The sequence below is a fragment of the Cetorhinus maximus genome, chromosome 19 (genome assembly GCF_964194155.1).
Source record: "Cetorhinus maximus chromosome 19, sCetMax3.hap1.1, whole genome shotgun sequence".
Lineage (NCBI taxonomy): Eukaryota > Metazoa > Chordata > Chondrichthyes > Lamniformes > Cetorhinidae > Cetorhinus > Cetorhinus maximus.
The window spans coordinates 12,081,073-12,225,251 of record NC_135897.1 but is presented as its reverse complement, the minus strand read 5'-3'; the positions used below and the strand labels follow the sequence as shown (position 1 = coordinate 12,225,251).

General features: G+C 43.4%; 3 protein-coding genes across 5 annotated transcripts; 1 reads left to right on the top strand and 2 right to left on the bottom strand.

Annotated features, from left to right (window-relative positions):
* Window positions 1-16,851: 16,851 nt before the first annotated feature.
* ing5a (inhibitor of growth family, member 5a) lies at window positions 16,852-53,678 on the bottom strand. The gene is made up of 8 exons (XM_078563519.1): window positions 53,611-53,678; window positions 52,283-52,354; window positions 51,353-51,519; window positions 50,350-50,461; window positions 47,819-47,912; window positions 34,631-34,766; window positions 18,437-18,498; window positions 16,852-18,107 (listed from the first exon to the last, which is right to left on the bottom strand). Exons 1-8 carry the CDS (start codon window positions 53,645-53,647, stop codon window positions 18,068-18,070), a joined length of 720 nt encoding a protein of 239 aa, XP_078419645.1. The 5' UTR covers window positions 53,648-53,678; the 3' UTR covers window positions 16,852-18,067.
* A 23,121-nt stretch (window positions 53,679-76,799) lies between these two features.
* dtymk (deoxythymidylate kinase (thymidylate kinase)) lies at window positions 76,800-88,635 on the top strand. The gene is made up of 5 exons (XM_078563512.1): window positions 76,800-77,088; window positions 84,693-84,801; window positions 86,906-86,996; window positions 87,854-88,051; window positions 88,278-88,635. The coding sequence occupies exons 1-5, from the start codon at window positions 76,872-76,874 to the stop codon at window positions 88,386-88,388; spliced, it is 726 nt and encodes a 241-aa protein (XP_078419638.1). The 5' UTR covers window positions 76,800-76,871; the 3' UTR covers window positions 88,389-88,635.
* Window positions 88,636-94,061: 5,426 nt separating this feature from the next.
* Window positions 94,062-140,251, bottom strand: atg4b (autophagy related 4B, cysteine peptidase). 3 transcript variants are annotated; one of them, XM_078563510.1, is made up of 13 exons: window positions 140,177-140,251; window positions 135,480-135,581; window positions 130,058-130,129; window positions 124,946-125,044; window positions 124,479-124,580; window positions 121,990-122,062; window positions 108,885-108,964; window positions 103,171-103,373; window positions 101,681-101,759; window positions 100,839-100,984; window positions 97,595-97,651; window positions 96,089-96,176; window positions 94,062-95,987 (listed from the first exon to the last, which is right to left on the bottom strand). In XM_078563510.1, exons 4-13 carry the CDS (start codon window positions 125,004-125,006, stop codon window positions 95,914-95,916), a joined length of 963 nt encoding a protein of 320 aa, XP_078419636.1. In that variant the 5' UTR covers window positions 125,007-125,044; window positions 130,058-130,129; window positions 135,480-135,581; window positions 140,177-140,251; the 3' UTR covers window positions 94,062-95,913. The 3 variants fall into 3 exon arrangements, with proteins under 3 accessions (XP_078419636.1, XP_078419634.1, XP_078419635.1); XM_078563508.1 differs by lacking the exon at window positions 140,177-140,251 and adding an exon at window positions 140,143-140,166; XM_078563509.1 differs by lacking the exons at window positions 124,946-125,044; window positions 140,177-140,251 and adding an exon at window positions 140,143-140,166.
* Between the last annotated feature and the right edge of the window lie 3,928 nt (window positions 140,252-144,179).

Here is a 144,179-nt window from a genome sequence, read left to right as displayed (position 1 = left end):
GGGAAGAGGGTGGGGGGGAACAAGGTGGGAGGAGGTTGAGGGGGAACAAGGGGGGAGGAGGGTGGGGGGAACAAGGGGGGGAGGAGGGTGGGGGGAACAAGGTGGGGAGGAGGGTGGGGAGAGGAAGGGGGGAACAAGGTGGGGAGGAGGGGGACAAGGGGGGGGATGAACGGGGGTGAGGGGGGAACATAGGGGGAGGGGAGGGGAACAATGTGGGGAAGGGTGGACAAGGGGGGAGGAGGGGATGGAGCGGGGGCAACGTGGGGAGGAAGGAGAACGGTGGAGGGGACATGGGGGAGGAGGGGTGGAACAAGGGGAGGAGGAGGAGGGAGCAAGGGGGGAGGATGGGGGGGAACAAGGGGGGAGGATGGGGGGGAACAAGGGGGCAGGATGGGGGGGAACGAGGGGGAGGACGGGGGGAACAAGGGAGGATGGGGGGAGCAAGGGGGTGGAGGGGGGAGGGGCGAACAAGGATGGGGGGAGGGGGGAACAAGGGGGGAGGATGGGGGGGAGGGGGGAACAAGGGGGGAGGGGGGAACAAGGAGGGGGGGAGGGGAGGAGAAGGTGGGGGGGAAGGGAGGAAAGAGAGGAGATGTAAGTGAGAGCGGAGGGGGGAGAGGAGAGAGGGATGGACCGGGGAGAGGAGAGGGGCATGGTGGGAGGGGAGGGGAGAGGGAGGGGAAGTTAGATGGGGGAGAGGGATGAGAGATGAGGAGGGGGAAAGGGAGGGGAACAGAGAAGAGGACGGACGAAGGGAGGGGGAGGGGTAAAGGGAGGGGAATGGGGAGAGGGGGACAGGGAAGGGAGGGGAATGGGGAGAGGGGGACAGGGAAGGGAGAGGAGAGGGGGAGGAGAGAGGAAGGTGGATAAGGAGGGGGATGAGGGAATGGGGAGGGGGGGGCGGGGAACGGAGAGGAGAGGGAGGTGGATAAGGAGGGGGTGAGTGGACGGGGAGTGGGGGTAATGGGGAAAGGTGGAAGAGAGCGGAGGGGAGAGGTACACAAAGGACAGGAGAAAAGAGGAGGGAGGGGAATGGGAGAGGGGGAGGAGAGAGGGTGACAGGTTATGGGGAGGGGGAGAGGAGAGGAGGGGACGAGGGGAGGAGATGGTGAGAGGAGAGGAGAGGGGGATGGGGAGGGGGAAGATGGGTCAGGAGGGGAGGGGAAGAGGTTTTGAGGTGGACGGCTGGAGGGATAGAAAGGGGTAGGGGAGACGGGATCGGGAGGAGGGGGGGGAGTGAGAGGGGGAGGGGGGAGAGGTGTCAGGAGGGGGAGGGGAGGAGGTTTGAGGTGGACGGGCTGGGGGGATGGGAAGGGAGAGGGTGAGAGGAGAGGGGGATGGGGAGTGGGGGAGAGGAGTGGAGATTGGGGGGGCAGAAGAATGGGACAGGGAGGATTGGAGGTTAGAGGGGGACGGGGAGGGGAGAGTGGGACGGGGAGGGTGTAGAGGATTGGGATGGGGAGGGGGTAAGGGAGAGGGGGAAGGGAGAGGCGGACTGGGAAAGGGGGAGGGTGGGGGGGTGGAGAGGGGGAGCAGGATGTAGGCAGGGGAGAGGGGGGACAGGGAGTGAGGAGGGGAGAGGCGGACTTTGAGGTGGGAGGAGGAGAGTGAGACTGGGAGAGGGTAGAGGAGAGGGAGGGGCAGGGGACAGAGTGGTAGGGGGAGGTGAAGGGTGAGAGGGAGGGGGATGGGGAGAGTGAGGGGAAGAGGGGGCGTGGGATGGGTGGGGGGAGGGTGAGGGGTGGTGGAGGTGGGAGAGAGGGAACACATTGAGGAGAATGGGGGAGGGGGAGTTGGCAGGGGAAGCGGATGGCGAGAGTGAGTGGGAAGGGTAGAGTGAGAGTTAGTGTGAGGAGGGGAGCGGAGGGGAAGGGGAGACCGGCTGGGGAAGAGTGGGGGAGGGGGATGTGGGGAGGTTGAGAGGGAGATGAGGGAGGGGTGAGTCGGGGGAGGGGAGAGTGGGGCAGTGAGTGAAGGGGAAGGGGGACAGTGAAGGGGAGGGGAAGTGAAGTGGTAGAGTCAGGGGAGGGGGAGGGTTGAGTGGGGGCAGAGAGTGAGCTGGAGGGGAGGGGTAGAGGAAAATGAAGGGGGAAGGGAAGAGTGAAGGGGTTCGGAGAAGCGGGGGGAGTGAGGCAGAAGGGGTAGGGGCAGAGAGGGGTGAGAATGAGGGAGAGAGGGAGGGTGAGGGGGCAGGGAAAACGAGGATATGGGGCGATGAGGGTGAAGGGGAGGATGCGAGGGAGGAGGAGAGTGAAGGTGAGAGGGTGGGTGAGGGGAGATGGTGGAGAAGAATGAGGGGAGGCGCAGAAGGAGAGTGAAGGGTGGGACGGGGAGATTTTAAGGGAGGGGAGAGGAAGAAGGAGAGGGAGAAGGATAGTGAAAGGAGGTGGAAAAGGAGAGTGAGGGGAGGAGGAGAAGTAGATTTGGGGAGGGAGAGAAGGAGAGTGAGGGGAAGGGGAGAAGGAGAGTGAGGAGAGGGGTTGGGGAGAGGGGAGGAGAGTGGTGAGGGGGAGAAGGAATGAGGAGAGGGGGTAGTGAGAGAGTGAGGGAGGGGGAGCGTGAGGGGATGTGGCAGAGTAATTGGGAGGGGGAGAGGAAGGTGAGAGTAAGGGGGTGTGGGGAAGGGAAGATTGGGGGGGAGAGGGTAAGGGGAGGGGAATGGTTAGAGGAATGTAAGGAGGAGAAGAGGGGGAGGGGCAGAGGGGAAGATAGGGTGAGGGGGAGATGGAGGGAAGGCAGGAGGGGGAGAGGAAGGTGGAGCTTGGGGAGGGAGGGAGTGTTGGGGAGGGGAAGAGAGGAAGGGGGACAGTGAGAGTGAGGTGTTGTGGGGCAGACTGAGGGGGCGGGGGTAGAGTGAGGTGGAGGCTGAAGGGGAGGAGAGAGGAGGAGGGGAAGAGTGATGGGGATAGTGAGCGTGCAATGTGAGGAGGTATGTGAGGGAGGGGGAAGTGTGAGAGGTGGGAGAGGGAATGGGAGAGGGAGGCAGATGGATGGGGAGAGAGTAAGGGGGAGGAGGTAGTGTGAGGGGGAAGAGAAAAGAGCGAGGGGAGAGGGAGCAGGTAGAGGTAGGAGAGGAAGGGGCAAAGTGAGGTGGGGTGAGAGGTAGGAGGGGAGCGAGTGAGGGGGAGGGGAAGAGAGTGAGGGGGATAGGGAAAGGGAGGTGGAAAAGTAAAGGGATGGGAGGAGAATGAGGGGGAAGGGGAAGTATGATGGGTGAGCGTGAAGTGGAATGGGGGAGACTGAGGATAGGGAGCAGAGTGAGGGGAGAGGGAGGACCGAGGGGGAGAGTTATTGGGGAGTGAGGGGAAGGTAGAGTGAGGGGGAGAGTAAGGTGGATGGGGACAGGGGCAGTGTGACAGGGAAAGAGGGAGGGATAGGTGTGAGGGGAGGGGTGAGAGTGAGGGAATGGGCAAGGGAGGTTGGGGAGAGAGTACAGACTGGGTGGGAGGGGAGAGACTGGGGGAGATTGCAGAGGGGTGAGGGAGGCAAGATGGGGAGTTTGGGGAGACAGGCAGGAGGGAATAGAGACTGGGGGTTTTAGACTGGAGGAGGAGTGGAACTTAACAGTGTTTTGGGCTAACTGGGAATGAGGCGATCTGTGGAGTGAATGGGTATCACTGGGGAATTGGGCGGGAGCAGCACGAATGGGTGGATAATGTGGCAGAGTGTTTGAGGGAGAGGGAGTGAGGGAATGAGGTAGACTGGGGAAGGGGGCATCGAAAGGGGGAACAGGGGAGACTGAGGCAGCATTGTTGTGGCAAGTGACTGGGGCTTGGGCAGCGGGTGTAGAGAGGAAGTCTCAGGTTTAAGGTAGGAGAGAGGCAAGACGGGTCAGTAATTTGATGCTCAAGTATGGGGGAGTGGGGTGGTGGCGGAGGGGGGGAGGTTTTGCGGTGGGGAGCGGGAGCTTCCTGTGGGTGAACAGTGCCTGTTTGTTTCCATTGTTGGGTGCATGGCCAACGAGGGGGCAAGACTAGGATTCTCACTAGAGGAACCAAGGGAGAATGCAGAAGGAAGATTCTTGAACTGAGAACTTTTAGATCACGGCATGTTGCACTACAAGTGGCTAGTGAGGTAGAGACCAGAGCACCTTTTAAAATGGAATGGCTTAATATTTGAAAACAAATAGTGCACATGGGATTTGGGGGGTGGGGGGATGGGACATAATTGGGGTCACAGGAGGGAGCACCAGTGCCAGGTCCTGTAATTTCTATCATTCTATTAAAACTTTTCCAGGAAGTGTTAGAAATGTTGGTGCTGAACTGAATTTAGGACAATGTGCTCTGTGAGAAATGCCCAAACACCAAGTCCACTGCCCTTTATGCAACCTCTCAGTTAGCTTCAGGTCAGTCTGTGCCAGATGCTTTTGATGTGTGAACTCCTGGTATGGATCAGCTTGAACTAAGGCTCTTGGTGCTGAGTTGTCACCTTCACATAGAGCCTGAGTCCAAGTAAAGAGGAGAGAGTTGAGACCTGTTAGAAGTGGCATTGAGTGGATTGCCTGACCGTACCTTGTGCAGTGCAGGGGTATTCTGACTGTAGTTACAGGATACCAGCAGATTATACAATTACTAGTTACAGGTAGGATTTTGGGGCTTTGCACCTATTAAGCACCAGTTAAGCATACGAGTTATTACTATGAATATTACTACTGGTTTTATCAGTGCAATTTCATTGAGCTACCATTAGTTACTGGTGAAATCAATCTTCCTTCCACTTCTGGTTTCTCCTCTGTGAATTACCGCCACACTTCAAATTCCCCTCTTTGCCTGCTGACAGATGGCCTGCTGGTTTTCAGAACTTCTTTTACAAAGCTGCTGTCAAGAAATCTCAAGGCAAAGATACTCAACTACTGGTTATTTATAGTTGTCATGTGATCAGATGTCAAGTATCATGTGGCCAAATCTCCTGGAACACCAATGACACAAGTTGGCAACTCTGATTTCTGGACCTTGACCAGAGATTCTTTTGCAACTTGACCTTAAAAGCCTCGAATGAAGCTGCCCTAATTCAACTGACTATTTTTATATGTTGGCTGAGGGATAAATGTTGCCTGGGAGACTGGAAGAACTGTTGTGCTTTTCTTCTCTGTCATCCTCCACTACTCCTACCACCTGGCACACATGCTCTGTCTTATCATCTTCTCTGTGATGATATTGCTTCAACATGTTTATGTGACATAACCATTTCTTCTTCCTACTTTCAGGTGTATCTTTCAGGTTAGTCACTTTACTAACTCTGCTAACTATCTTGTAGGGGACACTGAATTTCGCTTTCCAGGGTTCACCCTACAAATGTAATAATAGCAATACTTCATCTCCTGCTTGAAATGTTCTAGTTGTAGCATGTTTGCCTGCCCATTCTTTCATTTTGGCTTGGAAAATTTTTAAGTGTTCTCATGCTATTTTACATGCTCCTGTGAGTCTTTCTAGAAACATGAGCACATAATCCAACATGGAGGATTTGTCTTTCCGCTTTAGGAACTTTTCCATAATCACTTTTAATGGACCCCTTATTTCATGATCATAGATCAATTCGAATGGATTAAATCCAATAGATTCATTCGGAGAATCTCTGGTAGCAAATAGTAAGAAATCTAATCCTTTGTCCCAATCCTTTGGGTATTCATGGCAATAGGTCTTAATCATGGTTTTGAGAGTCTGATGGTATCTCTCTGAAGCTCCCTGTGGGTGATAGGTGGTAGACTTTAGTTATCTGATACCCAAACTACTGATTATATCCTGGAAGATCTTAGACATGAAGTTAGAACTTTGTTTCAATTGGTAGGCCTTAACGAGTGAAAACCTAAATTAACTTTTCCACCACCACCTTAGCTGTAATTGTCCTTAAAGGAATAGCTTCTGGAAATTAGGTTGTCATATCCATGATTGTAAGGATATGCTAATGTCTTGCTTTCGTTTTGGGTAATGGTCCTACACAATCTACTAATACCCGACTGAATAGCTCTTCAAAAACTGGTATGGGTTTTTAAGGTGCTGGTTTGAATACATGTTGAGGTTTACCTACTACCTGACATGTATTACACATTTTACAAAACTGCACTATGTCCTTATGAAGTCTTGGCCAGGTTCGATGCTTGGGTTTTCCATATTCCTACATGTCCTGCCATAGGGATTTCATATGCTGCTTGCAATATCTCCTCACAATATTTGGGCGGTACCACTATCTGATGAACAACCGTCCATTCCTCAACCGCAGGTCTGTGAGGGTGTCTCCACTTCCTCATCAGAACTCCGTTTTTAACGTAACAGCACTCTGGAACCCCTTCCGCCTCAGCTTCTGAGCTGACTGTGCTAATTTGTCTAACTCTGGATCTGCTTTCTGAGCCTCAATTAATGAAGACCTGCCAAACACTTCCTTTGAATTGTCCTCATCCTTAAGAAGGTTTTGGCTACTCTAACATCTGCTCGTGGTATTACTTTGACCTCTGATGATGGACTTTGTTTAGCCATTGCTCTGGTCTCCACACACAATGGAAAAATATCAGGAACTTGTTTTTGTAACTGCTCCGTCTCTATAGCCTCTCTCGGACTTTCCGTAATTTTGGGCGAAGCTATAATCTTCACTCCTGCCAAATCATTCCCCAGGAGTAAATCAACTCCATCCATGGGTAATTTCTCAACCACCCTACAACCACTGATCCAGATAACAAATCACATTCCAATTGCACTTTGTACAAAGGAACCGGGATGTACTCTCCACTTATCCTGGTTACCAATACCTCAGCTTTTATTGAGCTTTCTGGAGGGAAAACTAGGTCCTTCTCCAGCAAAAGAGTTTGAGTAGCTCCTGTGTCCCTTAATGTAGTTATGTGTTTAGCTGCATCATTTGATAAAAAAGGGGTTATCTTCCCTTTAGACAAAAACCCTTTATATCTCTCATCTACCTTATTCACTTCACCTGCATTCACAGCAGTGGTTACCTCCAGATCCTTATTTATAGTTAAAGCTACAATTTGATCTGTGGTGTTTTCTTTTTGAGTTCCCTTTTCGGACTCACTCTTTCGAACTCCAATAAGTCCCTTGGGCTTCCCTCGCAACTTCCACGAATATGTCCCACTTTATTACAGTGGAAACACCTAGGTCTTTGAGTTTCACCTTCACCCTCAGTACCTTCCTTCCTGATCTGGGGAGGAGATCTCAAGGTATTCCCAGCTATCCATTCTTTACCCTGACTACTTGCCTTCCTTTCACTCTCCCACTTTCTATCCTTTTCACATTTATCGGGGTGATGGAACAATGGTTTAATTTTACAAATCAGTTCATAATCTTCTGTCTGCCTAGCAGTTGCAACCCTCTGGTCTTCAACATGGGTTCTTATTACAGAAGGTAGGGAGTCTTTAAATTCTTACAAGAGAATAGTCTCTCTGAGAACTTCATAGGTAGTTTCAACTCCAAATGCTCGTATCCACCTGCCAAAGCTAATTTGCTTAATCTTTTCAAATTCAATGTAAACTTGTCCAGACTGTTTCCTTAAATTTTGAAACTTTTGTCTCTACGCTTCAGGAACCAACTCATATGTACTCTAGTGGCCTTTTTCACCACATCATAATCCCTGGAAACCTCCTCTGATAGTGAAGCATTAATTTCCTGTGCTCTACCTGTCACTTTCCTCTGCATGGGCAATGTCCAGTTTTCCTTTGGCCAGTTCACCTGTTTAGCTATCTTCTCAAATTAAATAAAGAATGCTTCAACATCCCTTTCATCAAATTTTGGAAGTGCTTGTACAAATTTAAACATCTTCCCACTGGGTTCTGATCTGGAAATAAGTCCTGCCTCACCTACTGGTGTCTCTTTTTTAACTGTCAGCATTCTAAGCTGGAATTCTCCCTCTTTTTCTCTTTCCTCCTTTTCTAACTTTGCCATTTCAAACTCCCTTTCTTTCCTTTTCTGCTGCCTCTATTTTTTATTTGCAACTGAGCTCATTCCAATGAACTACCCCTTGGAGAATTTGGTCTCTCGGGTATTCCTTCCGATTTCAAATGCTGTGCCATCTCTGCCTTCCTAGCTTTGGTAGACAATCCTACTCTTAACTTTCTTGCCGATTGGATTAACCTGGCTTTTGGGATCCCTTGTAAAATCGTCAGGGACATCTCTTCCACTTGCAGGAAAGCTTTAGCAGTTTCCAGTGCCATCTTATTTTTGACAGTACAAACCTGGTTTTCCTTTTAGCTTTTATGAGTTACTAAATCTACACCCAAATTGTCATTGTCTTTTGTTCCAAAATATCCTGGACCCGAGCCCCCAAACTTTGTCCCGACTCACTGGGGTATTACACTGTAATATCAAGCCCCACTGCTCCCCGATTCGCAACAAATGTGAAAAGTTTGACCAAACCACTAGATTGCCCCAATTCTACCTAACTGTTTAATTTAGAAAATAAGCGCCAGGTTTGTAAACTTAATAAGTAAATAACTATTTATGGAACAAACTCGTTAACCAGTGGCAAAAGAAAGGAATATGAAATGCTAATTTCTAACACTACAACTTAAACTCTATCCTCTTCTTAAATCCCATACACACACATACAAGAAGCATAAGACACACAAAGACATGGATTTTAAGGGTGGGATGTAACAGTTCAATAGCACCAATTCCAGAGTACAGGATTTGATGGGTTGATTTTGATCGATGTCTTCTAAATTCTTTTAAGTTCTCGTTGATGACACAAGGTGGTCTTCCAGCACTTACAGGATTTAGATCACTGGTTGAGCACTTGCCTTTCAATGTCTCTAACAGTGATTTTCCCCTTTAACTCTTGGCAGGGGTTTTCAGAGAGACAGCAGGTTATAGAGATATGAGGAGATAAAGCCAGCTAGCTATTTTTGTGGAATTACCGGAATCTTCCACACACGGGGGAAAGAGGTTTTAGGTCTTTTTCCTTTCAGGCTAGGAGCTATTCTACTGCACTGCACTCACACAAAACCTGGTCACCTGGTCAGGAGCCAGTTAAAATGTTGTTGCCAAGCAGCTCCCTTGGTCCAGGACTCCTTTCCAACACCATCTTGTCTTTCATGGCACACTCTGTTCCAGGACTGCAATATTGTATATAACTCTCATCCTGTTCAAGTGGACATGTCTTTCAAACTGCAGCCATTGTAATTTTAATCCACAGTCCAACAGAAAATAAAAAGATACGTTCCTTACAGAGGATAAACACTGAAAATGTTGTCAAACTGTATGGGAAAGATAAATCTAGAAAAGTACATTGATTTTTAAAAATTCTTTCATGGGTGGGCATTGCTGTCTAGACCAGTATTTATTGCCCATCCCTAATTGCCCTTGGGAAGGTTGTGGTGAGCCACCTTCTTGAACCACTGCAGTCCATGTGGTGTAGCTATGCCTACAGTGCTCTTTGGGAGGGAGTTCCAGGATTTTGATGCAGTAAGCCAAGAGTAGGACAAAGGGACAAATATTTAAACTTCTAAAATGTAATTTTATGAGTGATATCAGGAAGTTCTTCACCAAGGTTGATCAACACATGGAATGGTGATTTCTTCAACATTGGGAAATCAGATAACTGGTAATATAACTGAGCAGATTGTGATTCCGGGTATCAATCTAGTAAACCTTCTTTGAACCGCCTCCAATGCATTTACATCCTTCCTTAAATAAGGAGATCAAAACTGCACACGGTATTCGAGGTGCAGTCTCACCAATGCCCTGTATAACTGAAGCATAACATCTTTACTTTTATAAAAGCAAAATACTGCGGATTCTGGAAATCTGAAACAAAAACAAAAATACCTGGAAAAGCCCAGCAGGTCTGACAGCATCTGCGGAGAGAATACAGTTGACATTTCGAGTCTGTATGATTCTTCATCAGAACTAAGGAAATGGAGAAATGAGGTGAAATATAAGCTGGTAGAGGTGGGTGGGACAGGTAGTGCTGGATAGGGGGCCAGTGATATGTGGAGGCAAAGAAGAGATGTCATAGACAAAAGGACAAAGGGGTATTGATGGTGATGATATTATCTAAGGAATGTGCTAATGGGGACATTAAAGGTAGCAAGCAAGACAAGCTAGTGGCAGATGACCCTAGTGGGGGTGGGATGGGGAAGGGATTGAAATGGGCTAAAAGGTGGAGATAAAACAATAGATCGAAATAAATTTTAAAATAGGTGGGAAAAGAAAGATATATTTATAGCTTATATTTCACCTCATTTCTCCATTTCCTTTGTTCTGATGAAGAGTCATTCAGACTCGAAACGTCATCTTTACTTTTATGTTCAATCCTTCTCGTAATAAAGGATAGCATTCCATTAGCCTTCTTAATTACTTGCTGTACCTGCATACTAACTTTTTGTGACTCATATACTATAACACCTAGATTTCTCTGCACCTCAGAATTATGCAGCTGTTCTCCATTTAAGTAACACTTTGCTTTTTTGTTCTTCCGCCAAAGTGAACAACTTCACATTTTCCCACTTTAAACTCCATTTACCAAAACTTCGCCCACTCACTCAACCAATCTATATCCTCATGTCACCTTCACAACATTCTTTCATACCTATCTTTGTGTCATCTGCAAATTTAGCCACCATGTCTTCACTCCCTTCATCTAAGTCATTGATGTAAATCATAAAAAGTTGAGGCCCCAGTACAGACCTCTGTGGGGCTCCACTCGTCACATCCTGCTAACCCAAAAAAAGACCCATTTATGCATACTCTCTGTTTTCTGCCAGCCAGCCAATATTCTTTTCATGCTAATATGTTATCCCCTACACTATGCGCTTTTATTTTCTGTAATAATCTTTGATGTGGCACCTTATCAAATGCCTTCTGGAAATCCAAGTACAGTATGTCTACAGGCTCCCCTTTATCTATTGTGCATGTTACTCCCCCCAAAAAACTCTAATAAATCAGTTAAACATGATTTTCCTTTCACAAAACCACACTGACTCTTTCCTATTGCCTTGAGCTCTTCTAAGTGCCCAGCTATAGCCCCCTAATGATTGGTTCTAATAACTTCCCTATGACAAACATCAAGCTAACTGGCCTATAGTTTCCTGTTTCCTGCCTCCCTCTCTTCTTGAACAGAGGGGTTATATTTGCTACCTTCCAATCTGATAGAACCTTTCCAAAATTTAGTGAATTTTGGAAAATTAACACCAGCACATCAACTACCTCATTAGCTACATCTTTTAAGGCCTTAGGATGTAGTCCATCTGGACCTGGAGACTTGCCAGCCCGCAGCTCCGTCAATTTGCTCAGTACCATTTCCCTAGTAATCTCAATTATACCAAGTTCCTTTCTCCTGTTCTTCTCCTGATTTGCAGCTATTACTGGAATGTTTTTTGTATCTTCTATAGTGAACACAGGAGCAAAATATTTGTTCATTTCTTCTGCCATTTCCTTATTATCTACTATCAACTCCCCAGTCGCTCTCTAGAGGATCAACACTCACTCTATTTACTCTTTTCCTTTTTAAATACCTGTAGAAACTCTTGCTATCTGTTTTTACATTTCTAGCTAGCTTCCTCTCATACTCTAATTTCTTTCTCCTGATTAACCTTTTAGTCATTCTCCTTTCTTTATATTCTGTCCAATCATCTGTCCTGCCACTCATCTTTGCGGAGTTGTATGCTTTTTCTTTAAGTTTGATGCTTTCCTTAACATCTTTAGTTAACCATGGATGGTGGGTCCTCCCCTTAGAATTTTTCTTTATAATAGGAATGTACTTATTCTGAATAATCTGAAATATCCCCTTAAATGTCTGCCACTGCTTCTCTATTGATCTATCCTCTAGCCTAGTTTCCCAGTTCACTTCAGCTAGCTCAGCTTTCACTCCCACATGGCTGCCCTTATTTAAGTTTAAGATATTAGTCTTAGACCCACTCTTCTCCCATTCAATCTGGATGTAAAATTCAGTCACATTGTGGTCACTGCTACCTAGGGGTGCCTTTATTCTGAGGTCATTAATTAATCCTGTAAGATACACATTACCAAGTCTAATATAGCCAGCTCTCTGGTTGGTTCCAGAACATGCTGCTCTAAGAAACTATCTCGAAAGCATTCCAAGAACTCCTCATCCAGGTTACTACTGCCAATCTGATTTTTCCAGTGTGTGTGTAGATTAAAATCACCCATGATTACTGCCATCCCTTTATCACAAGCACACAATATTTTGTCTTGAATACTTTGCCCTACACTGTGGCTACTGTTAGAGGGCCTGTAGACCACTCCCACTAATGACTTTTTCCCTCTACTATTCCTCATCTCCACCCAAACCAACTCTACATCTTGATCTCCTGAACCAAGGTCATCACTATTGCACCGATGCCCTGATTAACAGTGCTACCCCTCCACCTTTACCTAGCTTCCTGTTCTTCTTGAATATCATGTACCCTCAATATTAAGAGCCAATCTTTGTCGTCCTGCAGCCATGTCTCTGTAATTGCTATCAGATCATATTTATTTACTTCAATGTGGACCATCAATTCATTGACTTTGTTATGAATGCTACGTGCATTCAGATAGAGACTTCAGTTTTGTCTTTTAGCTTTGTAACATCTAGTCTTGACTGTTGATGTATTGTTAGGTTTTTTCTGTCCCTGCCATTCTCTGACCCTCATTTCTCATCTTACTATTTTGTTCTCCTGTCTTGACTCTCCACTTTGAATTGCTACCTCTACCCAAACTTGATCCCACACCCCTCTTGTTTAGTTTAAAACCCTCTCTACTTCCCTCGTTATGCAATTTGCAATGACACTTGTCCAAGCACGGTTCAGATGTAAACCATCCCAACAGTACAGCACCCACTTTCCCAAGTACTGATGCCAGTGCCCCACAAGCCAGAACCCACTTCTCCCACACCAGTCTTTGAGCCACGCATTCGTCTCTAATCTTATTTGCCCTATGCCATTTTGCACATGGCTCAGGTAATAATCCAGAGATAAGTACGTTTGAGGTTCTGCTTCTTAATTTGGTACCTAGCTCCTCATACTGACTTTGCAGAACCTCTTTCCTAGTTTTCTACCTATGTCATTGGTACCTATATGGACCATGACAACTGATCCTCCCCTCCCACTGCAAGTTCCTCTCCAGTCCTGAGCAGATGTCCTGCACCCTAGCACTGGGCAGGCAACATAACCGTCTGGACTCTCGCTTTTTGCTGCAGAGAACAGTGTCCATCCCCCTCACTATACCACCCCTTACTACCACTACATTCCTTTTTGCTCCCCTTGCTTGAATGGCCTCCTGTACCACAGTGCCATGGCCAGCCATTTCATCCACCTTGCAGACTTTGCTTTCATCCAGAGGTTGGGAGCACCTCAAACCTGTTTGACAATTGCAAAGTCTGAGGTTCCTCCACTACTGTCTGCTCAGTTCAAAATGGAACAGTGGTCCATATGGTTTGACCAGGCCCTGGAAAAGCTTCAGCAGAACTTCTGCAGCTTGTGTTGGCACAAAGACTCAAATAAATATGTTCAGTCCCATGTTGAATGAACATCTAACAGATCTCCTCAACAGAAGGTGCAACCATACTATATGTGATACTAATGCAATTATATTAATTTAGAAGACAATGCAGTTCTCAAAAATACTTTATTTGACAATATAACCATCATTACATCATCTAAAAAATACAGATATACATTACTAGCATTTTCTTTTTTTTTAAAAAGTTCACAATTTTTCTTGTTTACAAAGGTCACATCCAAACTAAAACAGTATTATGAGCAACTGTACAACAGAAGATGAAAAAATCAACAGTTAGGAATCAGATTGTCTGAATTATCTGATAGACCCATGGTTTGGGTCAGCCAGGGTTCTTCCAAATACAGCCCTGGAAATCAAAACGTAGGTGCTCCTTCATGACTCTGTTACCCTTTTCAAACAAGCTGATCTAGACAGAAAAACTGACTGCCAACAAAGCCTACACAACAGGTAGCATCCATCGCCCTGCTTCCTGTCTCCTTACTGTCCAATGTTCACGGTGACAGAGCATTTTCTTCTGAAGAATGTACAATAAACAATTAACTAAAAGCCTGTCATACACAGAATATCTTCCATAGCAAGGTCTAAAACAACTACACAGTCTCTTGCTACAGATTATAAATGGCTCATGGATTAAATCTGATGTATTAAAGTGCTTTTAGACTTGCCTGTAAAATTGTTCCTGCCTGGAAGAGGACTCTCTATGCTGTTTCCCTTTTATAAAATTTCACTCAGTTGCTGATCTGTGTTGTGTAATATGGAACCCCAAGCACTATGGAGTGCAAACAGAACAATGAGCAAGGTGGTGTATGCTGTGTCCACATTGCAGTTTATGTTTAATGAACATACAGCCTTAAACCAAAAGCAGATATGTTGATCCACATATGTGTAGATCTATAACATGGTCAGTTCCTTAAATGTTCACTGTTTGCACTCCTGAGTGCTGCATTCTAAGACATAACAGTGATTTAAATAAATTAGTGGGAATGAGGGAAATAAAAAACACATTGTAAGAAACGTCATGATTAACACACTAGAGCTCCAGTACGATGCAGGTTACTCCCACTCAAATTCTCAAGCCTAACTGTGCTGTAGGAGAGTAGGGGTTGGAAGAACATCAATCACCCAAGTGAGAACTCAGTTGTTTTTCAGACAGAAAAAAAAAGCTACATATTAAACAGAAAATACCACCTCATCCAAACAGCGAATTTTTTTGTCTTCCTAATACTGTGCTCGCTGGATCTCACTCCTCCTTGATTCAATTGGATTATACCAGATTGGATACAAATTGTCACAAGAGGAACTAGATACTAAATCCATCTTAATCTAAAATTTGTTTTTCTCACTACACCTTTAGCGATACCAACAGATTTGGATGAGTGGGTTGGACACAATTCCCATCATTTACAAACATTAGACACAAGAGAACTAAGAAAATACATGGCTATAAATCTGAAATAATAGTAGCTATGAGTTAACATAGCAAAACTACTTCCCATCCAAACTTGAGATTGTGATCACTATGCAAAAGATGGACTGATGTTGGCTGATGCAAGTGTCAATATCTCAGTCTCTCAAAACAACTTTTGGTAGTTAATGTTCATGTTGAAGCTTTTTTTTCTGTATTTTCCTTAACTCTTCTAGTGTGCAGCTATAATGCCTACTACAGACACTAAATGGGGAACCTAATCCCAGGTTTTACCCAGACTATAGGTCAAATTGGTTCACTGTGGCATTCTCCTTCACTGTGGAGAGTATCCCAGCTCCACAAGAATCAATGTCTTGTCATTCCTGAACTGGTCAGTGTACATTTTTCTATTATGGATAACAATGAAGAAGTATGTTGTGAAGATTTTATAAATGATACATTTTCAAATATATTTCCAGCAGTGATTAACAAAATCAGAACTAGGAATTACCGCATTACCAATTAAACAGCACTCATAAAAACATTAAAAATTCAGGAACAAGGAATGGCTATTTCATCCATTCAAGCCATTCCTGTTCACCAAAGTGGAATACAAATTTATTTTAAATAACCCTTGGTTGTAAATTATTCCAAATATTTTTCATTGTTCGAGTAGAAGCTCTTCTCAATACCTATTCTGTTTACTTCTCTTTTCCCATTGAAGGCCTCCAATCTTACATCTTTGGCATATTTTCATACATTACATGATCTGTACAGTACCTTATATGCAGCATTTAGTATTTAAATACTTCACCGAGTCCACAATTAACCACCTTCTTTCTAGACAGTAAAGCATTACTCTTTGCCGATTTTTCTCACTGTGGCTAGGCTCCTTCATACTTTGTATCAAATTGTCCTTCTCTACTGGGTAGCCTTTACGTAATATGGTGACCAAAACTGAACACAACAGTATGGTGCATTGTAAACAAATTGATGAGTGAAGTTATCAACAAGTAGATGCTACATGAGGCTGATATCAGCGTGCTCTGGAGTTTGTCACCAACAGCTGACAGACATAAGCCAAATAAGATTCACTATAATTTATACAATCTGTAGCTTGGAATTGAACAGGTCAGTGCTGGCACAATATACTTCTGATCTTGTAATGGTAAAACAGGAGTTACAGTCAGTACCATACACTTCTCATTCACCTGTGGTTTGGAGAAACCTATGCGGTGCTCAGAGTACCCACCCATGTCTCTTTGGAGTCACGGTGGCTCCAGGATTGGCTGTCTGATCAGAACCAAGTCCCATCCTCTGTGGTATTCTGATGTCTGAATCAGGTCTGCAGCACTCCAGTGCATTATTAGAGACTGATGAGCCACGATCTGAAGGATAGGCCAGTCACTAGCAGCTTAGATTCATTCTACCCATCTTCACATGGCTTAATAGGTAGAGTGGTGCCATCCAGATAAGCAGAGTAGAACTTACCAGTGCTTCTAAATGATATGCATGATTTTTGTGGATTACATTCCAGCAGTACTCCTGCACACAGCTGGGAAACCCATAACCTCAGGTCTACAAACATGTATGAAAGCTCTCTGGACCTGGGTAAAGTGTGCGTCTCTATAGGATACAAATTTGCAGTGAAGCAGGTGGTTAGATTTCTCAGGAACTCAGTTCCAAGATTCTTAGACGAGTTTGACAGGTTCTGAAATATGTAACATACTCAGCTGATGACAAACAAAAACTGCTGGAAGTGGCAGGTCATGTCCAATTGTCCTACAAATTTATCATTCGATCAACGCATCTCCTGAACTTGAATCTATAATGCACAATCCTTTAAGATCTACAAAACTTGCATTTGTGCACATTCAGAATCTCTGAACCCCGGAGATACATATTGTTTAAGCCTTCATATTGGTAATACCAGCCAGAGTCCCTGTTTATTCATCATGGCAAGACTGACTTCATATTATTCTTCACGGAAAAAAACTGGTATATGTTTATTTTGGTTTGAAATCATCCTTCAATACTGAACAGGCAGAAGCATTCTTAAAAACATTCAAATCCGTGTATTAAAAAAGACGTGGTATAAAGAATACACACGAACAGCAGTGGTTTAAAATAAAATATCCCATCCTTTGAGTTGTAGGCCCAATGGGTTACAAGCTCCAACTTCTGTGAGATATTTTCCAGGGTATGCAGCCCTATCATATAATCCTTTCAGTGGATAGTCCTTTATGAAAGTATCACAATGCTTCTATAAATCATAATATTGCACAATAAGATGGACATTCCCATTCTCTTTAAAACATTTTTTTTGCCATAGTATAAAGGTTTTTCTTACTATCACAATCATATATATTATTTTGCATATCACAAAACAGTGCGCCCCACATAATATCACATTCTTGTTAATATCAACTTTACAGAGGCAGTCATTTCCTTTCTTAAAGCAGCTTTGGTCTCGAGTAACACCAAATCCCCGTCAACAGTTGCCACCATGTAGTCACATGCTATATTCCACGTGGGTTTTATATAACTGCAACTGAGATACAAATCTAGTGCCTTCCTGGGACCGAGGATAGCAGTGGTTACAATGGTAAATGCTATCTTTAGTATCCAGTGAATTACAACATTTTTTTAAAATCCCCTTGAAAGCTGTGTATATCCCAGTTTCAAGGTACTGATATCTCTAGGGCCAAAGGGAGCAAGAGTTTGGAGTAATCAAGTTGCTAAAGCCAACATTTTATTGCTGTAGTTTCAATACGGTGACGCCAAAAAATAAGGGTTCAGTATTTTCACAATGGCTTCCTGTTCTCTTAACTTCAACAAGAATCCCTGTACATTCTCATATATAATTCTCATTTAATAATGGCATTCCCAGATCTCACCAAGTTGACCCTGAAATGGATCTCCAACCTTTTGACTCAGTGATATTATGGACCGAACAGTACATGCCAGCTTAAGCTGCAGATGCACCTTCAAATGTCCAAAAGAGGCTCATGTGCCTGGAAATGAAATGTCAAAACTTCAACTGGTTTCGTTAAACCAATCCTAGGAGTGAAATAAAACAAAGCCCCCTCCCCACCCTCCCACCCCATACACAAATTAGGGAAGGTTAAACAAAATTGCAACAATTTGAAGACACAAGAACAAAAAGCACAATGTGGAGGCAAGTAAGGAGGGAGTAGCCTCACTTCTTTTTCCTTTCCTGGGTACATCGTGGACAGAACCTGCACACAAACAAGAAGAGAAAAGTAAACAGGCAGTCTTCATCATGTGCTTCACAATGTTACTCTTTCAATTCTCAACCTTTTCCTCCCCCATCTCCTAAGCTGAATTATTGTCACTCATCCCTATAAAGCCTGCCCCACGGAAAGAGTGACCAAAGGTGCAGTAACAACAGTTGAATCTATGATTATGATTCCACTTTGCTATTGCTTTAGTGTGAATTAACACAGACGTCTAGAGCACTGATTTCTTCAGGATCATTCTTCTGTCACAACACCTTGCATTTCCCAAGTGGAACTGTGAAATACTTGTGTTGGCCAGTCTTACTTACCATTTTCCTTTTGGTTTTGTTGCAAGGTCCACACAGGCAAAGTGAAACCACTCAATTGGGCACTGTTGATAATAAAGCAGAAACAACCGATAATCCCACTGTCACAAACATCAAACAACTGGCATATACCTACACTGACCAGAACAGCTTTTAAGTGTCCACTTGTTCATACAGCTGAACCCACACTTAACAGTTTTAGTTTTACTGCTGATACTTAAAGCACCGACAATAATCAAATGTAACTGTTATGTGGTGGGCGACCAAGTGACACTAAGGAGAGACTGGAAGTGACCTTGCAGTATATGGTTACATCTACTGTTGAGATCAGTACAGCACACTCAGAAGGCTTTGGAACTGAACCCCTTGTTCACGCACTTGATTGGAGAAAGATGTGTCATGCAGAAGGAAATTAAATCGAATTAAAAATGCCTTTTAAAAAAAGACAGAGGCAGGAGAATGAGATGGGATTAATTAATGAGCTCATAGTAAAGGATCCTCTAGGGAAGAGTGATCATAGCATGATAGAATTTCAAGTTCAGTTTGAGAGCGAGAAACTTCAGTCCCACACTAGTGTTCTGGAGTTAAACAAAGGTAACTACATAGGCATGAGGGCAGATTTGGCCCTAGTGGACTGGGCAGGAAGACTATAAGACAGGACAGTTGATGAACAGTGGCAGATATTTAAGGAGATATTCAATTATTCCCAAGTAAAATATATTCCAAAGAGGAATAAAGGTGGTAAGAGGGGGAAAAAGCATCCCTGGCTAAGCAAGGAAATTAAAGATAACATAAAGGCAAAAACTAAGGCATACCAAATTGCAAAGGTCAGTGGCAGGCTAGAAGATTGGGAAACTTTTAAAGATCAACTAAGGGTGACTAAAAAAATAATAAAAAGAGCAAAGGTAAATTATGAAAGAAAACTAGCGCAAAATGTAAAAACTGATAGCAAAAGCTTCTACAAGTATATCAAAGGAAAGAGAGTAGCTAAAGTGAATGTTGGTCCCTTGGAGGACGAGATTGGGGAGTTAATAGTGGGGAATGCAGAAATGGCAGACGCTTAATCTATATTTTGCCTCAGTTTTCACAGTGGAGGACACTAGTACCACCCCAATAGTAACAGGTAGTGCAGAGCGTTTAGAGGAGGAACTTAGAACAATCACCATCACTAGAGAAAAAGTACTGAGCAAACTATTGGGATTAAAGGGTGACAAGTCCCCAGGACCTGATGGCCTACATCCCAGGGTCTTAAAGGAAGTGGCTGTGGAGATAGTGGATGCATTGGCTATAATATTCCAAAATTCCCTGGATTCTGCAAAGGTTCCAGTAGATTGGAAAAATGCTAATATAATGCCATTATTCAAAAAAGGTGGGGAGAGGCAGAAAGTAGGAAACTATAGACCAGTTAGTTTAACATCTGTCATTAGGAAATTGTTGGAATCCATTATTAAGGAAGTAGTAATGGGGCATTTGGAAAGTCAAAATGCAATCCATCAGAGTCAGCATGGTTTTATGAAGAGTAAATCATGTTTGACGAATTTGCTAGAGTTGTTTGAAGATGTGACAAACAAAGTGGATAATGGGGATCCTGTAGATGTAGGTTATCTGGACTTCCAGAAGGCTTTTGATAAGTTGCCACACAAAAGATTAATACACAAGATAAGGTCACATGGAGTCGGGGTAATATATTAGCTTGGATAGAGGATTGGCTAACCAACAGAAAGCAGAGAGTGGGCATAAATGGGTCTTTTTCTGGATGGCAAGCTGTAACTACTGGGATGCCACAGGGTTCGGTCCTTGGGCCCCAACTATTTACAATCTATATTAATGACTTGGATTCAGGGATAGAAGGTACTATAGCTAAATTTGCAATGACACCAAAATAGGTGGGAAAGTAAGTTGCAGTGAAAAAATAATAAATTTACAAATGGATTATAGACAGGTTAGGAGAATGGGCCAATATTTGGCAGATGGAGTTTAACGTGGATAAGTGTGAGGTTATCCATTTTGGTCAGAAGAATAAAAAGGCAACTTATTATTTAAATGGAGAAAAACTTCAGAATGCTTCAGTGCAGAGGGATCTGGGTGTCCTCGTGCATGAATCGCTGAAAGCTAGTATGCAGGTACAGCAGGTAATAAGGAAGACAAATGGAATTTTGGCATTTGTTGCTAAAGGAATAGAGTATAAAAAGAGGGAAGTTATGTTGCAACTGTACAAGGCATTGGTGAGACCGCAGCTGGAGTACTGTGCACAGTTTTGGTCCCCTTACTTGAGGAAGGATGTAGTTGCATTGGAGGCGGTTCAGAAGAGGTTCACTAGATTGATTCCAGAGATGCGGGGCTTGTCTTATGAGAGATTGAGCAGTTTAGGCCTATACTCGCTAGAGTTTAGAAGGATGAGAGGAGATCTAATTGAGGTATAAAAGATGCTAAAGGGGATAGACAAAGTAGACGCAGAGCAGATGTTTCCCCTTGTGGGGCATTCTAGAACGAGAGGTCATAGTTTTAGGCTACGGGGTGGTAGATTTAAATTAGAGGTGAGGAGAAATTACTTTTCTCAAAGGGTCGTGAATCTGTGGAATTCACTACCTCAGAGTGCAGTGGATGCCGGGATGCTGAATAAATTTAAGGAGGAGATACAGATTTTTAATTAGTAATGGGTTGAAAGGTTATGGGGAGAGGGCTGGAAATTAGAGTTGAGGCCGAAATGAGACCAGCCATGATCATAATGAATGGCTGGGCAAGCTCAAGGGGCTGAACTGCTTACTCCTGCTCCTAGCTCTTATGTTTTAGAAGGGGAATTTGTGCAAGCAAAGCTGGGCTGTGACACCATTAGTTCACAAATGGGTCAGGTTCCAGCCACTCCTTCCACCCACACCTTGTATAAAGAGAATTTCCAACAGTGGATGATGGAATTTTCAATGCAAGTGGTGATTTTTCAAAATAATTTCAAGGGTCCTTAGAATGTACAAATATGAAGTTACTTTATAACCAAGGGCATCTTGAACAGGTCATACAAACGTGACACTTAAAAGGTGCTGAACACAGAGACATGAAGTTCTCGTAGCCTAATACATGCTCCAAGGAAAATGGGAACAAATGAAATAGCAGCAGGGGTAGTCCATTCACCCCCTCGTACCTGCTCCGCTGATCTTCTACCCCAACACCATTATCCCACACTATCCCTATATCCCTTGATGTCTTTACTATCTAGAAATCTATCGATCTCAGTCTTGAACATATTCAATGATCGAGCCTCCACAGCCCTCCAGGGTAGAGAATTCCAAAGACTCACCACACTCTGAGTGAAGAAATTCCTCCTCATCTCGGTCCTAAATGGTCTATTTTTATTCTGAAACTGTGTCCCCTGGTTCTGGACCCCACCCCCCCCTCACCAGCCAAGGGAAACATCCTTCTTGCATCTACCGTGTCGAGCCCTGTAAGAATTTTGTACGTTTCAATGAGATCACCACTCATTCTTCTAAATTCTAGAGAAAATAGGCCCAGTCTTCTCAATCTCTTCTCATAGGACAATCCCACTATCCCAGGAATCAGTCTGGTGAACATTTTTTACATTTCCTCTGTGGCAAGTATATCCTTCCTTAGGTAAGATGACTAAAGCTATATGCAATTCTGCAGGTGCGGTCTCACCAAGGCGCTATGTAACTGCAGCAACACAGCTTTATTCCTGTATTCCAACCCCCTTGTAATAAAGGCCAACACGGCCTTCCTAATTGCTTGCTGCATCTGTATGCTAGCTTTCAGTGAATGATGAACAAGGGCATCCATATCCCTTTCACCATCAACATGTCCCAATCTCTCACCATTTATAAAATACTCTGCATTTCTGTTTTGCCAACCAAAGTGGATAACTTCACATTTTTCACATTATATTCCATCTGCCATGTACAGTATAATTAGGAGGATAGATAGTGTTCTCTGCAGCCGTGAGCGTGAGTCCTGAAGGCTGTGTTGCCTGCCCAGTGCCAGGGTTAAGGACATCTCCTCAGGGCTGGAGAGGAACTTGGAATGGGAGGGGAGGGATCCCGTTGTTGTCGTCCATGTTGGTACCAATGATATTGATAGGACTAGAAAGGAGGTTCTGCTGAAAGAATTTGAATAGTTAGGAGCTAAATTAAAAAGCAGAACCTCCAAGATAATAATCTCGGGATTGCTACCCGAGCCACGGGCAAACTGGCATAGGGTAAATATGCCAGTTAAGGAGTTAAATGCATGGCTCAACAATTGGTGTGGGAGGAATGGGTTTCAGTTCATGGGGCACTGACACCAGTACTGGGGTAGAAGGGAGCTGTTCTGGTGGGATGGGCTTCACTTGAACCATGCTGGGACCAGTGTCCTGGCAAACCGAATAACTATCATGCTGTAGAGAGGGCAGCTATTTTGGTAATGACACCCAGAGTGTGACAGGAAGGGACAGAGTGTACAAACATAAAAAAAACGGCACCAAATAGGGTCAAAGGGGAAAAAATGGTAAAAAGGTAAAATTAATGGCCTTTTACTTAAATGCACATAGTATTTTTTTTAATTCATGGGATGTGGGCATCGCTAGCTAGGTCAGCAGTCATTGCCCATCCCTATTTGCCCTTGTTCAGAGGGCATTTATATTGCTGTGGGTCTGGAGTCACATGTAGGCCAGACCAGGTAAGGATGGCAGATTTCCCTCCCTAGTGGACATTAGTGAACCAGATGGATTTTTATGAAAATCGGCAATGGCTCCATGGTCATCATCAGACTTTTAATTCCATATTTTTTATCCCACCATCTGTCATGGTGGGATTTGAACCCAGGTCTCCAGAGCATTACCCCGGGTCTCTGGAATACTAGTCAGTGACAATAACACTATGCCACCCCCCAAAATAAATGAATTAACAGCACAAATAGAGGTTAATGGGTATGATCTTATAGCCATTACAGAGACGTGGTTACAAGGAAATCAACACTGGGAACTAAATATTCAGGGATATGTGGCAGGCAGGAAGGAAAGCATGGTGGGGTAGCTTTGTTAGTACAAGATGGAATAAGTACAATTGCAAGAAAGGATCTTGGATCGGAAGATGTAGAATCCATATGGGTGAAGGTAAGAAGCAACAAGGGGAAGAAGACACTGGTGGGAGTAGTCTATAGGCCTCCTGACAGTAGCTATGCTGTAAGACAGAGAATAAATCAGGAGATAATGAAGGCATGTAAAAAAGGCTGTACATTAATCATGGGTGACTTTAATCTTCATGTAGATTGGGAAAATCAAATTGGCAGAGGTACACATGAGCAAGAATTCAGAGTGTATTTGGGGCAGTTTCTTAGAACAATATGTTGTGAATCCAACCAGGGATCAGGCTATTTTGGATCTGGTAATGTGTAATGAGACAGGTTTAATAAATTATCTTAGAGTAAAGGATCCCCTAGGAAACAGTGACCATAAAATGGTAGAATTTAGCATTCAGTTTGAGAGTGAGAAATCTGGGTCGGAAACACCTGTGCTAAACTTAAATAAGGGTAATTACAGTGGAATGAGGGCAGAGTTGACTGGCGTGGACTTAGAAAGGAGTTTAGCAGAAAAGACGGTTGATGAACATTGGCAGACGTTTAAGAAAATAGTTAATGACTCTCAACAAAGATATATCCCCAGTGAGGAAGGAGGGTTCAAGGGCAGGGATAAACCAACCATGGTTAGTCAAGGAAGTTAAGGACAGTATCAAATTGAAAGAAAAAATATACGATGTGGCAAAGATTAGTGGTAAGCCACAATATTGGGAAAGTTTTAAAACCCAACAAAAGATGACCAAAAAATAATAAAGAGGGAGAAAATAAACTCTGAGGGTAAACTAGCAAGTAATATAAAAACGGACAGTAAGAGCTTCTTTAAACATATAAAAAGGAAGAGAAGCACCAAAGTGAACATAGGCCCCTTAGAGAATGAGGCTGGGGAAATAATAATGGGGAACCAGGAAATGGCAAAGGAGTTGCATAAATACTTTGCTTCAGTCTTCGCTGTAGAAGATACTAATAGCATTCCAAAAATACTAAATAATCAAGGGGCAAAAGCAGAGGGAGGAAATAAATACAATAACTATCACTAGAGAAAAAGTACTAGGGAAACTAATGGGGCTAAAGGCTGATAAGTCCCCTGGTCCTGATGGGTTGCATCCTAGGATATTAAAGAAAGTTGCTACAGAGATAGTTGATGCACTGGTAGTAATCTTCCAAGAATCCTTAGATTCTGGAAAAGTCCCAGAGGATTAGAGAACGGCCAATGTAACATCCTTATTCAAAAAAGGAGGGAGACAAAAACAGGTAACTATAAGCCAGTTAGCTTAACATGTGTCATCGGGAAAATGTTGGAGTCTATTATAAAGGATGTAATAGCAGAGCATTTAGAAATATATAATCTAATCAAGCAGAGTCAGCATGGCTTCATGAAGGGGAAATCAGGCCTGACAAATTTATTATAATTCTTTGAGGTAACAAGCAGGGTAAATAAAGGGAACCAGTAGATGTAATTTATCTAGATTTCCAAAAGGTGTTCGATAAGGTACCACACATAAGGCTACTTAATAAGAGCCCATGGTGTTGGGGATAGCACATTAGCATGGATAGAGGATTGGCTAACTAATAGAAGACAGACAGTTGAGATAAGGGGGGCATTTTCAGGATGGCAATCTGTAACTAGTGGAGTGCCACAGGGAACAGTGCTGGGGCCTCAATTATTTACAATATATATGAATGACTTAGATGAGGGAAGTGAATGTAATATCCCCAAGTTTGCAGATGACAGGAAAATAGGTGGGAAGGCAAGTGGTGAGGATGACACAAGGAATCTATAGAGGGATATAGACAGGTTAAGTGAGTGGGCAAAAACTTGGCAGATGAAATATAATGTAGGAAAATGTGAGGTTATGCACTTTGGCAAGAAGAATAGAGGAGCTGAATATTATTTAAATGGAGAAAGACTGCAGCACAAAGGGATTTGGGGGGGGTCCTCGTGCATGAATCCCAAAAAGCTAACATACAAGTTCAACAGGTAATAGCAAAGGCAAATGGAATGTTGGCTTTTATTTCAAAAGGAATATAGTATACAAGGCACTAGTTAGACCACACCTGGAATACGGTGAACAGTTTTGGTCCCCTTATCTAAGGAAAGATATACTGGCATTGGAGGCAGTCCAGAGAAGGCTCACTAGGTTGATCCCAGGTATGGAGGGATTTTCTTATGAGGAAAGGTTGAGTAGGTTGAGCCTGTACTCATTGGAGTTTAGAAGAATGAGAGGCGACCTTATTGAAACATATAAGATTCTTAGAGGGCTTGACAGGGTAGATGCTGAGAGGTTGTTACCCCTTGTGGGAGAGTCTAGAGCCAGAGGGCATAATCTCAGAGCGGGGGGGACGCATGTTTAAAAGAGATAAAGAGGAATTTCTTCTCTCAGAGGGTAATCAATCTGTGGAATTCTTTACCACAGAGGGCTGTAGAGGCTGGGTCATTAAGTATATTCAAGGCCGAGATAGACAGGTTTTTAATCAGTAAGGGAATCAAAGGTTATGGGAAAAAGGCAGGAAAGTGGAGTTGAGGATTATCAGATCAGCCATGATCTCATTGAATGGTGGAGCAGACTCGATGGGCCGATTGGCCTACTTCTGCTCCTATGTCTTATGGTCTTGCCCACTCACCTAGCCTGTCTAAATCCATTGAAGCCTCTTTGCATCCTCCTCACAATTCACATTCCTACCTAGTTTTGCATCAGCAGTAAACTTGGAAATATTACATTTGGTCCCCACATCCAAATTATTAATATAAATTGTAAATAGCTGGGGCCCCAAGTACTGATCCTTGTAATACCCCACTACTCACAGCCTGCCACCCTGAGAATGACCTGTTTATTCTGCCTATCAGTTGCCTGTCCAATAGCCAATTATCAACTCATGCCAGAATATCACCCCCAATCCCATGTGCTCTAATTTTGTTAACTAACCTCTTGTCTGAAGCCTTATCGAAAGCCTTCTGGAAATCCAATACACCACATCCATTGGTTCCCACTTATCTATTCTGTTAGTTACATCCTCAAAAGAACTCCAACAGGTTTGTCAAACATGATTTCCCTTTCATAAATCCATGTTGGCTCTGCCCAATGCTACCATTATTTTCTAAGTGTTCAGTTATCACATCCTTTATAATAGATTCTAGCATTTCCCCTGCTACTGATGTCACACTTACAAGTCTGCAATTCCCAGTTTTCTCTCTCTTTCCTTTCTTAAACCATGGGGTTACATTTGCTACCTTCCAACCTGCAGGAACTATTCCAGAATCTATAGAATTTTGGAAGATAACCACCAACGCATCCACTATTTCTACAACCATCTCCTTCAACACTCTGGGATGTAGGTCTTCAGGTCCGAGGGATTTGTCAACTTTCAGTCCCATTAATTTCTCCCATTAAAAACTCCTTTTTAAAACCAACACTAATTTCTTTCAGTTCCTCATTCCCGCTAGTCCTTTGATTCTACTAGTATTTCTGGGAAGTTTTTTGTATCCTCCCTGAAGACAGACACAAAGTATTTCCTTATTCCCTATTATAAATCTCCTGTCGCTGCCTGTAATGGGTCCGCATGTGTCTTGGCTAATCTTTTCCTTTTTTACATGCATTTAGAAAATTTTACAATCCATTTTTATATTCCTCGCTAGTTTACTCTCATATTCTATTTTTTTTTCTTTATCAGTTTCTTGCCCCTTCTTTGATGAATTCTAAAATGCTCCCAATCCTCAGGCTTACTACTTTTTTTTGCAAATTTTTAAGCCTCTTCCTTTCATCTAATACAACCCTTAACTTCGCTTGTTAGCAGATTGGATCACTTTTCCCGTTGGGTTTTTGTACCTCAAAGGAATGAATATTTATTGTAAACCATGTAGTAATTCTTTAAATACTCGCCATTGCCTGTCAACCATAATAAAATTTAATGCAGTTTCCCAATCTACATACCAGAGGCAACTTGCCCTTCATACCATCGTTTAGATTTAAGACCCTAGTTTCAGGTTGAATGATACCACTTTCAAACTTAATGTAAAATTAAGTCATGGTCACTCTACTCAAAGGCTCCTTTACAACAAGATTACTAATTAGCCTTTTCTCATTGCACAATACTAGATCTAAAATAGCTCATTCCTAGTTGGTTCCTCAACAAACTGTTCTAGAAAATCATCTTGTGTACATACCAGGAATTCATCCTCCACAGCATTAGTGCTAATTTGGTTTGCCCGGTCTATATGTAGGTTAAGCCCACCGTGATTATTGTATTACCCTTGTTACATGCACCTCTAATGTCCTGATATATACCATGCCCTATATTATCACTACTGTTCTATAGGTGACCTATAATAATTCCCACCAATGTTTGCTGCCCCCTGCTGTTTCTTAGACCAATTCAAACTGATTCTACATCTTGATCTTTCAATCAAAGATCCTCTCTCACTAATGTACTGATCTCATCTTTTATTAATGGCACTACCCCACCTCTTTTTCTTTTTTGCCTAGCCTTCCTAAATGCGAAAACCCTTGAACATTCAGTTCCCAGCCTTGACCACCCTGCAGCCATGTCTCCGTAATGGCAATTAGATTATACCCATTTACTTCTATTTCTGCTGTCAATTCATCTCCATTTTTTGCGAATGCTGTGTGTAGATAGTGTGTCTTTAATTTTATCTTTTTAACATTTTTCTGTATTTTGACCCTATTTGACTTTGGCCTTTGTTTCCACTGCCTTCTAACTTCGCTTACTACTTTTCTTCCTACCATTACAAGCTTTGTTTCTATCCTATCTGAATTCCCCCTTTGGTTTCCACCGCCCTGCCAAGCTAGTTTAAAACCTCCCCAACAGCGCTAGTAAATCTCCCAGTGAGGATATTGGTTCCGGTCCTGCTAAGGCGTAACCCATTCACCTTGCACAGGTCCCAGTTGTCCCAGAACCAGTCCCAGTGCCTCAGAAATCTAAAGCCCACCCTCCTGCACCATCTCTCTAGCCATACATTCATTTCCTCTATCTTCTTATTTCTGTACTCACTAGCACAAGGCACATAGTAATTCTGAGATTACTGCCTTTGAAGTCCTGCTTTTTGATCTTTTTCCAAGCTCTCTAAAATCTGCTTTCAGGACCTCATCCCACTTTCTACCTATGTCATTGGTGGACAATGACTTCTGGCCGTTCACCCTCCCCCATAAGAATGTCTTATAGCTGCCCAGTGACATTCTTAACCCTGGCACCGGGGAGGCAACATACTATCCAGGAGTCACGTCTATGGCCGTAGTAACACCTGTCTGTTCCCTTAACTTTTGAATCCCCAACTCTATTGCTCTTCCACTTTTCTTCCTCCTTCCTGTGCAGCTTAGCCACCCGTGGTGCCATAGACTTGGCTCTGGCTGCACTCCTCTGAGGGGCCATTGCCCTCCTCAGCATCCAAGCAGAAAACTGATTAGTGAGTGAGATGGACTCAGGGGGACTCCTGCACTATCTGCCTGGTTCTCCTAGACTGTCTGGAGATCACCCATTCCCTCTGCCTGTACTCACTTAACCTGCAGTGTGATCATCTCCCTAAGTATGCTATCCACATAGATCTCAGCTTCGTGGACGTGCCACAGTTATCCTGATGCTCAAGTTTCCGCAGCTGGCGACACTTCCTACACGTGATCGTCTAGACTACAGGAAGTGTACATGACTTTCCACGTTACAGGATCGGCACTCCATGCTGCCCTGCCATGCCTCAACTTTACTCCACAGACTATTTATTTTTAACTGAAGACTAGAAACCTAGATCCTACTGCTCCTAATAAGCTTTATTATTGCTAGAAAACATAGGAAGATAGGGGCAAGAGTAGACCATTCAGCCCATCAGGCCTCCTCTGCCATTCAACATGATCATTATTTTTTATTCATTCATAGGGTGTGGGCATCGCTGGCTGGGCCAGCATTTATTGCCCATCCCAAATTGCCCTTGAGAAGGTGGTGGTGAGCTGATCATGGCTGATCATCAACTTCAATGCCTTTTTCCCCACTATCCCAATGTCCCTTTACGTCATTGACATTTAGAAATCTGTCAATCTCTAAACATACTAAATGACTGAGCTTCCACAGCCCTCTGGGGTAGAGAATTCCAAAGATTCACAACCCTCCGAGTAAAAAAAATCTCCTCATCTTGGTCCTAAGTGGCTTCCCCCTTATTTTGAAATTGTGTCCCATGGTTCTAGACTCCCCCCAACAGGAGAAACATCTTATCTACATCTAACCTGTCTATCCCTTTAAGTGTTTTGTAGGTTTCAATGAGGTCACCTCTCATTCTTCAAAACCCTAGAGAAGACAGGCACAGTTTCCCCAATCTCTTTTCATAGGACAATACTGCCATCCTGGGAACAAGTCTGGTGAACCTTCATTGCACTCGCTCTACGGCAATAACATCCTTCTTAAGGTAAGGGGACTAAAACTGCACAGAGTACTCAGGGTGCGATCTAACCAAGGTTCTATACAATTAAAGCAACACTTCACTACTCCTGTACTCAAATCCCCTTGTAATAAAGACCAACACACCATTAGCCTTCCTAATTGCCTGCTGCACCTGCATGTTTGCCTTCAGTGACTTACTGAGAAGGACATCCAGGTCCTTTTGTACACCTACACTTTCAAATCTCTTACCATTTAAGAAATACTCTGCGCATCTGTTCCTCCTATCAAAGTGGATAACCTCACATTTTTCCATATTACATTCCATCTGCCATGTTCTTGCCCACTCACTAAGTCTGTCCAAATCCTCTTGAAGCCGCCTTGCATCTTCGTCACAACACATATTCACACCGAGCTTTGTGTCATCCGTGAACTTGGAAATATTACATTTGGTCCCCACATCCGAATCATTGATATACATTGTGAACAGCTGGGGTCCTGGTACTGAACCTTGTAGTACCCCACTAGTCACAGCCTGCCAAAGTGAGAATGACCCATTTATTCCTACACTCTGTTTCCTGCCTGTTAACAATCCTTAATCCATGCCAGTATATTACCTCCTATCCCATGTGTTTTAATTTTGCTAACCAACCTCCCGTGAGGGACTTTATCAGAAGCCTTCTGAAAATCCAAGTATATTACATCCACCGACTCCCCTTTATCAATTCTGTTAGTAGCATCCTCAAAAAACTCCAACAGGCTCATCAAACATGATTTCCCATTCATAAATCCAATGTTGACTATGTCCAATCAGATCATTATTATCCAAGTGTCCATTTATCACATCCTTTATAATAGATTCTAGCATTTTCCCTACTACTGATGTAAGGCTAAGAGGCCTGTAGTTCCCTGTTTTCTCTAAGGACATTAGTAAACCAGGTGGGTTTTTATGACAATCAGCAATGGTTTCGTGGTCATCATCAAGACTTTTAATTCCAGATTTTTATTGAATTCAAATTAAACCATCCGTCTTGGTGGGATTCAAACCCGGGTCCCCAGAGCATTACTCTGGGTCTCTGGATTACTAGTCTGGTGAAAATACCACTACACCCCACCTCCTCCTTTGCTGTATTCTAAGTCCTACCAATCCTCAGGTTCACTACTATTTCTGGCAACTTTAAAGACCATTTCTTTTAATTTTATACAATCTTTAACTTCGTTAGCCACGATTGACTGACTTTTCTTTTTTGGTTTTTGTGCCTTGAAGGAATGTACAATTGCTGCAAACTATGTAATAATTAGTCGTTTGGTACTACAGGACTTGAGTATTGCTGAAAATGTTGAAGCTTTTTGTCTTGCACTCATCAGGGCAATTAATGTCAAGGGAAGCAACAATTTTCTACAGTATGAGAAGAGAGTGCTGATTGGTGGCAAGTGGACTCTGGTACAGGCATTGCCATGGAGACTGCACCAGTTAATGGTGAATGACAGTTAACTGCCAAGCATTGTTTGAAATTTTAAACCAGGGAGCCTGACTCCGATTGGTCAAGGCATTGCCTGGAGGAATGAACCATCAAATGGCTATCACTTATTTTGTTTAGCTGAAACAGGCGTAATGTGTGTACATGTTCTTTCTGTCTGCAAAGAACAGACCCCTGTGTATCAACATATGTAGCTTCCAGTACACACAAATGCACCACACTGTGAGCCCAACTGACAATCTTAAATTGGTTGTCAGCAGAATGTTTAGCACACTGAGGATTATTTAGCAAATGTTGTCTGTCCAATCGCAGAATCACATCTAATGTTGGACACTGTTTTGAGTTTTGCAAGCACGGGTTGGTTGGGTACAGTCCTTGTCTTGCCTGCCAACAGCGGAAGAGACATGTTGTTTGAAACGATCTGCCAGTCTTTGGGATGCACGGCCTACATACCTAGCATCACACCGGCACTGAAATTCATATACCATGTTACTCATTTGTGTGATAGGCAGAACATCATTTTGGCTTGATGGCAGCATCATGTTAGTGGCAAATACCATTCATATTGCTACTGCATAGAAGAAGCGTGAAACAGCTAGCTTCATCTGTTGCTTAAATTTTTGAAATACCTTGCCCTTCCAGGGTAATCTGAGGTAGACTGGGCACTTTCCAGGATCAAAAGTGACGGCCTTGGGCCCATTCATGAGTTTGCGCATATACAGTGCGAAATGATCTAACAGGGTAGCCATTATCCCGCAGGATGTCTTTGTTGCGCCGTGTTTCAGCATCACGCTTGCATGGTGATCAAATGGCTTGGGCCCTATTTCTAAGGTTGCTGATAAGGTCAATCTTATAGCGCATGGAACTGTTAAGAATCCCAATGCGTGTATTGACCAGTGAAGGTAGGCTTGCAGTGGATTGTGGTAGAGAATCCCTTGGCAGATTTCTCAACTATTACATCAAGGAAGGGGAGTTCATTTCACTGCTCCATTTCAAAGGTGAATCTGAGCACAGACGGAGCCCATTACGACATGCAAGGAAATTGTTACATGCAGCTACAGGTTTAAATATACCAAACGTATCATCCACATATCTGAAATATGCAAGTGGTAGGAGGGTAGGTGTCATTCCATCGAAGACACGATTCTCATGGAACCCAACAAAGATGTTTGAGAGAGCTGGGCTTAGAAGGTATACCATAGCAACACCATCTATTTGGGCATACATGGTGCCGTTAAAGCTGAACTCAACTGCGTGAGTTGCCAAGTTCATAAGCTCAATGATTACTGATTCACGCAATGGTGGCAGGTCTAGATCGCCATGATATAGTGCTGCAGCGCAAATATCTATGGCTTCCTTAAGTGGAACAGCGGTGAATAGGCTAGCAATGTCAAATGAGCACGTGCTAAATAAGCATTGCTATCGATATGCAAGTCCTGTATGGTCTTCACAAATGTGAAGGAATCCTTCGCCTTGTGTCTGGAAAACTTGTTCAAAACTGGTTGTAACAACACACCCAACCATTTGGCCAATTCATGCTGTGCAGAACCGGTCATAGATAAGATAGAGGGTGAAGGTACATCACTTTTGAGTATTTCAGGCAGCCCATACATACACGGACACAGGGAGCCGTGAGGACAAACCCCGTCATACATATCAAGTTCGTCACTCTTACACAAGTCCAGTAAGTACTTTTTTAAAGCTTACTCTCGAGGAAGGTTGTCCGGTCATGTTGAGTGGCAAGTCCAATAGTAACGAATTTGTATCCGTCATTAAGAATGGTGTGCATTTTGTTGATATAGACACGCTTGTTAAGGATTATTCCCGTCCCTTTGTCAGGTTTACTGATGTGTATGTCCGGATTGGTCTTAAGGCTTCACAACGCTGTAAGACATTCGCATTGCATGTGAAATTCAGGCAGGCCATTCCAAATCCCACAATATGCATGCGCTCAATCAGCTTGGCATGCTTTCGAGATTCAGCTCGTGCTTGCAAAACTCAAAACACAGTGTTCACCATTAGATGTGATTCCGCAATTGGGCAACAAGTGCTAAATAAATCTTAGTGTGCTAAAAATTACATTGACAATCAATTTAAGATAGTCAGTTGGGCTCACAGTGTGGTGCATTTGCGTGTACTGGAAGCTACATATATTAATACACAGGGTCCTGTTCTTTGCAGACAGAAAGAACATGTACATGGACTGCATCTGTTTCAGCTAAACAAAATAAGTGATAGCCATTCGCTGGTTCATTCCCCAGGGCAATGCCTTGACCAGTCAGAATCAAGCTGCCTGGTTTAATATTTCAAACAATGCTTGGCTGTTAATGTCAGTCACCATTAACTGGTGCATTCTCCATACCATCGCCTCTACCAGAGTCTACTTGCCAACTAATCAGCACTCTCTTCTCACACAGTATGAAGTTGCTGCTTCCTCTGACATTGGTATTCTTGCAATTGTCCCAATGAGTGCAAGATGAAAAGCTTTGACAAAATGTCTTTTTTCAGCAATACTTACGTAATAATTCTTTAAAAACTGTCCATTGCATATGTGCGGTTGTGCCTTTTAATGTATTTCCCAATCCACCTCGGCCAATTTGCTCCTCATACCTTCATAATTTCCTTTGTTCAAATTTAACATCCTGGCTTCAGATTGAACTATCTCACTTTCAAACATACTGTAAAATTCTATCATATTATGGTTACTCATCCCTAAAGGTTTTTTTACAACATGAATTCCGAAGCTCACACTCGTGACTGGCTGCACAAAGTGACCAGCTGTTTGTCTTTGCGCTTGCTTACTTCATGCACTTAGCATGACCATCTCTATTTATACTAGCTGAAACTCAACAGAGATGAGTGTCTAGAGAACTAGAAAATCTAGTTCAAACTAGCTGCATAACCAACTAACTGCAGCTGCTTCTCCTGTAGGAAGCTTGTTTCTCCCTGACTAGGACTGAAAAAAAATTAATAGTAAATTATAGCTGAATCCTAAATGCAAACTAGACTAGGTTTTAGAAAGAGATTAACCGTTAAAATTCTCTCTCTCCAAATTCCCAAGCTCAAATTCTGCGACTAGCAGCACTCAGTGACCAGCTGCTTTGTGTTTGCTTACTTTTTAATCCTAGTTCAATAAACCTCTACATACAAATAAGTATCAACAACTTCCTTCACCCAGCTCTACTAAATAGGAATGGTATTTAAAACAGTATATTGGCAAGTAAATAAAACCAAAATACCAGAAATAGAGCATATAATCTAAATCAGAAGCACTTACATCTGGGTTATCACAGCCAATCATTTCTCCATAAGAAACCTGGTGACAAAGACAGTAGGTGGGTTCATTGGGATCAACTGGCATGTCCAACACATCGGATGGGTGCATTTTCAAAACGGAATCAGTGTATTCCGGCCTAGAGAAAGAAAAGCAAAATGAATTCTAGACAAAAGTCTCTTGCAGACTGCTTTATGCTCTCCTCTCCTGCAGAGAAGCAAAAAGCTCAATGTCTGAAACTCCCTCAGCATAAGGACTGGCTTATTGAGCTGCTAATCTAAACTACCTCAATTTTTGTTTTTTATTCATTCATGGGGTGTGGGCATCACTGGCTAGGCCAGCATTTATTGCCTATCCCTAACTGCCCTTGTTCAGAGGGAATTTAAGAGTCAACCACATTGCTGTGGGTCTGGAGTCACATATAGGTCTGGAGTCACATGTAAGCCAGACCAGGTAAGGACTGCAGATTTCCTTCCCTAAAGGACATTAGTAAACTAGATGGGTTTTTATGACAATCGGCAATGGTTTCTTGGTTATCGTTAGACTTCTAAGTTCAGATTTTTATCGAATTCAAATTCCACCATCTGCCATGATTGGATTCGAAGCTGGGTCCCCAGGGCAGTACCCTGGGTTTCTGGAATATTTGTCTAGTGGCTGTACCACTATGCCACCACTTCCCCAGCAAATAAGGAACTCCATCCACTGACCCCTGCTTCCTTCTGTTCTCAATGAATGAGATGAGCACAGAAAGATAAACTTGTATTTCTATATCACATTTCATGATCTCAAGATGCCCCAAAGGGCTTTAAAACCAATGAAGTACTCTTGAAGAGTAGTGACTGTTGAAATATAGGAAAGTTCTCTGGATTGTGATAACAACCCCACTCACTGTCTCAAACTGATATGGTAATGTGAGTAAAGGCAATTCTGTTATCTATTTTATTTCATACACTAGTAAAAGTCCTACTTGTCATCATAAACAACTTGTTAGTGTATGGGACTTAACTCTTTGTAAATAAAAATGCAAAGCAATGCTGTAGTATAAAGTTGCTCAAAACGATCTCTTGGGAAAATAGGCAAAGATCCTGAAATGTGACAGCATGAAAGACAATATTATACTTTAAATCACCACCTCAAATTGCTTCCATCACAATCAATAAGATCACCTCTCATTCTTCCAACCTAAAGTGGCCAAAGGAATGTACAAGGACTGGGTGGGACACAAATTAATGTTTTGGGAAAGAGATACAGGGAGCTTGTGGGAAGAACTCATTTTATGCAGCAAGTGGTAATGAGCTGGAACCCGCTGCCTATGTGGGTGATTGAAGTGGAGACGATGAATAATTTCAAAAGGAAATTGGATTGGCAAAGTGAGGGAAATGGGTCGTACACGGTTGAGTGCCCTGTCAACCACAGTGAGGGGGAATCCTTGACTGAGGAAAAAGGAAGACATACCATGCAGCACTGTTGTGGAAGGTAGCATCATCAGAACAGATGCGATGTAGAAACTAGGAATGGAGTCCTTACAGGAAGCAGGGTGTGAGGTAACTATGGAGTCATGGGGCTTGTAATGAATATTGATAGACAGTGTAAAGAACATATCTTTTTATTTCTGTTGGGCCATTGTAAAGAAGATATCTTTTTACTTCTGTTGGACTGTGGATTAAAATTACAATGGCTGCAGTTTGAAAGACACGTCTACTGGAACAATGTGAGGGATATATACAATGTTGCTATCCTGGAACAGTGTGTGCAATGAAAGACAGGATGGTGCCGAGGGAGGAGTCTGGCCTAATGGGGAACTGCCTGGCAACAACATTTTAATTGGCCCCTAACCAGGTGTCCAGGGTTTGTGTGAGAGCAGTGAAGAGAGAATAGCTCCTAGCCTGAAAGGAAAAAGACTTAAACCTCTCTCTCCAGTGTGTGAAGGTTCCAGTAATTCTACAATAATAGCTAGCTGGCTTTTCTCCTCATATCTCTATAACCTGCTCTCTCTCTCTCTGAAACCCCTATCAAGAGGCGAAGGGGAAAATCACTGTTAGAGACATTGAAAGGCAAGTGCTCAACCAGTGAACTAAAGGCCGAAAGTGCCTGAAAGACCACCTCATGTCATCAACAAAGAACTGAAAAGAATGTGGAAGACATCGATCAAAATCAACCCATCGAATCCTGTACTCCAGAATTGGCACTATTGAACAGTTCTATCCCACCCTTAAAATCCATGTTTTTGTGCGTCTTATGTGTCGTGTGTGCGTTTAGGGATTCAGAAGGGGTAGAGTTTCGGTATAGAATTAGAAGTTAGTTCATATTTTTTTCTTTTGCCACTGGTTAAAGACAATTTGTTCAATAAACAGTTATTTACTTATTGAGTTTACAAACCTGGTGCTCATATTCTGTTAACCTAAATTAAACAATTAGGTAGCTTGATCAAACTTTTTCACATTTGTCACGGCTTGGGGAGCAGTGGGGCTTGATATTGCAGTGCACCATCCCCAGTGAGTCATGATAACAGTCTATCCCCAGGAATGGAGATAGAGAAGTCAAGGAGGGGAAGGGAAGTGTTGGAGATAGACCATATGAAGGTGCAAAAGGGTGGAAATTGGTTGATTAATTTTTCCATTTCCAGGCGAGAGCGGGAAGCGGCACTGATACAGTCATCGATGTACCGGAAAAAGAGTTGACCAAAGTTGAAAATTTGATAGCTGAAAAACAAAGCCCCTGCAGCCCCTACTGAAATTCTGATACACGACAGAGGTGCACTCCTGGCATGGCTGCATAACCCCATATCCCGCATCTGGTTAGAAGAGTGCACGCCAGGAGATCTCGGAGACACTGTGATCATGGCTATATTCAAGACGGGAGGCAAGTCTGATTGTGGTAACTACACAGATGGTTTTCCCTGCTGCCTGCCACAGGTAAGGTGATCGCAAGGATCCTCAACAATTGCCTCCCCCTCCATGGCTGAGGAACTCCTTCCAGAGTTGCAGTGTAGTTTTCGCCCATCGAGAGGCATTACAGTGTGATCTTCATTGCACAGAAAATCCAAGAAAAATGTAAGGAGCAGCACTAACCACTGTAGATGGCCCTTTTTGACCTCATGAAAGCCTTTGACACTGTCAAGTGCCAAGGCTTATGGGATATCCTCCTCAAATTTGGCTACCCAAAGAAATTTGTCACCATCCTTCGTGTACTTTGTGGGGGAGGCGATGGCGTAGTGGTAATCCAGAGACCCAGGGTAATGGTCTGGGGACCCGGGTTCGAATCCCGTCGCGGCACATGATGGAGTTTGAATTCAATAAAAATCTGGAATTAAAAGTCCAATGATAACCATGGAACCATTGTTGATTGTTGTAAAAACCAATCTGGTTCACTAATGTCCTTCAGGGAAGGAAATCTGTTGTCATTATCTGGTCTGGCCTACATGTGAATCCAGACCCCAGCAATGTGGTTGACTCTTAAATGCCCTCTGAAATGGCCTTTCAAACCATTCAGTTGTAACAAACTGCTACAAAGTCACAAAAAAGGAATGAAACCGGACGGACCACTCTATTAACCTAGGCACCAGAAACGACAACAGCCATCTCAGCCCTGTTGACCCTGCGAAGTCTTCCTTACTAACATCTGGGGGCTAGTGCCAAAATTGGGAGAGCTGTCTCACAGACTATTTAGCAACAGCCTGGCATAGTCATCCTCACGGAATCATACCTTACAGATAATGTCCCAGACAGAATGTTCAAACATTCATTCCCTCCACCACCGACGCACGGTAGCAGCAGTGTGTACCATCTACAAGGTGCACTGCAGGAATTCACCAAAGCTCCTTAGACAGCACCTTCCAAACCCATGACCATCTAGAAGGACAAGGGCAGCGGATAGATGGGACACCACCACACACCATCCTGACTTGGGAATGTATCGCTGTTCCTTCACTGTTGCTGGGTCAAAATCCTGGAACTCCCTTCCTAACAGCACTGTGGATGTACCTACACCACATGGACTGCTGCGGTTCAAGAAGGCAGCTCACCACCGCCTTCTCAGGGATGTGCAATAAATGCTGACCCAGCCAGCGAAGCCCACATCCTGAGAATGACTTTTTAAAAATCCACGATAACATGCAAACTATTCTTCACCGACTGAACTCCCACAAATCCTATCTCAGTGAAAAATGGGGTCAAACAAGGCTGCGTCATTGCACCAATTTCTCTTCTCCATTTTTCTTGCTGCAATACTGCACCTCACCCTCAGCAAATTAAGCACAGACGTGAAGATATTCTACAGAACATTCGTGAAAGTGTTCAACCTATGCCACCTTCAATCCAAAACCAAAACCACTCCAACCTGAGTCATAAAGTTTCAGTATGCAGATAAGGCTTATGTGCACTCATTTAGAAACTGAACTGCAGATCATTGTCGACTGCTTCTTCAAATTATGTGAGAAAATGGACCTTTCAGTAAACATACAGAAACACTATGGTCCTCACTTTCCACCCCACCAGCCTCTGTATTCAAAGGGTTAACCTCCGCTATTTCTGCCAACTCAAGCATGATGCCACCACCAAACACATCTTCCCCTCCCCTGTCAGCATTCCGAAGGGACCGTTCCCTCCATGACACCTTGGTCCACTCCTCTATCTTCCCCAACACCTCATCCCCTTCCCAAGCAACCGCAAGAGGCCACAGAATCACACAGTGCAGAAGAAGCCCTTCGGCCCATCGAGTCTGCACCGACACATGAGAAACACCTGACCTACCTACCTAAAACCTGCCCCTTCAGCTCCTCCCTTCTCACCATCCAAGGTTCCAAACATTACTTCCAGGTGAAGCAGTGATTTGCTTGTACTTTTTTCAGTTTAGTATACTGTATTTGCTGCTCAACGCGTTCCCCTTTACATTTGGGGAGACCAAACGCTGACTGGCTGACCGCTTTGCAGAACACCTTCACTCAGTCTGCAAGCATGACCCTGACTTTCTAGTCACTTGCCATTTCAATTCACCACCTTGCTCTCATGCCCACATTTCTCGCTTTGGCCTGCTACAATGCTCCAGTGAAACTCTTTCGAGTTATCAACAGTCACAGATTGCAATTCTTTCGAGTACAATCACAGTTCTTGGTTTCCGGGAGTGGGACATGAACCCACAACCCTCTGATTCAAAGGCGAGGGTGCTATGAACTGAGCCACAGCTGACACCTCTAATGCTCCAGTGAAGCCCAACACAAGCTACAGGCACTTTACATTCTTCTGGACTCAACATTGAGTTCAACAAGTTCAAACCATGAACTCTGTCCTCCATTTTGATTTCTCCCCACCACAACTGCCAGTCTGTATCTTGTTTTCACACTTTTGCTTTTAGACAGCACTGACCCTTATTCTGCTATTAACACGTACTCTGGATCAATGCTTTGTTTCCTTACTACTACCATTACCTCTCCCATTGCCTTTTATTCCATGGCATCTTTGTCATTTAAGCTCCCACACCCTCTAACCTATCCATAATCACCTCTTTTGCTCCACCTGACCCTCCACCCTTTTCTCAATAAGATAAATCCCATCACATTTCTAACTCTTCAGTTCCAAAGAAAGAGTCATATTTGACTGGAAACACTGACTCTGTTTCTCTCGCGACAGATGCTGTCAGACCTGAGTTTTTCCAGCACCTACAATTTTTATTTTGGATCTCCAGCACCCACAATACTTTGCTTTTATTACCTTGTTTCTTTAGTTGACCTTCTCCTACACATCGTGCCTCACTTAGAATGGCAATGTAAAATAATTTGGATGGTGGCTGGCAATGGAGACACATGGAGTATCCCCACACTAGGGAATCATTTCTTGATAGTGTACAGGTAAGGCAGGAATTAGCTATTTGAGATTAAACATTGAGTGCTTTTTTGCTATTATGCATGAGAAACAGTTCTGTGGCAGTGTTCGTCACAGGATTTTCCCAAGAGGTTGAATAAAGTAACGCACCAGTGTTATACTATACTACACCAATCATTCTGTCCTATCCAAGTATTTCAAATACGAAGCACAACTATTGTGGACAAACTTACAAATCGCAAATTTTTCCATGTAGCTTAATGAGAGATGTGTGTGTGTGAAAGGGCGAGGGCACGAGGGGTGGGAAGAGAGAGCGAGAAAGAGGGGGCGGTCGAGAGGACTCGCGAGAGGCCGAGAGAATGCGCGAGAGGCCGAGAGAACGCGCGAGAGGCCGAGAGAACGCGTGAGAACGCGAGATGCGGTGAAGGGAGAGGGCTGCCTTGGTACTGAGGGAGTGACCACCCCAGTCGGTGGCGAGGGATTCAGGCAGCAGCATATCCCTGTCATAGGCATGGCTGCAAGATCGACCCCTTATCTTGAAACTGTGCCCCCTTGTTCTAGATTCCCCAGCCAGGGTAAACAACCTTTGAGTGTCTATTCTGTCAAGCCCCTTCAGAATCTTGAAAGTTTCAATGAGGTCACCTCTTATTCTTCTAAACTTCAGAGAATATAGACTTAATTTACTCAGCCTCTCATCATATGACAACCCTCTCATCCTGGGAGCCAATCTAGCAAACATTGCACGACTGCCTCCAATGCAAGCATATCCTTCCTTTAATATGGAGATCAGAATTGCACACAGTATTCTAGGTGTGGTCTCACCAAAGACTTTACAATTGTAGCAACATTTCTTTGTTCTTTACATTCTTTATTCTTGTAGTCCAATCCCCGTGCAATAAAGGCCATTTGCTTTCCTAATTGCTTGCTGTACTTGCATGCTAACTTGCTGCGTTCCTTGTATGAGTACACCCATGTCTCTCTGAATATCAATATTGTCAAGTTTCCTTTTCAAAAATATGCTGCATTTCTATCCTTATGACCAAAGTGATTGATCTCACACATCCCCACATTATACTCCATCTGCCACCTTGTTGCCTACTCACTTAACCTGTCTATATCTCTTTGCTGCCTCTCTGTGTCCTCCTCACACCTTGCATTCCCACCTAGCTTCGTATCATCTGCAAACTTTGATAAATTATTCTCTGTCCCTTCGTCTAAGTCATTAATATAAATTGTAAATATCTGAGGCCCCGGCACGGATCCTCTGGCACTTCATTATTCACAGCTGCCTACTCAGACTTTTGACTGACAGGGGAGTCAAGGGTTAAGGGGAGGGCAGATAGGAAAGTGGAACTGAGACCACAACCAGGTCAGCCATGAAGTTAGCCAATCGTGGCCAAATACACAGCAACTGTAAAGAGAAAAGAAAGAATTCAGGTGAAGGGTACACATCCAAAACATTGTTTCTTGTTGACTGACCATTGTATATTTGCAGCATTTTTTGTCTTTGTTTTAGCCTTTCAATGTCTGCAGTTTTTCCTTTTTATTTTATTGTGTCATTATGCCTGCCAAAAGCAAAGTACCAAGGGGTTGTGCCCTAATAGATTTGACGTGATTTGGTAACGAAAGACCACAGTAACTTCGATATGTGCATAAATACAAGTAACATTGCATGAGATTACCTACAGATTGGCTAGAGCCCCAACTTTTTTTGATTTGACTTCACAGACATCATTTAAAACAGGACTTGCGCAAATTAACTAAGTGGTAACAATTGTAAAAGGTGGACCTCAGTCCAGCCATTGATCTACTTGATTGTCAGGCTATCGACCAGAAATTGGCCTGACAGTTGAGAGAAGAAACATCATCTACAAGTAGAGAAAAGTGGGCAGGGTTTGACATTAGGACATCTGGGAAATAATGCTGTGGCAATGGTAAGATGCCACTAAAATCTCTAATAGTTTTCCTTTCAAACATATGAAATCAGTAGAAATAGCAGATTTCTGTGTTGAAGAGAAGACTTTGAGCAAACCTCTGTGGCCTGGTGACTGCCAGTGAGACAAACAGCTTTTATGTTCAGGTACTCTGTTTGGTGTGGATGTTCCACTCTTGTGGGTCAATGAATAAGAGGTTCAGCTACTGTGCTATCTACCCAACCAAGCTTTGAGCTGAGTACACTGCCCCATTGTTCAGAGAACAATAGCAAGCAGGATTAATTCTTGACAGAGGGACTAGGAATAGGTACTGCCTTGTTTGTACACGGTGAATTCTCAACTTTTATCTGTTATGTTTCTGTTAGAAGGCTGGAAAAGTCAGTTTTGTTTACCAAACAGAACCTTTAACTGATAAGGGTTCAGCGTTTTTAAGCTCTGCAGCTGTCCCCCTCAGGAGTAACTCCTCCAAAGATACTTCTGCACATGACAAATGATATCTCAACCCATTGAACGATTTGATCAACAAGTTCTCACTCAGAAAAAGTTAAAGATATGAAGAGTATTAAAATACATACTTAAATTGATGAGGATAGGCTGGCCGATCCCCTCAAACTCAAGGACTGTAATCTATCAATTATCAGAACTGTAATCTTAAGTATTTGTGGAATTGATTGTAATAATTTTGTATGCTTAATTCCTATGAAAGCCAATACATCTCTTTGAACCCATAATCCTGTGGAATAATTTATAAAATTATGAGTAAGGACATCCATTTCCTAACAGATTAGCTCCACTGTCATATCATATAATCAAAGATTTGCCCTGCATCAATGTCAGGAAATATTCCAGGTCCAACCACAGTGGTTGTTATTAAAACCTACTCCTTTGACCAAGTTTTTGATCAACTCTCCTAATATATCTCCTTCTATGGCTCCGTGTCAAAATTTTTACTAATAGATTTCTTGTTAAACACCTTGGTATGATTGGCTAGGTTAAAGGCACTATATCAATACAAGTTGTCATAGTAGTTATGCCAAACAGATTTATTGTATTTCACTTACACTGAGTCCCAGCATCTTGTTGATCTGCCCCCCATCCCCAACCAAACATGGAATTGGTTCTGATGAAGAGTCATAAAGACTCGAAACGTTAATTCTGTGTTCCTCTCCACAGATGCTGTCAGACCTTTTGAGTTTTTCCAGCAATTTTTGTTTTTGTTTCAGGTTTCCAGCATCCGCAGTATTTTGAATTGTCTGTTCATCAGCTGGCAAAGCGCTGGTGTAGGGGAACTCCTAAGAGAGACATTACAATCCGAGGCCCATCACCTGAAATCCAGAGCTGTAGTTTGGTCAGCCCATACGGGCTGAGATAACTCAGACCATTGTCAAAGCACGATCAACTGAAGAGAGCTCACCAAATAGACATGTATTGGGGAAGCAAAGCTGAATGCCACTTCAAATGAGGACCCATAAGTAATACCCATACCCCAACTAGGTATACAACATTCTGAAATATTGTAAATCAGTTTGGGGACAGGAAAAGTTTGGAAATGAAACACAATATTCTGTCAACAGTACTGAAGGCTTATGCTCCAGTGCTGGCCGTGCCCCTAGCCAAGCTGTTCCAGTAGAGTTACAATACTGGCATCCACTCGACAATTTGGAAAATTAACCAGATATGCCCTGTTCACAAAAAGCAGGACAAATCCAAGCTGGCCCGTTTTGAACATATCTGACAGGTCAAAACTGGGCATCCATGAGGTGCTGTGGGTCATCAGCAGCAGCAGAATTGTATTCAGCCACAACCTGTAACTTCATGGCCCTGCATATCCCCCACTCTATCATTACCGTTAAGCCAGGAGGTCAACACTTGCTGAATGAGGAGTGCAGGAGGGCAAGGCCAGAAGAAGCACCAGGCATACCTAAAAATGAGGTGTCAACCTGGTGAAGCTACAACACAGGGCCACATGCATGTCAAACAACACGAGTAGCACATGGTAAGACAAATCTAAGCGATCCCAAAACCCAGAGTACTTCAGTCCTGCCACATCCAGTTGTGAATGGCGGTGGACAATTAAAACAACTAACCAGAGGAAAAGGTTTCACCAATATCCCCAGCCTCAATGATGAAGGAGCCCAATACATCAGTGCAAAAGACAAGGCTGAGGTATTTGCAACCCATCTTCAGCCAGAAGCGCCAAGCAGATTATCAAACTTGGCCTCATCCGGAAGTCTCCACTATCACAGATGCCAGTCTTTAGCCAATTCATTCACTCCATACAATGTCAAGAAACGGCTGAAGGACACAGCAAAACCTGTGAAGACGTGCTCCAGAACAGCCAAGCTGTTTCAGCACAGCTACACTACCAACGTGGAAAACTGCTCAGGTATGTTCTGTCCACAAAAAGCAGGACAATCCAGCCTGGCTAATTATGACCCTATCAGTCTACTCTTGCTCATCAGCAAAGTGATGGAAGGTGTCATCCACAGTGCCAACAAGCAGCACTTACACAACAATAATTGGCTCACCAAAGCTCAGTTTGGGTTCCACTGGGGCCACTCTGCTCCTGACCTCAATACAGCCTTGGTCCAATGGACCAAAGAGCTGAACTCCAGAGATGAGGTGAGAGTGATTGCCCTTGACATCAAGGAAACATCTGACTGAGGGTGGCATCAAGGGGCCCGAGAAAAATTGAAGTTCATGGGAATCAAGGGAAAAGCTCTCCGCTGGTTGGAGTTATACCTAACACAAAAGAAGATGGTTGTGGTTGTTGGAGGCCAATCAGTTCAGCCCCAGGACATCACTGCAGGAGTCCCTCAGGGTAGAGTCCTAGACCCAAACATCTTCATCAATGATCTTCTCTCCATCATTACTTCAGAAGTGGGGATGTTCGTTGATGATTGCACAGTGTTCAGTCCCATTCACAATTCCTCAGGTACTGAAACAGTTCATGTCCACATGCACAAGACCTAGACAACATTCAGGCTTGGGTTGATAAGTGGCAAGTGACATTTGTGCCAAACAAGTGCCAGGCAATAACCATCTCAACGAGAGAATCTAACCATCTCCCCTTGACATTCAACAGCATTACCATCATTGAATCCACACCATCAACATCCTGAAGGTTACCACTGACCAGAAATTTTACTGGACTAGTTTTATAAATACTGTAGCTAGAAGAGGTCAGAGGCTGGGAATTCTGTGGCAACTAACTCACCTCCTGACCCCCCAAAGCATGTCCACCATCAACCAGGTGTGTGATGGAATACTCTCCACTTGTCTGGATGAATGCCGCTCCAACAACACTCAAGAAGTTTGACACAATCCAGGACAAATCAATCTTTTTGATCAGCACTCCATCCACCACCGTAAACATTCACTATCTCTGCCATCGATGCACAGTGGCAGCAGTGAGCACCATATACAAGATGCACTGCAGCAACTTGCCAAGGCTCCTCCAAAAGTACCTTCCAAAACCGTGACCTCGTTCACCTAGAAGGACAAGGGCAGTAGCTGCATGGGAGCACCACCACCTACAAGTTCTCTTCCAAGCCACATAGAATCCTGATTTGGAGCTATATCGTTGTTGCTTTACTGTCTCTGCATCAAAATCCTGGAACTCTCTTCCTAACAGCACTATGGGAGTACCTACACCAGTTTGACTGCAGCGGCTCAAGAGGCCCCTATCCACCAACTTTCAAGTGCAATTAGGGATGTGCAACAAATGCTGGCCTTGCTAACGGTGCTCATATGCTACGAAAGAATTATAAATGTGAGCCTAGCTCCAACTGAGCACTGAGGGAGGAGCTGGCCACATTTAAAAAGGAGTGGAATGAGGGAGAATCACCAGTCAGCGCAGAACAATGACAGAAGGAACCTGCTAGCACAAACACCAGCAGATTTTCAGGGCTTTTGCAATTCTCAAGCAACACGTCATAGTAAGCACATTAAAAAAATTACTTGCTATTTAAACAAAAGCAGTCTACTTACATTTAATTCAGGTCATCAATAAATAAATACATTTAAAATGACTAGTGATGGCAGGGCAGATAATGTGTCAGGACTGGAGTGCGCTGGAGTGTGTGGACAACAAGTCTGTCCCAGATTCTCACATCTGTAGGAAATGTTTCTGTCTTCAGTCACTCCATCTCAGCTAATGACCTGGAGTGCAAGTTGTCATGTAAGAAGAATTTCTTGATTGTGCCCTGGATAAAACAATCACCTCCTGGAGAAAAAGACAGTAGGTGATGGTGTAACTGTCAAGGAACCGGATAATGGGGATTCCGGGCAGGTTGAGAAGGATGATCTGCAGGCATTGGTCGTGTCCAACAGTTATAATGTACTTGCTACCTCTGAACTCAAGGGAGTGGTGACATCAAGGCAGCATTTCACTGTGTAGCACAGGAGAAAGACTGAAGGAAGGACAGCCACAATGCAGACCAAGACAACATGGCTCAGAAGACTGTCCAAGGTGGTTGTGAGGTGGGTGTGGTGGGATATGTGTGGAAAGAACAGAATAGAAATGTGGCATTGCTAGATTATTTTATAATTAGGGGGGGGGTTAGGTGGCATCCTCTGCAGCCACAAACGAGAGTCCTGAAGTAAGCACTGCCTACCCAGAGCCACATAAAGTATATTACGAGGTGGCAAAAGAACTTGGAAATGGAAGGGTGGAACTCCAGTTGTCAATGAACTTAATAATGGACCATTAGATCAGTTCCAAATCCTACTAGTAGATTTGCCTGCCCAATGAGCCTGACAGCATGGATTGACAATCAAGACTGATGCTATGGGTTACAACTTCACTGCGTTAGGACAATACCTGGAGTGAGGCGGCTCAAACTACAGCCAAGTGTTTAGCAGTTTCATCCACTTTGGACATTAGTTTAGACACATCGGTCCAGGGACCATACGGCATGGCCTAAATTACATGAGAAACCCTATAACAACCTTCACCTAGGCTCATTCCAAATTTTGTTGCAAGAGCTTGGCCTTCAAGGCCACAAAGTAGCGAGATCAGTTCATTCAGACTGTGATCCAGTTAAGCAATGCCAAGTAAACTTAATACTCTTTATCAGGCATGCTGTTTGTCAGAAGATCAACATCAGTATCTTACTCCTCCTGATAAGGGCTGCTGCTTCCTACAAGCTGATTGAAGGCCAAGTATGCTCCAGTGTGGAGTCAAAACATTAAGCTAACAGACACAGCACATGGCTTCCATTGAACAAATCCATACTTCAGAGTGTGGAAAATATAAAATGATGAACCTCACCTCGTATAAGCCCAATATTTCATAGTGAACTTGCAACTGCTGGTAACTACACTGATATTATGGAATGGCAGTGAGGGCTGGGAGGGAGGGGTGGAAAGAGGGGAAAGAAGTGTTAAAATGGAAAAAAAATCAACAGTGCTGTTCATAAGTCAAACATCCATCCTACCCTGCTTTCTGCTTCTTTTTCTTTGGTATATCATCATCAGATGCACGTCTGCCACGACCCCGAGACCCCCTCTTGTCTTTCTGGCCTCTGCTCTCTAAAAAAGGCAGAAAAGGAAAAGAGAGGCACTTTAGATGCACAGTATCTAGAGTGTATGGGTAGTTCTACTTTTCAGTTAGTTTTAGCATTTTGAGTTTCAATTCATCTTTTTCTCCTGTTGCCAGCTTTTCGGCTACTGCCTTGTCTTAAAGAATGGGTATTTTCTATTTCACATGTATAGCAAAAGGAGGAGTTTTCCCTGGACACAACAAAAACAGAAAATGCTGGAGACACTCAGCAGGTCAAGCAACATCTGTGGAGGGAAAAACAGTAAATGTTTCAGAGTGACAACGTTTCTACCTTGAAAGGTCAAAGGATTTAGGCAAGGGAAAGGTGAAGAGTGTTAGAAAAATAATAAATGAGGTGTGTTAGGGTGGAAAATGAGAGATTAAATGACAAAAGGGTTGGGCAAAGGTAGTGGTAATGGTACAAGTTAAAAAAAAACAAAGGACGTATCTACCACAGTGCAGGAGGTGGGGGGTGCAGTAGGGAGGGAGGGAAATTCTTGGTTGAGCAAAAAGGAAAGCATATCGGAAGCGCTGTTATGGAAGGCTGCATCATGGTTGACAGGGCCTCAACTGTCTCTACCCCTATCTTCTGCTCTCATCCCTTCCCCTTTCTCCCAGGACCATGATAGGGTTCCCCTTGTCCTCACCTTTCACCCCACCAGCCTCCGTATTCAACAAGTCATCCTCTGCCATTTCTACCACCTCCAGCATGCTGCCACCACCAAACACATCTTCCCCTCTCCTCTCTTTTTCCAGTATTCTGATGGGACTGTTCCCTCCACGACACCTTGGCCCACTCCTCAAACCTCTCCAACACCTTTCCCCTTCCTACAGAATCTTTTCCATGCAAGTGTAGGAGATGCAAACCTGCCCTTTTGCCTCTACCCTTCTGACTCTCCAAAGCCTCAAACACTCCTTCCAGGTGATAAATAATTCACATGTACTTCTTTCAATTTAGTTTACAGTATTCACTGAACACAATGCAGTCTGCTCTACATTTGGGTGACCAAACACAGATTAAATGACCGCTTTGCAAAACACCACTTATCAATCCGCAAGCATGACCCTGAGCTGCTGGTCATCTGTCATCTTAATTCTCCACCTTGTTTCCAAGCTGACCTCTCTGCCCTCAGCCTCCTGCACTGTGCTAATGAAGCTCAATGTAAACTTGAGGAACAGCACCTCATTCATAGACTGGACACTTTGCAGCCTTCTGGACTCAATATTGAGTTTAACAATTTAAGATCATAACCTCTGCCCCCATTTTGTTTCCTGTTTCTTTGTAGGTTTTATTTTTACAGTCTTGTTTTTCTCATTCTTTGCTTTTGGTCAGCAGCTGTTCATCCCTCTTCTCTCCACATTTCCTCATCTTTACTTATTCCATTATCACCATTACCTTTGGCTTTGCACCTCCATCCTTTTGCCATTTAATCACGCTATCACAGGCTTTCCTTTTAGGTCTTTTTCATCTTCCCCTCCTTTCACTTGCTTAAAACCTGATGAAAGGATGTCAACCTGAAATGTTAATTGTTTCTTTCTCTGCAGATGCTGCCTCATCTGCAGAGTATTTCCAGCAGTTTCTGTTTTTATTTAAGGCTTTCAGCATCCACAGTATTTTACCTTTGCACAGTTTTGCTTCTTGAAGCAAGAGTCCAAATAAGTTGCATGAGCCAGCCAGAAATCCCTGGTAATTTCACGTTTCTGGCACCTGTTTCGATCCTGCACTCTCAAAAATCAGTGTGTGCCCGTTCAAACCTGAGTTAGCAAACTAACCTAGATTTCCATTTCTGTTAACAGATCCACAACTGCAGTTCCTTTATTGAGTAATACTGAACACGAGAGAGGGAAGCAGGAGAGAGTATCTGGGGAAGTCAGCTTCAGGACCATTAACCTGAATAACACATTAATAAATTTTTATCCATCCCGTTGCAGCAAGTTCTCTTCCAATTAAGAGAGAGACAGTAAATGGATACCCTTCTGTGCTATTTGAAGTGTGCAGTTCAGCTAGCTTCATCAGCATTATTCAAGACTAATATGTGGTTGTATAATATAACATTAAAGAAAAAGATGAGATGAACAAAGGCAGGTGTTGCATGAGACACAAGTTTCTTGCAGCTTCATATTTCTGACATTTGCTTGGAACCTGTGCGCTCAATAGAAAAAAAAGTGCATGGCCTTTGAATGTTGAGTCAGTTAGCAAATCCAGTTTTAAAAAGAATTAAAAATCCCCCAAAACTGAGACTGATAGATGTTTATTAGGCAAAGGTTTTAAGGTGGGTAACAGATCAGCCGTAATCTCATTGAATGGTGGAACAGGCCTGAGGGGCTAAATGGTCTACTTCTGTTCCTATGTAATTTCTACTAAATATCACGGTTCTCCATTTCAGAATTATTTTCTGCATTAAAAGAATTAACACCATTACTTACTCTTATTGCCTCTCCCTCCTGAGCTGTCATAATCACTTGATTCCAACTTTTCCTTCAGATCAGCTTCAAATCTGGCCAGTTCAGCATCCAGCCGCCTGATATGTTTATCAACCTGCCATAAGCACACAAATAATTTCCAACACAGTGCAAAGTAACTTGAATGCTCACATACTGTGAAGAGAGGCAGTGAAAAGGAGACAGTCCAAAAAACCTGCGACAGGGAGGTGAAATATCACATCTCTCTATCACTCAGTTACCTATCCCAACAGATAATTATATGCCCAACATGTTATTATATGAGAAGGTAATGCCAGTAATGGAGATCAGGGATCTTTGAACACACAGCAATGCAGTTCCACTTTAAATGCTCTTTTAGCAGCTTCGGTAAATTGGAAATGATATCACACTTTCAGTATGCAGAACATATTAAGTATCATTTTTATTATCTTTCCATGTCACCTCTGAAATTGTGATATTATTTCAAAATGGTGCTGGAAGCACAACACATGAGGTAAATGCAGGAAGAAGGAAAAGTGAAATACTTGCTGGTCAGAAAAAAAGTAACAACATCTCTACGTCCAGACATAATTTACAGAATTTCCAATTTTCTCGTACCTCAGGGATCCAGTCTTCTTAGGGTGCTATTCTCCCACCAGGCAGTTTGATAACATCAGTTTGAGATACCAATTTAGTGCATAACATATGATTTAGTTCATTTGGATTGCACCAAGAAAACTGATTTTTTTTTTAATGCAGTTTAATGTAATCTTTGCAGTGACTTTGGATAATTGTTATATATAGACCATTGGTATTTTAGAACAATTCTTAGATTATTGGAGAATCTCACACACAGTGGTAAAAAGCTATCAACAATCAGGCCCATTTCTTGCACAGAGCATGTACATACCACTGAATGACATTTTGTGGAAAACTGCTGCATTTTTACCCCAATCCCAAAAATTAATTAACCATTGGTTCCCCTGTAGACTAACAGATCACCCACCATTTCATATGTCTCCATTGCTAATTGCACTTTGTCATCGCTGTATTCTCTGCATTTATTGTAGGCAAGCTGAATCTTCTTCAGTTGATCAACACGTTGATCTGGAGACAGGTCCTTCACGTTTGAGATATATTCAGTTGCCAATTTATCAATCTCTACTTTTTTATCTGCAAACAGTGAGCAATGCAATTAGACTGGTACAAGAATACATATTGCACCTTCTTACTCTATATGAATCTTGGTATTGGATCAAGAGGCACAGAGTACAAAAGCAAAGGAGATAAGTTAAACTTGTACAGGACCACGGTTAGATATGCTAGAGGGCTTCAAAATCATCAAGGGTTATGACGGTAAATAATTTTGGATTATTGCCATTGGTCAGAGAGACAGTAACGAAGATATAGGTTTAATATAATCACATAAGCAGACTGCACAAGTACATTTAAAAAGGGGTTGCTTGGTTATGTAAAAAAAAACAAGGAATATGAAAGAATACAGGAAACAACCAGGAAGGAAAATGGGATTAATCTCAATGGCAGCTACAGAAGAACACCAGGGGCAACTCAAAGTGACAACTACACTTCTATTGGAAAACATTCCAACAACCCGCTTATTTTTCTTACTTTAAGAAGTTGAAAAAAGCATTTGCTGGTGACCATTTGAATTAAAAAGAATATTGGAAAATGCTTTTCTGAACTGCAACTGCAAAGTTCCAGAAAACAGAACTGCAATTTTCGGGAAAATTAAGTTACGCATGTTCAGAGTCCAAATGCCCATTGCGAGCTCCAACCGAAACTCAGATACATTTTCACATCTCAATGCCAAAATCTGAAAGCTCACTATGATGTGATCCACTGCTGCACAGCACCATAAAACCCAAAACCCCCAAGACTAGGCTTGCTATATATTCCCCAGTTGCGCTGTATGCACCTTCAGTTCGCTGGTCCAGGTCCCGCATCAGATGGAAGATCCGCTGAAGTTCACAGGGAAGATTTTCAATACCTGTCAGAACACACAGTAGCTTAAGTTTTCATTTTCACTGGAAGCACATGTTCAAATTCAAGATTCTGAGCTGTCATTCCAGGAAATGGGTACATTTTGAATTGAACACTTCCTTTGCAAATTCTCCACACTCATGATTACATTTTAACTACTTTTTCATTGTACAAATTGGTCATTCAGCTCACTGCTGCTTTTGAAATCTTGCTGTGTGCAACAGATTGTTGCATCCACTTACATAAGAATTCAACACACAACAAAATAGTTCACTGAACATGAAGCGTTTTGAGAGGTATTATGTAAATACAGGATTTTTATGTTTTGCCCATATTTTCTGACCAGTCAACAGGACGCGATATGTCACAAACAGCAACACTGCTACAAATCACCACCAGTTGTGCCCACCGTTGCAGATCACCGCCCGTAATGCCCACCATTGCAGATCACCGCCCGTAACACCTACCGTTTCAGATCACTATCCATTACCGCTTACCGTTACAGATCACTATCCATTACCGCTTACCGTTACGGATCACTACCCATTACCGCTTACCGTTACGGATCACTACCCGTTACCGCTCGCTGTTACAGATCACTACCCGTTACCGCTCGCTGTTACAGATCACTACCCGTTACCGCTCGCTGTTACAGATCACTACCCATTACTGCTCGCTGTTACAGATCACTACCCGTTACCGCTCGCTGTTACAGATCACTACCCGTTACCGCTCGCTGTTACAGATCACTACCCGTTACCGCTCGCTGTTACAGATCACTACCCGTTACCACTTACTGTTACAGATCACTACCGGTTACCACTTACTGTTACAGATCACTACCGGTTACCACTTACTGTTACAGATTACTGCCTATATACAATACCCATTACTACAAACTCCTAGTTGTTTACATATTTGCAGTCTGCTGGTGGCGGGAAAAGGTAAACCCTGTGCGCGTGCGCAATGAGGGCCGTGCAGAGTCGGAAACTCCCGAATTCCCTCTCCCCGTTTCCACAAACTAACAGAACCCCTCCCCGCCGCGGGCTTTGACTGCAATTCCCAAGGAGCAGGGCCCGCTGTGCATGTGCTGAGTACAGGGGTCGCACTCTCCCTCTCCCCCGGGAAAGCGGGCTGGCGGCCGGGCGGGCTCCGTCACAGCCCATTCCCCGGGGGACAGAGCGGCTCTCCCGGAAGGGCGGAGCCCTGGCCCAGTCCCCTCCGGTCCGGCATTGGGCCGTCAGCCCCGCCCGCCGTACTTACTATCCAGGTAATGTTCCAGGTACATCGCGGTCGCCATCTTGTCATCCTTTCAACCCACCCGTGCCGAGCATGCGCGCCGCCGAACCGCTGCTATGGCAACTCCGCCCGATTTCAAGGCCTTGCTGCAGGAACGGGTATAATCTGCACCCTAAATTCACCAGTGCTAGAGAGTCGTAACTGAGCACTTTACAATTAAATAACAATAGGCCCAACCTCCTTAAACAGGTACATAAGTATTTATTTATTTAATAGTATTTGTTATTTAACTGGGATAAAGGAAAAACAAAACACTTGGAAATGAGGGGTACCAGTAAAACCTGGCCGAAATGGTCTTGTACACCTTAAAATGGAACAACGGTATTACTGATTTTTACTGGGATTTGATTGTTTTTTTCCTTCTGGGATAATTCCAGAGACCTGAACTATATGATCCCAAGACAGGAATTCAAATCTCACCATGCCACCCTGGGAGAATTTAAATTCAGTTAATTAAGTAAACCCAGACTAAAATGCTCTTAGATGGTGACCATCTAATTACCAGATTGTAGTACAAACCCATCTGCTTCATAATGCCCTCTAGAGAAGGAAATCTGCTGTCCTTACCCAGTCTGGCCTGGATGTAACTCCAGTCCAGAACCACAGGTTGACTCTTCTCTGCCCTCTGAAATGGCCAAGCAAGCCACTCAGTTGTATCAAACCCCTACAGAAAAGTTGAAAAAGAATAAAAACAGACGAACAACCCGACAAGGACCTAGAGATCAGAAATGACAAAGGCACACCATGCCAAATCTGCCATCCTTACCTAGTCTAGCCCATGGCAATATGATAGACTCTTAACTGTCCTCTGAAATGGCATAGCAGGGTACTTGGTTGTATTCAAGAAAGCAGCTTACCATCTTCATAAGGGCAGTTAGGGATGGTCAATAAATGGTGGCCTCGACAGTGACCCCTTCATCCCCTTAAAAAATAACAAAAGAAAGCTTTGTTGAAGGTTTTGATCACCTCCATTCCCCCACCCATCCCCCACATCACCCAATATTTCCTTTGGTTTGGTGACCATGTTTTGCAAGGAGTTATACTGTAAGTGGGGACAGAACCAAATTGAAAATTCTGGGGACCAAGGACATTTCCCTCCACCCCCTCAACCCATTCATTGAAACCTACCCCAAACTGAGCTTCTGCAGTGTTGCTGGGACTCAATCATTGGCAGGGCTTGTTCCAGTGGGATTAGGACAGAGAGGCTGAGCACCTAGGCTTGTAATAGGCAGCTGCTTATTGGACGCAGCCTGCTGGCCCTGGATTTGGCTCAGGCCCCATAGGCCCATGTTAATGTGCCCCAGATTGGCAATTCCTGCCTACAGTACACAGAGCCAGAATCACTTGTGGTAGCAACTGTATGTACGGAAGAGTAATGTTGAAGGAATGAGGGAAAATGAGAAGAGGGTAGAATTCAGCACTGGTGCTTTGGGATTGATGTAGGAAGAGGGTCAGATTTAATGGGGGGTGGGGAAAGGGAGTCAGTTTACCTGAGGTTGCAGAGGAAGAAGAGTGGCATGTTGAGTAGGAAAGTGCAAGAAGAGTATCATGAAGAATTCCACTCAACCATCACCCCTGTTCTCGTTGACCTACGTTAACTCTTCGTCCCCAAAGTGTTAAACTTAAATTCTTGCCCTCATCTTTAAATTCTGGACCCCAATGACCTTGATCCACCCCATCAAATCAACCTCCTCCAACCTAGAACTCCTCCCAAACACTAATTCCTTCAATTTTGACGTTTCGTCACTGCACCTTGTCTCTGCTTCCTGTACCTTTATTACTATTTGTGAAGCATCTTGTAAAGTTGATTTACCTTAAAGGTGCTATATAACTGCAAGTTTTTGGAACAGAGTTACATCTCAATGCCCAGTTTATATGTAGTGACACCAACGCTGATTGGCTGCATTCCTGGAATTTCATTATATGACTCCTAGCCAACAACCATCCATCCTCCCAGTGCACAGCCTTTCCACATTAATTGGAAAGCAAGCTGACTTTGTTCCAATTGGATGGTTCTTGACTCTCAGTGAAACAGCCTTTTTCCCCTCCCCAAAATATTTACAGTTTCTGATTTTGTGCCACAACATTAATTTTTAAATATCAGGTGCAGCATTTTAGAAGCATGTGCTTGTGGCATGTTTGTCCACAGTTGACATAATTGGCTAACCTACCTTGATACTTTTACTCAGGATGGAGTACTTTCTTCTTGCCTATTCCTATGGATGTAGTGACACAGTGATGGTTCAATCTACAAGCACTTACCATTCCCCTCAGCCAAGTAGTGCTACCCTCTGAGTATTACAGAGAGAATGCACTGGCACGTACTTTCCAAATATACAAGTGTGCCCATGAGCAGTCTGCATTAACTACCAAGTTGTTCAACATGCCCTGTGGCCCATTAAATGTGACAATCAGCAAATACCTAACATGCTGCATTTTTCCAGATTCTCAGGAGCCGGCAGAGCTAGGCACTCATAACATAAAACACATCTCTCAGATTCTTCATTCCAATGCATGCTTTCTACTAACTGCAGGGTGACGCCTCATTAGCAGGAAGCAGTGTGTTTTCACACCTTATCCAAGGCCACTGACTCTCCACAAAGAGAGGACTCTTGAATCAGTGGAGGGTGTGAGGAAAAGAAGAAGTAGCAAGTTCTTCCCCCAAACTCATGACTGATTTTTCATTCTTAGTCTCTTTGGAGTCAACTCAATTGCTCCTTTGCATGCTGGTACAAGCGGCAGTTCAGTACAGCAGCATGTATTCAAACAAAAGTAAAATACTGGGGATGCTGAAAATGTGCAACAAAAACGAAAAATGCTGGAAAACACTCAGCAGATCAGACAACATAAACAATTTCCATTTGTATAGCATTTCTAAAAGATCCCAAGGCACTTCACAGGGTTGTAATCAGACAAAAATGGACACTGGCCTAAATTTTCGCTCCTGAGTCGGGAGAATTCCCGGCTCTGCAAACCGGACTCCTGAAAAACTGCGCAAGACGTTCAGATTTTCATTCTGGCGGAGGCGGGGTGAGTGAATGAGAGTCAGCCACACCGCCCCCAGAAACATTTGGGAGGCAGCACAAGAGCTGCCAGGTGCAGAGGCAGGTTGGGTGAAAGGCCTGCCTTGGTATCCGGCACTTTGTCCCAGCTGCAAATAAAACAATAAAACACAAAACAGTCCTCATGCCCTCGCTGTCTACACACTCCCCATGCCCATCCATGCCAACTCATGCTCCTCACCCACCCTCCATGGCCCCTCATTCACTCCATGCTAACCCATGCCCCCCCCAGCCATCCCCTGGCTCTTTATAGCCCCTATGCCAACTCATGCCAACCCTGTCCTCCACCCATCACCCTTTGCCCTTACACCCTATGCCAACTTAACCAGTATTCACCATGGGCAGACCTCAGGACCCATGCTGAGAGGAAATCAAATGAAGTTATGTGTTTATTGATGAATTCATTATCTTAAAAAAAACACTCATTGATAAAAACACATTCACTACATTTAAATTCCTTCAACCACTTAATCCATTGTAACAATAAGCACTTGTATTCACAGCCCCACATTAGAAACTTATGACCACTTTGAGGTGTCAATTAAACTGAACTTACAGACACCCTACTGTGATAATGATAGGTTGTGAAATCAGTCATGCAGCACAAAACCTATACAGTCAACTGCCATTGTTCGCAGGTGTTCTATTCCTATGAAATCTCATGAAGGGTGAATTTGTGAACGGGGAACATACACATGCGTAGAGACGGCATATGCGCAGTGCACACTTTCTACATAGAAAGACTTGGGAAAGGTGAGAGTTTAACAATCTAAATCACAGATGAGTGAAGTTTTGGGGCTGCGAACAATGATTTAATGTACTTACAATTTTGTTTGGGTAAACAAATTCACGATAGAGGGGGTTGGAAATGACAGGAGTTGACTGTAATGAAATTCCCTCAGGCTTATGTCAACAAACAGAGTGAAATAGCAAGCACTGATTTTTTTCATCCTGCAGAATGCTTTTGTTTAAATTTAAAGGCCAGGCGATTTAAATCCCTTAATAGCTTGACAGTTCCAATGAGCTTTTTCAGTTCCCCTGACAGCTTGACAGTTCCCTTGACAGCTTGACAACTCCTTTGACAAAATTTGACAGCTCTGATAGTACACTTGACAGCTTGACAGTTCCAAAGAGCTTGACTGAACTTATTCACTTTTTTACGCATATTCAAGTCTAATTTTAACAACCCCAAAGGGCACCTTACCTTTCCCAAAAGTGTCCCTGTACCTATGCACGTCTCCAAAGAACTGTATTAAGTTTAGACTTTCTACTGATAGATCTAAAGTACACAAATGGTGTTGAGGACAGCCCGCGAGCCAAAATTGGATCCGACTGAAGGCAGTTGCACTATAACATATGCAGCTGCCTCCATGGATTGCAAATGTCCAAAGTACAACTCATTCCTGTTCCCCACCCCTGTGAAAATTGTGGGGGCTGGGTTTGGGGGCAGGACTTCCAGAACTTGGGCAGAGAATGTGGAATTGGCTACCACAGGGAGAGCTTGACACGAATAATTTAGATATGTTTCGGGAGAAGCTAGATAAGCAGATGAGAGAGAAGGGAATAGAAGGTTATGATGCTAGATAGAGGAGGAAAAATAGGAAGAGGCACAAGAGGAGCATAAATGACAGCATGGATTGGTTGGACTGAATGACCTGTTTCTGTCCCATATATTCTATATGATCCTAACCATTATCATGGTAAAGAAGTTGCTCCTGAATTCTCTATTTGATTTATGAATGACTATCTTATACTTATGGCCAGAGCCCCAGCCCTCAAGGGAAATAGTTTCCTTAGGTCTACCGTATTATAATCTTAGAAATCTTTGCAAGTCATCCCTCAGTCTTCTCTTTTCACGAGAAAAGAGTTCTAGCTTGTTCAATCTGTCCTGATATTTGTAACTTCTCAGTTCTAGTATCATTCTAGTAAATCATTTTTGCACCTTCTCCAGTCCATTTTATGAAATGGAGACCAGTTCTGTTCACTGGACTCCCAGATGTGGTCTAACTAAGGTTCTATACAAGGTAAACTTCTATGATTTTCAATCCTATCCTTCAAGAAATGTAGGCCAGTGAGCGCAGGGGTGACGGGTGAACTGGACATTGGGGAGATGAAATGCAGAGTAGATGCTCGCTTTGCTGAACACCTCAGTCCACAGAGTTGACCCTGACCTTCCAGTTGCTTGATATTTTAAGTCTCAATCCCACTTCCACTCCCACTCTGATCTCTTTTGCCCTTGGCCTCCTTCCAAAAAGCTTGATGAACAGCACCTCATCTTTCAATTTTACAAGCGTGAGAAGGTGCTTTACAATCTTCTGGACTCAAAATCAAGTTCATTATCATGGTTCCTATTTTGTCAGGCAGAAGGTACTGGTAATGATTCTGCTAGTCATTGGAAATTTGACAGTTAGGGGATAGATGGGCATTCCACATCACCACCAGGAGTTCCCTACGGTGTGTTGCCTTCCTAGTCTGAGGCTAAAAGAAAGACTTATATTCATATAGCACCTCTCACAACCTCAGGGCATTCCAAAGCGCTTTCAGTCAATTAAATACTTTTGAAGTGTAGTCAGTGCTGTAATGTGGGAAAGGTGCATGTAGGAAAGGACATCACTGAGATAGTGCAGATTACTTTGAGGAGATGGGAAAAAGAAATAGCCAGAAGTCTTGGTCCATGTGGGAATCAAAGACATAGAAAGGAAAAGGACTGAGATCCTGTCACCAGAGCTAAAAATACTTAATTGAAGGTGAACTAATTTCAGTGAGTTGGAAAGGGATCTGATGCGCCATAATTGGAATCAAAAATTGGTAGCAAATCTGTGAGTGAAAAATGGGAAGTCTCCAGACAGGAGATGGTTCAGGTACAGAGTAGACACATTCAAGGGGGGAGCAAAGGCATTCAAAGTTAGGGCTCCTTGGATGACCAAAGATATAGAGACTAAAATGAAATAGCAAAAGGAGGCTTATGAAAATTATAAGGTTCGTAACACAGTAGAAAACCAAGCTGAATATAGAAAGTCCAGAGGAGATCTAAAAAATGGAATCAGAGGACAAAAGAGTGAGCATGTGAATAGATTAGGAGCTCACATAAAAGGTATGCCAAAAATCTTTTATAAACACACAAATAATAAAGTGGTAGTCAAAGGAAGGGTGGAACCAATTAGGGACTTGAAAAGAACAGGGGAGCATTGTGAGATAACTTCCCCTTTTCCCACCTCTAAACTGATCGCAACATGATGTATTTTTGCGAAGAAGTGTTTTGATTCTTTGAGTGCCGTGACTTTTAAGAACAAACATGAAACAGGCATTCTGGTAAGTTTAAATCAAAAGTTTATTTTGCACAAAGCCTGGAATGTAATCACAATACACACACACAAGAAAATATGATTTCTAAAGATGTAGCATGCGCTTAGATCTCTTAAAGTCCTGAAACTCAATATTACTTTAGTTCTTCAAGAAGGTCGTCGGAAGCATTCCAGGTCTGGAAATTTTCTTTCAGACCACTGAAGAGAAAAAAATGGAAGTTGAAGCTCACTGGTGATGAACTCATGATGGTATTCCAAGCAATAACAGGTTTCTAACTTTTCAGTCAAAATTGTGGTTGAGCCTTTGTAGTGAAGAAGTATAATCTTACAAGTAAAATGAATTAGCCCCACTTCTCTGCCTAGGGTGGATTTTTCAGGCAGGCCCCTTGTCCCAGACTAGCCATCTCATGGCTGTTTTTAGAATAAATAAGATATTTGTTATCTCAAGCCAGTTTCTGTCATGTGCCAATATGACAATATTTTGGCAATTGTACTGAAGACTTGTGCTCCAGAACTTGCTGCGCCCCTAGCCAAGCTGTTCCAGTACAGCAACAACACTGGCATCTACCCAGCTATGTGAAAAATTGCCCAGATATGTCCTGTACACAAAATGCAGGACAAATCCAACCCGTCCAATTACTGCCCCATCAATCTACTCTCGATCATCAGTAAAGGAATGGAAGGGGTCATCAACAGTGCCATCAAGTGGCACTTGCTTAACAATAACCTGCTCACTGACACCCAGTTTGGGTTCCGCCAGGGCCACTCAGCTCCTGACCTCATTACAGCCTTGGTTCAAACATGGACAAAAGAGCTGAACTCCCAAGGTGAGATGAGAGTGACTGACCTTGACATCAAGGCAGCATTTGACCGAGTGTGGGCATCAAGGAGCCCTAGCAAAACTGGAGTCAATTGGAATCAGGGGGAGAACTCTCCGATGTTTGGATTCATACCTTGCACAAAGGAAGATGGTTGTGTTTGTTGGAGGTCAGTCATCTCAGCTCCAGGCCATCACTGCAGGAGTTCCTCAGGGTACTGTATTTGGCCGAACCATCTTCAGCTGCTTCATCAATGACCTTTCTTCCATCAATGACCTTTCTTCCATCATAAGGTCAGAAGTGGGGATGTTCGCTGATGATTGCACAATGCTCAGCACCATTCACGACTCCTCAGATACTGAAGCAGTCCATGTCCAAATGCAACAAGACGTGGACAATATCCAGACTTAGGCTGACGAATGGCAAGTAACAGTCACACCACACAAGTGACAGACAATAACCATCTCCAACAAGAGAAAATCTAACCATCGCCGCTTGATGTTCAATGGCATTACCGTCATTGAATCCCCCATATCAACATCCTGGGGGTTACCATTGACCAGAAACCAGATCTTTTGATAAGATCATCTGAGAGTCATGAATGTGTGGCATGATATTAGGATACCACTATGAGTGTGCAGATGTGACTTGTTGCACATAGAGCAAATGAGACGCAGAAATGCTTGCTGATTTTGCACTGAAGAACTGTTTCCAGACATGCATAGCTACTTGAAAAACAGAATGGCATGAAATTGTTAAATAGCCAGTAGGTGAGACAACATCTTAAATCATCAAGGCACTGACATACACTCAATAGACAAACTGACAAAATCAAGATAGAATTAAACACTCTGTAATGGTCAAAATGAGTAAAATTAAAGTAAAAGGGATAAAAATTTAGATTCAGACAATTAATGATTTGGGAATAATAATACTCAGTGAGAACTATCCACAAGATTGAAAGGGGAAAGGGAGAGCTGGAGAATCCATTAGGTTCATGATTTATTGATGATATATTAAACTGTGGCTTTAGCAGCACCCCTGCAAAAAGATACAGGATATTATTGGGTAAGGTGTTCTGTACGTGGGGATAGCCATTGCAAGTAGATAGTGGTCAGAGGTCATATTTTACCAGAAAAATTTTCACTCAGTTACAAGAAATCAAATTGCACATCTCCCACCACACTCAGTCTTCAGGACTAGTGCAAAGGGGAAATAGAATCCTCAAAGCTATGTTGAAAAAGCAGTGTAAGACCACCACACTCAATCAATTACTTAAAAGCATTGTCACAATTGTATTTGGGAACTGCCAAAATAACAGCCGGGTGAAAGATTGAAGATAGAATGTGAATGCCCCAATGTGCCTGGTCCAGGGGAGCCTTTGTTAGTCTAGCAGGCAAAGAAAGACTGGAATGGGAAAAACTAGGGATGGTTCAGTGCTAAGAAAGAAAGTAACATTCGCACCACACAAGTGCCAGACAATGACCATTGCCAACAAGAGAGAGTCTAATCACCTAGCCTTCACATTCAATGGCATTACCATTGTTGAATTCCCCACTATCAACATCATGGGGTTGCCATTGATTTGGACCAGCCATATAAATACTGTGGCTACAAGAGCAGGTTAGAGACTGGGAATTGTGTGACATGTAACTCACCTTCTGACTCCCCAAAGCCTATCTACCATCTATAAGGCACAGATCAGGAGTGTGATGGAATACTCTCCACTTGCCTGGATGAGTGCAGCCCCAGCAAACTTAAGAAGCTCAACACCATCAAGGACAAAGTATTCCGCTTTTTGGCACTCCACCCACCACCTTAAACATTCAGTCTCTCCACCACCAACATACAGTGGCAACAGTGTGTACCATACACCAGATGCACTGCAGCAACTCACCAAAGCTCCTTCAACAGCACCTTCCAAACCCGCAACCTCTACCACCTCAAGACCAGCATATGCATGGGAACACCACCATCTGCATGTTTTCCTTCAAGCCACACACCACCCTGACTTGGAACTATATTTTCACTGTCACTGGGTCAAAATCCTGGAACTCCCTTACTAACAGCACTGTGGGTGTATTTACAACAGATGGTCTGCAGTGGTTTAAGGGGTGGCTCACCACCACCTTCTCAAGGGCAATTAGGGATGGGAAACAAATGCTGGCCTTGCTAGCAATGCTGTCATGAAGCTATTAATGTATATAATATTATTGAAAATTATTTTTCTTTTAAAATAGAGATTTAGTCTGTGGGTGTGTCTTAATTGGATTAAAGCCAGCTAGTCTGGGTGCTTTGATATGTACTAGCTTTGATATGTAAGAGAGAAAGTGTGCATTTGCATTTTTTGAATAGAGCATTCAAGAAGTAGGATGAAAACGGAGACCTATCTAGCAGCTACCAAGCAATATACTTATATTACTAATAAAATTGGTACTATGAAAGGGGTTTTATTGTTAGAGAGGTTTATTTCAGAGGTTATTGATACAATGAGAATTAACATTCAATGGGCAGTAGTAGGTATAACAAGACAACCATTTTGGGTATGCAAAGCAGAGGCAATGTAAGATCAAAAGGCAGCTGCAAGCCTCCACCTGGCTCCACGGGAACCAAAGTGAAATGAACTTCATTTTGAATTCGTAAGGTGAAAATGCTTTGCCTGGTGTCTGGTTAAGTCTATGGGTTGCTGGTGCCTAAATGGAGATCAGTTTGGGAATTTGTTAAAAGTTATGATAGTAGTAATTTGTAGCCATGTGTATATATATTTTAATCTGTGTAAGTTAATAAAATGTTTCATTTAGTTTAATGTAAAACCTTTTGAACTGGTGGTCTGATTCCTGAATTTAGAGTCATATCTCAAACATAACACTTAAAATTATAGTTTATGACAGTTGTTTAAAGTTTCCCTCTGGGGATTTTAAATAACTCAGCTGTACCAACTGCATTGGTCATGACAGATGCCACACCTCATGATAGAATAACAAAATGTTACAAGAGGGTCCAGTATTCCCTATCTGGGAGAAAGCAGAAATAACTTGACTTGGCCAGAACAGTATGTGCCATAGTGAGTGAGGAAAAGAAGGACAGCTCACAGATGCATAGTGGTGGGTAGGAAGAGGAAAGCTGAGAAAAAAAGGAGGGAAAAATAAGCAAAACCATGAGCTACAATGCCCACAGTTGAGTGAAGGATCAACAAATGGGTTAGTGGTTACCTGTACATAAAAACAATTATACAACAATGTGAGATATGAGATTGTACCTGTTGTACTAAACTTTGAAGACATTCCCCTTCTCCCAGTTCTGATGAAAGGTCACAGGTCTGAAACGTTAACTCTGTTTCCCTCCACAGATGCTGCCATAACCTGCTGATTATTTCCAGCATTTTCTGTTTCTATTTTTGTTCTCCTTCCCCAAGGACTGTGCCAAAGAGAATAACAAACATTTTACAATCAGTTGGTGAGGAAGATAGTGAGTTTCTGACAAACAACTGTGCCCAGAATAAATGGGGATCATGGGATTTAGAGAGTATGCCAGTAAAGCTAAACATGGCTTAAATTGAGAAAAGGCAAAGAAGGAAGAGGGAATTGTGGGAATGAATCGGTATCGGTGCCACAGCAGGTACTGTGGGAACATAGTGAGACAATTAGGAGGCAGCTAAAGGGAATTTTATGAGGGTTAAATAAGGAGAACAAGGACATGGTTAGGGAATTGATTCAAAATCTCTCAACAGCCTGGATGAGATAGCCACGTTCCAACAAATTCAAGAAGCCTTTATCAGACTGATCGAGGATATGGCATCAGAGATTAATCACACTAAGGCATCATTAATACGTAGAAACCCCATTTATTACTTGTGCACAAGGGAGACAGCACACAAAAGAGCTACTGTACAGCCTCATAGCAGAATACACACAGACCTGTTAAAAGCATTTTTACAGCCAATCAATAAATTTTGCACAAACCTATCTGCTTATTTGCTTAAGTTAACTGACCAATCCATATTTCAGTAAATTTTCATTCCCAGCACAACAGACATAGTGCTTACGCAAATGCTTATCACAATCCTGATTACATTGGCCTGAGAAAGAACAAAATGGAATGTCTCAGGGCTCATCCTACAATTGTGGTCAGACAAGATGGTATTGTTCTCAAGGCTGCAGTATTTTTCTTTTAGGCCTAGGCATATAATTCAACTTCCCCGTTAACCCTTTTAGCACTAAATGGGTTCCCTGTAGTTGCCTAGGCCACCACAATGGGAGAAGCCAAGAGAGACATAGCCAAAGCCATTATATGCTCCATTTATGGGAGCTATATGCTAGATCAGGTTATGGCTGGGCTCAGTGATATTATAGAGAATAATTGAATTCCATACGAACATATAAATTAGGAGCAGGAGTAGGCAACTCAGCCCTTCAAACCTGCTCCACCATTCAATAAGATCATGGCTGATCTGATTTTAAACTCAACTCTACATTCCTGCCTGCCCCCAATAATCTTTCACCCCCCTTGCTTATCAAGAATCTATATAGCTCTGCCTTAAAAATATTCAAAGGTTCTGCCTCCACTGCCATATTAGGAAGAGAGTTCCACAGACTCACGCCCCTCTGAGAGAAAAAAATTTTCCTTGTCTCTGTCTTAAATGGGCTACCCCTTATTTTTAAACAGTGACTCCTAGTTCTATGTTCTCCCACAAGAGGAAACATCCTTTCCACATCTACCCTGTCAAGTCACCTCAGGATCTTATATGTTTCAATCAAGTCACCTCTTACTCTTCTAAACTCCAGTGGATACAAGCCTAGCCTATCCTGCCTTTCCTCATAAGACAACCCGCCATTCCAGGTATTAGTCTAGTAAACCGTCTCTGAACTGCTTCCAATGCATTTACATCCTTCCTTGAAAAAGGAGACCAATACTGTAAACAGTACTCAAGATGTGGTTTCACCAATGCCTTGTATAACTGAAGTATAACCTCCCTACTCTTTCATTCAATATCCCTCGCAATAAACAATAACATTCTATTTGCTTTCCTAATTACTTGTTGTACCTGCATATTAACCTTTTGTAATTTGTGCACTAGGATATGTACATCCCTCTACATCTCAGAACTCTGCAACCTCTCACCATTTAGATAATATGCTTTTTTATTCTTGCTGCCAAAATGGACAATTACACATTTTCCTACATTATACTCCATTTGCCAGATCTTTTCCCACTCACCTAACCTATCTATATCATTTTGTAGCCTCCTTATGTCCTCTTAATAACTTACTTTCCTACCTATCTTTGTGTCATCAGCAAATTTAGCAACCAAAACTTTGGTCCCTTCATCCAAATCATTTAAATAAATTGTAAAGAGTTGAGGCCCCAGCATTGATCCATGTGGCAAACCACTAGTTACATCCTCCCAACCAGAAAAAGACCCATTTATGCCTACTCTCTGTTTCCTGTTAGTTAGCCAATCTTCTATCCATGCCAATATGTTACCCCCTACACCATGAGCCTTTATTTTCCGCAATAATCTTTGATGTGGTACCTTATCAAATTCCTTCTGAAAATCTAAGTACAGTACATCCACTTGTTCCCCTTTATCCACAGCATATGTTAATGCTTCAAAGAACTCCAATAAATTGGTTAAAAATGATTTCCCTTTCATGAAACCATGTTGACTCTGCCTGATTACCTTGAATTCATCTAAGTGTCCTGTTATGATGTCTTTAATAATAGCTTCTAACATTTTCCCTATGACAGATGTTAAGCTAACTGACCTATAGTTTCCTGCTGTCTGTTTCCCTCCCTTTTTGAATAAAGGAGATCCATTTGTTATTTTCCGATCTAATGGAACCTTCCTTGAATCTAGTGAATTTTGGAAAATTAAAACCAACGTATCAACTACCACATGAGCCATTTCTTTTAAGACCCTAAGATGAAATCCATCAGGACCCGGGGACTTTGAAACCCGCAGTTCCAACAATTTGCAAAGTACAACTTCCCTGGTAATTGTAATTTTCTTGAGTCTCTTCTAATTCCTGATTTACAGCTATTTCTGAGATGTTATTTGTGTCCTCTATAGTGAAGACCGATGCAAAATACCGTTCAATTCCTCTGCCATCTCCTTATTTTCCATTATTAATTCCCCAGACTCACCTTCTATAGGACCAATGCTCACTTTGTTAACTCTTTTCTTTGTTAAATATCTGCAGAAACTCTTACTATCTGTCTTTATATTTTTAGCTAGCTTTCTCTCGCAGCCTAATTTTTGCCTTCTTATTAATCTTTTAGTCATTTTTTGCTGTTTTTTATATTCTGTCCAATCTTCTGACCTGCCACCCATCTTTACGCAATTATACGCTTTTTCTTTAAGTCTGATACTATCTTTAAATCTTTTAGTTAACCACAGATGGTGGGTCCTCGCCATAGAAACTTTCTTTCTCATTGGAATGTATTCATTTTGTGTATTCTGAAATATCCCCTTAAAGTCTGCCATTGCATCTCTATTGACTAATCCCTTAACCTAAATTGCCAGTTCACTTTCGCTAGCTCTGTTTGCATGCCCTTATTTAAGTTTAAAATATTAGTCTTAGACCCACTCTTCTGTCCCTCAAACTGAATGTAAAATTCAATTATATTATGATTACTGCTACCTAGGGGCGTCTTCACTACGGGGTCACGAATTAATCAGTGTTTGTAAATGACAGTATGATCAGCATGGTTTACAGATCATAATGAAACAAGGGAAGCACAACGGCATGAATTGTCCCACTTAGTAAAAGGAAATAGAGACTTTCAGAATAAGACCATAGTGCCAGTGATTCTGTGGTTGCCCCGCTTACGTGAGGATGCTGAACAGGAGGTTTTTAAAGTGGACCCCATCAGGATCTCAAAACGGAATATTCATGTATCCTTTGCATTCCCCCAACTATTCTAATCACCCAAAACTACACAAGGGACAGCCCAAATATTGAGTGCCGCTCAGGAAGAGGAGTTTACATATGTCAGTACATTGTTAGGAATCCTAGGAAGGCAGCTTGTGGTTTTGTATTGGATCAGGAGTCATCCACATGCGACATGACTATCCAGAGTGGTGAAAAGACCATGTTAGATACATATATCTCTACATGGGAACCTATTGTAATACCATCACTGGCTGTGAGATGTGGTATGGAGAAGAGATATGCCACATTTTGTTTTAAGCCAGCCCAGATCGCCGAATAAGGAGTCATGTCTTGTTACCTGTATCAGTCTACAACATCACTGAGCTAAACCTTTCAATGCAAGGGGAGGTGCTCAAAGCAGTTGCACAGCTTGGACATCCGATACCTCCTCTCTCATTAAATCTAAAATTCATAAGAGAGGACAGCCACCTCATAGCAGCATCTAGTCAAAGTGAAACAGGATAATAAATGAAGGGGCAACAAGATGAGGAAACTAGGCAAAAGGTCATGGTGGGAAATTGTCTAGAATGTCTGGCAACACCCATGGCTCAGGAAATTGTCAATGTTGATGATCCTGATTCAGGTTCTGGTGTTAATTGGTGGCATTATCATGCTCTGTCATTTGAGATGCTTGGTCTGCAAATGGAATAAAGAAAACTAATAGCATAGAGTTCACTTCATTTTTCAATGGGAAGTAGTCATTAGTGAGGGATCAGCAAGTATATTTCACCCTCAAGGTGGGCAGTATTGTGAGAAAGTCATGTTTTTGAGTCATGCTTTACAAGGGAGTTAAGTCAGCATTCAAAGTATATGGTTTTAATGCCTCCACCTAACCTCAAGTATCAGAGTTCAAACTCTAATTGTACTTTTCTAACCTTAGCCTGCGTACATGCTTGAAAAGACTTATGCTTGCATAAAATGACTTGTAATCGTATAAGACTGAACCAAGCTGGTTGGAAGCAGAACCTAGCTGATAAGCAATCTTATGAACATGGGAACTATTGTGCTTAAGGTCGACATAGAACAGGGCCTAGGATTTTTTGTGCAGGAAGTTAAAATCTGAATATCAAGAAGTTCGGCGAAAGGGGGCAAAAATTTCCAGTCGGGAATACAGTAGCCGATCCTGTGCTCGATGTTAGAATACACTGGGACTGGTGTTTAATGTCGGTGTGATGTACATGTAGTATCTGCAGTCACAAAGTGTGCAGAGAATGCTGTGTGTACAAAAGCAATAGAGTGTGGAGATGCAGTGTGTCATGCTCACGGGTAAGAACTTTTAAAACTACTTTTCATGGTTTACACTATGTGTTGAAAGCTCCTAGGTTAGCTTCCATGCGCGGCCATGTTCAAGTAACTGACTAAACTCTTTCGAGTTATCAACAGTTACAGATTGCAACTATTTCGAGTACAATCACAGTTCTTGGTTTTCCGGGAGTGGGACATGAACCCACAACCCTCTGATTCAAAGGCGAGGGTGCTATGAACTGAGCCACAGCTGACACCTCTAAGTAACTGACTAAAAATTCTTTCGAGTTATCAACAGTCACAGATTGCAACTCTTTCGAGTACAATCACAGTTCTTGGTTTCCGGGAGTGGGACATGAACCCACAACCCTCTGATTCAAAGGTGAGGGTGCTATGAACTGAGCCACAGCTGACACCTCTAAGTAACTGACTAAAAAAAAAATTCTTTCGAGTTATCAGCAGTCACAGATTGCAACTCTTTTGAGTACAATCACAGTTCTTGGTTTCCGGGAGTGGGACATGAACCCACAACCTTCTGATTCAAAGGCGAGGGTGCTATGGACTGAGCCACAGCTGACACCTCTAAGTAACTGACTAAAGTTCTTTCCAGTTATCAACAGTCACAGATTGCAACTCTATCGAGTATAATCACAGTTCTTGGTTTCCGGGAGTGAGACATGAACCCACAACCTACTGATTCAAAGGCGAGGGTGCTATGGACTGAGCCACAGCTGACACCTCTAAGTAACTGACTAACAGGGACCAATTAGGGTGTCCTGGTAACCAGTTAATTAGCTCAAATGGTTTGTATAGGAGAGGACTAATTAACTGTTTGGGGCACAAGAAAGGAGGCTGAAATCACGTCCAAAACAACAGAGAGAAGGAAAACCAAAAGAGAAGGGATTTCCCTTCTTTTCCAAGCATGGCCCAGTCCTCCCTGTCACTTGCTATTTCAACACTCCACCCTGCTCTCATGCCCACATGTTCGTCCTTGGCCTGCTGCAATGTTCCAGTGAAGCTCAAAGCAAACTGGAGGAACAGCACCTCATCTTCCGACTAGGCACTTTACAGCCTTCCGGACTGAATATTGAGTTCAACAATTTTAGATCATGAACTCTGTCCTCCATCCCCACCCCCTTTCCCATCCCCCTTTTTTCCAATAATTTATATAGATTTTTCTTTTCCCACCTATTTCCATTATTTTTAAATGTATTTCCATCCATTGTTTTATCTCTACCTAGCCTATTTCGATCCCATCCCCCCACTAGGGCTATCTGTACCTTGCTCCTCCTGCTTTCTACCCTTAATGTCACCTATTAGCACATTCCTTAGATAATATCACCACCTTCAACACCTCTTTGTCCTTTTGTCTATGACATCTTTTGGTTATCTCCACCTATCACTGGCCCTCTATCCAGCTCTACTTGTCCCACCACCCCCCCCTTAAACCAGCTTACATTTCACCCCTTTTCTATTTTTCCTTAATTCTGTTGAAGAGTCATACGGACTCGAAACGTTAACTGTGTTCCTCTCCGCAGATGCTGTCAGACCTGCTGAGTTTTTCCAGGTATTTTTATTTTTATTTTTGTTAGGGATTTCCCCCACCCGTGATCAGAGAATTACAGAAATCTGGGCAGATTACAGAAGTTTGAGAAATTGAATCCGGGTTTTTATGTGTTCTGTTATCCAGTGCTGAAACTGAAGTATAACCTGTTAAACTATGATAATCACTGCCTAGTTTATCAAATCACATTTTATGCTTAATAATTATTTCCACTTTTGCTACAATTTGACGGTCTTGCTGTCTTATTTATCATGCCTAAGTTTGTTACAGACAGTTGTGAGGTGGAAGTAGTTGGTCTTAATGATGGCGAAGATATGTGGTTAAAAGCTCATTTCAGGTCAAATATGACACCAAGGTTGTGAACAATTTTGTCCTGCCTCAGACCATTGCCAAGGAGGGGGATGGAATTAGAGGTTGGGTTGGGAACCAAAGACAATGGTTCCAGTCTTTCCATTATTTAGTTGGAAGAAATATCTGCTCATCCAGTGCTGGATGTCTGATAAATTGTCTTATAATATAGCAGTAGTGGAGGAATCAAGGGAGATGGTGGTAAGGTAGGGCTGGGTTTCATCAGCATATATGTCAAAATTAATACCGTGCTTTTGAATGATGTAGCCCGGGACAGCATGTAGATGAGAAATAGGAGGGGCCAAGGATAGATGCTTGGGGGAACACCAGAGATAATGGTGTGGAAGCAGGAGGAGAAACCATTGTAACTGATACTCAGGGTACAATTAGATAGATAAGAATGAAACCAGGTGAAAGGTGTTGGAGGAGGATGGTGGAGTCAACCATGTCAAAAGTTGCAGACAGGTCAAGAAGGACAAGGAGGGAAAGCTTACACTTGTCAAAGACACATCCAGTGTCATTTGTGACTTTGATAAGAGCTGTTTCAGTACTGTGGCAGAGGCGGGAACCTGATTGGGGTTCAAACGTGGAGTTCCCAAACATGGAAAAATGGGCATGGATTTGGGAGGTAACACATGTTCAAGGACTTTGGAGAGAAAAGGGAGGTTGGAGATGGGTCTGTAATTTGCAAGGACTGTGGGGTCGAGGGCTGTTTTTTTAAGGAGAAAGGTGGTGATTGCAGATTTAAAGGAGCGAGGGACATGAGTTGATGTGACAGAACTGTTAAAAATATCAGTGAACATGGGTAGAAGGAAGGGAATTTGGTGGTCAGCAGCTTAGTGGGAATAGGAAGTGGGGTTTCATGGACAAGAGGTCATGAAGGGGAGATAGGAAAGAAATTAGAGAAAGATGTGAGTTCAGGGCTAGGCAGGGAAGGGGGACGTTAGGGGGAGTTTGGCCCGGTGGGCTAGTGGAAGTGAGGAAAGTAGCAGAGGCAGCTAATAGGATGGCCTTGATCTTAGTGACAAAGAAGATAGTTTTGTGGAAGCAGAGGACATGGCTGAGAAACTAAATGAATACTTTGGATCTCTCTTCACTAGATAAGATACTGCCAATGTAACAGTAAAGGAGCATGCAGAAATGATATTAAATTGGATAAAAATAGCTAAAGAGGATGTGCTTATAAAGTTGGCAGTCTTAAAAGGGAGGAGGTCTTGTGACACAGTGGGCAGCCTTCCTGCCTTTGAGCCAGAAGCTCTAGGTTCCAGTCCCACTCCAGGACTTGATGGCCATAGAAGGTACATTCATAATGTGGCCAAACGGGTTGATTGTTGGATTGTTTGATTGTCGGTAAAAGTGGGAGAGTCTCCTGGTCAGTCATGCTTGATGTGGAGTGGCACCCCTCAAACTATAGCCTCTGGCAACAGCTGGTTGACCTGTTCCAGGAAAAATTAATCATGGAAACAGATGTAAGCATGTGCTTTGTCCGCCTCATGTGCCACTAGGCATAGGAGAGAACCAAGGAAGGAAGAAGTCTTCAAAGGAGAAAAGACATCAGGTCCAGATGGGATATGTCCTAGATTACTGACGGAAGTAAGGATGGAAATTGTGGAGGGTCTGGCCAAAAAGCTTTCAATCCCCCTTAGATAAGAGGGTCATGCCAGAGATGGAGGATTGCAAATATCACAGCCCTATTCAAAAGAGGGGCGACAGATAAAACCAGTCAGTCAGTCAGCCTAATGTTGATGGTGGGGGACATTTAGAGACAATAATCTGAGACAAAATTAATTGGCATTTGGAAAAGTAGGCACTAATAATTGAAAGACAGCGTGGATTGTTAAAGGAAAGTTGTGTTTTACCAACTTGATTGAATTCTTTGATGAAGTAACAGAGAGGCTTGATGACGGTAACACAGTTGATGTTTTGTATATGGATCTTCAAAAGGCATTTCACATACACTAAATAAACTTGTTAGCAAAATTAAAGCCCATTAAAAGGACAATGACAACATGGATAACATAAACTTGCCTAAGGGATAGAAAGCAGTGATGAATGGCTGTTTTTCAGACTGGAGGGAGGTAAAGTATTCCCCAGGGTTCGGTATTAGGACCATTGCATTTTTTTGATGTATTGATTATCTGAACTTGGCTATGCAGAGCATAATTACAAGGATATTCAGAAATGCAGTAAACAGTGAGACAGATGGTAGCAGACTTTAGGAGGACATAGATAGACTGGTAAAATGGGCAGACATATGATGGATGAAATTTAACACAGAACAGAGAGACCTGTACACAATAAATGTGGTAGGACAAGCTGAGAAAGCTGTCAAAAAGGCATCCTTGGATTTATTAATGAAGGAATAGAGTACAAAAACAAGAAAGTTCTGTTTATCCGTATAAGACACTAGTTAGGCCTCAGCTAGACTATTGTCTTTAATTCTGGGCATTACCCTTTAGGAAGGTATCAAAACCCTAGAGAGAATACATATGAGATTTACTAAGATAGTACTGAGGCAGTTATGTGGAGAGACTGGAGAAACTGGGATTGCTCTCCTTCGAGCACAGATCAAGACAAGATTTGATATAGGTATTCAAAATCAAGAATGGTTTTGATAGAGTAAATAAGAAGAGCCTATTTCCAATAGGAGAAGAGTCAGGACCCAGAGGACACAGATTAAAGGTGATTAGCTAAAGAACTAGAGGTGAGATGAAGAAACATTTTTGCACAAGTGAGTTGTTATGATCTGGTATGCATTGCTTGCAAGACTGGTGGAAACAAATTCAGTTGTAATTTTCAACAAATAATTGAAGAAAAAAGATTAGAGAGCTATGGGGAAAAAGCAGTGGAGTGGGACTACTCAGATAGAATTAGGTAGAATCTAAAGAGCTGGTACAGGCACAATGGCACAAATGGTCTCCTTCTGTGCTGTATGATTTTATACTCTATGATTTTATAATTATCATTCCCTTTAGCCTTGCACCATAATTTCTTATTTAATCTCTCCTGCCTCCCACCCTATAACAGATATTCCCTTTTGTTCCTTCCCTGTCACTTAGAACCTGGTAAATCACTAATATAAAAACTGAAAATGTTGGAAATACTCAGCGGGTCAGCAGCAATTGTGGAGAGAGAAACAAGAGTTAATGTTTCAGGTTGAATATAACTCTTCAGAACTGAACTGTCAGACATGCTGAGCTTTCCCAGCACTTTCTATTTTTAATTTAGATTTTCAGCATCCCAATAGTTTGGTTTTATCTTCCTGTTAAATCTCCAACTCTTTACAGTTTTGATGAAAGGTAATTGACCTGAAACGTTAACTCTGGTTCTCTCTCCACAGACGCTGCCTGACCTCCTGGATATTCCAGCATTTTCAGGTTTTATTTCAGGTTTCCAGTACCTGCAGCATTTTGCTTCCGTTTGCCTGTCCGTTGGTCGCGCACTGTGTAGGGGCGGGGCTGTCCGAAAGCAGCCAATCAGTGTTCGGGGCGGCAACAGCCAATTGGTGCTCAGGCGTTTAGGCGGCAGCCAAAGAGAGCGCCAGTTTCTTGACTGCAGCAGGAGTTAGTTGGTAGCCTAAAAACAAAAAGCTAAAAGCTACTGCGGATGCTGGAAATCCAAAACAAAAACAGAATTACCTGGAAAAACTCAGCAGGTCTGGCAGCATCAGCGGAGAAGAAATCAGTTAACGTTTCGAGCCTTCATGGCCCTTCGGCAGAACTGAAGCATAGTTAGGAGAAGGGAGAAATATAAACTGGTTTAAGGCGGGGGGGGGGGGGTGGGGGGGGGAGAGAGATGTTGAGGGTGTGGTGATTGTGGAGATGAGCAGATAATCAAAAGATGTCACAGACAAAAGGGTCAAAGAGGTGTTGAAGGTGGTGATATTTGTCTAAGAAAAGCGCTAATTAAGAATGGAAGACAGGATATTCAAAGTACAGCTCTAGTGGGGGTGGGGTGGACAGACTAACAAGGTTTTAGTTTTAGATTTAAAAATGGAAATAGGTGGGGAAAGAAGAATCTATATAAATTATTGAAAAAAAAAGGTTGGGGGGGGGTGGGCGGGGGGGAGAAACGGGGTGGGGATGGGGGGAGGGGGAGTTTAAGATCTAAAACTGTTGAATTCAATATTCAGCCCGGAAGGCTGTAAAGTGCCTAGTCGGAAGATGAGGTGCTGTTCCTCCAGTTTGCGTTGGGCTTCACTGGAACAATGCAGCAAGCCAAGGACAGACATGTGGGCAAGAGAACAGGGTGGAGTGTTAAAATGGCAAGCGACACAGGGAGGTTTGGGTCTTTCTTGCAGACAGACCGCAGGTGTTCCGCAAAACGGTCGCCCAGTTTGCGTTTGGTCTCTCCAATGTAGAGGAGACCGCATTGGGAGCAACGAATGCAGTAGACTAAGTTAGGGGAAATGCAAGTGAAATGCTGCTTCACTTGAAAGGAGTGTTTGGGCCCTTGGACGGTGAGACTGTCCACCAATATCCATTACAAGCCTACCGACTCCCACAGCTACCTCGACTACAGCTCCTCACACCCCGCTTCGTGTAAAACTCCATCCCATTCTCTCAGTTCCTTCGCCTCCGTCGCATCTGTTCTGATGACGCTACCTTCAAAAACAGCTCCTCTGACATGTCCTCCTTCTTCCTTAACCGAGGTTTTCCATCCACGGTCGTTGACAGGGCCCTCAACCGTGTCCGGCCCATATCCCGCGCATCCTCCCTCACGCCTTCTCCTCCTTCCCAGAAACATGATAGGGTCCCCCTTGTCCTCACTTATCACCCCACCAGCCTCCGCATTCAAAGGATCATCCTCCGCCATTTCCGCCAACTCCAGCATGATGCCACCACCAAACACATCTTCCCTTCACCCCCCCGACGGCATTCCGTAGGGATCGTTCCCTCTGGGACACCCTGGTCCACTCCTCCATCACCCCCTACTCCTCAACCCCCACTTATGGCACCTCCCCATGCCCACGCAGAAGATGCAACACCTGCCCTTCACTTCCTCTCTCCTCACCGACCAAGGGCCCAAACACTCCTTTCAAGTGAAGCAGCATTTCACTTGCATTTCCCCTAACTTAGTCTACTGCATTCGTTGCTCCCAATGCGGTCTCCTCTACATTGGAGAGACCAAACGCAAACTGGGCGACCGTTTTGCGGAACACCTGCGGTCTGTCCGCAAGAAAGACCCAAACCTCCCTGTCGCTTGCCATTTTAACACTCCACCCTGTTCTCTTGCCCACATGTCTGTCCTTGGCTTGCTGCATTGTTCCAGTGAAGCCCAACGCAAACTGGAGGAACAGCACCTCATCTTCCGACTAGGCACTTTACAGCCTTCCGGGCTGAATATTGAATTCAACAACTTTAGATCTTAAACTCCCCCTCCCCCCCATCCCCACCCCGTTTCTCTCCCCCCCTTTTTTTTTCAATAATTTATATAGATTCTTCTTTCCCCACCTATTTCCATTATTTTTAAATCTAAAACTAAAACCTTGTTAGTCTGTCCACCCCACCCCCACTAGAGCTGTACCTTGAGTGTCCTGCCATCCATTCTTAATTAGCGCTTTTCTTAGACAAATATCACCACCTTCAACACCCCTTTGTTCCTTTTGTCTGTGACATCTTTTGATTATCTGCTCATCTCCACAATCACCACACCCTCAACGTCCCTCCCTCCCTCCCTCCCTCCCTCTTAAACCAGTTTATATTTCTCCCGTCTCCTAACTATGCTTCAGTTCTGCCGAAGGGCCATGAAGGCTCGAAACGTTAATTGATTTCTTCTCCGCCGATGCTGCCAGACCTGCTGAGTTTTTCCAGGTAATTCTGTTTTTGTGTTAGTTGGTAGCCTAGTCTTTTGCTGCCAGCCAATGAGTGCCAGCACTGTCGATCCAATGGGTGCTCGGCCTGTCGCCGAGCGGTAGCTAATGGGTGCACGGTCTGACAGGGAGCTGGCCAATGGCCTGTTTCTGGACGGTAGCCAATGGGTGCTCGGCTTGTCAGGACATTAGCCAATGGGTGCAGAGCTCTATTTGCGCGGCTCTGATGGCGGCCAAGCGCGGGGCTCTGATTGTGCTGGAGGGGATGGATAGGTCTGGGAAAAGCACCCAGTGTCGGAAGCTGCAGGAGGCTCTGCGGCAGCAAGGCCAAGCCGCCGAGGTGCTGCGGTTCCCGGGTAAGGCATCAGGAGCGGCGGCTTCTTTCTGATCCCCGTCTCCACACACTCTATCCCGCCCACTTCCCCTTACGGCCGCATCCCCCTACCTTTGCATCTCCCGATCCCTCCACCACCCCTCCCCCCAACCCCAGTACCCCTCCCCCCAACCCCGGTACCCCTCCCCCCAACCCCGGTACCTCCACCACCCCAACCCCTATCCCGGTAACCCCATCCCCCACCTCCCCAACCCTATCCCGGTAACCCCATCCCCCACCTCCCCAACCCCTATCCCGGTAACCTCATCCCCCACCTCCCCAACCCCCATCCCGGTACCCACACCCCTCCCCCCAACCCCGGTACCCCCACCTCCCCAACCCCCATCCCGGTAACCCCATTCCCCACCTCCCCAACCCCAGTCCCGGTAACCCCATCCCCCACCACCCCAACCCCTATCCCGGTAACCCCATCCCCCACCTCCCCAACCCCTATCCCGGTAACCCCATCCCCCACCTCCCCAACCCCTATCCCGGTAACCCCATCCCCCACCTCCCCAACCCCTATCCCGGTAACCCCATCCCCCACCTCCCCAACCCCTATCCCGGTAACCCCATCCCCCACCTCCCAACCCCTATCCCGGTAACCCCATCCCCCACCTCCCCAACCCCTATCCCGGTAACCCCATCCCCCACCTCCCCAACCCCTATCCCGGTAACCCCATCCCCCACCTCCCCAACCCCTATCCCGGTAACCCCATCCCCCACCTCCCCAACCCCTATCCCGGTAACCCCATCCCCCACCTCCCCAACCCCTATCCCGGTAACCCCATCCCCCACCTCCCCAACCCCTATCCCGGTAACCTCATCCCCCACCTCCCCAACCCCTATCCCGGTAACCCCATCCCCCACCTCCCCAACCCCTATCCCGGTAACCCCATCCCCCACCTCCCCAACCCCCATCCCGGTACCCACACCCCTCCCCCCAACCCCGGTACCCCCACCTCCCCAACCCCCATCCCGGTAACCCCATTCCCCACCTCCCCAACCCCAGTCCCGGTAACCCCATCCCCCACCACCCCAACCCCTATCCCGGTAACCCCATCCCCCACCTCCCCATCCCCCACCTCCCCAACCCCCATCCTGGTAACCCCATCCCCCACCTCCCCTCCCCCCAACCCCGGTACCCCCACCTCCCCAACCCTTATCCCGGTAACCCCACTCCCCACCTCCCCAACCCCAGTCCTGGTACCCACACCCCTCCCCCCAACCCCGGTACCCCCAAACTCCATCCCGGTAACCCTACCACTCCCCCATCCTCAACCCGATACCCCCATCCAGGTACCCCCACCACTTCCCCCATCCTCATCCCAGTACCCCCACCACTTCCCCCATCCCCATCCCGATATCCCCATCCAGGTACCCCCACCACTTCCCCCATCCTCATCCCAGTACCCCCACCACTTCCCCCATCCCCATCCCGATATCCCCATCCCAGTACCCCCACCACTCCCCCCATCCTCATCCCAGTACCCCCACCACTTCCACCATCCCCATCCCGGTACCCCCACCACTTCCCAAACCCTCATCCCGATACCCTCATCCTGGTACCCCCACCACTCCCCCCATCCTCATCCCAATACCCCCATCTCAGTTAGAACCATCCCCCATCCCGGTAGCCCCACCCCTCCCCCATCCCGATAGCCCCAGCCCCGCCCTCCCCCAACCCCAGTCCCGGTACCCCCATCCCTCGCCCAACCCCCGTCCCGGTACCCTCGATCTCGCCTGACCCCCGTCCCGGTACCCCCACCACTCGCCCAATCCCCGTCCCGGTACCCTTGATCTCGCCCAACCACCATCCCGGTACCCACGCCCTCGCTCAACCCCGTCCTGGTACCCCCACCCATCGCCCTCGCCCAACCCCCATCCCAGTACCCCCAATCCCGGTACCCCCTTTCCAACCCTCATCCCGGTACCCCCACCCCACCCCTCCCCATCCCGGTACCCCCACCCCTCCCCATCCCGGTACCCCGACCCCTCCCCCATCCCAGTAGCCCTCCCCCAATCCCCATCCCGGTACCTCCTTCCCAATCCTCAACCGGTATCCCCACCCCTCCCCATTCCGGTATCCCCACCCCTTGCCCATCCCCTCCCCCCAACCCCCATCCCCTCCCTCCTTCCCCTCCCCCAACCCTCATCCAGGTACCCCCTCCACCCCCAATCCCCTCCCCCAACCCGGTATATCTACCCCTCCCCCATACCGGCACTCCGACCCCTCCCCCATCCTGGTACCCCCACTCCACTCCACCCCGGTACCCCCAATCCTCCTCATCACCCCTCCTGCATCCCACTCCCCCATCCAGGTACCCCTACCACTCCCCCCATCCTCATCCCGATACCTCCACCCTGGTACCCCGACCACTTCCCACATCCTCATCCCTATACCCCCATCCAGGTACCCCCACCACTCCCCCCATCCTCATCCCGATACCCCCATCCCAGGTAGAACCATCCCCCATCCCGGTAGCCCAGCCCCGCCCTCCCCCAACCCCCGTCCCGGTACCCTCGATCTCGCCCAACCCCCGTCCCGGTACCCTTGATCTCGCCCAACCCCCGTCCCGGTACCCTCGATCTCGCCCAACCCCCGTCCCGGTACCCTCGATCTCGCCCAACCCCCGTCCCGGTACCCTCGATCTCGCCCAACCCTCGTCCCGGTATCCACGCCCTCGCCCAACCCTCGTCCCGGTATCCACGCCCTCGCCCAACCCCCATCCCGGTACCCTCTCCCCTCCCCCAACCCCCATCCCGGTACCCCCTCCCCCAACCCCCATCCCGGTACCCCCTCCCCTCCCCCAACCCCCTTCCCGGTACCCCAACCCCCTTCCCGGTACCCCCGCCCCTCCCTCATCCCTGTACCTCCATCCCCACCTCATCTCGGTACCCCCACCCCACCCCATCCCGGTACCCCCCACTGCTCCCCCTCCCCCATCCCGGTACCCTCACCCTCCCCCATCCAGGTACCCCCGCCCCCATCCTGGTACCCCCACCCCTCCCCTCGCCCAACCACCATCCCGGTACCCCCTCCCCTCCCCCAACCCCCATCCAGGTAACCCCCCCCCCCCCCCAACCCTCTTCCCGGTACCACCCCTCCCCCCCCATCCCAGTGCCCCGACCCCTCCACCCCCACACCTCCCCCATCCCGGTACCCCCTCCACCGCACCAACGCCTCCCCCAATCCCCAACCCCTCCCTCCATCCCCTCCCCCAACCCTCATCCCAGTACCTCCACCCCTCCCCGTTCCCGGTACCTCCACCCCTCCCCGTTCCCGGTACCTCCACCCCTCCCCGTTCCCGGTACCTCCACCCCTCCCCGTTCCCGGTACCCCCACCCCTCCCCGTTCCCGGTACCCCTACCCCCACCCCTCCCCCATCCCGGTACCCCTACCCCCACCCCTCCCCCATCCCGGTACCCCTACCCCCACCCCTCCCCCATCCCGGTACCCCTACCCCCACCCCTCCCCCATCCCGGTACCCCTACCCCCACCCCTCCCCCATCCCGGTACCCCTACCCCCACCCCTCCCCCATCCCGGTACCCCTACCCCCACCCCTCCCCCATCCCGGTACCCCTACCCCCACCCCTCCCCCATCCCGGTACCCCTACCCCCACCCCTCCCCCATCCCGGTACCCCTACCCCCACCCCTCCCCCATCCCGGTACCCCTACCCCCACCCCTCCCCCATCCCGGTACCCCTACCCCCACCCCTCCCCCATCCCGGTACCCCTACCCCCACCCCTCCCCCATCCCGGTACCCCTACCCCCACCCCTCCCCCATCCCGGTACCCCTACCCCCACCCCTCCCCCATCCCGGTACCCCTACCCCCACCCCTCCCCCATCCCGGTACCCCTACCCCCACCCCTCCCCCATCCCGGTACCCCTACCCCCACCCCTCCCCCATCCCGGTACCCCTACCCCCACCCCTCCCCCATCCCGGTACCCCTACCCCCACCCCTCCCCCATCCCGGTACCCCTACCCCCACCCCTCCCCCATCCCGGTACCCCTACCCCCACCCCTCCTCATCACCCCCACCCCTCATCACCCCCACCCCTCCTCATCACCCCCACCCCTCCTCATCACCCCCACCCCTCCTCATCACCCCCACCCCTCCTCATCACCCCCACCCCCATTCAGTTCATTTATTTTCTCCTGATTCTGATGGAGCTCCACCAGCGAACCCATGGAGTGTCTCCGGTGTACTGGGCCAAGCAGGAATCACTGGGCTGGGATGGCAACCCCCGGCTGTTCCCTGCGATTTTGGGCTGCTTGTTTGCTTAGTGTATTTCGAATTCCTCGGCCCTTTCCTGTCCTGAAAGGACTGACTCAGCAGAGACTGGAATCTCTGATCTCTGTGGCCCGATATTGTTTAACTGGAGTTAACATAAAGTTAGAAAACTAAGTAACCTAGAACTAAAATTTCCTTTGGGATTTATTTATAAAGTGTGATTGGCACTTGATCAATAATCCACCCACTTTGTGAAAATTTAAGCTGTTCTAATTATGTTGGTTTTGGGAGTGGAGGTGGCAATTTGTACTTAACTGATAAATTACTTGGCAAAAAGTTACTTGGCAAAACAACAGAAGAAAAGAGAGGAAAACTTGCATTTATCTAGCTCCTTTCACGACCTCAGAATGTTACAAAGTGTTTTATAGCCAATGCAGTATTTCTGGAGTGTAGTTACTTGTTATAAAGTATGAATGTATTGTAACACACCATCATTAATAGTCCATGCCCACACAGATATTTATTTCTCTGGACCTTCTCACCTGCAGAAAGATGTTTTTTTGTTAATACTGCAAGCAGAAGAGGAGGATAAGGTGAAGCATGTTGGGTGCTTAAGGGATGGTGGAACACCAGTTTGGAATGAGTTTTATAACTTTCTTCAGATTTCTACATCACCTTGGAATGTTTTTCAATGTTACTGAGTTAAAGATTATGAAGAGTTTGTAAGAGACATATCTTTTTACTTTCTGTTGGACCGGGGATTAAAATTACAATGGCTGCAGGTTGAAAGACATGTCCACTGGAACAGGATGTGAGATATATAAAATGTTGTGGTCCTGAAACGGAGCGTGCCATGATGGACATGGTGGTGCTGGAAGTCCTGGACCAGGGGAGTTGCCTGGCAACAGTGTTTTAATTGGCTCCTGACCAGGTGACCGGTTTTGTGTGAGAAGAACAAGACCTAAAACTTCTTTCTCCTGTGTGTGGAAGCTTCCAGTAATTTCACAATAATAGCTAGCTGGCTTTTCTTCTCATATCTCTATAACCTACTCTCTCTGAAAACCCCTGTCAAGAGGCCGTGGGGAAAATCACTGTTAGAGACATTGAAAAGCAAATGCTCAACCAGTGAACTAAATACTGAAAGTGCTGTAAGACCACCTTGTGTCATCAACAAGAACTGAAAGGAATTTGGAAGATATCAATCAAAATCAACCCATCGAATCCTGTACTCCAGATTGGTGCTATTGAACTGTTTTATTCCACCCTTAAAATCGATGTTTTGTGTGTCTTATGTGTCGTGCGTGTGTGTAGGGATTTAAGAAGAGGAAGAGTTTCGATTATTATAGAGTTAGAAATTAGCAGTTCATATTTATTTCTTTTGCCATTGGTTAATGACTGTTCTATAAACAGTTACTTACTTATTAAGTTTACAAACCTAGTGCTCGTATTCTGGTAACATAAATTAAACAGGTAGAATTGGGGAAATCTGGTGGTTTGATCAAACTTTTTCACATTTGTTGTGGCCTGGGGAACAGTGGGGCTTGATATTACGGCGCATTATCCCCAGTGAGTTAAGACAAGTTAAGACAGGGAGGAACGATGTCCAGCTTTGATGGAAGGTCATTGACCTGAAACGTGAACTCTGTTTCTCTCTCCACAAATGCTGCCTGACCAGAATTTTCTGTTTCTAATTCAGATTTTCAGCACTTGTGGTATTTTATTTTTGTATTTGTGTTTGATTCACTGCCACTCCTCTTCCAGGAATGCTTGAAGAAGTTGTGATCTTCTTTCCAGGATTTCTGTTTGTCTCTTCTACCTTGTTAGCCTTCATTGCTTTCTATATCCCTCCTCATGTTGGTCAAGTATTTACAAAACTTGCTTTCACAGTCACATCCCCTTTCTTAGCAACCGTCTCCAGCTCTGATTTATTCCACGTGGATTCTTACTGAAATTTCACTCTGTGTTTCGGCCCCACCAACAATTACCAATATCTCCAAGATACCTGGCCTTCCTCGGACTTCTGTTCTCGCTGTCAATCCACATGCAATGCCACCATGTACACACTCTCAACCTCTCTTCAGCAACACCAACTCACTCTATCTCAAAGTTGTTCTGGTCCACAGTTTCATTTCCTCCTTCGTCTCATCCAGCACTTTAACAACAAAATTTGTTTTCTTCCTTTCAGGTCTGAATGATCACCAGATTCAACAACTCACGGGTACCAACACCCCTTCAGATCCTCCTTTCTATTCACTTTCCTCTGGACCCATTCCATTTTCCAAACTCACTCCTTGCCCTGTATTCACAATATCCCCTTTGACTCTGAACAATTTGTTCTTAGAAAAGGCTGTAGCATTGTCCCCTTACACCCCCAAATTCAATGAATTTTGAACTTGGCACAACACTGAGTTCTTCTTCTGTTACCTTCGCCTTCACTGCAATTCAGATTAAAGGTAATTGATCTGAGACATTAACTCTGTTTCCCTCTCCATGGAAGCAACCAGACCTGCAGAGTATTTCCAGCATTTTCTGTTTCTATCTCCAATCACAGGCTTTTTTGGACATTAATATTAAGATTAATTTGTGCTTTTAACATATATTTGCTAGAGTTACTGTCTGTATAGAGAGCCATGATGAGAATGAGAATACCTGGGTAATGCTGCGGAACTGTTGCTGAATGTCAGTAACATAATCTATCTTCACCCTACCTTGATTTAACTGCTGTTGAAACCCTCATCCGTTCTTCTGTTGTGTCTAGCCTCGACTATTCCAATGCTCTCCTGGTCGGTCTTCCACCTTGCACCCTCTGTAAACTTGAGTTCATCCACAACCATGTTGTCCAAACCCTCCCCAAATCCTGTTGGCTCATCGTACTGTGCCCAGATTTACACTGCCTCCCGGTCTGACAATGCCTCAATTTTAAAATTATCATCCTTGCTTTCAAATCCCTCTGTGGCAACGTTTCTCTCTGTCTCTGTAATCCCCTCCACCCTATGCAATCTTTGTGCTTCCACAATTCTGATCTCTTGCACATTCCTGATTTCCTTTGCTTCACCATTGGTGACAATGCTTTCAGCTGTCAAGGCCCCAAGTTCTAGAATTCCCTCCCTAAACCTCTCTACCGTTATTTTCTTTTAAAACACTCCTTAAAACCTACCTCTTTGACCAAACATTTGGGCACTTATCTTAACACATCACCCCGCATGATGCTTGGTGTCAAATTTTATTTCCTAACACTCCTGTGAAGCTGTTGCGCTACATTAAAGGTGCTATATAAATGCAAGTTGATGTTCTTGAATGAAAACATGGCAGTGGACAACCCTGATCAGTGTCTCATTTGTTTTCAGACAGAGGGACTGAAATTGGCCACTTGATCAGCTTATACCTGGAGAAGAAGAATAACCTGAATGATCACACTGTGCATCTGCTGTTTGCTGCCAACAGATGGGAACGAGTGTAAGGGATTCCTAAGGCACTTTGTTTCAGAATGTAAATTTGGAGACTTTCTCTCTAGGGAGTGCATGTTGCAAAGTGTTGGGTAAAAGCACACTTTTGGATCAGTTATTCTGTTCTGGTTGCCTTCCACTCCTAGCTTGAAGTATAATTGGGATTGGTTTGGATCGACACATTATAGAATCCAGTTGCTTTTAATTTTATTTGTTTACAGGATATGGGTGTCACTGGTTAGGCCAACATTTATTTCCCATCCCTAATTGCCCTTGAGAAGGTGGTGGTGAGCTGCCTTCTTGAACTGCTGCAGTTCATGTGGTGTAGGTACACCCACAGTGCTGTTAGGGAGGGAGTTCCAGGATTTTGACCCAGTGACAATGAAGGAACAGTAATTATAGTTCCAAGTCAGGATGGTGTGTGGTTTGGAGGAGAACATGCAGGTGGTGGTGTTCCAATGCATCTGCTGCCCTTGTCCTCCTAGGTGGTGGAAGTTGCAAGTTTAGAAGGAATAGTCAAAGGAGCCTTGTGCAGTGCATCTTGTAGCTGGTACACACTGCTGCCACTGTGCATCAGTGGTGGAAGGAGTGAATATTTAATGTGGTAGATTGGGTGCCAGTCAAGTGGGATTCTTTCTCTTGGATGGTGTTGAGATTTTTGAGCATTGTTGGAGCAGCATTCATCCAGGCAACTGGGGTGTATTTATCACCACTGCTGACTTGTGTTTTGCTGTAGAACTCCCAGCCTCTGACCTACTCTTGTAGCTACAGTATTTTTGTGGCTGGTCTGGTTATGTTTCCAGCCAATGGTGACCCCCTCTTTTCCCCCGACCCCCAGGATTTTGATGTTGGGAGATGGTGAGACATGGTGATACCATTGAATGTCAAAAGGTGGTGGTAAGTTCTCCTTTGTTGGAGCTAATCATTGCCTGGCACTTGTATGATGTGGTTGTTACCTGCCAACTTATCAGCCCAATGTTATCCAGGTCTTGCTGCATGTGGGCACAACTGCTTAAGTATCTGAGTTATGAATTAAACTGAAAACTGTAGAATCATCAGAAAACATCACCATTCTGACCTTATGGTGGAGGGAAGGTCATTGTTGAAGTAGCTGAAGATGGTTGGCCTAGGACACCACCCTGAGGAACTTATACAGTAATGTCTGAGATGATTGACCTCCAATAACCACAACCATCTTTCTTTGTGCTAGACATGACTCCGACCAGTGGAAAGATTTTTCCCTGATTCCAACTGACTTCAATTTTACTAGGGCTTCTTGATGCCCCAGTTGGTCAAACTTTGTCTCGATATCAAAAACAGCCACTCTTGCCTCACCTCTGGAACTCAGCTTTTTTGGCCATGTTTGGATTAAGACTGTATTGAGGTCGGGAGCTGATAGGCCCTGGCAGAACTCAAACTGAGCATCAGTGAGCAGGTTATTGCTGAGTGAGTGCCAGTTGATAGCACTGTCAATTACAATTTCCATCACTTTGCTGCTGATTGAGAGTAGACTGATGGGGTGTAATTGACCGTATTGGATGGGTCTTGCTTTTTATGGACAGGACATAGCTGGGTAATTTTCCATTTTGTTGGGTAGATGGCAGTATTGTAGCTGAATTGGAAAAGCTTGTGTAGCAGCACAGTTCGTTCTGGAGCTCAAGTCTTTAGTACTATTGCCAGAATGTCGTCAGGGCCCATTGCATTTGCTGTAGCCAGCGCCTTCAACTGTTTCTTGATATCACATGTAGTGAATCACATTAACATCTGTGATGGAGACTTCTGGAGAATGCCGAGATTGACCATCCACTCCACACTTCTGTCTGAAGATGGTTACAAATACCTTGATTTGAACTGTCTCCCCAAAGCATTAGACCAGATCTCTGAGTTATTAGACCAGATCTCTGGGTTATTAGTCCAGTAACATAACCACTCTATCATTCCTTCTTGTCTTTATGTAAAATGTAACTTGGTGATACAGGAAAAGGGGCTTCACACTTATGGGTGGAGAATACCAGAACGATCTCTTGTTGAAACATGTGTTTGCTGTGGGTTCCCTGGAATCATTGGACTGTGCTTACTGTTGTGACATATAATTTACTTGTTCTGTGTTCCAGGCCACTGATTAAAGAGAAGTTACAGCAAGGGATCACTCTAATCCTGGATAGATATGCTTTTTCTGGAGTTGCCTTCACAGGTGCAAAACCAGTAAGTAACAAAATGAGTAGCAGCAGGCGAAAAGTATATCTGTAAGATGTGTAAACCAGTTTTAGTGAAGGGGTTTCAGACACATCTTCCTACTTTTCCCTAACACGTACAAGATCAGGGAACTGTGTTGGAACTGATAATTTATATTTAAGATTGATATGGTGCCTTGTTTCAAATGCTGGGTATTTGCACAAAAACAAGATAGATTAACAACCAATGCTGGAAGTACACAACAGGTCTGGCAGCATCTGTGGAGAGAAACAGAATTAATGTTTCAGGTCAAGATGACGTCTCATCAGAATTTTGCTTTTATAAAAGATAAATTACGAGGTGCGTAACCTTCAGAACTGAAGGATAAGGTTTGGAAAAAGAAAGACAGATACCGATCAAAGGGAAAGACAGACTTGCATTCGTGTTGCACCTTTCACAACCTCAAGATGTCCCCAAAATCCTTCACAGCCAGTGAAGTGCAAGTCATTGTTGTAATGTGGGAAACGCGGCAGCCAATTTTCAAATAGCAATGTGCAAATTAGTGATGTTGGTTGAGGGGTAAATATTGGCCAGGACAGAGGAGTTAGTGAGTTAGTTTACTGACAAGAAAACTGTTGACATCTGTTTAGACTTCAGTGAGAAGATGGAAAGCTGCTTGCTGAGACTTCATCAAAGATGATCCGGTGGAGGTCTTTAAAATTACAGAGGAGCTTGATAGGGTAGATGTAGGAAAGGTGTTTCTACTTATGAGGCAGTCCAAAACTATGGATCATCAAGTCACTGTCCGTCTGCGTGAGAAAGATGTTTTATTAATGAGTGCTAATCACCTCCTTGTCTAATGTTACTTGAACTGCTTCCTCAAATAGGATTTCACACTGGAATGGTGCAAACAACCAGACAGTGGTATTCCAAAGCCTGATGTAATCCTCTTCCTTCATCTTAACCCTTCGATAGCCATGAAGCGAGGGGGCTTTGGCAATGAGCGGTACGAAAACCTTACCTTCCAGAAGCTGGTGCTTCAACAGTTTGAAGAGCTGATGAAAGACGAGAGTCTAAATTGGCAGGTATGGGCAGGATATCTGAGATGGGCCATAATTTTATAAAGGAAGACGTGGAGCATCAATGACCTTGGGCGTGTCATTGTTACCACGAAGTAAAATAATTCAGTGGGGTGGGGGAACACAGTGTGGGGGGATGTCACCCATGGGAATAACGCTGAAAACACTTTCTGCGACATTGACCAGTTGAAAGCTAATTTAACTATGTTTTAACTTTATTTTAATGAAACAGAGATTAGATGCTTCTCAAAGTATTGAAGATTTACACCAGGAGATAATGTCTAAAGTGAAGAAAACCATAGAGAAAGCCAGCGAGGAGCCTATCGGAGAACTCTGGAAATAAGATCCTTCTTTCCTGCACAGTGGATGAGAAATTTGGGGGATGTGGAGGTCTGACGAGAATATTGGTCACTGCCTTCAACTCCAGTTTCCAAATTCACCTATGTTCCATCAGGTGCTAAGAAAGAACTTGTTTCTGCCGCCAAGCATTTAAAGGGGATGTTTGAATGGGATAGTCTTGTCCCTTTTTATGAAAACAAGCCATGCAGTATTAGAAAAATAAAACTGAATATTTATATCTTGGTCACCAACATTCCCTGTTCAGTTCACTCCTACACTGACTCAGGTTGCAGTGCAGTTCAACTGCACCCAGCATTTTAGCTTTCGTGATTAGTGAGCATGGATTCTGATTGTTATTTAGAAAGGTGCTCCGCATCCAGATCTGATTATCTTCAGGTATCCCACTTCCCAGTGCTGGATCCCAAACAGCAAAGAGGAGCAGATACTCCAGCATCAAACCCAATAGCTAAAACCTTGCGCTCCTCTCACCTTGAACACCCCGTCCCAAGCCATCCCCCCCTCCCTTACCTTCCTGCTAGTCCTACACCCTTTCCCTCCTGAGCTCCCCATCCTCCTCCTGCCTTGAGCCAATGTTGCTTGTGAAACTTAAACCAGTGCGGGTTTACAGTAAATGACAGTAACGAGCACCCCTGAGTTGAGACCAGTTAACAATTTTCCACAGGGTCTGTATTGTTATCGGTTCTTTCTCCATGACTGAACTTGCTTCATTGATTTCCATCCCACACTGGAAAAAGGGATCAAACTGTGCCAGTAACCTACAGGACTGGCAGACTCAAACTAAGCTAAGTGCAGTGAAAAGTTAGATTTTGAAACCCCAAAAACTTAACCTTTATATTTAGGGCATTAGAATACAAGATTTGGGAGTCTAGAAGTAATGCTACAGCTATGCAAAGCCCTTGGTAAGACCACACCTGGAGTAACTGAACGCTCCTGGGAAGGATCTACTGGGCAGGAGCGCAGTGTAGATTTACCAGAATCATACCTGGACTAAGGGTTAAATTACAAGGAGACATTTCAGAAACTAGGATTGTTCGCCCTGGAATTTAGGAAGTAAAGGGATGGCTTTATTGAAGTTTGAAATAAAGGTAAGAGATAGAAACTTCTTTTTGCTGGTTGGGGAGACTGGGACTAGTTTTAAAAATTAAAGCCAGATCTCTCCAGAGTGAAATTAGGAAATGCTTATACAAAAAGGGAGGTTGAAGTTTAGATTTCTCTTCTGCAAATGATGCCAGATCAATTCTAAATTTCAAATTTGAGAATAATAGAATTTTGTTAACCAAACGTATTCAAGAAATGAGATTTATATAAACGACATAGATGACTATGTGGGGGGGTAGGATTAGTAAGTTTGCGGATGACACAAAGATTGGCCGGGTGGTAAATAAGAACTAGCAAGGGAAAGAAGTCCCTGGTGGGAGTAATCTATAGGTCCCCAAACAATAGGTCAGCAGTAGGGCACAGTATAAACCAGGAAATACTAGGAGCTTGTAAGAAAGGCACGGCAATAATCATGGGTGATTTTAATATGCATATAGTCTGGACTAATCAAATTGGCAAGGATAGCCTTGAGGGAAAGTTCATAGAGTGTATTAGAGATTGTTTGTTGAAGCAATATGTTGTGGAACCAACCAGGGAGCAGGCTATTCTGGATTTGGTTTTGTGTAATGAGATGGGATTAATTAATGATCTCAAAGGATCCTCTAGGGAAGAGTGACCATAGCATGATAGAATTTCAAGTTCAGTTTGAGAGCGAGAAACTTGAGTCCCACACTAGTGTTCTGGAGTTAAAGAAAGGTAGCTACATAGGTATGAGGGCAGATTTGGCCCTAGTGGACTGGGCAGAAAGACTACAAGACAGGACAGTTGATGAACAGTGGCAGATATTTAAGGAGATATTTAATTCCCCTCAAGTAAAATATATCCCAATGAGGAAGAAAGATGGTGCCAATTCTAATAATTTAACACTTAGGCAGGGGTTGTTATTCCCCTTGGGCTGATACATCCTTATTGTCTCAATAGAGTAGATATGAACATTGGAAATTTTCCTTTTTACACAGTGCTCAATTCGATTTGAATAAATGTGCTGACTTAGGCATTGTTTGGAGTCCTTTTCTCTCTCATTTGGATCGTCAAATTCTGCAATCCTGCCATATCCAGTCATGAATGATGGGCAGTTAAAAAACCAAAGGGAGAAGGCCTAGGCCTCACCATCTTCAGCTGCTTCATCAGTGACTTCCCCTCCCCATCTTAATCAGAAGTAGATATATTTACTAATGAATACAATGTTCAGTTACTTTGGCCACTTCTAAGATACTGAAGCAGTGCATGCCCATATGCAGGCTTGGGCTGATAAGCACCATTAGCACCCCAAAAATGACAGGTAATGGCCATCTCCCCATTGCTGTGTCCCTTACTATCAGCATCCTGGCAGGCCACCATTGACCAGAAACTGAAGTGACCCAGCCATGTAATTGCCATGGCTGCTAGAGTGGGCACCTGATTCTCTAAGGCACAAATCAGAATTTTGATGAAATAGTGAATTGATGCAGCTGCAATAGCACAAAAATTTCAAAACTATCTGGCAGCCTAAACATCACCTTACGCTAATGGTGAAAGGAGTAAATGTTTATTATAGCTGCAGGCTGAGCTGCAGCAAATCACCAAGGCTACCAAAACCAATGATCTGCACCATATAGGAGAGAGGCAGAAGGTGCTTGGGAACAGACCCACTTAAGTAACACATCATCCTAACTTCAGCATATCACACAATTTCTTATTGCTGGATCAAATTTCGAAAACACTAGCAGCACTGTGGGTGTACCTTCATCCACGTGGACTGCAGTGGTTCAGGAAGATGGCTCACCATCACCTTCTCAAGGACTGTCAGGAATGAGCAATAAATGGTGGCCTTGCCAGCGGTGCTCACCTGAGAATGAATAAGGAAAGTCTCCTTTGCACAGAGAGTTCAATATTTGTAAGCTGTGTAATACATGGAGTCTTCCAAAGGCTGACAGGGTTAGAGAAAACAGGCAGCACATTTTCTTGTACCTGACTAGGGCAAATTTTTTACGTGTGTAAAGGAGAATGGATCAAACACATCCCGTTCAGACAGCGCAACCTTTGTGGGTTAAAAAAAAACAGCCAATTCAGGATGAACTCTGGGAAGTTCCTCAGATTTCCTAACTTAAAGTTCCAAGAGACTTACAGTAACTGGCAACTTTCCCTCTATAAGCTCTATAGTGCTACCTTTACTCTGGAAGTTGTCAAGTTTGCTTCGAAAGGACTGTAGCAAATCTATATCCACCACATATCCCTCATAGGGTCTCAAAATTGTGCTCTTTGGTTTATACATGATGATCTTAGTAATACTATTTAAAATCTTCCCCAATTCCATCTCACACTGCTTGTGAAGCTTTTATGAATTATTACCCAGGTTCTTAATTAGTTACCTTTTAACAGGTTCCACTAATTTTTAGAAATGTGCCTAAACCTTTCCAAACCCAAAGGCACAACACCATTTATCATATTGAAGGGTAGCAACCAACTATAAGCCTATTCCCAATAATATGACAGAATGGAAAGAAAGATTTTGATTTGAATTACTAGGCTGTGCTTCACATTAAGGTATTAGCTGCAAATTAAAAGTCAATAATTTTCATTAATGATTTACATGAATGTGTTGCGCCAAACATGGTACCTTGTTGAACTCCACTCATGACCACGCCCCATTCTGATCCATTCGCATTACTGACAGCCCTCTACGACGCCTCTCCTCCATCTTTCAACTGGATGAGACTGCACACATCTGGAGAATCACCAATGGCTTCTCTTCCCTCTGGCCTTCCACAAGGATTTATCTTTGGCCTCTTCCTATTTCTCATTTATATGCAGACATCATCTGAAAACACATCAGTTTCCACGAATGCTGAGACCCAGCTTTACCTCACCACAACCCCTCTTGATCCCTTCACTATCTCTATTGAAAGACTGCTTTGTCAGACATCAAGTACTGGATGAGCAGAAATTTCCCCCAGTTAAATATTGGAAAGACTGGTCCACACGACAAGCTTCACTACCTCATCACTGACTCCATCCCTCTCCCTGGCAGCTGTCTTGAGGCTGAACAAGATCGTTGGCAACTTTGGTGTCATATCTGACCCCAAGATAAGCTTCCAAACCACATATCCATGCCATCACAGAGACTACTTATTTCCATCTCTAACATCTGACTCCACCCTGCTTCAGTTCTTCCGTTGCTGAAACCCTCATCCACATCTAATTATCTCTTAGACTTAATTATTAGAATGCACTCCTGGCTGGCCTCCCACACTTTACCCTCTGCAAACTTGTGGTCATCCAAAACTCAGTGTGGTCTCCTTGCAATATGTTAGATGACCTTGAGGGAACAGGGAGGAATTTGAGAATTCCCCCAAACCCATCCTCAATTTTGAGTTTTCTCTTTGGGCTCGCCCCTTGAGATTGTGTGGTTGGTTAGTTGGTGCTGGTTTGCACTGAAAACTGGTTCACAGATACAAAAAGCAGTCAGAAAAGCAATGAAATATTGACCATGATCGCAAGGAGGCTGAAATGCAAAAGGGAAGAATTTGTTTCAGTTGTACAGTCTTAGTCAGAAGCTATCTGAAGTAGTGTGTTCAACTTAGTGTATCGCACCTCAAGAAAGGGGGGCGGCACACATTCACCAAATACCAGGGGTTTAAATGATTAAGTTGTGAAGACAGGTTAAATAAACTTGGCTTGTATTCTCTGGAGTTTGGATGGCTGAGTGATTTAATCAAGATGTTTAAAATGATAAAAGGATTTGATAGGGTAGATACAGAGAACCTATTTCCTCTAGGCGGGAGAGTGGAGAACAAAGTGCCATAACATTAAAAACTTGGAGCTAGACTATTTAGGAGTGAAATTGGGAAACAATTTTTCACATAAAGGGTAGTGGAAACCTCTAATTCTCTCCCCCAAAATATTGTGGATGCTGGGAGTTACTGAAGCTTTCAAGACTCAATGGTAGATTTATCTAGGATAAGGGTATTAAGGGATATGGATAAATGGATTTGAGGTACAGATCAGCTAGGATATAATTGAATGTCGGAGTAGGATCAAGGGGGTGTAAGGGCAACCCCTGTTCCTAAGTAAGAGCTACTTCTGTTCCTAGTTTTTGAAATGTTAATTTATGCAAATTTGCAGACTGAGGAAGGAGATAAAGCTCATTTTAAATGAGCTGAATTATCAGAGTTTCGTTCCAGTTGACGTTCAAAGAAGCATTCGCTTAGGCCTTGGCAGGTGTGAAACCCTAATGAGTGTTGCCTTCTGTGTTGCTTCCAGTTCTGGCATAATTACCTCACGTATAAGTAAATTCAACTATTAGTTTAAGCTGAAAAACATGGTTATTTATAGACTTGTGGAGTTGGTGGGTCTTTAGTGCAAAATATCACAGCAACTGTTAATCTGTGGCAGACATAACTGCAGGTTTCAGGCCATAGGAAGTATGGGGCTTCTACAAGTAACTAACTGCACTTTGAACACGGGTTCAAACTTGTTCAGTTGAAACTAACTGCCAGTCAAGAAGAAAGGAAAGTTGAGAATGCAGTCTCCCCACATCAGCCAAAAGCAAAATATAATCTGTTCCACTATTATTCCATTATTTTAAACAATTTATTCAGATACATTATAATTTCAGCAGTCCATTTGTCAGCCTCTTCAAAATAGGTGCTAGTTTACAGTAATTATAAGTGGGCTGGCAGAATTGGCCCTTTTCCACAATAATCGTACTTTCCTTTTCAATGAAGTTGAGAACATGTCCAAATCCCCATTAACTGTCACCTGTATTAAACAAGCTGTCACAGTCAATCTTGACACAAAACCATGGCAACCCTATTAACATGGCAGATAGCCAGCACCAGCCTCTTTTCTAAAAAGGTTAATAACTTGGGGAGGACTGACTAAAAGAATTTAGTATCTAAAGTTGTAGTAATATTCTTTACCCTTCTCTTCATCTCACACCAATACACACTTATTTGCTTGAATGTTTTTATGCATTGATAAGTTATTAAAACAATAATCTGATATAATCACAATGTCAACAGCAGCAAGTATACTTCATACAATTAAAACAGTTCATATTCTTATATGTTAATTATATGAACTGGTTAACTGAAATATTTTGTGGGTTTAATGGCAACCAATACTATTTACTATTGTGCTTTACTATTTCTACTCTTTAATACAGCAGCAAACAACCTCCCTTCTAATGAATATGGAGTCCACTGGAAGTTAAGTCATCTGTCACCACTCCCCTCCTCCCCAAAGCAATAGCAGGATCTTCTTCAAATATAGTCAGAAAGAATACATTGGGACAGACATCAAACTGGGCCCATCTGTTCATCAGCATCATTAACCTCCATTAGCTAAATGTAGGCATGGTGAAACTGGGAGCCAGTAGACAGGGCTGGGACTTGTACTATGCTCATGTCCCTGATTATGATTCAGTAACCTGCTCTAAAGGACTGATGCATGTCATTTGGTCCTCTATTTAATTTGGATCAAGTCCAACACACATTAAGATCCAAAAACAATTGTAAGATTAGTGGTAGTGGCACTGTTGAGCTACTCTCTCTGCCTCCCAAACCTGCCCTTATAAACAGAACAAAACTGAACATGATAATTGATCCACAAGACAGCATGACCTTTCCTTCTCACCAAACATAGTCAACCACAGTGTGGCCTTTCCTTCTCGTTAAATACGGGTGAACCACAGTGTGGCTTTTTCTTCTTGCCACACACTGGTCAAATTGGTGCGTTTCAAGCCCATTAAGAGAGCAGAAGCTAACAGGCAATTGGTCATACCCCTTTAAGAGGAAATGAATCACCCCAATTATACAGGAAGCCAGTAGTCACACCCCTTTAAGGAAAATCTTCCCATACCAGAACGTTAACAATCCGAGGTTTACCTACAATTCTCTGTCTAACTCGGGTTTAATGGATCCAACTTAGTATGAAGAGAGATGGTTTAACACAAGTTCTTGTCGACATGACAGAGCAGAGAATCCAAGCTGCCTGCAATCTTGTCCAATTTTCCTTTTTATTTCTTGATGCTCCAACAGGACACCATTCCGTTGCTGCAGGACTGCTGATGAACAAGCTGCTGGATAAAATCCTAGGAGCTTTCAAATGATGTCCTCCAAATACACTTCTAAAGTACAACAAAAAACTGTTGCTTAAGAACATGATAAATATGATGTGTTGGTAAAGCAGAGGCAGGTTTGCATTTAGTCATCAAATAGTCTACAGGATGATCTGAGCTCACAGATGAAGGATATATCCTCTCAGTGGGGACCAGAACATTGCGCACCATCTGAGGATCCCAGTGCACTGATGGTAATGATGTGAATCCATGAAACCTGTGCCAATTTGCCAATCCTTCAGAATATTGGCTGCATGAGAATCACCAAACACTTTGCTCTTGAGAAATTAAACTCAAAAATGGTCCTGTTTTATAACGAGAGGATCTCAAAATCTTCATCTTCAGAATCAAAGAATCGTTCCAGCCTTTCGGAATCTGTAAAGTCTGAAGACAGACAGATTCTGGTTACTTTAACATTCTCAGGTTGAGTTAGTGCAGCTCACACAACAGCAATGGACTTGAATTCAATAGAAACATTTTGTTACCGAGAGTAAGACAATGGACATCAGGGAAGCGAGCAGTCTGATAATCCATCAGCTCAAACATCAGTAGCGCATCCTTCTCCTGTGAAATCTGCCAAGAGAGAGAGAGAAGTTCTAAGAGAGACTGGCAACGGACCAAGCTTTGCTCCAACAGCAAATGTACAATATGTAGGAGAGCTGGTTGAATACTAAATTAGTGCTGAACCACACAGAGTGACAGGTGGGATGTTGTAGAATAAACCCCCATGAGGTGAACGATCATATCACAGATATGAGGAACATGCAATGACAATCAAGGCCAATCATTTAAGGTTCTCAGGGAAAAATGGACAAGCATGGAATTCAATCCCCAAAATAAATGGCAAATTCCCAGGAAGCCATGTCATTAAAAATAGAATTTATCTTGTAAAAAAACAAAAGAACTCTCAAGGAGGACAAAATATTTATTGCATCAATTAGACGCTGTAATCTTAAAGAAACTCTTTAGCAGAAAAATATTATTGTGTTGATGTGGTATTAATGACCCTGTACTTATAAAACAGCATACTTTCTGACTTACAGTAAAACACCATTAGAAGTTTACCAGTAATATTAAAACTGGTCCATCTGCATAGGCAAAGGCCATATTTTTTTCCACAAAAACTTAACTGTAGTTCTTAGCTGCAGTTTAAAGCCAATAAGCAATATTCCCTTAAACATTAATTGAACTCAAAGACCAAAGTCTTTGTTTAGTTAATTACTTTGTTGCCTTAAAAGGAGCATAGCATCCTCTCATTAGAATAATTTTTTTATTCCTTCTTGGGACATGAGCATCACTGGTAGCACCAACATATATTGTCCATCCCTAATTGCCTTCGAAGTGGTGATGGTGGGCTGTTTTCTTGAACCGCTGCAGTCCATGTGGTGTAGGTATACCCACGGTGCTTTTTTTCTGTATTGGTTTGATACAACCAAGTGGCTTGCTAGGCTATTTTAGAGGGGAGTTAAGTGTGAACCACATTATATGTTGCATTACAGGGTATAAAACCCATGCCCTCAAAATAAGATTGCCTGACTTACCTTGAGGAATGCCATGGGCTATCTACCATGGAAAATAAAGTGCATCCATATACCTCCCCTCCCTTCTTCAGAGTATTCACAAGTTCTTCACAGGAAATGGGATACATTTTTTTGAAGCATATGCAGGCAAAGTCAGTATGAACTTCTGATTCAGGTGAGAGTGCCATCACTGGGCCATGGCTGACCGTTCCAATTCAGGTAGACACTTCTGCACACTTTAAATTGCTGCTGTGTAATGACATGCTCAGATACTAGAATCTCTACAAGTTGTTTTACTATTAAAAACAGGGATGAGGAAACGGTCTTTCTTCCTGTGTTTGATGCTTTCTAGGCTCTGTGACCACATGGGCTGCTTTGCATGGAAAAGATGAAGGTGAACAGATTAACAGAACCACCTGAAGAAAAGTTTGGTTGTGAGGATCCAATTAATTTTAAAAGAATTAGTCGTACCATTTTCATTCTTTTACACCAGTCGTTAAAATCCTCCTCTGTGCTGCAGAAAAAGCCCTGCAGGAGAACAAACAAAGCAGTCAAGGATCAACACCCAGCATAGTGTTCAGAGATAGTCACCCATCTCTGGCATCCACCAACAGACTGTTGATTGTGAACAGGAAGCAGCCGGCATACATTGCATACTACTCAGAAAACCCAGTGGAGGCATGGGGTCTTTCATCCATCCTGGGCTGTACAAAAGCTCAATGTAAGGGCAGAGCATGGGGTATCAAGGTGAGGAGGCAGAGCATGGGGTATCGAGGTGAGGGGGCAAAGTATGGAGAGAGCAGTTTGAGACACGGGGTGGGGAGAAAGGAGCGCGGGTAGGTAACTGGTTTGTGGAGGGCTGAAGAATGCTTAATTGAACATTACCCTATATGATAAGCAATCTTTCACTCCTGATCCTCCTCATATTGCTAAAGGCTAATCCCAGCAGTACCTCTATTAGGTAGGAGAGAGGAATTTATGCCAGGGGGTAATTGAGATCACAGCTACCAGGACAAATCTGCAAATGCATTAAACATGGCTGCTCCAAGCAGCAGTGTGGGGATTATCAGCTGGCACATTTACAATCAATGCAAACATGCTCCAAGGATGCTCAGCAGCCGCTGTGGACTTACTGCCCCCTGACCCAGTGCAGGGGACTCCTGACAACACAAAGCACCTTTCCACAATTTGCATCTTCCATTACTCTATTATCAGGTTCTTCCTATATTAGTTTTTTTTTCTACTCAGAGATTGAAGATGGCAAGGTGCAAACAGTGATCATTAATCCAACTTAAATTAGATTTACAAATTTCCTTGGGTATAAATATTGAATACACCACAACCATTTATGGTTTTAAATGCCACAACCTCCCCTCCTCCCCCTGTACTCCAGTTCCCAGAACCAATTCTCCAACAGAGTTTTATTCCATTGGTTTGAACAGAGCATTAACCCAAGGCCCAAAGGCAAGACAATCTGCTGGACCTTGCGCCACCCAGTCCCCAAAGCAACATTGCTTTTCACTGGCTACTATTTGTGCTGGAACACACATTATTGAGAAACAAGAGAATATTAACAGCATTTCTTTCAGGGGAGGTAAGTGTCAAAATGTAATTTTTTTTAAAAGTAAATATGCTGGACTGGGCCTGGGAGAGCTGGGTACAGCCAGTACAAAACACCAGGGCTAGGGGTGCCCGGGCTCAACGTTGTAAATGGAATTCGTCTGTCCTGAGCAGCCAGAGGCAAAGCTGCTGACCTGAAAGACCGGCTTTTAAAACAAAAATCAGAACCGTCAGCCTGTCAGTTGCTGCGCTGCGGCTTCCAACCTTCGTGATTCTGATCCTTTTTAAGCCAGTCAACCCGAAACTGTCCGAAGGTCGGACTGACAGCAGAGCAGTGATTGGTGCAGCAGGTGCGGGGAAGACAGAGCTACTCCTCCAAAGATAGATTCTGCTTCTCCCACTTGTGTAGTGGCCTCCAAAACTCTTCTAATAACCTTCAGTGAATAGAGGTTATTTTTTTTAAAAATCAGTTACTTTGGGATTTATGAATTCAGGTAAACAAGGGCGATCAGAAAAGGAGGATGCACATTTAGGGATAGTAAGGCAGGGGAGAGTGGGATGGGATGGGATGGGTGGAGAAAGCAAGAGGGAGAGTTGGAAATATAGCCTCGGTCTATAAACACATCGGCCATGACAAACTAGAGGTGGACAAAAGTTAATATGGAAATGTGTGTGGGGGCGAGAGGGAAAGCAGCAAAGGTTTCTTGGACACTCAGATTTTGCAGGTATTGTTTGTGTGTGTTTGGGGGGGGGGTTAAAGCAGCTGGAATTGAAACTAGTCTGTTTAAGATTTCAACGCAAACCTGTCTGTTTGTGCTTTCAAGGAAATCAGATAAAAAATGTGTTTTTAAACTTAAAAAATGCATTAAAAACAAACCTAATAATTTTGAGGGACCAGTGCCAGGAGTGATCTGCAGAACAGCATTTTTGTTGGCATTAAGTAATTGTTTATGCACCTATTATAAATTATTAGGGTTTTCAGCAGCATTAAACTCGTGGGCCTAAAAGATTAAGGCCACCATGCAGGAATCTTTCAGCTGCGCTGAACGATTTGTGACAACGTCTTCCATTTTCTGCTGCCACTTCTTGGCCTTCCGGAACAGCAGCAGGGAATGTCCGCTGGTAATGAGGCCAGAGCAGGTCCAGGGGAGCTCAGGCTCGTGCCAGGCCAGACTCAGCTGTCAACTATGTCCGCAGCACGAGCCACTCCCAGGGAACTGGAACTTTGCTTCAAGTGATACTGAATTGTCTTGATCGAGGTGAGTGAGTGCTGTGTCAGTGTGTCCAGGGACGGAGGAGGGAGCTTAGGCAGCAGGAAGTGAATGGGACCGTCCTCCCTCCCTCCCTCTTTCCCTTCTACAAGTCTCCAACAATGAAAGCTACAGCATGAAGACGATCTTTCTTTTCTATACAGAACAGATAGTCAAAATATATAAAAAACATGAGGTTTTCTTGCAATCTGGGTTACAAGTATTGAATCTTTCCCTCAAATTTGAATTTACTAACACCGTATCCAAAGAACATGTTAATGAAACAGTCACCAAAATCAGTGTTATCGTCTGCAGTGTTACAAATAACTAATGGGATATTTTCCTGTCAAATTAACAATATTGCGAGATGCTGTTAAACTAAAATTTGTACTCTGGTTTATTTAATAGCCGCAGTGGGATCACCTATAGGGTGCATACGAACCAACACTGCATTATATCATTGATATTTGTCACCAGATGCCAACAATGGATGCCATCATTTTACCAGGACCTTTCTGTGATTGTTTGGTGAATTGATCGGTGAATCTTGAAAGGGGAAAAAATAGCATGCATGATTGAGGGGGAGAGGAATAAGGGACCCAGAAACAGGAGAAGCATCAGAGCCCCACGATTTCACTCCCTGGTCCTGGTGCTAGATGCATTTCTCTCTCTACAGGTTCTCTTATATTTTGTTCAATACAAGTTCCAGCAGCAACTCCCATCATTGACTCATTATTCATACATCCTTCAGAGATCATCTGTAATCCCTGAGTGCTATTTGCTGGTCTGACAGCTCAATACCATCCAAAGCACTGCAGAGAGATCCTTATAAACCTCAAACTGGCTATATTGGATTAGCAAAAAAGTGTTTTTATGCTCAACCAGCACTGACGTGGTGCACATACCACTGCGATGGAAGGGTCCAGGTCACAGATGTTCATTCTACAAGGTGGGTGCTGACAGTGGAAGCTCTCGTCTGGAATAGAAAAGTCCTCAAATGGCTCCACCACAGGCTGTGTTGTATGTGGGTCAAGGTAGATCAGTTCATCTTCTGCAAAACCAAATGACAGAAGAATATTTATGTAAGCAGTTGGCTCTTATCAAAGGATCCATTTACAAATCCAAGAAATCAAAGATTTCACATGACTTCTTGGTGACACTTCCAACGTGTGTGTGTGTACACAATTTGCAGTATCTGGCAGAAACAAGGCCAGTTACAGTCACATTAGTTATCAAGTACAGAATTGTTACAAACCATTATTTGTAAAAGTAATCATTAGCTCATTTGTACAGAACACTAGTATTTGAAGAAGTTGCTCTTTGCATAGCTGACAGGCAGTAAAACACCAAGGGTTTTATCTGTTTGCTGTACACTCAAGAATAAGAAGCCAATTGTACTGTTCTGAGAATATTTTGGAGACGTATTTGATGCATAATATCACTCTTTTATTGGGTAGTTTCAAAGCACAACTCAGAAGATAAAGCGATTTTACTGGCAGACTCCTGAGGCATTGCTGATGGTGAATCATGGCTAATGGTTTGATGGCAAAATGTTACAGGAACTATAACTAGGGAAATGTACATTATATCCCACTTGGTCTGACATTTACCACCCTCCCACGGTTCACTACTTAGTTCCCACTGCACCACTGCCCAGTTTAAAACATAAGAGTTTCCACTTGGCTGAAACTTTGTAACGGCCATTCGCAATGGACAGAAGTGAAGGCATATTTCAGCATTGACTGACCTACATATCCAATGAAATAATGGGCACTGTTGGGTTTTCCACCGATGACTCCAAGAGATTGTGGCATCATGAAACATTTCTGAAAAAGAAACCCAAATTAGTGACTGAAACAGACATGGAGCCAGGGTGAAGGTAAATGAGGGCTGAAGACACAGGTGGGACACAAGGCCGGGGGACTGGGGGGAGAAAGAGAATTGGAAAAGCACCGAGATCTCGGGGGGTTGCTAGATTGTACAAGGTTACAGAGATACAGAGGGGTGAGTCCATGGAGGGACTTGAACACGAGAATGAGAACATTAAATTTGATGTGTTGGTGGACAAGTCAATGTAGGTCAGCAAGCACAGGGGTGAACAGGATTTTGGCTAAGATGGAATACAGCAACAGCATTTTGGATGAGCTCCAGTTGCAGAGGGTGTAAGTGGGAGACTGTCAAGGAGAGCAAAGGAACATTAAACTCTAACAACACAAGCATGGATGAGGGTTTCAGCATCAGCTAAGCCAAGGCAGGGGCAGAGACAGGCAATGCTCTGGAAGTGGAGTTAGTGGTTCTGGTGATGGAGTGGATATAGAGTCAGAAGCTCAGCTCAGGGTTAAATAGGATGCCAAGATTGCAACAGTCAGGTTCAGCCTCAGACAGTGACTAGGGAGAGGGATGGGATCGATAATAAACATAGAAAATGCTGGAAGCACTCAGCAGGTGTGGCAGCATCTGTGGAGAGAGAAGCAGAGTTAACGTTTCGGGTGGATAACATCATCAGCACCGGAATGGTTAGCAACCCAACAGGCTTTAAGCAAGTTCAGAGGCAGGGAAAGGGGAGAGGAAGGACAAAAGTGAAAGCCTGTGATAGGCAGGAGAGATTAGAGGGATGTAGTCAGTGGCTAGGGAACTGAGTTTGCAGCGGAGGCCAAAGACAATGACTTCCCAATATTTAGTTGGGGGAAATTTTTGCTCATACAGTGGACGTCAAACAAGCAGTGTGACAAATCAGAGGCAGGAGAGAGGTACATCTGGGTGTCGTCAGCATACATGAAATCTGATGTTGCTTTTCAAGATGTTGTTATTAAGGTGTAGCATGTAAATGAGAAATAGGAGGGGGTCAAGAGTAGACTGTTGGGGGATTCCGGAGGTAATGGTGCGAGAACGGGAAAAGAAACCATTGCAAGTGATACTCTGGTTATGATTAAATAGATAAGAATGGAACCTTGTGATTGCATTCCCACCCAGCTGGGTGATGAAGGAGAGGCGCTGCAGCAGGATGGTGTGGTCAATTGTGTAAGAGACTGCAGGCAGGTCGAGAAAGATAAGGAGAGATAGTTTACCATGGTGGCAGTGTGGCTCATGCAGAGCATAAACACCTGCGTAGACCTGTTTGTCAGAATGGTCTGTTTCTGTGCTGAAAAATTGTGTAGATTTCCAGCATTCACAATTTTTTTTCCTTTTTATTCTTCTTACAAGTCCACTGCCTTCTGTGAGGGGAAAAAACTGTACCTTCAGTGTTTTGATGTATGCTTCATTGATCTCGCTGAGTCCCAGCCTTAGAGGTATTAGCAACACTAATGGTTTCCATGCTAATGTGTCTTCTGAGCAATTTGCTCCTGATGGATACCCATTGAACGGCCTCTGACCATCAGTTTGCGGGAATGCTGCTGCTGCTGCCCCTGCACATGGACTCTCAGACTTGCACAACATTTCTGTTACAAAACAAGATGTGAAATTGATGATAGCCCGCTCCGCCCAGTCTCATCCCTGCCTATACACAGCACCAGAAGGCATTTGATAAAGTCACTCAGAAAAGACGACTAGCTGAAGTTGAAGCTCATGAAATTGAAGGCATATTATTGACCTGCTTAGAAACTGACTGCGTGGAAGGGGACAAAGAGTAAGGGTAACAGATGGAAACTCTAATTAGCAGAATGTGACTTGTCACACAAGATTTCTGTTGCAACAGCGACTGTTCACCATATTGACTAAAGGATGGGATGGGAAGTCACAAATTTTCAGATGACACAAGATCGTTGTAAATTTACCATCTACATGAACATACGAATTAGGAGGACTAGGCCACTTGGCCCTTCGAGCCTGCCCCCCCATTCAATAAGATCATGGCCAATCCGATTGTAATCTCAACTTCACATTCCCACCTACCCCTGATAAACAAGGGGGTGAAAGGTTATCAAGAATCTATCTAGCTCTGCCTTAAAAATATTCAAAGACTCTGCTTCCACCACCTTTTGAGGAAGAGTTCCGAAGACTCACGACCCTCAGAAAAAAATTCTCATCCGTTTTAAATGGGCGACCCCTTATTTTTAAGCACTGACCCCTAATTCTAGATTCTCCCAAAATAGGAAACATCCTCTCCACATCCACCCTGTCATGACCTCTCAGGATCTTATACATTTCTACCAATCGCCTCTTACTTCTCTAAATTCCAGTAGATACAAGCCTAGCCTGTCCAACCTTTCCTCTACATTGTTTAGAAAGAGGTATTAATTGATTAAATGAATGGGAAAACTGTGACAAATGGATTTCAATGTAAGCAAATATGAGGTCATCCACTTTGGAACTAAACAGGATAGAACAGGGGACTTTGTAAACAGTGAAAACCTAGAAACAGCAGAGGTCTAAAGAGACTTGAAGGTCCAGGTACACAGATTATTAAAATATCATGATTAGGTACAGAAAATCATAACGGGAGATGGTGGCATAGTGGTAGTGTCACTGGGCTAGTAATCCAGAAGCCCAAGCTAATGCTCTGGGGACATAGGTTCAAATCCACAATGGCAGCTGGAGGAATTTAAATTTAACTAACAAAATCTGGAATTAAAAGCTATTGTGCTGGCACTGCTACTGCTGTCCTGATACCTGTTGCAGCCTGTGTGTGGACAGATCACTCAAGGAAGATTTGTTCAGTAACAGTGGCTATGAAGCCGTTGTCGATTGTCTTAAAAACCCATCTAGTTCACTACTGGGAAGGAAATCTACCTTCCTGGTCTGGCCTACATGTGACTCTAGATCTATAGCAATGTGATTGACCCTTAACTGCCCTCTGAACTGGCCTAGCAAGCCACTCAGTTCAAGGGCAATTAGGGATGGACAATAAATGTTGGCCTTGACAACAACACCCACATCCCATGAAAGAATAAATAAAAACCAAAAAGGCTAATGCAATGCTGTCCTATCTAGAGGAATAGGATACAAGGGGTTGAAGTCATGCTTCAGCTATACAAAACCCTGGTTAGACCACACCTGGAATTACCTTGAGCAGTTCTGGGCATCACACCTTAGAAAGAATACTTTGGCCTTGGAGGGAGTGGAGTGTAAATTTACTAGGATTGATACCTGCACTCCAAGGGTTAAATTACGAGAAGAAAACAGTTATATTTCCTGGAGTTTAGAAGATTAAGGGATGATTTGATTGCGCTTTAAAGATATTAAGGGGAATAGATAGGATCTAAAACTTAGAGCCAGTCCTTTCAGGAGTGAAATTAAGAAATACATCTACGCAGAGGATGATAGACCTTTGGAACTCTCATCCGTATATGGCAGCTGACACAAAATAAATTAATTATAAATCAGAGATTGATATATTATTGCTAATTTAAGGGATATGGGGCAAAGATTTATGGAGTTAGCTCGCAGATCAATACTGATCACACCGAATAGTGGAACAGGCTCAACAGGCTAAATGGCCTACTCCTGTTTGCATCTTCCTAACTCCTCTTATTTTGGCATTGTTCAGTTATGGCTTCGTTTCCTCCGTGGTCCTGTTAGCCCACAGCGTCCAGATACCTGGGATTCACTTTCATAGATCTTTGAAGGTGTCAGGATATATTGAGAGAGTAGTTAGCAAAGCATATTCGATATTGGGCTTCATGACTAGAGGTATCGAGTGTAAAAGCAGGGGAGTTATACTGAAACTTCATAAAGCTCTGGTTAGGTCACAACTAGAGTATTACATTCAGTTCTGGTCACCACACTTTAGGAAGGATGCAAGAGTCCTTGAGAGGGTGCAGAGGAGATTTACCAGAATGGTTTCAGGAATGAGGGATTTTAGTTACAAGGTTAGTTTGGAGAAGCCTGGGTTGTTCTCCTTGGAGCAAAGGAAGTTGAAGGGACATTTAATAGAGATATATAAGGTTATGACAGATTTAGATAAGGCAGACAAAGGAAAGTTGTTCCCATTGGCTGATGGTATAAGGACTAGGGGACATATATTTAAAGTTTTCAGCAAGAGATGTAGGATGATGCGAGGAAGAACTTTCATACAGAAGTGGTAAATACGTGGGGCTCGCTGCCTACAAGGGTGTGGATGATCAATGATTTCAAAAGGTCTGTTAAACCATGTATGAATCTATCCAGTGTTTACTCAACAGCAAATAGGCTTTGCTGCCGAGACCATCAGGTTTCAGGATAGCTGACTGCTGCCATGGGAGAAGACAGAGAACCATAGTGTCCCCCTTGAAGACTACAAAGTATAGCTGACGTTAGGTAAACACTGGCTTGGGTTCATTCAGGAGGTAAACTGACCTTCAAGTTGGTGATCAGAACTATGATTTTGTTTGCACAGCTATAATCAAGGGTAAGTATATAAATGGCTCTTACAATAATTTGTTGGATAAACGCATCACCTGAGTTACAAAGATCAGTCGCTGCCAGAATGGATCTCTGAGTCTTTGCTAGGTTAGCTGATCTTAGCCATAGCAACAATGGGACACAACAACTGATCCCAAGGCTCTGGGTTAGGATGTGGGAAATGGCACAAATTCCTACTCCTGATGGCTATTCAGCAAGTCCTCCACAGTGTTTGTCACAGTGAGACAAAGATTAAGTACAGCTGTGATGACCCAACGGTAGCAAAAGTCCGCCAACATCATTGTCAAGATTCAGGTGAGATAATGGCCAACTGGTCAAGCTCAGTGCGTGACTGATGATTATGGAGCCATACCCTAGCAAAGCATCAAAATCTTAAGATAAATCTGATGAAGAAATTGACAAGAAACAAAAAGCTCAGGATGGAATTTGACACAACAGGTTCTACATAAATTTATGCAGGTATAGTTTATATTAGGATCTTGCCCCAAGTACAACCCACAGAATAAGTCCAAGCTTGATGTCATCCAGAGATTACTTCCTGATTCACCAGAGTTCCTCATCTAGCTTTGGCACTGTACTTTCCCTATACTTCTCAATAGTAAAAGTAGTTTAATAGGGAGGCTAGTCTAAGCATCAAAAAGAGAAACACAAATGTTCAAAAATCATTTCTTTGTATGTGGACTAGAAAACAATCATTCAGAGATTACACAAAAGCTGTTAACCTTGGCTTAGTAGTAGCACTCTTGCTTTTGATTGAGAAGGTTGAGTTCATGTCCCACTCCAAAGGTTAGAGCACAGAATCTGGAATGACTGGTCAGCGCAGAGCTGATATCTGTCAAATGAGATGTTAAACAAAGGCCCTGTCTGCCTTCTCAGGTGGATGGAAAATATCCTATGATACTATTCAAAGAGGAACAGGGGAATTCTTCTGGTACATGGCCAACATTTATGTATCAATTAACATCACAAAAGCAATCATCTGGTCATTTATCTCTATGCCGTATGAGATTTTACGAGATCAATTGTAGAAATTGGCCATATTACAATAATGATTACACCACAAAAGCACTTAATAGACTGCAAAGTGTTTTGGGGCATCCCTAGGATGCTATATAAATGCAACTGCTCCTCTTAATGCTAAATTGATAAATTGAGATCAGTTAACCTCAGGTAATCTAAGCTAAGGAGATAGACATATATATAAAAAAATCAGCCAGTGTTCCCTCCCTGATTGCTGGCAAGTGTTACTTGCTGTAAAAAGCAAGTAGGTAAGCAAGAGACATGAACAGGATTGGGTTGACTAGCTGGATAACACTCAATGTCCAGGTTTCGCATTAAGAATGGCCATGTAGGTGATCCATGACGGGTGGAAGGAGTGATGGGAAGAGGAGGAGGAAAAGGAGTGTGCCCATAGAATAGTTTGTCAGTCTTTTTGAGAGATAGGGAGAAAGGGGAGGGAAAAGTATGCACCATGTTTACCAGTACACCATTAAACATCACTATAAATTCCTGATATTGTTACTGGTTCACAATTATATCATAGAGGCTTGAAACTCCTGATGGTTAACCTGATGAAACTCCTGGTGGCTACACCTTTTATACATTTGCATTGAAACAACAATAAACCACAGCCATCAGCAGTGTTGTGGTGATTGCATTCAATTATAAATGTACATGGTTAGGCCAAAAGTTCTCCTGGGAAATTATTTTGATTATTATTTAACTACTTATAAAACAATAGGTAATTTCCTGAGGCACTGCAGAGAGACGTTCAAGAATTAATGTGGTGTGCAAGTGAGGTTAGAGGGCAGGGAATAATTGGACCTGGGCATGCAGACATAACTTAAAGTCCTTATTTTGTTCACTATTTGGATTTTATTTGATGATTTAGGTAACAAGCAGGGTTAGTTACAGCACAGGAGTCATCTGTGCTGCAAGTTGAGCTGGGAAATGGAAAACTAGGTGATACAGTGCCACCATTAGGAGAAGGATGGAATTACAGAGTGACGAGTTTACATAGGGAGTTTCCATTATAAATGAACAAGAATTGATGAGAAAGTTGACAATAGAAAGTAAGGTTTTATCGACAAGACATGTACACACACAAGATTTTCAACATATTATACAGATTACAAGGCAGATCAGGGGCAAGTGACCACTTTTCAACACAGGAAGGAAGCTGTATTTAAAGACCACCAAAACACATTTCTGAGAAATATTTCACAGACAATAAACTACTCTGAAGCACAATGACTTATGTTGGCAAAGGGAGCAGACATGTACAAACAGCAGGATGCTATTAAGTGTAATGGGATGAACTACTAGTTAATCTACTTATGCTAGTGTTAGTTTAGGAAGGGAAGTCAGCCAAGAGAATGCCCTGACTTTCCTTATATAAAGCCACAGGGCTAAACTAAACCACAGCGACAAGCAACTCCCCAGATTAACAGTTAATTCAAAAGACTTCCTCGGTGCTGCCCAGGAATGGGGCTTGGGCCTACATTCTTCCAATTGAGAGGTGAAGGCTATTAACAGAGATAGTAACATTTACAGTAGGGTTCAACCACAGGAACACAACTTTACAGATTCACTCCCATGCTAACACTTACTGATGTCGTCAATTATTACTGTATTATCCATTGCAACATGAACTGCTAACGAGCTCCAGTTGTCAAAGAATGTGAGCTTCCTAAAAGAAAAGATGAATATTATTATCCATCATGAACCAGGACAAACAAAGTAATCGCATGCACCATGTCACATACTAAACCATGCAGACCACATCCCATGTTCAATTCCCAATCTATGCTGAATTAACTGGTCCGAAACAACTGTCCAGCTTTTTCACCCTCTGCCATTACTCACCAATATTGTGTGATCGTCACCTTATTACCCACCAATACTGTTTAGCCATTGCACGCTTCTCCCCACTTTAACTAACAGCAGACGGTTATAGCACCCTTTCTCACCCTTTACCCTCCCTCCTCCAGCATCATGCAACTTTCAACCTTCATGACAATTCCTGCTTCATGCTGTATCCAACTCCTATTGATGAAAACAATCACTGTGCATGACTCAGCATTGGTGCACAGTTAGGAAGTTTTTTATATTTTGGTTTATTTCATCTTCAAAGGTAGTGAGTGCTAAGATTATTAATGAACATCTTTCTATTGTTCTGTAATGGCCAAAGTTAAACTTGATGTGAGCCTGTGATTCAGTCTAGTATATGGGGTTGTGATGTGGGTTGCTATGGCCCATACTGATGTATATTGCTGTCACGCTACCCTGTCTTTGAATTTTGCATTATGTAAACTTTGTGCATGGTTCATGTGACCTTTAGAACTTCTGTGCAAAATAATCTTAGTCAAAAGAAATAAAATGCTTTGTATAAATTAGAACTGCTTTCTCTTACCGCATGCCCACAATCTTGGCCAACTGGTCATGTTCCAGTGTACAGGTGAGATTCAGTGGGCATTACAGCCGAGTGTTATCCTGTCCTCATCCTAACGCACTTTATCTCCAGAAGTGATGACATGGCGATCAGGAAAGGACATGTCCAAATATAATACCTCAATTACTGCCCCAGCTGACACGCTGTAACTTAAACATAACAAAACAACAAACCTGCTGAATGAACAGGTTTGGTCTTGTAGATGCTCCACTAGATGCCATCTCTTGAATGAGATGTTGAAGTGAGGCTCTATATGCCCTCTCAGGTAGATGTAAAACATCACATGGCACTGTTTTGAAGAGTAGAGGACTTTTCCCTGGTGTCCAGGCCAATATTTATCCCTCAATCCACATCACAAAAAACAGATTATCTGGTAATTAGCACAAAGCTATTTGTGGGAGCTTGCTATGCACAAATTGGCTGCTGCAATTCTTACATCACAACAATGACTACACTTCAAAAGTACTTAATTGGCTATAAAGTGCTTTGAGACATCATGATTGTGAAAAGCACGATATAAATGCAAGTCTTTCTTTGATTTTGTACATAACCAGTGAATTTCTTGTGGGGCTGTTTGAGATTAATTAGAGAATATACTATTTTACAAACATGATAGCATGTAATACTCAATGCATTATTCTCTGGTACTTAGAGCCTGTGGCCTCTCAAAGTGTACAGATGGAGTGGACATTCTTTCCAAAGCTATCACTCGTGTTAACCAATTATGGCTCAGCCTGAAGTTCCCAGGATGCCACAGCCTGAAATGCAGAGAATCTCCCAGCACATGTCAAGCAGCTGGCAGTTGCAACAGCTCATTTTCCCATGAACTTGTTTTTCGAAATCAACAGCATAAAAGTTTTAGAACATTTTGAGGTGAATGATCACAATAAATATTTTGAAGTTCTGATTTTTACTCCGAGAAGTGAGAGAAACTATTACAGCAACTGCAATTTATATTATTTATGCTCAAAATTCAAGTAGTGATTTTTACATCAAGACTTATCCAACTACATTGGATAAGGGAAATACTCTTTACTTTCCAGGAATCAACAAGAAAACACATCTTGAATTGTTTCTGGGAAGAGGTCTTGGAAATTTCTTCCAAATTCTTTCATTGCACTTCTATGCCTACTCCATCATTTTGAAACAACAAAACCTTGATTTATCACAAATAATTACACAGAAGATCCTCTATTATAAGTAAAAAAAAACAATGTCTAGCACATGCCTGTATCCCTCGCATCAAGTGTCACACTTTGAAACTAATGCAATTTTCCAATGCTACACTTACACTTGATTGTGAGAAATCTTGGATCCACGAATGAATGATAAATCTAAAATAAAATGGTTCAGCATATAAATGAACTGGTTGCAAGTGAAGAGGGAAACTGCCAGTCAGGAATTTCATAAACAAGTCAACATTCAGTAGCCAGTAAACAGTTGCAAGGAACAGATAAACCAAAGCAGTCATCCTAAACACTTTTCCTAAACTATTTCAGTTGTCATTTTGATTCCTATTCCTTAGTTAGCTAACTGCACACACAACTCAAAGCACACATGCTTTGAAAAATAAAGTTAATTGTATCCATAAATTGTCCAAATTTTCCTATTAGATTTTACCTCAATACACAACCTGTTGCAGGGGCCTGAGGGGCATGTCTGCTTCCAAGGTGCCTCTAATGTAGCAGAGGCTACTTTTTCACCCTGGTGCAGTTCCAAACAACTATTCTGCTCAGACCCAGCAGATATTTCCTACCCAGAGATATTTCCTGCGCAGCCAGCCCAAGTTTTTACAATGGCAGTGTTCAGCCCAGCTGCCACATTCACACATCACCCAGTGATGAATGGATGTAAACGTTGTTGCCAAATACAGAGCCCAAGATTCAGAAGGAAACTGAGGGAAAGACACAGGCAAGATCCAATCCAACCAGGCTAAGTTTAAAAGCACAGAAGCCAGCAAATTGAAAGGGAAGCTGAATAGGAGGAAGTGGAGTAAACTTCACATCAAAGATCCCTCTTTGGAGAGGAATCTAGCGTGGTGGCAAAGGAATTATATGAAAATGGAGTGACAGACTGCCTGTTCTCAATCTGAAAAGTTTAAGAAATTCAGGCTTCAAATTTTGGAAATGGATAAAGTAGGCAATTAGCAACATAGGACTTAGGAGCAGGAGTAGGCCATTTGGCCCTTTGAGCCTGCTCCAATTATTGAGGAGTGAGGGAGGAGATTGAACATGAGATCTGTTTGCAGATTTATATAGCATCAAAACAAGATTAGTAAATTACAAAATCAGAAATTAAAGTGCAAGAGGAGGCTATTTCAGCTATTTGAGCCTATGTCATTGCTAGCAAAGCCCATTATTCTAAAGCACTTTCTCATTTGTTTCCCATATTCTACAACTCTATCCAGGTGTCTCAAATACCATTGAATTGTAAACATACAGAAAGTTAATATGCAGGTACAGTAAGCAATTAGGAAAGCAAGTGATATGTTAGCCTTTCCTACAAAAGGATTAGAGTGTAGGAGTAAAGAAGTCTTACTGCAGTCATACAGGGTCTTGCTAACCACACCTGGAGTACTGTATACTCATTACCTAAGGAAGGATATAATTGTCTTAGAGGGAGTGCAACGAAGGTTAACCAGACTGATTGCTGGGTTGTGGGGATTGTCCTACGTGGACCAACTGAGTAGACTAGACCTGTATTCCCTAGAATTTAGAAGGATGAGAAGTGATCTCATTGAAACAAAATTCTTAAAGGGCTTGACAAGGCTGATGCTGGGAGTATATTTGCACTGGCTGGGGAATCTAAAATTAGGGGCAGACTCTCAGAATAAGGAGTCTGTCAAGAAAGAGGACCTCATCTGATTTCTGAGTGGAGGTGGGGAACTACAAGTCCTAACATGCTCGGGAGTTTCCACACATGCACAAATTGGAAGAATGCTGTGCATACCCAGTTCAGCGTTGAGAGATCTTCAGGCCATGGATCAGTGCCCAGTGCGCCTGTGTTGGAAAGAAATGGCATAAAAACCTGGTCATAGGACCTGGGAGGGTGTTGAATTTCACGGAATTGAAGGCAAAAAATGAGCTGATTACGAAATAGGTTGAACACCAGAAGACAGATAATGAGCAGTTCCTCTGATTGGCAAGGTGTGCTAGCGTCTGACAGGTGGTGGGGCCTCAACTATATTCGTTATATTTATTCATTTACATATATTTATTATACTATATTTATTTGCATCTTGGATGAGGGAATAGAAAGCCACATTATCCAAGTCTCATTGGAGTTTAAAAGAATGAGGGGTAATCTTATTGAAACATAAGATTCTGACAAGGCGGGTGCTGGGAGGATGCTCTCCATGGTGGGGGGAGTCTAGAGCTAGGGGGCACAGTTTCAAAATATGAGCCTCCTATTTAAGACGGAGGTGAGGAGGAAATTTTTTCTCTCAGGCCTTGAAATTCCTTTCCGCGGAGGGTAGTGGAGGCTGGGTAATTGAATATATTCAAGGTCAAATTCGACAGATTTTTGATTGACAAGGGAGTTAAGGACTATGGGGGACAGGCAGGAAAGTGGAGTTAAGATCACAATCAGATCAGCCATGATGTTATTGAATGGCAGAGCAGACTGGAGGGCCGAATGGCCTACTCCTCCTATTTCTTATGAATCTATGATCTTAAGTTTGCCACTGACAAAGATGTGGCATTGTAAGCTGTTTAGATTGAAGCATATAATTAAAGAAATTAATAGAGTAATTGAATGGGAAAAACAATGGCAAATGTGTTTCAATGTGGGCAAATGAAAGGTTATTCACTTTAGAAAAAAAAGGCTAGAACTGGGTACTTTCCAAAAGGTGAAAAGCTAGAAACAATGGAGTCCCAAAGAGATTTAGGAGATTCATGTACATCGATCATTAAAATATTAACAGGTACAGAAAATAATCATAAAGGCGAACGAATTGCTGGATTTATATCTCAATGGGCTAGAATACATAGAAATATAGAAAATAGGAGTGGGAGTAGGTCATTTGGCCCTTCAAGCCTGCTCTGCCATTCAATATGATCATGGCTGATCCTCTATTGCAACAACATACTCCTGCTATCTCCCCAGATGCCTTCAGAGTCTAGAAATCTATTTCCTTCTTAAATATATTCAGTGACTTGGCCTCCACAGCCTTCTGTGGTAGAGAATTTCACAGGTTCACCATCCTGAGTAAAGAAGTTTCTCCTCATCTCAGTCCTAAATGGCCTACCCCATATCCTAAGACTGTGACCCCGACCCCTTGTTCTAGACCCCTGACCTTCGCTGCACTCTCTCTACAGCAAGTACGTCCTTTCTTAGGTAAGGAGACCAAAACTGCACACAATACTCCAGGTGTGGTTCTCACCAAGGCCTTTTCCACTGCAGCAAGAAATCCTTGCTCCTGTACTCAAATCCTCTTACAATGAAGGCCAATATACCATTTATCTCCTAACTGCTTGCTGCACCTGCATGCTTGCTTTCAGTGTTTGATGTACAAGGACACCCAGGTCCCTTTGTACATCAACATTTCCCAATCTATCACCATTTAAATAATACTCTGCCATTCTGTTTTTCCTACCAAAGTGGATAACTTCACACTTATCCACATTATACTGCATCTGCCATGTATTTGCCCATTCACTCAGCTTGCCTAAATCATCTTGAAGTCTCTTAACATCCTCCTCAGCTCTAATATTCCCCCTAGTTTTGTGTTGTCAGCAAACTTGGAAATATTACATTTGGTTCCCTCATCCAAATCATTGATATATATTGTGAATAGCTGGGGCCCAAGCACTGGCCCCTGCGGTACCCCACTAGTCACCACCCGCCACTCTAAAAAAGATTCATTTATTCCAACTCTGCTTCCTGTCTGCTAACCAATTCTCAATCCATGCTAATATATTACCCCCAGTCCCATGTGCTTTAATTTTGCACACAAACCTCTTATGTGGGACTTTACCAAAAGCTTGGTGAAAATCCAAATAAACCACGTCCATTGGTTCTCCCTTATCTACTCTGCTAGTTACATCCTCAAAAAACTCAAGTTTATCAAACATGATTTTCCTTACATAAATCCATGCTGACTTTGTCTAATCCCGTTGATATTTTCTAAATGTCCTGTTACCTCGTCCTTTATAATAGGTTGTAGCATTTTCCCTACTACTGATGTTAGGCTAACCAGTCTGTAATTCCGTTTTCTTCCTCCCTCCATTTCTTTAAAAAATAAGTGTGGTTACATTTGCCACCCTTCAATCTGTTGGGACTGTTCCAGAATTTATAGAATTTTGGAAGATGACAAGCAACGCATCCACTACATGGCCGCCTCCTGTAGTTCCCTGGGATGTAGATTATCAGGCCCTGGGAATTTATCGGCTTTCAGTCCCATTAATCCATCCAGCGCTATTTTTTTTTAGTAACACTAATTTCCTTCAATTCCTCCTTCTCATTACACCATTGGTTCCCTAGCAGTTCTGGGAAGTTATTTGTGCCTTCCTCCATGAAGACAGAACTAAAGTAGTTGTTTAATTGCTCTGCCATTTTCTTGTTCTCTATTATAAATTTTTCTATTTTGGACTGTAGGGTCATTTGTCTTCACTAGCCTTTTTCTTCTTACATACTTATGGAAGCTTTTACAGTCCACTTTTAAGTTCCTTGCAAGTTTAATCTTGTACTCTACTTTTCCCCTCTTAATCAATCTCTTGTTCCTCTTTTTCTGAATTATAAACTGCTCCCAATCCTCAGGGCTGCTGCTTTTTCTAGCAACTTTATATGACTCTGCTTTGGATCCAATGGATCCAATCCTTAAATTTGTTAGCCATGGTTGGGCCACTTGTCCTGTTGTGATTTTGTGCCAGAAAGGAATGTATAATTGTGGCAATGCATGCATTTGTTCTATAAATACTAGCCATTGCCTGTCCATCCTGAAAAGAGTGAGGGAACAATAGTGATAGGGGATTCTATCATAAGGGGAACAGATACACTTTTCTGCAGCCTCAGACGTGATACCAGGATGGTATGTTGGCTCCCCAGTGCCAGGGTCAAGGATGTCACTGAGCGGCTGAAGTTTCCCAATCTACCATAGCTAACTCACTCTCATATCTTCTTAGTTTTCTTTGTTTAGATTTAGGACTCTAGTTTTAGATTGGACTAATTCACTTTCCATCCTAATGAAGAATTCTACCATGTTATGGTCACTGTCCCCTAAAGGACCCAGCAAAACAAGACTAATTAACCCCTTCTCATTGTACAATACCGAATCTAGGATAGTCTGTTCCCTGGTTGGTTCCTCGACGTACTGGTCTGAAAAAAAAAACATCTCGTACATACCCCTGGAATTCATCTGTCACAGTATTATTTCTATTTTGGTTTGCCCAGTCTATATGTAAATTAAGGGTCAGAAGTGGGAATGTTCACTGATGATTACACAATGTTTAGCACCATTCACAACCCCTCAGATACTGAAGCAGTCCATGTCCAAATGCAGCAAGACCTGGACAATATCCAGGCTTGGGCTGACAAGTGGCAAGTAATATTCACACCACACAGTGCCAGGCAATGACCATCTCCAACAAGAAAGAATCTAACTATTGCCCCATGACATTCAATGGCATTACCATCGCTGAGTCCCCCACTATCAACATTCCTGATAGTTACCATTGACCAGAAACTGAACTGGACTAGCCATATAAATACTGTGGCTACAAGGGCAGGGCAGAGGCTAGAAATCCTGCAGTGAATAACTCACCTCCTGATTCCCAAAAGCCTGTCCACCATCTACAAAGCACAAGTCAGGAGTGTGATGGAATACTCTCCACTTGCCTGGATGTGTGCAGCTCCAACAACACTCAAAGCTTGACACCATTCAGGACAAAGCTGCCGCTTGATTGGCACCACATCCACAAACCTTCACTCCCTCCACCACTGACACACAGTAACAGCAATATGTACCATCTACAAGATACCCTGCAGAAACTCACCTAGGCTCCTTAGACAGCACTTTCCAAACCCACAACCAATACCATCTAGAAGGGCAGCAGATACATGGGAACACCACCACCTGGAAGTTCCCCTCCAAGCCACTCACTATCCTGACTTGGAAATATATCCCCTTTCCTTCACTGTCACTGGGTCAAAATCCTGGATCTCCCTCCCTCCCTAACAGCACTGTGGGTGTACCTACACCAAATGGACTGCAGTGGTTCAAGAAGGCAACTCACCACCACCTGCTCAAGGGCAATTAGGGATGGGCAATAAATGCTGCCCTAGCCAATGAAGCCCACATCCCTTGAATGAAGTCACCCATGATTACTGTAGCACCCTTGTTACATGCATCTGTAATTTCCTGTTTAATGCTGTCCCCTACCTTCCCACTACTGTTTGGAGGCCTAAAGACAACTTCCACTAATGTTTTCTGCCCATTGTTGATTCTTAACTCTACCTAGACTGTTTCTACATATACATTTTCTGAGCCAATATCCTGTCTCTCTCTTGCACTGATTTCATCCCCAACTAACACCACCACGCCACCTCCTTTTCCTTTTTGCCTGTCCTTCCTAAATATTGAATACCCTTCGATATTCAGTTCCCAGCCTTGGTCACCCTGCAGACATGTCTCCGTAATTACAACCATATCGCACCCGTTTGCATTTATTTGCACTGTTAATTTGTCTGCTTCATCTGAATGCATGCAGCATTCACAATAAAGTGCCTTCAGACTTGTCTTTTTAACATTTTTACACTTTTTTTGTACTATGGCTCTACTTGCTACTAGCCCTGGTTTCCTCTGCCTTCCACTTTTGCTTTATACTTTTCTGTCCTTCATTTCTATCTTTGTTTTCCTCTCTTGTGTCTCCCTGCTCAGGTTCCCATCCCACTGCCACTCCCACAGTACTAGCAAATACCCTGCAAGGATATTGGCACTGGTCCTGCTGGGGCAGAACCCATCCAGTTTGTACAGGTCCCATCTTCCCCAGAATCGGTCCCAATGCCTCAAGAATCTAAATCCCTTCCTCCTACCCATTCTCTCCAGGCACACATTCATCTGGTCTATTCTCCTATTCTTGACCTCATTAACACATGTAATCCTGAAATTACTACCATTGAGGTTGTGCTTTTTAATTTATTTCCTAGCTCCCTATATTCTGCTTTCAGGACCTCATCCCTCTTTTTAGCTATGCCATTGATACCAGTATGGACCATGAACTCTGGCTGTTTATTCTCTTCCTTCAGAATGTCCTGCAGCCGCTCAGTGACATCCTTGACCCTGGTACTGGGGAGCCAACATACCATCCTGGTGTCACATCTGAGGCTGCAGAAAAGTGTATCTGTTCCCCTTACGATAGAATCCCCTACCACTATTGCTCTCACTCTTTTTTTCTTCCCGTCCCTGTGTAGCTGAGCCACTTGTGGTGCCATGCACTTGATTCTTGCTACATTCCCCTGAAAAATCATCTCCCCCAGCAGTATCCAAAATGGAAAATCTGTTAGAGAGGGAGATGGACCCAGGGGACTCCTGCACTACCTGCCTAGTGCTTTTACTCTGGCGGTCACCCATTCCCTTTCTGCCTGTGCACACTTTACCTGTGGTGTGACCACCTCACTGTATGTGCTATCCACGAAGATCTCAGCCTTGCGGATGCTCCACAGTGACTCCAGCCACAGCTTCAGCTCCGAAACGCATATTTCAATTAGCTGCAGCTGAAGATACTTCCTGCGCACCGTGGTTGCCCTGGACACTGGATGTGGCCAAGCTGCCCTGCATGACTTACCCTTAAATTACTCCCTTTACCACTACTTCCTCTAGTTAATACAATGGGGTTGTAGTCATGCTTCAGCTACACAAAGCCCTGGCTAGATCATGCAGGCAGGCAGGAAAATGATGTTGAGGCCACGATTAGATCAGCTATGATCTCACTGAATGGCAGAGCAGGCTTTTGGAGCCTGCTTCTATGTTCTTACGCCTGGAATACTGGGCGCAGTTCTAGCCACCACACCTTAGGAAGGATATATTAGTGTTGGAGGGTGTGCAGCGTACAGAATGATACCTGGACTCAAAGGGATAAATTACGAAAAGAGATTGCACTAAAGTTATATTCCCTGGAATTTTGATGAAAAAGAGTGGTTTGATCAAATTTCTCAAGGTTTTAAAGGGAACTACTAGTTTCTCTGTATCTATCCTATTTCCACTGATGGCGACTAGGGGCTGTAGTTTAAAAGTTAGAGCCAGGCACTTCAGGAGGGAAGTTAGGAAATACTTCCATATCCAAAAAGTGGTAGGAGTTTGGAACTCTTTCCCAGCAAACGGCAGATAATACAAGTTTCAATTTTTAATTTTAAATCTGAGATTGATATACTTCTATAAACTAAAGGTATATGAGGCAAAGGGAGGGATATGAAGTGAAATCACAGATCACCCATGCTCTCACTGAATGGTGGAACAGGTTTGAGGGGCTAAATGACATCCTTCTGTTCTTATGTTCTTAAGCCTCCCCTTAATTGTGGCAAAACTATCTGTTTCAATCACTCATGACAGCAAGTATCCACATTCTCAGCAATCTCTAAAGAGAGAGGGGAGAGAGAGAAAATTAATGAGAAACAAAAAGGAAAGATCCAAAAGGCAGGCAGAGTGAGCCAAAGGATAACAGTGGGAAAACAGGCTCTGGAAGAACAGATGGCAATAATAGCTGAGAAATGCTGCAGGTGTTTATGACTTTCCTCTGCCTGTTATTTTAGCTGAGACATTAATTTATTTAAAACAAAACAAGACAAAGCTGATGTTAAAATAACACACAGGGGAACATCACAAAACCAGTTAATATCTGCCTGATATCACCAATCATTTCTGTGCATAATTTTCTATTCATGAACGACATGGGAAATCACATTAAATAAACGGTGAGAAATAACCCTTCAGTCATAAAATGGCTAATATTTGAGCTATATTTTGAGGATCCTCACAAACAGCTATGATCTTTAAAAATCCTACATATTTGTGCACTTCCTGTCACTGTTTTCCATTATAAATTTCACATGCCCACACTGACAATGGAAATTTGTCGTCCAATCACAGCTCCTTCTTCCTGGAGGTAATGCAGAATCACCAACTGCAGGATTACAACATGACATGCTTACATAGGCAGTTTCCACTAAAACTCTGGACACGTTATGAAAATGTACACATAAATATCATAACGTGTCACGTCAAAATTACTTATCCAATTATCCTATGGTCTCTAATCCCGCTTCACCCGAATGCCAAATTTGACTCCCTATGTATAGCATCACAAGAAATCAACTGGCACACATTAAAAAGAAATAAGTATGCCTGTCACATGGCCAGCTAAAACATCTATGCAAACAACTCCCTCTGGAATTTCCCATTTTAATTATGTCCCCACCTGTCTGTTATGTTTGTATTTAACCATCATGCTTTAATGGGATTTTTCAATAAATGTTACATTCCGTGACACTGAAATGCTCTAAAAGAAAGGGTCTCAGGTGTATGCAGTTCACATCTCTAGACAATAGTTGGCACTGATCAAACCTTGAATTTTCAAGTGCCCGATGCACAGGCTTTGCCCGTTTTCCCCCACTGGAGATTATATTTGTTCCCTAAACACTTTGGGCCACTTCTCGGACCCGCCTCCCAATCTATACCCTAAAAGGTTACCTGCTTCATTAAAACCACACATCTAAAAAGTGGGTATTATGTCCATGAAATTTCTCAAATAGTAGCAGTGAAACTGCTGGACTGAACAGTGTGAACCAGAAAGAGCGGTGGTCTGTCAGAGGGTGCTAATTCTTTAGCAGTGCAGCCTGGGAGATGGTACAGCCCAACCAGGGTGGGAATTCCTGCCAGACTCTACTTCCTGCTTCATATCCAATCTGCTCCCCAATCTCTCTTCTCTTCTCAAGCACCTGGCTGTTTATTTATGGCAACTAATCCCAAATACAATAGCTTTCTATATGCATCGCTTGTTTCTACCATTACACTTTCCCATCACAATTGAATAACATTGTAATTTTGATAAAACATATCCTCCTACTCACCATGAGCAATGGCACAGGAGTTCTGCTAGGTATTAAGTTCTGCATGCAGTTACCACAGTCATTCTACTTGAAAATACAAAGTTAACTTGCAAAAATGAAATTAAATAGAACAATTATATTAATGTACAGCACTTTACATTGCTCATTCAAAAGATGATCTATGCACTTTGACTGATCAGCAGATTTAGTCTCCAGGGCACTTCGGTGCACAGTTAAATCAGTAGCTCGTATTGCATCCATTACTGATGCAGCAAAATTTTCAACTAAACGAACACAAGCTGCTAATACAATCTCGGTACTATACCCTACCTGAAGCTGCCCCTTCATTCCAGAGCAGGGACTGTTACATCCTGAGAGGGGGAATTCCTGATTCATTAAAACTATTGCAGTATCAAGAATTCCTGACCAATAAATGGCAGAGGGAACTCACAGATCAAAGCGATAGTTTCAGGAAGGAGCCAGGAAAAAAGCACATCACAGCATAGGTCAGGAGGAAGCGGGGGGAGGAGGAGGAAACAACAAGGAGCGAGTTCCAATGACTGACTGCACAGAGATTTGAACTGGGCTACTGGGGAACTTCATCGTTTGACAGTTTCAAACAAAATGTTAGGCAGGTACCTTCAGTAACACAGGAGAATTCGCATTGAAGATTTAATTAAATCTGTTTAATTCTTTATAAGGTATTGTAATTTTGCAAATAGACATACAATCTGACTGCATCTTGTCAAGCCGCTATTTATACACCTTTGGGGCTGAGAGTGGTGTGTAGTATTGCTATGAAATTAAATCAATGCCTTCTCAATTTGGACCTGATGTATCAGTTTTGGGAGATTTATGAGGGGTGTATTAGCAGATCTATAGTTGAAGTTTGAAATGCTTGTGTCATGCCCAAACTCGCACATCCTGTGGGCACTTGTGCTTGCTCTGTGAGTGGAGCACAAGCCCACAGGACAAGGCAGCATCAAGGTACTGAAGCTTTGACCTAGTTGGTTCCTGTAAACTATGTGCTAGACAGTGACCAGAAAGGTAGCTGTGACCAGAGGCTCAGAAAACACATATGTGCAGAGGTACACCAAAAAACTTATATGCAAAAGATAAATATTTGCAGTGTAAAGAGATTAATTTCAGGAAGCTGTTTTCGTTCTCATTCAGGGGGTTGGCCAGATTCTAATGCTACTGCTGTTGTGATTCATACTTACTTCAATACTTGCGCTGCAGTGTTTGGACCGTACCACTGTCCAATCAACTTCCCTTCTCCGACACCCATTTGAGCTGGTCCAAGACAAAGGAGACATAATTACAATCGTCATCCTTTTCCAGAAGCAAGCTCCCAATCTACTCATCCTTCCCATTAATAACCAACCTCACCCCAAGTAATACAGAAATCAGTTATGTAAATCCATTTGGAGAAATCACTGACCCAATTCAGCACTTCAGGTGTGGCTTGACCCACTCTGTTACACAATGGAGTCGTGATATGCTCAAGTAATGCAGAACAGGACTGGTTTGGTAGGCAGTATTTGTTAATACCAGCAGTGTGTTTAAAAAATTGTTTACAAAATATATATTTGTAAGAGATTAAGTTATTCAAACTACTAGACATTTAACAAAGTTGTAATAATAAGTACAGTAATTAAGTGACCTGATAAAAACTCAGAACCTTTCTGTTGATGAGGTGCTGTTGTCTGTTTCCATGCTTCTGGATTGTTGCCTGTGGACAAACAGCCTTGGCATAAGTTTTCACTTCCACATGAATGAGTCATGTGTAGTAGGAATAGAGGGCAAACCCATTCCATGACCAACCTGGGGCTTATCCACGCATTGCACAGGCTGTTTTAATGAAATCCAAGAGGTCAAACTCTCCTGTCACAAGTACAGTAACTCAACCTACTAACAGCGCTAGACTCTAGGATTGGCAGGCATCCCTTTCTGCAGTTGCACCACATCACAATTGATTCTGCACAATGATAGACACCTTTTCTATCTATCCAGCCAACCTTAACTGGCTGTGAATTCTGGACGTTCATCCAATGCCTGTCAAGCTGTAGTGTTTCTGCAGGATGGTGTCTAATAAGCACTTCTCCCATGTGTGTGAATTACAGTGCCTAATGTTACATTTTGACAAACAGCACACTCTCACATAAAATTTATTGGTCATCTCCTGAGTTTGGCAGGGTTCTGCTTCAAGTCTGATTAAGAGCCCTCTCTAACACCATACTCACCTGTGACCATTCTCAAGCAGGTCCAGTTACAGACAACACTATCTTGCAGCTTGTGGGGAGAACGGGCAAAGACAATGAAGACGGATAAATAAAGTGCAAGAGCAGACATCACATTGGAGGAAGGTAAGTTCCAGAATGGGATCAAGTGTGCATATGGTACATGCAATAGGGGCAGTAAGGGTGACTTTACATAGAATTACACAGCACAGAAACAGGTCATTCGGCTGAATTGGACCATGCCAGTGTTTATACTTAACAAGAGCCTCGTCTGACTAACTAACACATCCTTCTATTCCATTCTCACTCATCCCCTTAACTGTATCATTGCTATCTGCTGTAACCTCTTGATGTGGCAGTGAGTGCCACATTCCCACCACATACTGTGCAAAGGAATTCCTCCTAAATTATTTAGTTTACATTTATGCCCCTTGTTCTGGACTCAGCCGTAAGTCAGCCTACTCCCCTTCCAGTGAATGCAGCAGTTGGTGCCCCTTCCCAGTTTGGCAAGTTCAGCATCGGCAGTTACCTCCTTATTGGTGAGGAGTGCCCTTCATATCAGTGAAACAGCAACGCCGTGAAGGCCCACACACAGTAGGTCCATCAAGGGTGGATGCCCCTTGCAGTTGTGGGCAATACCCCCAAACCCTGATAGTGTATGTAGTATTTAGAACTACAATATAGGAAGCACAATGTATCATTTAAAAAAGCTTCAATGAGAATATAACGTAATACTGTCTGTTGTGAAGAAATATAAATACAGTCCCCACCAGTGAACGCACTCACCTTTAAAATGGGCAATCACATGTATATCAGCAAAAAAGCAATAACTATTAATCATTTACATCAATGTCAATTTCATAGTTGCTGGTAATAGCGACTCAAGAACTCCTTGTATTTCAGGCAGAAATAGCACTGCTTCCTTGCCTGACAAGCTTACAGCATTATTACTATATGCTGTAGAGTATACAGTACAAAACATTGGTTACTGGTGCATCCCAATATATCATACATTTACCGTTGCGTATATATTGACTAATCATGTTTGCATGTGCCCGCTATAAACAATGGGGCTTCTACAAGGAAGGGTTTGAAAAATTGGGCTTATGTTTGTTAGAATAACGCTGATTAGCTGTGATAAAAAGGTTTAAAATTACAAAACGGTGAGACAAGATACACAGAAGCAATTTTTTTTTCCAGTAATCCCGCAACTAGAGGGGCCATAGATACAAGATTAAATGCAAGAGATTTAGAAAAGAAAGCAGAGTTGTGAAGTCTGTGGAATCCACTTCCAGGGTTAGTAGTCAACGCAGAAACTCTGACAACATTCCAGATTAGACTGGTGAATGAAAAGAGATGAATGGATATGGGACTAGGCTGAGTAAATGGCAACAGTGACTAGTTGGGCCAAACAGCCTGTTTCCACCTTGCAACTTCTATGCATAACACAGCAGTGGCCGATAGCTCACCTATCTGATGAATGGAGTAGTAGCTGTCTTTCTTGTCAAGAAAAGCATTCAATATGTTGTAATATTCATCCCTTTGCTGTTTCCCGTTTACCCATCTCCAGTCTGCAAAGAAAGAGGAGGGAATGAATTGGAAATTAGGAAGCACAAATTAAACAAAATTTCAGGAAACAGCTTCTGAACAAGCAGGAAAATGGTGGTATGTCAAAAATCACAGGAAATAGGGGGCAGAAATCTGGAAGTTAGTGATCCATCACATGGTTTACCTTTTACAGACTGACCAAGACAATGTTGCATTTTAGGACCCCATTTCATCCCCATTCACCCAGCGGCTTGGCAGGGACACAAGGAAGTGATGAAACCATTTATTTCACGCCATACACAACACCTAGCCTTTACCTAGACCACCACAAGGCCTGAATATAGCTAATCAGAGACCCAAACCCTAGGGATCTGTTCTCGGAACTCACCTCGACCCAAATGTCTGCAGATAAGAGCCTGGGCGAAGATCATTTGTCCGCACCGCAACATACAGCCCCAGCCATTATCAGAGGTGGGTCCTGTGCCTCCTGTCCACAACAAAACAATTCAGCATATTTATATATATTTAATATTTATAACATGCAATGCACTTAGCACAAGAAATACACATACCATAATACACCTATCCCTTCTCCATGCTACTTTGCAAACAATTCTAACATGCAGAATCATCTGAGGATTAATCGCACCATTGACCCGTATACAGGATCAGTATAGTGTTTTCCGACTTGTAGCCCAAAGCTATCCATATGCACTCCAGAATCTGATTTGCCCTACTCTAGGGACACTAAGCCACCCACTGAAACAAAACCAAGCACTGTTAAAATATATATAACCCTCACTTCTTTTAAAAAGATTTTTCAGCTGCTTATTTTGCACGTTCACATGACACACCCTTTGACTTTTTCTTCTGTCTGGGGTACTAACCACGTAGTTCACATCACCGGAGTTCTCTTTTGATACAGTGGGGTCCACTAAACCTAGTTTTCAATGGTTCGTCAGACAAAGGCAACAAGACTAGTGCCTTATTCCCTGGTTCAAACTATACCTTTGGTGTTTTTTCCACTTGTGCTCTCATCACCTGCTGAGAAGCCTCGAGATGTTTTCTAGCCACTACAAAAGACTTTGAGAGCCTTTCTCGGAACTTTGACGCAGAATCTAGGAGAATAGTTTCCTCCTGTGCCAAAAATCTCTAAACTCATGTCCATTGAGAATGACAAGAACAATATCCCTTCATCACAATCCTGAGGATGCGCAAAAGGCCCAAATCATACTCTTAGGGTCTAGATTGTCTCTCCAAAGCATGTTGAGAATGCAGGTGATAAGCAGATGATTTGAGCTGCTTCGCTTTGAAATTACACATGACCTCCTCAAACACACCTGACATGAAATTTGTTCCATTAGTCAGACTGAACTTCTTTTGGCAACTCATGCCTAGCGAAAAACTGGACCAACTCCTCAATCACAACTTTCACTGTGACCTTTATCCAATGGTACTGCCTCTGGAAATCAAGTGGACAAATCCATGACCCAATTTAGTCTTTGGCAAGGGTCCAACACATTCCACAAGAACCATACTAAATGGTTCATCAAATGCAGGTATTGGTATTAATAGGACTGGCTTGATCAAGGGTTGTGGCTTCCCAATCATCTGACACGACATGTCTTACAAAAGTTAACCACATCTTTCTGCAGCTTCTGCCGACAAAAATGCACTAATGTGCCATTCTCTAAGAATACCCAAATGATCTGTGGCCAGAAACTCATGGGCAATTCTCAAAATCTTACTCTGGTAACTAGGGACAATAACTTGATGGACTACAGGTGGCCTCTGTGGAGGTCTCCACTTCCTTCTCAATAGATCATTCTTGATGCAACGCTCAGGGACCTTTTCAGCCTCTGCCTCAGAACATGCTGTCTGACACAAGCTCCTCAAATCAGGGTTTGCCTGTTGTGCCTCAACCAGGGAAGATCTGCTATACACTTTACCATTGTTAGCCTTGGAGCCTTTAACACCAACATCCCCATCCAAATCATTGAAAAAGTTTCAGCCAAAGGACAAAAATAGCTTGTTGCCCCACCTTGAACTAAACTTGTCCTCTGGACTTGCTCTTTTGCTAACCTGAGGGGTGCCTGTGTCTTTACCTCTGCCACCTTTCTCAACAGAGCCAAATTTTTTTTCAGTCTCAAACTTCTTATCTCACCAATTTCTTTGGGAGTTTCCAAATTGGGGCCTGTTACTAATATGGTTGAGAGTCAATTCACAAACATCTGAAACTGTTGCGGCTTCCTTTACTCTATGAACATTTATGTTCTTCCAGGTGGGGCCTTATTCCCACAGGGACGCTATTTTTAAATTCTTCCACCAGAATCACCTCCCTAAGGCTCTCAGCCTTATTCAACCTTCATCGATCTATACTACCTATCAAACACCATTTCCTTCTTTCTAGCAATATCCTGCTTCCTTTTCAGATTTCTGAATTTCTGCCTGTAAGCCTCTGGTACCAACTCATAGGGATTGAAAACAGCAGTCTTCACTCTCAGCCACCCCAGTGCTCTTCTGAAAGAGATGAGAACACCTCCTAAGATTTCCTTCCGAAAAAGCTCCGTAGGAGCATAATCACAGAATCACAGTGCTGAAGAGGCCCTTCAGCCCATCGAGTCTGCACCGATACGTGAGAAACACCTGACCTACCTACCTAATCCCATTTACCCGCATTTGGCCCATAGCCCTCAATGTTATGACGTGCCTAGTGCTCATCCAGGTACTCTTTAAAGGATGTGAGGCAACCCGCCTCCCCGGCAGTGCATTCCAGACCGTCACCACCCTCTGGGTAAAAAAGATTTTCCTCACATTCCCCCTAAACCTCCTGCCCTTCACCTTGAGCTTATGCCCCCTTGTGACTGACCCTTCAACTAAGGGGAACAGCTGCTCCCTATCCACCCTGTCCATGCCCCTCATAATCTTGTTCACCTCGATCAGGTCGTCCCTCAGTCTTCTCTACTCCAACGAAAACAACCCAAGTCTATCCAACCTCTCTTCATAACTTAAATGTTTCATCCCAGGCAACATCCTGGTGAATCTCCTCTGCAACCCCTCCAGTGCAATCACATCCTTCCTATAATGCGGCAACCAGAACTGCACACAGTACTCCAGCTGTGGCCTCACCAAGGTTCTATACATCTCCAACATGACCTCCCTACTTTTGTAATCTATGCCTCGGTTGATAAAGGCAAGTGTCCCATATGCCTTTTTCACCACCCCCACATGCCCCTCCGCCTTCAGAGATCTATGGACACACACGGCAAGGTCCCTTTGTTCCTCAAAGCTTCCTAGTGCCATGCCATTCATTGAATACTTCCTTATCAAATTACTCCTTCCAAAGTGTATCACCTCACACTTTTCAGGGTTAAATTCCATCTGACACTTATCTGCCCATTTGACCATCCCGTCTATATCTTCCTGTAGCACAAGACACTCAACCTCACTGTTAACCACCCGGCCAATCTTTGTGTCATCCGCAAACTTACTAATCTTACCCCCACATAGTCATCTATGTCGTTTATATGAATAACAAATAAAAGGGGACCGAGCACAGATCCCTGTGCTCACTGCCACTGGACACTGGCTTCCAGTCACTAAAGCATCCTTCTGTCATCGCCCTCTGCCTCCTACAACTAAGCCAATTTTGAATCCACCTTATCAAATTACCCTGTATCCCATGTGCCTTTGCCTTCTTTATAAGTCTCCCATGTGGGACCTTGTCAAAGGCTTTGCTGAAATCCATATAAACTACATCAACTGCACTACCCTCATCTACACACCTGGTCACCTCCTCAAAAAAATTCAATCAAATATTGTTTAGGCCAATTCAGGTTTATGACGATTTTCTCAAATGACACAAAGTACATTCCACTCCGTCCTCACTAAATTTAGGTACCGTGAATATTCTTTGCAAAATTAAAGTAAGAGGGAGTTTAAATAGGTCAACTCATGTTTCACTACCAATGCACATTTGCAATTTTTGAGCCTTTTCTCTTTCCAATTTTGTCTCTTTCTTCATCCCTTACCTCTTTTTCTAACTTTACCCTTTGTAATTTTTTATTTCTAATTCAAGCTCTCATTTCTGACTGGTACCAGAGGCCTACAGATGAGCTGCCAACCTGATTCTCAGGTCCTTGATCCTGGAGAAAGGCCCGATGCTAGCCTGTCAAGTGCCTGAGTGGCAGAAGATGCAGCGGGCCTTCCTGAAAAGAGGCAACACAGGGGTCTCGCCTACTCTCCAGCCAGCAGCCGAGACCCCTGTTGCCTCCACAAGATTGTGCCCAGAGAATAGGACTTCTTTCTCTGGAAGAGGGGAGTCTGATAGGTGGCCTGATAGAGATCTTTAAAATTATGAAGGGGTTTAATAGGGTAGTCAGAGATAATGTTTCCATTTGTAAGGGAGACCAAAAGTAGGGACCATAATTATGTGACAATCACTAAGAAATCTAATGAGGAGTTCAAGAAAAACATCTTTACCCATAGAGTGGTACGTGCTACCAAAGGGAACATAGATGCATTTAAAGGGAAGTTAGACAAGTGCAGGAGGGAAAAAGGAAAAGAAAGATATGCTGATAGGGTGAGATGAAGTAGGCTGGGTGGAGGCTCATGCGGTGCATAAATGCAGGCCTGTTGGGCCGAATGGCTTGTTTATGAAAGACAGGAACAGGAGTAGGCCATTCTACCCCTCGTCATTCATCTAGATCATGGTTGATCAGTATCTCAACTCCAGTCTCCCACTTGTGTTCTGTAACTCTTAATAATACTCTTGCTAACAAAAATCCATCAATCTCAGTTTTGACATTTTCAAATGACCTGTACTGTCAACAGCTTTGGAGGAGGGGGTCCTGGATTTCCACCACTTTGGCATCACCCCTGAAAGACCCAGACAGAATTTTAAGATTATGCTCCCTTCTTCTGGGCTCCTCCACATTCATCTTTCAATGTCTCTTTACAACTTTCTGCTTCCATCTACACTGTTTACTGTTGTCACTTAACTTGGTGCTGTCAGCAAACTTAGATATATGGTTCCCTATTCCTTCATCCAAGTTATCTGCTGTGAACTTGATATATAAAAATAGCGATGAGGATTAATCAAGCATACAAAAAAGTTTTATCATGTCACTGTGAAATATCTCTTAGCTGAAAGAAAACAGAAAATGCTGGAAATACTCTCTCTCTCCACAGATGCTGCCAGACCTAACAGAGTCAACTTTACAGGTCTGTGACCTTTCAAAAATGGGAAAATTAATTGGACCTGATTATTAGATTCCAGTGTGTAGTTCACTCCGTTATTCATTGCTCTAACAATGGATGTACTCCAAAACCTAAAAGTTAAGCTATTGTCACAATATTACCCGTTTTTCCTGATTTTAGTGACATTCAATCTCCAAACTAGGCACTGTTCACATGCAGAACATTTCCACAGGAAGGGAGTGCAAGACTATCTTAAAATCCAATGAATTTCAGTTGTGAAAGACAGGTAATAAGTACCTACCAATGGGAGAGAAATTCTTCCTGTATGTAAACCAAAGCCGTGAGGTAACATCTGCAAAGATCTCATCTTTATCTAGAGGAAGACAAAAGGAACAAACTCACAATAAAGAAGAAAAATATCACTCATTGTCCTCTGTACTTCAGTATGGCTATAAAACTGGATTTAAAGAAAGAAAAGATGAATTTGTATTAATCTAGATGTAATCATACCCTCGCGGTGTGTCAAAGCACTTTGCAATCAATTAGCTGCTTCTTTTGTAGTGTAATCACTGTTTTTTAGGCAACATGATAGCCAAGTTGTGTCCCACAAACAGCAATGAGACAAATGGCCAATTGACATGTTATATTTTGGTAATGGATGATGGATAATGGTCAGCCATGACACTGGGGACAATTCCCTGCTCTTCAATCAGTGGCATGGGATGATTTTGTTTCAACATGTGGGTAAGACCTTGATTTAACATCTCACCAGAAAATTTGGCACCTCAGGCAATGCGACACTTCACTTCCTCAGTAGTGCATTTGAATATCAATCTAGATGATATGCTTAAATTGTGCACTGAAGTTCAAACAAACTTCCTCAAAGAGATAAGTAATCTTGTGACATCCATTGACAATGCAAGTTTTCATTTTCTGTCCTGCCTTTCATAACTTGCAAATAGCCCAAAGAACTTCACAACTAATCAAGTACTTTTGTCGTCAATTTGTTATGAGCAAGGTCCCGCAAACAGCAATGAGATAAATGTCCAGGTCATCTGCTTTAGTGATGCTGGTTGATGCATAAATGCTGGCCAGAGCACTGGGAGAACTCCCCTGCTTTTTTCTGAAATAGTGCCATGGGATCTTTTACATTAATCGGAGGGGGAGGATAGGGCCTTGACTACTGTTTATATCTGCATAAGTAAATTTTCTGGATTAAACAGTGCAATTAAAACATATTCAAATTTAGAAGGCTGAGATATAAAGCAATAATGGATACAAGTGTAACCTGGGATTAGAATTATAGAGTACAAGTTTATATTTTGTGATTACTATTACAAGACCGTCAAAATAAATAAACTTCTCTCCGGTGAGTCTTGCTGCAAGTACACATATGGACATAACATAAAAACCAATAACAAATTATTTCAATAGGAATTGGATATCTGAGAAGGTAGAATGTTAAAGGCTGCAGGGAAACTCAAGGATTAGGTGTCAGTCATCAGTTGAAGAGCTTGCACTGAGCACAGTGGACAATCCAAATGGTGCTGTTATGCGCTGTAACTGAGTAGCAGTAAATGAGGAATGGGCTGGAATGATCAGCAGGCTACAAACCTCATTTTGTCTAGTGGGAATGTAGAGCAGATTCTATCGTATGAAGATTTGAATACATTCAGTAACACTGAGGCACAACAATGTCCATTGCTTCACTTGTTGTCACTGAGACCTCCTGTGGCTTTACCCACAGGTAAGCCAAAGCCTAGGGTGTGGTTATAGATGTTTACTGGGGCCCCAAGTAGACACAGAACTGGATGCTTCTCCTCAGTAGTAGTTTCACTTGAGCTACAGTAACCGAGCTTGGTATCTTTACACATGGCTCCTGACACTGGCCCAGGTTATAACTTTCAAAAGAGAGTGGGGTATATAATTGAAAAGACAACATTTGCAGGGTTATGGGAAAGAATAAGGTAGTGGTACTAACTGGATAGTTCTTTGAAAGAGCTGACAGGCACAATGGATCGAACGGCCACCTTCTGTGCTATAAGATTGTGTGTTAGGGAACGTAGCTGGGCATATGAAGCTCATTCCTCCAGTCGACCAATTCTTTGCCCAACTGCACTTTGAACAGCCCTAATACTTACTACACAGTTTGATAGATTGCCCAGGGTAAAGATATTCTCCCTCACACCAGTTTTAAATCTACTTTGCAAAACATGCATTTATAAAGTAGGGATCTTGGTTTACATCAGTTTATAAATTATCAGATATTTTGAAAACTTCAGTTAGGTCCCTCTGAGCACCTTCCTTCCAAGCTGTGGAGTTTGAGTTTCCATAATCCATCACAGTTGATCCTTATCACATCCAAGATATTGGATTTACTGTGAAAACTGAATAGGTGATTATCCTCTCTTGTACTTTTGAAAAAATACTACAGGGGTTCAGTTGAGAAAGGTCCTACAGTGAAATATCTTGCCAGTTTATGGTTAGATGGAGGAGTAGCCATAAAGCAAGGTAATAATGAGCCAATGTTACTCACTGAACCTAACCTCAGCATGTCAATGCCTTCAGGAGAGGACAGATAAGGGAGGGAGGTAGAGATGATTCCTTGGCTCCTGAGGCAACACTACTATGCCAACAACCACTGGGATTGGGCTTTGTACACTATTCCAAATGTCTCGGGGAGGAGGAAGCCTAGTGTAAGTTTGAAAAAATCTTTCTGCAGCAAAGGCTCAAAGAATCATAATAGTTCCAGCACAGAAAGTGGCTGTTTGGCCCTTGTGTCTGTGCTGGTTCTCCAAAGGAGCAATTTGCTTAGTGCCACTCCCCAGCCTTTTCCCCATAACGCTGAAAATTCTTCCTTTTCAGATAATAATCCAATTCTCTTAAATGCCTTGATTAAACCTGCCTCCACTACACTCTTCAAGCAGTGTATTCCAGATCCCAACCACTCACTGCGTGAAAAGGTTTTTCATGTTGCCATTGTTTCTTTTGCCAATTTTCTTAAATCTGTGCCTCCTCTGGTTCTTGATCCTTCCACCAATGGGAACAGTTTTTCCCTATCTACACTGCCCAGATCTCTCACGATTTTGTATATCTTCATTAAATCTCCTCTCAACTTTCTCTCAGGTTCAGTAGAAATGAAGATTACAAGTCTTACGAACTAGCCTGAAGATGTACCACACTAGCAATGATGTTAATAAGCTTGCATGCTCCAGCGTAATCTTCATATCATTAATTAGAAAATAAGTTGCTCCTGTTTAAAATACATTTACAGGAAGTTGAAACATCTCAGGAAGGGGGGAAAAAAATGAAACCGTTTGACTTGAGCCAGAATATTGATGGAGAACAGGGCTAACAACTGAGGTCTGCTACATATCCAAAGCAGATAAATGAAGAGGATGGGGAGTAAGTGTACGGAAAGATAAGGTAGTAATAATTGATGAGTACGACCAACTTAATATAATGCCCTTTGAGAAATGTGCAAAGGAAAAAGCACTGCAAGACTACTTAACACACTATGTTGTGTACCCCTGAGAGCTCACGTCTCGACTTGGTTCCTACAAGATGGCACCCAAGTAAGTGGAACCTCTGCAGACATACGACAATATAATCTTTTGCACATCATCCGGCAACGTGTGTTAGCAAAGACATGGGGATTTGAGTATATAGTATTCAGGGATGAACATAGAGAAGTGAAATAAGATACATTGCTGACAGATAGGTCAATTAACTTTTAAAACTGTAATACCTCCTCAGGAAAAATCTGCAAGGAAAACAAGCAATTGTGAAAACGAACGCTAAATAAACACACTCGCATTTATCTCATCTCTCAGAACATTTTAAAAGCAATTCACATACAATGAAATGCTTTGACATGTTGTGGCTGTTCATTTTTACTATTTTGGATAGAGCAACTCAAATGCAAAGGAGGAAAAATATACAAAACACATTGGGAAATAGGAGAGGAAGAATATTGGGAAGAGTATTGGAAATGTTAAACAAGCTGTAATAGCTATTAAGGTTGCAAAATGGCACTGAAGGTGAAAGTAAAGGATGTTGATACAATAATACAACATTTTACAAGAGTGGTTATGGAGGAGTTAGAACTCCAAAAGATTAACAATTACATGATAATCAAAGATAAAAAAAGTAGAGTACAGCTAGGAAAATAAAACTGTCATAAAATTTCTGCAGGACAATAAACACCCGCAGGATCAACATGGAGGCTATTTCATAGATTCAGAGATCGAAGACCTACAAATTCCTGGGTCACATGGCATATATCCTAGAGTGCTTTAGTAGATGGCGTAGCTGCATTATTGGAAATATACAAATATAGTATCTACAAGCACAATTAGCCAATGTAAAGTAATGGAAACCATTCTGAAGAATAGACCGAAGAATTACATACCAATACGTGACAATTTAATAAGGAGCCATCAGCAGGGAATTACAAGGGTAGATCTTACTTAATAAACTTCCTCACCCACTTTGTGATTACAAATAAAATAGATGATTTAGACTATTTCGGAAAGCATGTAACAAGGTTCCACAAAAACTTTTTACATAGAAATCATGGGGACTCCAAGGGACAAAACGGAACTAAATAGAACATTGGATTTAAAAAGACATTGGATGCAGGTGCAGTGCCAGATTGGGGGCTGGAGCTGTTGAGTGAGGTACTGAAGGTGTAATCAATCTGGACTCCTGTTTTAAATCAACACGAATGACCTGGGCATGAAAACTGAACACAAGCTTGTTAAGTTTGCTGATAATACTAGAAGCAGTGAATGTTGTGAATGAGTTGCAGATTTATATTGATTGTGCAATTGGGCAGGTAAACAGCAAATTAAGTTCAATATTGACAACTGCAAAGTAAAAAGATATTGGGATTAGAAATGAGCAGCACAGGTAAACAATGAAATAGTTACTTGCAAGATATACAAAATAAATCTGCTACGAACAGTAGACTCATCATTTTCAGTGTTGAGACTATGGACAAGCAATTTGAAAGGGCAAAACTAATTTTAGGATGCAGTTAGAACAGTGAATAGCTCCAATTTGGCTTTATCCACAAAGGTGCAGCTCCAGGCTAAGTGCTTAACTCTGGGATTTTGGTAAGTGAGGGAATTTGGTGCAGTGAGAGCAGTGGTGCTGTCCAAGTGAAGATGATCTGAAGCCCAGAGGGGTTATAAATTTAAATTAGTGAAAAGTACATTTTAAGAGTAGAGCCAGCAGAAAGAGATATTTTACTCAAAAGGGTGAAAACATTTCAATAAATCGACCAGATCAGATTAAAAAACATAAATGCTTTTAAAATGCAGCTGGTTGCTGGTCTGAGCTAGTTAATCTAGTTGAATGATAATTGATTGAACCAAATGGCCTCTTCTGATTCAAATTATATTTTTTAAAAAGTTAAACACAGTTAAACACAGCACAGTTTAGGGTAAGTACTAATAGTTACAGTCTCCTTTAAAAGATGGTTTCCAGAGAGAAATTGAGTAAAATCCCCTTTGTATGTTGTGATTTTACCCTATCAGAGTGTTGTAAAGATATGGTAACTTGCCCAGCTTCTTCCCCAACCTCTCAACAGCAAGCCCTCTATTTACAGAGTCAGCCCAGTGACAGCCAGCCCCCAACCCTCTGCCCCAATCTAATACCAGAAACAGTCTATCTCCTACCACCTCTCTCCCAAACTACCTGTGAGTACTGTGCCCCAGTACCTGAGAGTGCACTGTATTTTGTTCCTAAAATCCAAACTGGTTCTGTTGTTTCTGGAAAGTCTTCAAAATCGCCAAACCTCAAGGTGTCGTATGTTAGAGTAGCTGGGGAGAAATAAAAAAAAACGAGTTACAGCATAATCTACTGAAGGATTCTGAAGATGAACACACTCCCAGAATTTTCAATCCTCTATTTCCCCACAGGTGTCACGCCTTCGTTTGTGAATGCGTTAATTTATACTAGGCAATATTGCCAGCCAATAACACTATATACTTCATTTATATATGTGATAAACTGCTTGTTTCATGATGTTTTTCAGTCACACCTTTACATGCCAACATTTCAAGTTAGATGACCTACATGTCAATACTTCAATTATGCACATCCGGTATATTAAAGGTTGCAGGCCTCCTGATACTTCATTTATATCTGCACTAAACTTTATAATGGCTTGTATTGCACCTCCTTCACCCACTACTTTTCTCTAGACTTTGGCTCCAACCTCCCTCAAACAAGGTTTGAAACATGGGAAAGAGAATGGGGATGGGGGTGGAGGAGGGGGCAAATGGGGTGTGCAAGATGGAGAGGTTAGGGGATGGGCAAAATGAGAGAAAGCAGAATGAATGGGAGCACATGGGGATAGCAGAAAGGAGGGGAGAACAACATTTACGCAAAAGGGGAGATGAGGGTAAGTAGATGACAGAGGTGAGGTACTAATACAAAGCTATAGAGGAGGGAATGAGGAGTGAAGGGGTAGTGGATAGGGGATAATCAAAGGGGATAGGTAAAAATGGAAGCAGCTGGAGTTGGGCAATTGCAAGAGATTGGAGTGACTGGGAAGAGAATATAGAGGGGTGCTGAGGACATAAACCTGATGGTCAAAACGTTCAGAACTGAGGTGGTGAGGGATGAACAGATGAGATTGACTGTGGTTTGATGGGTTCTAAAATGGCTGATGAATCCAATGTGCGATCTGCAGATTCTGCCACGTGGGGTAGGTGATGCTTGAAGAGTTGGGTAGATAGGTTGTTTGGAGGTTTGTGCACTCCCTCCAACGCCTTGACTTCACCTCTGCATGTTCCCAGTGAAGTCTTTCAATGTGTTTGGTGCCTTCCCAAATTAGCCTTACAATTTTGGTCGGTCACAATGAATCAATGGGTACGTTTGACCTCTTCAAGGAATCTTTGAGGACATCCCGAAGCATTTCTGCTATCCTCCTGGCAGTTTCCTGCTGCGACTGAGTTCCCAGTAGAGCAATTGCTTCAGGAGCCTGGTATCAGAGAGCATTATGAATTGAGGGGGATGTTGACTTCACCGCACAGGCCGAGAGGGGAAAGCATCGAAGGTATCTTGACGCGAAATTTTAAATCATAATAGTTAGCTGGTAGAGTATAAGCATTTAAATAAGCAAGAAATGGAATAAGGGGAGATGCTCAAAAGAGGAGAAAGTGGCCTCTCCCCATACTATTCTGGCAAAGATATGAGAGCCACAACGCCACCATGATAGTCTGGGTGTGGCAAACAGTGCAAGGTTTATCCAGGTTAGCAGGTTTGATTTAGGGGAAAGCTGTCATCACCCTTCAGCCAAGTTTCCATCAAGGCCATGATGTCGATACAATTAACAATAACCGCAGAGGTGCAAGGACCTTGTTCACAAGTGATTGGGTATTCTGGAGGGAGTTTATTTTTTATTCATTTATGGGATGTGGGCTTCGCTGGCAGGGCCAGCATTTATTGCCCATCCCTAGGTGCCCTTGAGAAGGTGGTGGTGAGCTGCCTTCTTGAACCGCTCCAGTCCGTGTGGTGTAGGTACACCCACAGTGCTGTGGAAGGGAGTTCCAAGATTTGGACCCAGCGACAGTGAAGGAACGGCAATATATTTCCAAGTCAGGGTGGCGAGTGACTTGGAGGGGAACCTCCAGGCGGTGGTGTTCCCATCTCTCTGTTGCCCTTGTCCTTCCAGGTGGCAGTGGTCGTGTGTTTGGAAGCAGCCTTGATGAATGCCTGCAGTGTATCTTGTAGATGGTAAACACTGCTGCCACAGTGTGTCAGTGATGGAGGGAGTGAATGTTTGTGGATGTGGTGCCAATCAAGCGGGCTGCTTTGTCCTGGACAGTGTCCAGCTTCTTCAGTGCTGTGGGAGCTACACTCATCCAGGCAAGTGGGGAGTATTCCATCACACTCCTGCCTTGTGCCTTGTAGGTGGTGGACAGACTTTGAGAAGTAAGGTGGTGAGTTACTCATTGCAGGATTCCTAGCCTGACCTGCTCTAGTAGCCACAGTATTTATATGGCTAGTCCAGTTCAGTATCTGGTCAATGGTAACCCCCAGGATGTTGCTAGTGGGGGATTCAGTGATGGTAATGCCATTGAATATAAAGGGGTGATGATTGGATTCTCTCTTGTTGGAGATGGTCATTGCCTGACGCTTGTGTGATGCGAATGTTACTTGCCACTTGTCAGCCCAAGCCTGGGTATTGTCCAGGTCTTGTTGTATTTGGACATGGACTGCTTCAGTATCTGAGTCATCGTGAATGGTGCTGAACATTGTGCAATCAGCAGCAAACATCCTCACTTCTGATCTTATAATGGAAGGAAGGTCATTGATGAAGCAGCTGAAGATGGTTGGGCCGAGGATACTACCCTGAGAAACTCCTGCAGTGATGTCCTGGAGCTGCGATGACTAACCTCAACAACCACAACCATATTCCATTGTGCTAGTATGACCAGCGGAGAATTTTCCCTAATTCCCACTAACTCCAGCTTTGCCAGGGCTCCTTGATGCCACACTCGGTCAAATGCTGCCTTGATGTCAAGGGCAGTCACTCTCACCTCACCTCGGGAGTTCAGCTCTTTTGTCCATGTTTGAAACAAGGCTGTAATAAGGTCAGGAGCTCAGTGGCCCTGGGGGAACCCAAACTGGGCAGTGAGCAGCTTGTTGCTAAGCAAGTGCCGCTTGATAGCACTGTTGATGACCCCTTCCATTACTTTACTGATGATCGAGGGTAGACTGATGGGGCGGTAATTGACCAGGTTGGATTTGTCCTTTGTGTGTACAGGACATCCCTGGGCAATTTTCCACATTGCCGGGTAGATACCAGTGTTGTAGCTGTACTGGAACAACTTGGTTCGGGGCACAGCAAGTTCTGGAGCACCAGTCTTAAGTACTATTGCCAGAACATTGTCAGGGCTCAGCCATTGCAGTATCCAGTGCCTTTAGCCATTCCTTGATATTACATGCAGCAAATAGAATTGGCTGAAGACTGGCATCTGTGATGCTGGGGACCTCCAGAGGAGGTAGAGATGGGTCATCGACTCGGCAGTTCTGGCTGAAGATTGTTGCAAATGCTTCGGCCTTATCTTTTGCACTGCTGTGCTGGGCTCCCCCATCATTGAAGATGGGAATATTTGTGGCTCCTCCTCCTCCAGTGAGTTGTTTAATTGCCTACCACCATTCATGACTGGGTGTGGCAGGACTTCAGAGCTTAGATCTGATCCATTGATTGTGGGATCGCTTAGCTTATCACTTGCTGCTTATGCTGTCTGGCATGCAAGTAGTCCTGTATTATAGCTTCACCAGGTTGACACCTCATTTTTAGGTATTCCCGGTGCTGCTCCTGGCACGCCCTCCTGCACTCTTCATTGAACCAGGGTTGATCCACTGGCTTGATGGTAATGGTAGAGTGGGGTATATGCTGGGCCATGACGTTACAGATTGATTTCGAGTACAATTCTGCTGCTAACAATGGCCCACAGCGCCTCAAGGATGCCCAGTCTTGAGTTGCTAAATCTGTTCGAAATCTATCCCATTTAGCACAGTGGCAGTGCTACACAACACGATGGAGGGTATCCTCAATGTGAAGGCGGTGGTCACTCCTACCGATACCATCATGGACAGATGCATCTGCAGCAGGCAGGTTGGTGAGGATGAGGTCAAGTATGTTTTTCCTTCTTGTTGGTTCCCTCACCACCTGCCAGAGACCCAGTCTAGCAGCTATGTCATTTAGGACTAGTCCAGCTCGGTCAGTGGTGGTGCTAACCGAGCCACTCTTGGTGATGGGCATTGAAATCCCCCACCCAGAGTATGTTCTGCACCCTTGCCACCCTCAGTGCTCCCTTCAAGTGATGTTCAACATGGAGGAGTAATGATTCATCAGCTGAGGGAGGTACATGGTAATCAGCAGGGATTTCCTTGCCCATGTTTGACCTGATGCCATGAGGCTTCATGGGGGCCAGAGTCAATGTTGAGGACTCCCAGGGCAACTCCCTCCCCACTGTGTCACCACCTCTGCTGGGATGGTGATGGTGGAGTCTGAGACATTATCTGTAAGGTATGATTCCATGAGGGTGGCTGTGGCTGTTGCTTGACTAGTGTGAGAGACAGCTCTCCCAATTTTGTTAGTAAGGGAGGCTTTGCGTTGTCATTTCCAGTGCCTAAGTCGATGCCGGGTGGTCTGTCCGGTTTCATTCCTTTTTTGTGACTTTGTAGCGGTTTGTTACAACAGAGGGCATTTAAGAGTCAACCACATTGCTGTCACATGTTAGCCAGTGATTGGTTAGATAAGTTTTTACAACAAACGACAAAGTTTCATGGTCATCATTAGACTTTTAATTCCAGACATTTATTGAATTCAAATTCAATCATCTGCCGTGGCAGGATTTGAACCTGGGTCTTTGGATTACTAGTCCAGCGACGATACCATTATGCCATCGCCTCCCTCTAATGTGGAGAGAGGTGGTGAGAGCTGATCCCTGAAGAGTCCATAGGGTCGGCACTGGGAGGGGTGAGCTGGATGGGGAGCAAAAAGTCAAAGTGAACCCCCAGCAGGCTTGCTGGATAGGTAGTAGGTCAGCGAGAGTATAACAGGGTAATTGCAGCTGTTGATCTTCACTTGCTAGGCTGAGTGCAGCTCTAACTACACAAGAAGCTTGACACCATCCAGGATAAAGCAGCCCACTTAATTGGCACTCACCCACCACCTTAAACATCCACTCCCTCCACTACTGAAGCACAGTAGCAGCAGTGCTTAGCACCTACAAGATGCACTGCAGCAACTCACGAAGGCTCTTTCGACAGCACCTTCCAAACCCGCAGCCTTTACCACCTAGAAGGACAAGGGCAGCAGATACATGGGGACACCACCACCTACGAGTTCCCCTCCAAGCCACTCACCATCCTGACCTGGAAAAATATCACTGTTCCTTCACTGTCATGGTCAAAATCCTGAAACTCCCTCTCTAACAGCACTGTGCGTATACCTTAATCACAGGGACTGCAGCAGTTCAAGAAAGCAACTCAAAGAATAAAAGAAAGTAGGTAGCAACAAGTGCTTCGCATGGCCTTTTGGAAAATGCTCAGACAGCCACAGAGGGAAGGCATAGAGGGAGACTTATCTAAGAGGGATACAAGTCTGGAATGGTGGTTGGAAAGTACAAAGGCCGAGGAGTACTAAAGGATTACAGCAGGGATTTGGGAGGACAGAGTACCCAAGAGGGGAGAAACAAAAGGAGGTATGACAACAGGAGAGAGAGGTCTAGTAAGAGTAGAGAGAAAATTAAAATGGAGGGAAAAAGTGGGTGAATTAAGTATCAAATCAGGTACAGAAAAGAGAAAAAGAGGGAGGAACTAAAAGAAAAGGGACGGCAAGGGAAGTACTCGCACCTCAGCTATTTACAATCTACATTATTGATGTAGATCAGGGGACAGTGTAAAATGCCCACGTTTGCTGGCAATACAAAGCGAGGTGGGAAAATAAGCAGTGAGGATGACAGAAAGAGACTGCAGAAGGATATAGGCTGGTTGGGTGAGTGGGCAAGAACACAGCAGATTGAACACCATGTGGTGAAGTGTAAAGTTATTAAAGAAAAACAAGCTTTTTTTGAATGGTGAGACACTGGAAATGTTTGCATTCAGAGGGAAAGAGGTGTGTCCCTGTATATGAATTACAAAAAATTCAGAAGGCAAATGGCATATTAACTTTTGCCACAAAGGGACTCATGTATCAGAGCAAAGTTTTACTATAACTATAGAGGACATTGGTGAGGACAATGGTGTGCAGTTTTAGTCCCACTACCCAAGGAAGGACATATTTGCCCGAGAGAGAGTGCAATGAAGATAAGCTGGACTGGTTCCTGGGATGGCGGGATTGTCTTATGAGGAGAGATTGAGTAGACTAGGCCATTCTTTCCTGGAGTTTAGAAGAATGAGCGGTGACCTCATTGAAGTATATAAACTTAAAGGGCTGGATATGGATAGATGCTGAGAGATTGTTTCACTTGGCTGGAGAATTGAGATCATGGGACACAGTCTCAGAATAAGTGGTCGACCTGTTGGACTGACATGAGGAGAAATTTCTTCACTCAAAGGTTGTAAATCTTTGGAATTCTCTGCCCAGAGAGCTGTGGATGCAGTCATTGAGGATATTTAAGTCAGAGGTCAATGGATTTTTGGCTAAGAGAGTTAAGGGGTATGGGGATAGCGTGGGAGGGCAGAGTTGAGGTAGATCAGCCATGGTCGAATTGGATGGAGGAGCAGGCTCAAAAAGGGCCAAATGGACTATTCCAGCTCCTATGTTCTTATATAATTCTTTTTTATCTCCAACAATTAAAAACATGAAGGAATCCACATTGTAATAGTTAATTTTCAGTATCAAGAGTGGCTCACTGGTACTTACAACTTATGACTAAAATGGTGCTTGGACTGGAATAGACAAAATGTAACTTTGTGGTGACTTCAGTTCATATCTATCATGCAAGTACACCAATGTCATGCTGTTCAATCCATTTCAATGATGAGGCAGACAGCAAGATGGCGTTTTTACAAGACTGATAATGGAGCAGCGCATCTCAGATAGCAACTGTCCGCCCCCAAAATAGTATTTGAGCATAAACGACATTGAATGGCATTAGCCTTGCCAGTAGTTTGACAATTAATTATGGGCATTAATTATGGACAATTGATTATGTTGCAAGCCTTATTTAGATTCCTTCATCGCTGGGCTGAAATGAAAACATGACAGAGGAACAATTTTCTTGGAAATTTTTGATTTATTTCAAAGGCTTAATGTCTGCTTTGAGACACCATAAATTTGAATCACAGTTCTAATTCTTGCCAGATTAGTTGATTTGTCAAACAGTTGCAGAAACATTGACTGGAGGTGGGATAAATTTACTGTATTAATGTGAGTAAATGCAACAGGAAGTGTGCGCTAGATTCAATGTTGATTATTAATACAGGTCAGTAATCAGTCTCTCAACTGAGTTATTTTTCTGCCCCATTGCTCATATTTTTGTTGAAAGGTTTGATAGACAGGATACCTTACCAGGAAGTTTTTCCAGTGCGATTTTAAGCTGATCAAATATCGCATTTTTTTGATTGCAAACAGCATCAAGATAAATATCAGCCTGCTGGCACAAAATTTCAATGAAAAGCATACAAGCTACTTCAGCAGGTATCATGATGATGATGTTTGTTCCAAAGTAGGAAAGCAGCAACCTCATGGTAGTTCTTCTAAGGCAGTGGAGTAAAGGGAAGGAGTGAGTTTAGTCAGTTTGAGTAGGCATGGCGTTCAAATGCTCGAGTAGCTTTGTAAATGTACAAGAGTAAGGTTTCTCCTCTATAGCACTTTTCTGGATGCAGGACCCATGAAAATAGTAAGTTTTAGTGACCCCATGCTCAACTTTGAAATGCAGCATCATTACCAATCTAAGCAAAAAAGTAGCAATCATTGCAGAAAACTGTTTAAAATTAAAATTAGTACACAGCTGAAGCAAGATGCTATTAAAACAAATTCAGAAATCTGATGATTTTGCTGATCCTGGCATTTCCTTCAGTTTTGAGGAACCCTCGCAGCGTTCAAAATCCTACACTTCTAACAAATTTTCTACTGCCAGAGAACTCCTGTGATTCTAACAAGATTCTATCAATGGAAATTCCACGGAAAGAAATGAGTTTCACAGGCTATTTTTCCCTCATTACATCTCAAAGTAGTAGAGTGGTGCAGGATTCTTACTCAAAAGATGTCGCTGAAATGCAGCTGAATACTCGTGTTCATTCATAGAAACATAGGAAAATGGAATAGAAATAGGTCTATCTAATTTGTAACAAACAGTTATTGAGAAATCACAGCACTCTAATCTACAACAGTCCTGGATATGAGACAAGTAAAACCCCCTGGGATGGAGCACTTTGGGAATCACAGATCCAAAATCACCGTTTCTCCCAAGTAGGTTATGCTTACCATGTCATGTTTCAATTTACTAATATACTGTATCCCAAAATTCTGAAAGAAGTGTTACTAATTTGCATTTGAATTAATCAGAACTATCTGCTTTCACCATCTGCTGAGGGACCGTGTTCCATAGATTGACCATTGGCCCACTGGAATAATCTTTCCGCTGGTTAATTTCTAATTTAGCACCTTCAAGTGCTGGCTGCGTCCTCTGGTTCTCGTGTTTTGAGAAAAGTGAAACCACCGTTCATGGTCTACATCAGGAATGTCAAACATACAGCCTGTGATACAGTTTCATCAGGCCCATGTGCTGTGCTTAAGGTTGCTGTGTGTCTTATGAAGAGACACAAATCTCCGAAACATTGCTTCTCATAGCCTTTTAAATTTCGCAATGCAACACTGCTCCCTTACCTTTCCATTCCATCTCAAGAACTGTGGTAGAACTGGGAAAACTAGTTAGACCTAGCATAGT

Bases quoted from the DNA above. Each gene is read 5' to 3' on its own strand.
- ing5a (XM_078563519.1), bottom strand. From the start codon at position 53,647: ATGGCGACCGCGATGTACCTGGAACATTACCTGGATA. The intron at 50,462-51,352 runs GTGGGTGATCTG...TGCTTATGGCAG, and splicing joins CAATGGAGACATATGAAATG to GTTGATAAACATATCAGGCG. The intron at 47,913-50,349 runs GTAAGTAATGGT...TGCCTTTTTTAG, and splicing joins AGGAGGGAGAGGCAATAAGA to AGAGCAGAGGCCAGAAAGAC.
- dtymk (XM_078563512.1), top strand. From the start codon at position 76,872: ATGGCCTGTTTCTGGACGGTAGCCAATGGGTGCTCGGCTTGTCAGGAC. The intron at 84,802-86,905 runs GTAAGGGATTCC...TCTGTGTTCCAG, and splicing joins GCCAACAGATGGGAACGAGT to GCCACTGATTAAAGAGAAGT. The intron at 86,997-87,853 runs GTAAGTAACAAA...TTCCTCAAATAG, and splicing joins CCTTCACAGGTGCAAAACCA to GATTTCACACTGGAATGGTG.
- atg4b (XM_078563510.1), bottom strand. From the start codon at position 125,006: ATGTTGCGGTGCGGACAAATGATCTTCGCCCAGGCTCTTATCTGCAGA. The intron at 103,374-108,884 runs GTAAGTGTTAGC...GTTTTGTAACAG, and splicing joins AGTAATAATTGACGACATCA to AAATGTTGTGCAAGTCTGAG. The intron at 100,985-101,680 runs GTCAGTCAATGC...TTGGTTTTGCAG, and splicing joins TTATTTCATTGGATATGTAG to AAGATGAACTGATCTACCTT.